Raw genomic sequence first — 142,524 nt, forward strand, 5'->3', positions numbered from 1 at the left:
CCTCCGAAGCCCAGGCACTCGGGGACCCCTGTACGGGCGTGTGTGCGCACGTGCGTGTGCCCGTAGGAAACAGAAAGCCAAGAGGAAGAGAGACAAAGTGGAGTATTCTAACTTAGAGGATACATCATCGACCAGTTCAGAATCGCATATGGAACCAACCCGGCACTGACGCTTTCCCCTCGACAGCAGGCGAACTGGCGCGCCCCCTGCTGCCGGGGAGAAGCTGTTGGGTGGTTATGTTTTTTTTTTTTTTCCTTTTTCACAAACCTGAGTAATTGTCAAAGTCAATAAATAGGAGGAGAGAAGTAAATGCTAAAATATAATGGCCAAATACCCTACAGGGCCTAAAGCAGCAAGGGTTTTTCTCCGATAGAGAGCCCTCTGTCCCCAGATGCACTTGGCCCGGGCGCGGGTTATGAAGCGCACGGCAGCCACGCTTTCAAATGAGGACTTGGGACAAAACCCGGGGCCCCAGCACCGCCCTTTGGCAACTGGAGTGATGCCTCGTTCCGTGACACGGTCAACCACGGGTGAGCGGTGCCGGACCTCCTCACCCTCTCCCCCATCACAAAAATCCTTCCCTTTTGAAACAGTTTTTGTTAAAGGCAAACAGGACAGAAGCATCATCAAGGTGAAGTCTTATTTGGTTGGAGGTGCCTGGCTGGGCCGCCACCCCAGTCCCCTGGGAGGCACCGGAGCTCAGATGTTCAAGAGGTCCTCGTCGCTGTCGTCGTGGAAGGAAGCCAGGCCGCTGGGGCTCCCGGGCGGCGGGGCCGCCGCGGCCCTGGGGGGCGCCCTCCGCGCCTGCTCGCCGCCCACCAGCCCTGCCCTGTCGTCCCGGAGCGTCTTCCTCTGCGGGGTTCTCGCCGGGTGGGCGCTCTCCGCCCCGGCCCCTCGGCCCGAGTGAACGCGCACCTCTGGGATGGTGAGGACCTCGTCCTCGCTGTCCTGGTCGTCCCCGTGCAGGGAGGTGAGGGCCTCGGCTTTCACGGACTTGGTGGTGATGTGGCCGTTCTCCTGCCCCTCCTTCCCGGGCCTCGGGGTCGGCGCCTGGACCTCTTCCATCAGCCACTCCGTTTCGTTCTCATCCACCTCCTCCTCCTTGTTGACCTGCAGGGTCAGGGCAGAGCTCGTGGAGCCCCCCCCCCCCAAACCTCCCTCTGCTCCCTGCTCCCCGCTCCCCTCCCACCACCCGCGCAAAGCGGGACCCTCTTTCCCGGCCCACGTGGCCACCATGGTCCCAGTCCCCACCAGGGAGAGGAAGGCGAGGGCTGGGACTGCCCGCTTCTGCTAAGGCCCAACCAGGCAGACAGCGTCCCCGGGGCAGGAGAGCGAGCCAGCGAGTCCGGGCTCCTCCCACAAGAGCCGGTGGCCTGGGGCGGGAGTCGTCGGGAAGAGGAGCCGTGCAGACGCGTGTAGGCGTCTAACCAGGAAGCCTTTTAGGAAGCAGTCTGGATGGACACATGGGGAGCCCTGAGCGTATTTACGCCCTTTGGTCCAAATAATGCCTCTTTCCTGGAAATCTATCTGAAAGAAATCATCCAAATGCCAGATGCACGGAAACTGACATTATCATATACGCTTTTTTAGAATAGCCAAAAAAGTAGGAGCGACCTAAATATAAAGTGCTCTAAGGAACTCAGCTGCATCCCCGATGAGAAAAACTTGAAGGGAAAAAAAAAGAAAGAAAAAGGCTAATGTGTTTGGATTAAAAGCAACTGGTGAGTGTTTTCCCTTTTCTATTTTGAATTGCTGGTGATGACGTTTTATCCGCAGCTTGACATCGCGGGGGGAGAGGGAGGCAGGAAATTACCTTCGAGTATTTGTAGGACACGTCTGCACTCCGTCTACAGCAGCCGGTTAGTTTACTCATCACCACCTCCCTGTAAGAAACCAGTCACTCCGGGCGGAACCGGCGGGGCGGGCGCCCCCCAGACCAGCTGCCCCCCGCTCCAGCGGAGAAGCCTGCACCCCCCGCCGCCCCCCCAGCGCGCCCCGCCACAGACGGGTGCACTAAACCCAGCAGGGCAGGGTAAGAAACCAGTTCAGCGGCAGGAACGCTCTGGCATCAGACAGAAATGGGTTCAAATCCTGCTCCACCTCTTAAGAGGTTTCACAAGGCCTGAAGCCAGTTGTCAGACTGTGCTGCTTTGCCTCTGTCACACACAACTGTGAGGGGACCACGCCTTCCTGAACCCCACAACCACTGGGGCTGGGTGACTGAGCCCCAGAGGCCCTCGCCCAGACCCTCTGCTCGCCTCTGGCTCATGTGGCAGATAAGAGAGGGCAGGAGCCCGGGGCTGGCCTGCCCCTCTGCCCCGGGACGGGATGGCCACACAGGGCTCTGAGCGCCATGCCTCCATCGCATGTAGCTGAAAATCCACTGGAAAGGCCCATACGATGAGTGACAAGCCTTTGCACCCAGGAGCGGGGAGCCAGGACAACAGCGTTATACCTGGCGCAGGGCAGGTGCCTAATAAGTGACCACTTTATTGAAGAAGGGGGAGGGGAGGAAAGAGTAGGTCAGAAGGAAGTCTGCTGCTGACAGGTGTTTAGTTTTCTCTCCACCTCTGGACGTTCAGAGACAGTTGTCCTGAAAACAGGCCAGCCAGGCAGGAGCACACAGAGTGTCGCCGTGTGACGTGAGTGGTGGGACCTGCCTTGAACACCAGGGGCAGGTTCCACGGCTCTGGTCAAAGGGACACCTTGTCTCAGAAGTGCAGACACTGATGCAACCAGAGACCACTCCACAGTTTTCACTTAGAGCTGTGGCTCCAGCTGGGCCCCCAAAAAACCAAACCCCAGCTGCGGTTCTGACCCACTGGCCTTGTGGCCTGCCCACGTCCCTCTCCTCACCGTCTCTCCTTTTTGTAGAGCAGCAGGGTCAGCAGGCAGCCCGTGAGGGCCACCAGCAGCAGGCTGAGGACGGCCCCGACGGCCTGGCTCCGCTCCGAGAGCCCCTTGTGCTCCTGCGTGTCCTCACCAGCGTCCTCGCTGTCGTAGCCCGCCCTGGAGGAAGGCCAGGTCACTCGGGGGTCCTGCTGCTGCGGCGAGGACCCCGGGCACCCGCAACTCGGGCAGCGGCTCGGACTGCACGAGGGCCGCACGTGAGCCGACACCCACCAGACATGGAGACTGGCGGACGGGCTCTGCCTCAGGCCCGCGGGCCGTACGAAGGAAGCGAGAGAGCCGACTGAGGGCCACCCTCCTCAGCTCGCTCCCGTGCCTCCGCAGGGCTCCCAGGGCACAGAGGCAAAGCCGGGCTGGCCGCACGTGCCTCCCGGACCGCAGCCCTCTGCTCTGGGAATAAGGGGGCATCGCAGCCCAGTTCCAGCCTCTCCCTCCCAACACGGCCTTGTGGGACACGGCCTCGGCACTTCCCGGGCGTGGGGGCATGTCCGCAGGACACCACAGCGCAGGGCAGGCAGCCTCTGTCCAGTCTAAGTCCCAGGGGCAGGGCGAGTCACACAACCGCTCGGTCAGCTAAGTTTTCACCGACCCCAGCCAGTGCGAGGAAAGCACTGCACGTCCATGACACCGAACAGTCAAGGAAAACGGCTAATACAAACTTAGAAACGTCTCCCCGAATCCCTTTCTGCTCAGAGGACTTGCCCTGGCTCAGTGACTTGACACTTCCAGTCTTTCTGGCCCTGGGCCACTCAGGGCCCCCAGCCCGACAGTAACAGGATCACGTACAGAAATCCCCCCCCACCCCAGAAGGCAGACAGCAGCGGCCAGAAACAGCTGGCCGTGTGGTATGAGAGGGAGACTCCACAGGTCACACACGTGGGATGAGCTGGGGCGCTGAAGCTGCTGGCTACGCATTCAGAAAGGTATTTAATTAAAAAAATCGGTGTCGAAGGGCAAATGACGACTGGACCCCGTAAGTGTAACTGCTGCAATCAAATCTCAGCCTGCACCACATGACCTGGGCTCCAGACCCTCAGAGAGGACGGAGCTCAGTCCCAGCTTGGCTGTATCTGTTACGTCTGCCAAGGTGGGGGTGTCACGACATGGCAGACCCACGTGAGTCCCCTGCGGCCCCGGCCCCCAAAGCCAGAAACCAGCGTTGCCGGAACCCACCGGGCCACTCAGGACCCCCTCAGACGCACGCAGTGGCTGACGTCAGACGTTCCCTATCCCCTGGCTCTAAGGGTGTTTTTCACTTCCATTTGTGCTTTCTTCTGTAATCCATAAATTACTTAGAGGTATGTCTTAGTTTCCAAATGTATTTCTAGTCTTCAGCTGGTTTCTTATCACTGTTCCTAACGTGGTTGCACCACGTACGTCCTTTACGCCAGCGTTTAGAAACTTGTTGAGACCTGCGTCACATCCACATGCCTGGAAAATGTAGGACAAGGCTGACCTTTCTTTTCCCAGCTGCACCAGCAACCACAGAGAGTAAACCGGCTGCTGGTCAGAGGGCCCCAGGGCGTGACGGGGCACCCGCCGGTGGGCCCTGCCCTTGCTTCCCGCTGCCTGCAGGTCCCTTTTGCGGGGGCTGAGGACAGCGCTGACCCAGCCAGAACGTGTTTGTCTCCTGATCCACGGCTCTGGACACAGAGCAAGAAGCTTCTGCGAGACAGTGACGGGGATGCAACAGAAAACAAAGCCAAGAGGAAAGCCACTCAGAACACCTTGTTTTGGAAGAGGGGCTCTAACCGTGACAGCGCGGCTGGGCCAAGGAACCGCGGTGGGGACAGGCAGGTCCCCGAGGCCACTGGAGGCTGGGACCTCCCTCGCCTCACCCGAAGGACCTCAGGGCAGAAACGTCGTTTCCACGGAAACCAGGCCTCCAGCTGATTTTTACAATCAGTAAGGTAAGTCTTCATTCAAACGAAGAAAACACTTCGCTCAAGTTAAAGTGCCATTTACCACGTTAACAACTTGTACTAGAACACGAATAAAAGAATTCTGGGAACAAAGATGAAACAAAGTCTGCCCACCTCCCCACCGCAGGGACACACTGACATGAAGACACGAGAAAGAGAGGCACCCAGAGCCCGGGGCGCAGAAGCCGATGCCACTGGGCGGGGGCGGGGGCGATACAAGTGGACCGAGGACACGCTGTGGACGGGCACTGACGCTGGGAGCCGGCCATGTGGGGTTCACCCCATCACTGCTCTGCATTGTGCTGACGCTTGAGTATTTCCTGCAAGGAAACACTGGGCAGCAAACGCGCACATGGACTTATGCGTGAGCTCAGTTTTCAGAGAGGGAGCGGGGGTACGGCGCGAAGCGTTCAGCCGAAGAGGAAGGTGGCCGACAGCGAGCCCTGCTGTCCCGGACCCGGCACTCACCCCAGGGGACACACGGCAGAGGTGTACCAGGAGAAGAGGTACTGGCAGTCAGCCGTCTCGTGGCTGAACTCGGGGATCCCCTCCTTCACCAAAGGATCACAGTGGAAGAAGATGGTGGAAGAAACGGTTTTGGTCTTGTCTTTTCCACACTTAGAGGATGAGGTGAACACCACATCTAGGTCACCATCTGTCAGGAAGGAAGGGGACACAGTCACAGCAGCGTTACCACCACCTTTTCAACACAGGCCGAGTCTATCTTTTTGGAGTCCATGAAAAGTTTGCGACTTTCAGTCGGGTGCAAAGGTCCTTCATCAAATGCCCCCTGTGTGCCTCCTAACAGGCCACGGGACGCACGTTACAGAGCCCCTCCCTTCACTCCGTGAGCAGAAAACCTGCACCAGGCCCTGAAGGCCATCTGGCTTTTGTCTTCAGCTAATACTATGATTTGGAGTCAGCTGGCCACAAGGCGTCAGCCTCCCTGGAGACTGAGATCCACGAAATGAGCAACCAGCCAGCCAGTGAGCCAGCCAGCCACCCAACCATCAGCCAATCAACCAACCAGCCAATCAACCAACCAATCACCCAACCAAGGCAGCTAGCCAACCAACCAACCAACCAACCAACAAGCCATCAACCCAACCAAACCAGCCAACCCGCCAACCCACCCACCCACCCTATGCGCTGCAGCCCCCATCAAAGCCCTGGCCCCGAGGGTAGGGAGCTCCCAGCGGGCGAGCCTCAGCGCCTGCTACCGCACTGATCCCACAGGAGCGAACGGCAGGGCGCGTCGGCTGCCTCCTGAACCTGCCCCACGTGCCTCTTCCCTGGGCTGATCTTAATCGCTGCCCCTCTGCCGTAATAAACCGTAACTGCTCTCAGGGAGCCCCCCGAGTCCTTCTAGTGAACTACGGGACGGGAGGGCGGGGATGGGGGCCCGCACACTGGTGGCCGGTGGCGAGAGCGAAGGGGCCGCATACGGACTCGGCCCCTCCCCCCGCAGGCCAGGGAGCTGCGGGGAGTGGGGGGGGACACAGGGGCACGCACGGCGGGGGTGGGGAGGGGGGGCTTGGGGCCCGGGCTGCCCGATTCACACGGACAGGCACCTGCAGGGCAGGAAGCAGCCCAGGGCCTTTGCCTTAAACTGCATCTGAGACATCAATGGAAGGCGGCTAGTTCCTGAACACTTTCCAGTTCTTTTTTCGAGGACGTTAAACATGGAACAACAACGGAAAAAAGCAATTACCTTGAATGTAGTACTTGGTTTTATTGGAAGTTCCGACTTTCCTACTGAAGTGCTGGTCGTTCATTTTGACCTGGCATATGTTGGCCCCGGAGCAGGCTGGGTTTTGGGAGTTTGTGATGGAAGAAAGCTGGATCTCGTACAGGTACTTGTCCCCATTTGTCCTTATGTCCCCAGAGGCACTGAATAGCCTGAAGACGAGGACAAGAGGGCAATGACGCTGGCAACCCCGTAAGGACGCTGTACCCTGCAGCCCCTCAGCCCCGGGAGCGAGCGTGGGGCCGCAGGACGCGTTCTCCCGGCCTGGGGCAGCGCGTCCGTGAGCGTGCGAGGCTCCGGCAGGTGCCGCCTTCCATCCCCATCGTCCCCGCCGTCCCCCTGCCCGCGCTCTGAGCAAAGCACCTTCCCTGGCTGTCCAGCAGCCCACGCGCCTCACCCTGCCCTGGGCACAGCCAGCCACCTCGGCCCCTCGACCCCAAGAACCATCCCTGTGACACTGCCAAGGAACTGGCTGGTTTTTCAGAAGCTGACAAACCCATAGAATCCCAATCAAAACGTGTCAAAAGGTTCTGGCTTCGATGCCTGGGCTTATCAGAAAGTGAGGGGGGAGTGGCGACTTTATTTTTACACTCAAGAGAATTCACCATCTTTGGCGTTAAAACTCAGCAGCTGAGCAACGCTTTCCCTCAGCTGAAGTGAAACATGCCGACTCCCTAGAAACAGTAACCAAGGCGCACAGCCTGTCCCTCCCAGCGCTCCCGCCGGGGCACGGCCCAAGCCGCTGGTTTGGGTGGAATCTGTCGCAGGCTCCAAGAAAAACGCTGCACTTACTTAAAATAAATGTCTCTGAGGTTGGCGCTCTTGCCGTTGACAGGATTGGTGACGGTCCCGTTCACCATCCGCACCTCCTGCGGCTTCACGGCACAGGCAGCCCGTGAGTCCCAGCTGAAGTAGTAAGTGCAGCTGTCCCTGTCAAACCTGGAAGGGGGTGGGGGCGTGGAGACGCGGTCACGCCCAGCAGACCCGGGCTGTGCGGGGGCTCCGGCCGGCCAGCCGCCCGGCCAGCCGCCCAGCCGCCCGCAGGGGCCGCGGGCCCCACGCAGCCCCACCGCCTGCCCTCCCCGTGATGGGCCGGGATGACCACTTTGTTCCCTTTTCTCCAGACCATAACAGGAAAAGGGCCAGCTGGTCCATGGACAAGATGAAAACGCAGGCAAGGGTTTAATACAGTTTTTTAAACTTAGAAACCGTGCAACATGTAAAAGCTGGGGGAAAATTTGCTCCTGGATTTTTGAATTTTTATTTGACAAGTGTCTTAGTCTCACAAATGGATGAAGCCCATGGACAATTCCTGCCCTTTTTCCAGCCCAGCTCTGGACAGAATCCCTCACTCACAAAAAGCGGCTCACATGCTCCCCCTGTTGGCCAAACTCGCCCTCACACCAGATGCAGAACTGCCTGAAGCATTCTAGTAAGTTCCAGGAGCATCCCAGGGGCCGGTCCCACCTGCCCATGGGTCCCAGACAGGCCACTTGCACACAGGCCTTGGCTGCCACCTGTTGATACCCCTTTGGTCCTGACTTTCAAACATGGAAGCCAGTTAAATGCTGCTTTAGGTGGTGGCGTTCGTCTAGAAACTGACCCCACACACGTTCCCTGTGGGAGCAGCCCTGCCCCAGCCCAGGCCCTAAGGCTAGCACCTGCCTGTCCCGATCATGACCCCCAACGCCCTCGCCCCGCTCTGCAGCCACAAACCCCACAGGCAAAGCGGAAAGAAGTTCGGACACGCCCCCACACCCTCCCAGCCCTCTCACCTCTTGAAGGCAGGCCTGCCCACCGTCTGGGCGCAGGTCAGCTCTATGACGCTGGACATGGTCTTGTTTTTACCACACGGATCACCTTTTGAATACGTTACAATGACTTTGTCATCTGAAACACACGAATGATCAAGGGGACATAAGTTACCTCCAGGGCATTACAAACACCCTCAACGTCAGAAGTCAGAATCTCTCCTGAGGACCAGGACTGAAGAGGGGCTTGGCGCTGTGCGCACGCATTGCTGGGCCATCGTGGCTGGGCCAGCAAGAGGCCCGGCTCGCGTCCAGCTGCCTGCTCCTCAGGTTCATGACCCCAGTCACGACCCGCCAAGCCTCGGTCCCTACACGCGGGGGACCGGGATGTCACCCAGACCCGCCGGCTCCGGGGGCACCCGGAGAGCGCCGCCAGCACACTGAGCGCACAGAGCGGACCTCAGGGAATAGCAGGCCGCATCGCCATGCATTCTGGACAATTCCTGTGTCGTTTTAGGCGTGTTCCTGACATGCCCCCAATTGGAGCCTCCCAGCAGCAGGGCGGGCACTGGACTCCGCCCTGCAAAGGCTACGCCAGAGACAGAACGGCTCTGGCTTTCTTGGGTCTTTCGGCTCCACACTGAGCTCTGCCTGCTCCTGAAAATGACCTGGTGAAAGCGACGGCTGAGATGCCTCACGTGCAGGGTCTGAGCGAAAAGCGAGAGGCCGGTCAGCCTGCTCTGGGGCTGAGCCACTGCGAGCAGCTGCCCGGGGCTGGCCTGCGCGCTCCTGCTCGAGGGACAGATGGTGGCTCTGGGGGCACAGGGCAAGGTCTCAGGACCGCCCCCCTCCGGCCCGATTCCACATGCACGAAAGAGGCAGGAGATGCAGAGGAGACAGTGTAGGCAGCAGGTCCAGCTTCCCCGGGGCTCTCCTGGTGGCACGGCCGCCTAGTGCCCCACCACCCGACAGTGCCGGCGACGCCCAGGCCCTCAGCCCTCGGCACACTTGAAGCCGCGCCTGCTGGTAATGTTTTAAATATGGGGCTTCTGTGTTATCTCTGTTAACGTTCCGCTGCCTTAAAGAGCAATCCTCTAACTGCTGGAGTACAGAACCAAACGGGCGTGGGCCGAACTATAGCAGCCCCCAGCGGGAACCCACCCCACCCCACCCGAGGAGGCTGTGGGGGCCACACACACCTAAAGCTCCGCTGTGGATACATGCTGGGTCCTGGGAGGGAGGCCATCCCTCCTCCCCCCACGGGGGCGCCCCTAAATGAACGGGGGTGGTCACTGGGACTGTCCTCAGGAGGTGTGTCGGGGACCAGGAGGTTACTGCGAGCTCAGCCTTCAGCAAAGCCGCAAACACCCTCGTCTCCCTCGGGGCCAGGGGAGGTGGAGGGAGACCGCCCACTGGCCACCTGCACCCACAAGGTTGCAGGACGAGCTGCCCTCCGCCCGAGCCCCATAAGCAGCCGACGTGGCGGCAGGAGCTGCAGGCCCCACAGGGGGTTGATCGTGGGCAGGGGAGCCCATGCACCCCTGCCTGCGGGGCGCGTCTCCCCTCAATCCCGCAACCAGCGGGATTCTCGTCAAGGCTGACAGCAGCTCCCCAGAATGGCCCTTCCCCAGGGCACCGGCTGCGAGCCAAGTCCGGCCCCCGCAGTTCGATCAGGGCGGCACGAGGACCCCAGTCCTGTCTAGCGGGCAAAGGTGCGTGTGTCCTCCTTCCTGGACCCCCCAACACGCCCCAGCTGCTCCTCAGCTGAGAAAGCCCCGCCTGCCTCCTTCCCGTAGCGCAAGGCGGACTTCCACACTCAACACCAGCTGCTAGGCGGGCATTTTCCATGAACGTTAATGAAAAGAGCTTATTGTTTCCCAAACTGTTAAGACATTACAGAAAAAGCGCTCCTCCATGGCCTTTACCAAGTTCCCGTGTAACTGTCCGGCTTTCCCGAATGCACGCTTGCACACGTACCTGGCGACCCCCCCGCCAGAGCACAGATTCGGAGGGACCCTCCTTCCTCCTGGACCCTCTGAGAGGCTGCACAGTAGCCCTTAGAGACCCACGGGCTGCCGGAAGGCCCGAGCACCCGTTGTGGGAACAGCCTCTGGAGGTCTCACTGCAGGTCTGTGCTGCGCCTCCACGTCACTCGGGAACACCTCGGCCCCACACTCAGACCCGCAGCCGCCCCACGGCCAGGACCCGGGCTTACCCACGACGTCCAGCTTCTGCGTGTGAACCAGCCCCAGCACCTGCACCTCCCCAGACGTGGTCTTTCTGCAAATGCTGGCTCTGTCCGAGCAGTCCAGAGGCCCCTTATGTACTTTCTGGCACAGGTTGATGTAGTACCTGGGAAGCGACAGAGGCGGCGAGGGGTCAGCCTGGGTCCCGACTCCCCCAGGGCAGCAGCTTTTCCCGCCGCACTCAGAAGCAGCCACCACCCTGGCCACCCGGGAGCCTGTGGCAGCTGGAGGCAGCACGCAAACAGCTCTTCCTGTGAAGGCCGGACAGCGCACACTTCCTGCAGGCGGGCCGGGGCGAACCCTGAGACGCGTGTGGTCGGGCGGCGGGAGGAGGGGGGTGCTGAGTTGGAACAGGCAGCAGCTCAAACCCTAGTGCACTGTTCACCCGAAAGGTGACGAGTCCCCCAAGTCCACGCCCCCTGAGGTGAATGCTGAAGGATGAAGGGTGCCTGCGGGGGAGCGGCACCCTACACCTGGGGCGGCCAGCACAGGCCTAGGGCTCACGCCACGGAGCTGAGCAAAGGGCCTTGCCGCCCAGGAAGCCAGCACGGACAGCCACCCCCACCCACACAGACCAAATCGAGCCTAACAGGGCCAGGCCACCACCGACCACAGGCGCCTCAGGGCCCTGCGCACCTCTGCCTCTGACCTCCCACCCGGACCCCCTGGGCTGCTCCCAGGAGCACAGCGGCCCCCAGGCTGTGCAGGCTTCCGGTTTACCAGGCAGCCCCGCCTGAGCACCTGGAGGCGGCCCTCTGGGGCCCCCCCGACTGCACGCACGTCAGGCTCCGCTTCCGGAGCGTAGGACGCAGCTGGCGAGCGGCGGAGGTACTCACGAGGCTCCTTGGTGGACAAAGAACCAGGACCCGGTGAGAGAGGACAGCAGCCGCAAGTCGTAGGTCCTGTGCTTCTGGACGAACTTGCACTCCATCTTCTTCGGGGGGCAGACCACTTTCGTCTTCCACTCGAATGTCACCTCACACCCGCGCGTCTCACTGAAGACCTGGGGCCTGCCGATGTCAGCGTCCTCGTCGCACTTGAAGATGATGGCCGACATGCGGTGGCTGTTTGCTGGGGGCGGCAGGGAGGCCGTCAGACCACACACAGCCTGTGTCCCGTGCTGTCCGCAAGCTCCTCCCCGGCCACCCCTCCTGCCCCAGCCAGACCCCTTCGTTTCCTGCCCATGCGTCTTATCCCTAAATAGACCCGATGTCTCCTACTGGGTTTCCTATCACCCCACGGCACCAGCACAATTCCCCAAAGACAAGTGTTTAAACTTGAGTAATGCACCAAAGGTTAAAAATAAAAAGCCAAGTAACAATAAGATCCTCGCAATGACCTGGAAATGTTGGAATGTCATCCAACAGACGAGGAAAGAAGCACTTTCACAATAAGCTTCAAAACAAAACTAGAGCAAATGTAACATTTATAACTCCTTACTGTGAGTCATTCTGTTCCCTGAACTTGTACAAGAACTAAACTCTTTTTAACGCATTTATCTCCTCTTGCTTTCCTTGGGAGGTCACATCAGCTTGTAGGGACACACTGTAGGGTTCTCTCATGTCGCTGGTGTGTGAGCACCACGGGGGCACAGGCAGGCTCACCGTGAGCCCCAGCCCCCCGCCCGGGCCCGCCGCGGAGGAGCCCACCGCCGTTCCCGACCGTTTGCTCGCCACCCGGCAGGCCTGTGCCGAGCGCTCATTTTGCTGAGGCAGGAATCTCTATCGCCACAGTTGAAAACTGGCAGGGACACACGTCTCTCAGCTACTGAGCATGCCCTGCTGACCGCCCAGCACATGCCTGTCCACCCTGCTGTGGTCAGCATATGTGGCTACGCAACACATCCCACAAACGAATTAAAAATGTCCTTTCTTTATGAAAAACAGCCCGGACACAGAAAAAAGTTGTGCACCACCAAGGTGCCGCCATTAACTCGCAGAGCCACAGAGGTCTAAGCGCCCCGTGAGGTGCGCCCCGAGGGCGTGCCGCCCGCTGCAGCGGCCGCGGCCGCGCCCGGACGCAGAGCCTGCTACTTACACTGTCTGCAAAAGCCCCACTCGTGGTCCCGGTCGTAGTTGGCAGTGGTGGCGCACCAGAGCCTCACCCTGTTCTCCAGGACACACTGGTCGTAGCTCTTTCCCTTGAAGGTGAAGGGGAACACACAGGGGTCGCCTTCCTCCGTTTCTGGAAAGAGAAGGTTGGCGTGGCCCTGACTGCCCGCGCGACATTGGCCGGTGGGGCAACCGGCGACCTAGGGCTGCTCGTTGAGGATCTCCTACCAAAGGGGTCCCCAGAGCACCTTGAGGACCAGCAGGCCTCCCTCCCCGCCACTGGCGACAAGCGGTTCACAGCCCAGTACGAGTCTCAAGGCCTGAGCACACGCTCCGCGGGCTGTCAGGATGTAACGTCCGTGGTCCAGGCCACGGTCTCGGCACTGGGGGGACCTGCAGCTTCGCTCCCCAGCTCTCCCCGGCTGCTGGTCGCACGCCACGTTTACAAGGACCGTCAGCGTACCCGCTGCGGAGCGTTACCTGGAGGGCAGCTGTCTCCATTGGCGTAACTTAAAATGACGGCTTCATCCTGGTGCCTATAATCCAGTCTCATAGACGCCAGCCGTCCGAAAGACACCCCCTTGCTCCCGGAGAGCAGACAGACGCCTCCGTCCTTACAGCCCCCCTCGTCCAGGCCTGCCGCCGCCGTGCACACCCCCACGCTGTAGGTGCGTGAGTCTCGAGTCACCTGGAAGGGTGACACCGCATGCAACTGTGAGGGGGTCTCTCCCTCTAGGGGGAGCGTCGCCACGGCAGAGGGGGCGGCGTGTGCGGGAAGCAGGGCGGTGCCTGCACTGGGGGTCAGGGCTCGCCCCAGCCCCCGCCTTCCCGCCCGCTCCCTGCACCCCAGGCCCGGCCTGCTCCTCCCCTGCCCCTCCTGGGGGCGCATACACACGGCCCGGCCTGCCCTCCCCTGGGGGCACGGTCATGGTGCACCGCGAGCCGCCTCCTGGTCCTCCCCGCCATGAGAAGGCCCCCAGGCCACCCCGCAGGGTCACGTAACCCTCACACACGCCTACTGGAAAACCCCGAACCAGGAGGCGCACCTCCACTGTCAGCTGTGGCAGGTTAGCCGCACACCCCAGCGCCCCGCCAGGCTGACCCCGTCGGAAGACCGCCCCCCTCCACGCACTGCCTCGGTGGCCACGCGGCCTTCGGTGGTCCCAGACGTCACGCTGGCTAAAACACAGTGCACACGAGAAGGAGCCGAGGCTGCTGCGTGCTCCCGCCCCCGAGGCCCCGGCCCAGGTGGCGGGGTTACCTTGAAGGTGCTCTTGGAAAGGCTGGACAGGTTGAAGCTGTAGTACAGCTGCTCGTCCATCAGGGAGCAGCCGTCGGTCTTCACCTCGTCTGGGCAGACGAGCGGGGTCGCCCACTCAAACACGAAGTCACAGTCGCTGGTCCTGAGCAGCTCGGGCGTCCCCTGTGTGGGAGACGAGCAGGCCGTGGCGACCCCCATGGGTCATGCACGCCCCCCGGCCCGCCCACCAGCCCTGCGAGTGGCAGGGACATGCCTGGCGGGGCTAGGCCCTTCCTGCTCCCAGGAGAGGGGACCTGGCCGCAGCCGCAGGCCACCAGGTGTCTGGGTGACCTGCTGAAGAAAGGCAGCGATCTTTAAATACCGTGACAGAGAAGCCTGTGGAACTGCACCCCCGCTGTTGCGAAGGAGGGGCAAGCACACTGACACACTCACAAGCAGCACCCTCGGCGCCACTTCCAGACCCTGAGGGCATTTGCGCCAAAGGCGAGGCCCCACGCCAGCCGGCGCACAGGCCAAGGCGCTCGAGCCCGTGCCTCTACTTCTGCTCGGCCGCAGACACAGAGCCAGGCGAGGAGACTGGCTGGGAGTTTTATTTTTCATTACTGCTCAGAATCTTTTTTTCTAGAAACTCAAGTGCAAGACGTTATTGCCACTAAAGATAAAAACCACAGGGCAAGAAAGCGGCTTTTGAATCTTTCCAAAGCTGGAATAAACACTCAGTGTGAGAGCCCGCTCCCTCTTGAAGTGCCATGTGCACCCCTCAGTCTCTCTCCGGGTGGGATGGCCCGGCGCTCCTCGGGGACCTCCCACACCCCGCGCAGGAAGAGCCAACGGGGGCTGGCCGCGCATGGCACCCATGCCTGCACAGCACCGCCGCCGCCGCCGCCCCCAGCCCTGGCACGCGCGGCGCGCCCCTCAGCTCTGAGGTCCTCTCGGCCTGTCCGCAGGGAGGCCTGCTCCTCCCCTCTCAGCGGCTGCCGGGCCCCTTCCTGCCACCACCAGCACCAGACCAGGCAGCCCTCTCCCTCACAAGCCTGCTGTCGGCCCAGGGATTGGATGTCGCCTCACTGACGGGGCGGAACACGTCGGGGAACTGGAGCCCACCCCCTGGCCTCCTAGGACGAGGCAGCTGGGCTCTACCAGGGCGAGCAGGAAGGGGCTTACGGTTGTTTGTGTGGGAAATACGATAACTAATAAGTAACATAGGAATAAACTGTTCTGTGTACTCAGAACTGTAAACCTACTTTTTTGGCCACCCCTGTGCGTGTCTAATTACATCACACACACAGGGTCCCATCACCAAGCCCGTTAGCGTCCCTGCAGCATGATGCATGGTCACGTTGGGCTGGACACACGTGTCCACAGGCAGCCGCAGCCCATTCCTGCCGAGGACTGGCTCTGCCCTGGGCCTCAGGGCGGCAGGAGCTCAGCTAAGCGGGTGAGGAGCCAGCACCCAGGGCCGAGCCCTTGGCCCACAGCAGCGGGCGGGGACCGGCTGCCTCCGCAGGGCCGTGCGGCTCCCCCCGACTCCAGCTGTCCCGAGTCACGAGAAGTGGGGGCCGTGGCCCCCTGATGTGTCTCTCAGTCGCAGAGGGGGTCAAGAGAAAACATATGCAAAGGCTCTGTAACAAGATATTTTTTAAATTGCATGTAGAACAGAAATCAGCAGCCTCCTTAGAGGTCAAACGAACGGCTTTGTTGGACCTGTTTTGATTCCAGGTCTCCTTTTGTTTGCCAACCTCTGAATTTGAGGGGACTTTAGCTGCTGAAAGGCTGTCAAGTTTCCCAGTAAGAATCAATCACCAATGTTTTGGTTGAAAAAAAGAAAAAGTTATGACCACTGTATACATTGGGAGGCCAAGCTAAATGCCAGTCCTATACCCAGGCTGTTCGTGTCTTTAAATTTAGTCACCGCTGCATGCAAAACCCGCCCTGTTAACCCAGGGCGGGCTTGCTCACTGCTGAGTTCATTCACTACATTGTTCCCATGCACGACAGATGGCCCGTGTGCTCCGCGGGGTGTTGGGAAACGTCCCATCTGGTTTCAGGAACTTTAGCCCCACCGACAGGCGAGAAGGCTGGAGCTAATAAGTAAGGAGGCCTTGGGAAAACAGGCCACTGAGGAGACAAAACCTGTCCCCCTGGCAGGGGCGCAGCCCCCGCCTCCCTCACATCGCCCTGCTTGGCCCCGGAGGATGGCTGGGTAGTTGAAGACGGGTAAAAACCCTTGATGGCAGGGGCAACCTAAGACAGGCACAGCCGCATGGGCATCAGGGAAGAACTTGGGGGACACGGAGAAAGGGCAAAAAACCCTCACCCCTCGGCTTTGATACGGCGAGAGTCCTCATTCTATCTGAAAGAAGCCCCCTTATCTCTTGGCAGCTTTGATCGCCCGCCTGGCTCAGGCGGTTCCCGGAGGAAATCGGGCCTAGAGGTAAATTCTTTGAAGCATGCTTGGTTTTCCCCTCAAAAGCTATGATAACAAGCTCATGCTGGGAAGGAGATTTACATCGTTCACAGATCCTGACCCTAAACCCTTTGGCGCTCTTATGTTTACTTTATCTCCTCTGGGACCCATGTAAACCGGTATGTTCCTGCCATTTGTTTTCCTCAACATCAGCTCTTCTCTGTAAATATTAACACCCTGCTGTAATGAGATGACCTGTCCAGTCCTACTACCTGGCCCCACTGATAACCCTTTCAATAAAAGCCACTGGACACAGAGGCTCGGGGCCTTCCCCACTAGAATGAAGTGCCAGCCCCTCTCCTGGCAGACAGAGCAGCGTCTGAGACGGCTTACTTTATTTCCCCCCGTCCATGACAACCCAGAGCGCAGTCTGCTGGGCAGAGTCCGCGCGCCCTCCTCAGCGGGGGACACGGTGAGGGGCGTCCTCGGCTCTGAGACGGCTCCGTGGGCTCCAGCTCAGGCTTGTTCACACACGCCTCAGCTTCCAGCCGGAAACGTGCCACATGCTCACCCTGCTCAAGCCCCCGCAGCAGAAGGCGACCAGTACACGCCGCACACTTACCATGCTCACGCCCCTCTTGCAATGGAAGGCGATCAGCGAGGTGTAGTTGAAGTGCCTGTCCGCTAGGCAAGGGGTGCTGCTTTCAAAATTCAAGTAAACTTCATTAGCCACAGGGTTGAGGATTGGTGGTCCTGCGACCCGGCCAATATCCTAGACAAAGGAAAATGTATACGCTATTTCAGGATGTTCACTATTCCCCAGGTTAATACACAATTGCAAAAATTACACCTCATCTGTCTCACAAATGAGCAGCACCGAAGGAAACTGGTTTAATAGCAACTCACTTGGCAAGTCCTGACGTTCAGACAGAGAAAATTCAGTGCTTCGGGGGTTATCAGTTTTAATCCAACAGTTAGTAATAATGGCTCTCTCTCTACCCACAGAAATTTCACAGGCTCCAGGCTCCTGGCCCTTCTCTCTCCAGTCAACCGAGAACGCTGTGCGTCCTCTGGGGCCCGAGAGCGGCAGGCAGGGCGCCCGCGTGCACCCCACGCCAACCGTCCCACCAGCACTGCCTGCTCACTCAGCGGGGTGGGGGGTGGGGTGCCTGGCCCGGCCTCCAGGGGCGCGAGGCCTTGCTCTCCGCCACTGTTCACCGCTCGGCCCATGTCTCAGGGGAAATGGGCACACGGCGGACAGACAGGCGAACGGCCGGGGCTGGCACACGTGCGCGCGACGAGTGCGTGTGAGAACGAAGCTGGAACACTCGCCAGGGCGCGCTCAGGCCGCAGCACTGCAACACCCGCTCCAATGAGAGGATTTACTACTTTTTAGAACCTGAAAAAGGGGAGCCAGGCAACGAAATACAGAAGAGCGAGCCGTTCCGAAGGCGAAGCCCATCAGGGCCCCAACCCGCAGCGCTGCCGCGCAGGTGGGCTCGGAAGGGCGCCCACCACGCCCTGGCTCGCCCACGCGGACGCAGCTCGTTAGCCACCTCGCGGCCCGTTTCCCTGCCTGCGCCTGACGAAGCCACAGTCAGTGCCCACCTTTTAAAAGGACATCCAGCTACCTCAGGACAGAGCTCACAAAATACACCACTTTTGAGATGCATTTCAAATAACAAAACCTGCCAGGGATTTGACAAAACGTGCATGTAACTCATGAAAACAAGTTTTGAAGACCCAAATCTGCACTGATAAACGCTAGTATAAAAACCAAAGCTTTCAAGGCTGAAGATTTAGCTATTAGCAAAGCCGCTTTGGTCCTTCATTATCACTCGTTCACTAAGCATGTTAGCATTATCACGCACATCACAAGCATGTTAATGATGCGAGATGTGCACTTCACAGAAACCGGGCTCGGCCAATGTTCTTTCTTGTACTTCACATAAAAATCTCTCCCTCGGGGCCAACCCTGGGCCTAACACGACACACGTGTGTTCACCTGTCCTTCCACAGCACACACCCCCTTGGGCTGCCCCAGTCAGCTGACAGCGTCCATCACTCTTCCCTGTGGCCTCTCAGAGCACCATAGTCCCGGGTCCCTTCTCCACTCGTTCTGCCCGAGTAACTCTCCAGTGAAAGCACAAAACACAGCATGCAGGTGTACGGTTAAAAATCTGCCCCGGCCTGTGTGGCTCAGAGGCCTGAGCGCTGGACAGCACAGCAAAGGGTCACCTGTTCAATTCCCAGTCAGGGCACATGCCTGGGTTGTGGGCCACCAGGTCCCCCACCAGGGGGCGCTTGAGAGGCAACCACACAATGATATTTCTCTCCCTCCTTTTCCATCTCTCTAAATACAAATAAAACCTTAAAAAAAAATCTTGCAAAAACAGCTTCCAGCTTTGGATGCCCCACACTTACTATGGGGGGTCCATCCACGGGCACCTTGCACACAGCGGCCCCAGCGGGACAAGGCACCCCGTGCATGGGATTCAGCGGCTGGCAGATGTTGATGTAGAAGTCCGGGCTGGTGTCGGTGGAATCGTCCTCACTCTCGTCGTACGCCTCGTAGCCCCCAGTGCGGTGGATGAGGGGAGACAAGTCGATGATGGTGCTCCCGTTCTTCACGGAGCACTCCGCCTGTGAGAGAGGGGACACCTCACTGGAGTCGGCAGTGAGACGTGTCTGGCCACTGTGCAGTCGCCCACGAGAATTTAAAAGCTGAGCAGCAGCAACAAAAAGCATGAAGGGCAGACTCCTGTCCCCGACGGTCACCTGGACCATCGGAGGTGGGTGAGACGCCCGGGCGTCTGCAGGGGCCGAGTGGCCTTCGTGCCCCGGAGATGACAGCCGGGTGCACCTGGGCTCCGGGGGCACCCACGCACGCCTCAGACGCCCCCCGGCCCCAGCCCCCAACTCACCACCTGCTCGCAGGCCAGAGGCGTGTGCCAGGAGAAGAAGAGCGTGCACGTCTGCTTGTCCAGGGAGATGAGCATGGGCCTGTTGGTGGGCCCGGCCTCGGGCCTGCACACGAAGCTGATGACACTCTTGTACCTCAGGCCAGACTTCGAAGGACAAAGAGACCCGTCCTCGTACACCAGCTGCAAGACCTGGTCCATGTAGGTGAGCCTCTTGCTCGCCCTGCCCACACTGATCCTGGTCTGCCCGAAGCAGGCGCCTGCACCGGGAGGTGGCGGGAGGAGGAAACACACACAGCGATTCCAACGACTGACTTTCTGAGAACTTCCTGCAAACCCAGACTTTCAAATTCACAGCTGACGCCCACAATTCTGAGTGTCCAAGGTGGTCTCAGCAAACGTTACATGTCTCCTATTCCATCCCGTGGCCATGTATCCGCCCACATGAGCTGCCCAACGCAGGAGAGGACGGCGTGCGACCTCAGCTGCTTGCTGACGCCATGGCTGCGGGGACGCAGAGATGGCCCCAGGGACGGGGGACAGATGGCCGGCAGGAAGCCACACACTCACCCACGCCAGGCGGGCAGTTCTCGTTCTCCCCACAGATGCTGATGTAGACAAGCCCCTTCTCGCTGTAAGCAGCCGTGTGTCCAGCTCTGCCACTCAGAGAGTTCAGATCAAACAGGTGTCCTGCAAGGGGACGGGATACAGTGACTCCACGGGGCTGAGATGCAGGGGACCCATCACCAGCGCTCTCGCCCACGGAGCACACCGGCCGTTGGGATCTCTGACTTCTCACCAAGAAACCCTGCCCCTCACGGACACAGCCCTCGACTGCTCCTGACCGGCAGCCTGCACCACACGGCCGCCAGAGCCCCAGCTTGTGCCACGGCCCATCCTTCCCCAGACGGCAGCGGCTCACTGTGCCCTCCCGCTCCGGAGCCAGACCCCTGCGGCCACTGGGACTCCCGGGTGACACAGGGGGCCCCATGGCTGCTCCGTCACCTGCACTGCCCACTTCCCAGCACAGAGACTCCGTGACACATCCCAGATTAACCTAGCAGATACCAGGAAGGCTGCCTGTAACCACCTCTGCAAGCTGAGAGCTCGTGTGATGGCACCCACGGAGCCAGGTGTGCCAGGGGGCACACTGGCAGGGGGACCGTGGTCTCCTCTCCGGGGAGCGTGAGGAGGCCCAGGACGGGACCGGTCCCAGAGAACAGGCCGGATGCACGTACAGGCCGAGGCTGCTGCCACGGGGCCCTGCTGCCCAGGGCCCTCCCTGTGCGGGGCTGGGGGCTGGCAGGGTCCCCCACTGCGTGGGGCTGGTGGCTGGCGGCGTCTCACCTGTGGCAGGGTTGGTGACTTGGCAGTCCCCGTGCACGCTGCTCCTCACAGGACAGGCGGCTGCAGTGGGCCAGGCGAAGGTGTACTCGCAGTCCTCCACCACGCTGATGAGCATGGGCCGGGAGTTCTGCAGCAAAAGACGCGGGGAGCTGACGGCCCGAGTGGGGTGTTCACAACCTGCACCCTGCCTCGGGCGGGGCTGGCACACCCAGCGGACGAGACTTTTGTCCCAACATCTCAGAAAGGAGGCAGATTTGGGAAAAGCACGGGACCAGGACTTGCTCCTGAGATACCACCAGGAGCTTCACACACACAGGGTGGCTGAGATACACCCAGAGCCACAACTCCGCTTGGGGGACCAGGAAGGCCCCAAGAACCCTGCCGCAGGGTTCATCCCCAGTCCCCAAAACATCTCTGCCATCTGCCCTGGGGAAAGAACTAGTCTTGCTTCATGGACTAAGACGCCAGTGTCCCTGATCTGCCCAGCTCAGAGCAAGGAAAGGGGCCCATGGCCTCAAACCACACGGAGGATGGAAACCACTCTCTGCAGGTGAAGGCAGAGCCCCCGGGAGCTGAGCCACACAAGGTGGGGTTGGGGCTGCAAACCCCAAGGACATGGGACAAGTTTTGTCTTCAGGATTCAAGAGGCTGCAGGCGGCACCGCGGTCCCTGCAGGTGGCGCCTCGTCCACGTGTGCAACTGGCCTCCGTCCTCGCCATGGGCACTAAGGTTTGGGGCGCTGCTGCTCTGGCCATTGTTAAAGGGTCACCCACCAGTGTCGCTCTGAGTAAATACAGCAGGCCCACGCCTGTCTGCCTGTCACGTCCTCCTAGCTCCTGTCCTGCTGAGAAGGATCACCTGCCACTCTGATTATTTCTACCTACCTCCACCTCCTCATGTTGGAAACGTTAAAACGTTCCCAGCAGAGCCATCGGCATGGATGTATCCTGGACCCCACCAGGGGTCGATCAATAAGACCCTGAAAGGAGTCCTCCTGCCACTCCTAGAGCTAACTCAGCGGACAGAGGCTGGGGACAGAGTGGAAAAGATGCTCAAAGGGCTATGGTGAGTCACAGATGAGCAAGCAAGTGGTAACATTCTGAAAAACGGATGAACTGAAACCTGCTGTTAAGGAGAAAACACGAAAGCCTGCCATCAGTCCTCCGAGTCCTCCCACCGCACCGGCAGAGACCCTCTCTGTCACCTCCGGTGCTTCTCGTCCGCCACAGGTGGCTCAGGTCCGCTCGGCGGTCACACCCTCTGGGGAAGGCCACACCGGCCCAGCCTCTGGCAGCCACATGCAGAGCCACTCATGTCCTGCCCTCACGGCCCCTCCACGGGTCGGCCAGCTCCTTCCTCCTCTGCCAGGAGCCCCTGGGCTCCGGGACAGAGGGGAAGGTCTCCCAGACCCCGGGCGCTCACCAGTCCCGGCCAAGCCTCTGCACCGTCTGCCTCTCCGGTCCACAGAGCCGGCCCCAGCCCCCAGCACGCCCGCTCCGCTCCGCCCACCACCACTGGCCACACGCAGCTGGCCCGAGCGGGCAGTCGGTCCTGACACAGCGCGGGCTGGCCCAGCCCGACCTCATTCCCAAACGAGCTGCAGCCGTCCTCTCACACAGAGCACCCGGGGCCACCTCACTCCCCCGCACAGAGATGCCACCAGGTGCACAACAGTCCTGAGAGACCATCAGCTGCTGAGCTGCCCAGGCCGGCCACCCTGGATGGGTCACGTACAGTCAGGGCCCGAGAAAGGGCCGGCCCGGTCACCGCGCACCGACCACATGGGCACAGTGCCTGACGCTCAACACCGCTCCTCTCTGACCGTCACACCAACTGGGCAAGAGAGACAGGGCTCGCATCGCTGACAGGGACCAGCTCAGTGTGGCTGAGGAAGGAATCCGGAGGCCTCCGTGAGGACCAAGGACGCACTGTCAGGTACCGGTTTTCTGCATAGTCTTTGGGGATCTGGGTCAAACCTGAACCAGAACCACTGAACTCTGAGGTTTCAATGGAAGTGCCAGGCCTGGCATGTTGGACCCGGGGAAGTAAGGGGCCCAGGACCACGGGGCCGACACGACACTGCCCTCTCACCCACTGACACACCGAGGCACCTGACCCCTGGCCTCACATCCCAAGGGAAGAGATCGGCCTCACTGACCCTCCGATTCCAACTGTCCCAGAGCTGCGGCCCCAGGGCTGAGGCTGCTGTGCCCACTTACGACTTGGCTCTCGCTGCAGGTGAAGCGGATGGTGGTTGACTTCTTCCTAATCTGGTCCGGACACACGTCGCCGTCGACATACTTCAGCACAGTGACGCCCTCTGTCCACTGAGGCCCATCCCGCACCCTGCCCAGGTTCACGGGCTTCGAGCCATCCAGCAGACACGCGGCCGCTTCCGGGGGGCACGGCTCTGCAACACGAGACGCGTGAGTTGCCTTCGGCTGCTTTCCAGTCTACAACTTAACTTCACCTGGCAAGTGACATCAGACACGCTACGCACTGGATTCTAACAGTCCCTCTAAAATAATCTTCTTTTACATACATCAGATGACAAGGACACCACCAGTTCTCACGCATTTAATGCTCTGTGACCAGAGACGGACTGGGAAAGGCAGGGGATGGGGGGAACCCAAGGCCTAACAGCCGGAACCCAGAAGCAATAAACTAAGACACTTTTATGAAGCCACAGAGACATTTTAAATGTCCTACATTCACGTGCTGTCTTTAACCGAGAAGGCCCCAAGAACCCTGTCGCTTTCCCAGTCCCCAAAACATCTCTGCCATCTGCCCTGGGGAAAGAACTAGTCTTGCTTCATGGACTAAGACGCCAGTGTCCCTGATCTGCCCAGCTCAGAGCAAGGAAAGGGGCCCATGGCCTCAAACCACACGGAGGATGGAAACCACTCTCTGCAGGTGAAGGCAGAGCCCCCGGGAGCTGAGCCACACAAGGTGGGGTTGGGGCTGCAAATCCCAAGGACATGGGACAAGTTTTGTCTTCAGGATTCAAGAGGCTGCAGGCGGCACCGCGGTCCCTGCAGGTGGCGCCTCGTCCACGTGTGCAACTGGCCTCCGTCCTCGCCATGGGCACTAAGGTTTGGGCGCTGCTGCTCTGGCCATTGTTAAAGGGTCACCCACCAGTGTCGCTCTGAGTAAATACAGCAGGCCCACGCCTGTCTGCCTGTCACGTCCTCCTAGCTCCTGTCCTGCTGAGAAGGATCACCTGCCACTCTGATTAATTCTACCTGCCTCCACCTCCACTTCCTCACATTGGAAAAAGGTCAAATTTTCCCAGCAGCCACTGGTACAGATTTATCCTGGACGCCCCCAGGGGTCAGTCGGTAAGACCCTGAAAGGAGTCCTGCCACTTCTCGGCCAAACTCCTCCCGCGCCAGAGAGGAACACGCCCTGAAGAAGCCCACGTCTGCTGACTTCCCCGTAAACCGACCCCAAGCCGCCCGCCTGCCCGCCCACCGAGGGCCCTCTCACCCGAGCCCGGCTGCGGGGCCAGAGACTTGCACACGTTGATGAGGTAGTGCTCGGTGGCCCCTGTGCTGGTGACTGCCTCCCAGTTGTCGCTGTACCGTGACAGGGATGAGAGGTCGTAACTGTTGCCGGCCGCGTCCCTGCAGGGAGGAGAACGCTGTGGTCAGGCCCTGTGGCCCCCGGCCTGAGCACCTGCGCGCTGCCTGCCAGGGCTCAGGGTGCGGGCGCAGCCCCCCCGGGCACCCTGGGAACTGGGCCTTCCCCGGGGCGGCACGTCAGACGGGACCGCCCGCCCCCGCACTCCCCGCGGTCAGCACCAGTGACGACCCAAGCGCCCGCAGCTTCTAGACTGTTCAGGAGGTTGGGGAGTTGGAGGCGGGTGAAGAGGGGATAAAGGGGGACAGACAGAGACCTGACGTGGGTGGTGAGCACACAACACAGGGTGCAGATGACACGCTGTAGAACTGTGCACCTGAAATCTGCGTCATTATTAACCAGTGCCACTCCAATATAGCCAATAAACAAGACAAAGATACTTAGTTCAACAAAATGATATATTAGGCAAAAACACCGAATGTCAGGCCTGAAAGTAACTGCTCAGGCCAGTGAGAGGACCGAGGGGGCGGCTCAGATGCCGGGTGCCCCCAGCACCGACCACCTGCCATCGAAACCGGTGGCCACCCACTGTCACTTAAAACGGGCTGGCGTTGCCCCTCCTACTCAGCTAACGGTTTTCCTGCCACATGAGTCCCGACTGCGGACTGTTACTGAGAGCCACCCCGAGCCCAGGAGCAGCGAGCCAGCGAGCAAGACCAGCAGCCCTCGGTCCGCACAGAGGGACATGTCCAGGCGACGCCGGAGGACAATAGCAGACACCCCTTCCTGAGGTCCGAGCACGTCACAGGAGACTAAAAAAAGCATTCGTTTGTTCATTCAAAAAATACAAAGTACTAAGATGGAGGTATCGTAGGAAACGGAACGAGTAAAAACCTTCACGAGTTTAAAGAAATTACAGTGGAAGAAAAAGACCGTAAGCAGGACAAACTTTGGTAGGTGTATCAGATGTCAGGCAGCGCTGGGGCGGAAAAAGGCAGGGAAGGGGGACGTCAGGTGCGGGGAGGCGGGGAGAGAGCAGCGAGCGGTCAGGGGAGGGGAAGGACAAGAACAGCCAGCCTTTCGGGGGCCCAGAAGAGGACCCCAGGCGGCCGGAGCAGCGGGAGCCAAGGGCCCTGCGAGCCCAGTGCAGCCGAGAACAGCCAGGAGCCCTGGGCGGCGGGCGCAGAGCACGCGTTGGGGTCCACGCCAGGGTGGGGTGAGCGGTAACACAGGGCAACTGCACACCGGTTTCCTGGCTCACGGTCACAGCTGCAGCTCCCAGCTCCAAACAAGACAGGAAAGTCGCTGCCTGGAAGGGTTTCAGCGAAAGAGTGGCCTGGCTGACGTCCCCTTTAACAGAAGCAGGCTCATCGCTGCACTGGACACGGCGCAGGGGTGGCAGTGGGAAGCAGGGGACCCACTCAGAGGTGACCACGGCGACGCAGGCACGAGGTGAAAACAGCCTGCACGGGGGCAGGGCACTATTTCCGGAACAGAGAACTGCAGATACTTTGAAGGCTGACGGACCATAAACGCGACGTGAGAGGGAAAGAAGCGAAGGGTGAGCTGGCATTAACTGACAGGCCGCCTGCGGGAGACGCGGGGGTTGGCAGAATCGGACCCTTGAGGGCTTCAGGTAAGGGAGCAGCCGGCAGTGATGTGCTTAAAATGGTTAAGGCCTAAAAGAAGAAATGGAAACTTATTTGTAATAAAAGAATATGACACTATGGGGGTTGGGGTGGAGGGAAGAAATGGTGAATTAGAAAAGAGTACCCAGCAGAACTCAGAATAAAAAAAGCCATGAAGATTTTTAAAAGGCAAAAAAGAGCCAAAACAGCAAATTAAAATCAGCTGATGAGAGAATCAGCGAACTGGAAGATCTGTCAACAACAAAAGGGAAAGACACCACCAAGTGCCCAGATTAAAAGCTACCGCGGGAGCCATGTTCCAAACACAAGGCCATCTCGAAGGCGGCCCAATTCTTTGGAACTTAGGAAACAAAAGGAAGGCAATCTTTTGACCCCCACAGCCTGCTTCCTCCCGGAGGAGCAGGTCAGGGCACAGGACGATGCCATTTCTCTGCACATCCAGCCACACCGTGTGATTTTGCAACAAATGCTGTTTATTAGCTTTTCATTCCTAGAACCACCCTACAAATAAAGAAGACAGACCACCAGAGTTACCAAACGCAATACGAACATTCCAAACCCTGCCAACTGTTCATAGAAGCGGGGACAGGGAGGGGAGGCGGAGGGAGCCGGCCTGATCATCGCGCCCCCAGACCAGCCGTGCCCGAGGTGTGAGCAGAGGCCCGGTCACGTCCTGGTCACTTGGCTCCGCATCCAACTGTGAACCACGCGAGGTTTTCTGTTCTGACTGCAGTCACATCCCATGAATTTTAATGCAAAACCACCACCGACTCAGTGGTGAAGGATTTGGAGGTTAACCTAATCCAACCGCTTGTTTTCCTGTTAGGCAACTACGGCGGGGAGAAATCGTCAGGCGGGTCCAATCCCGGACTCCAGACCACTAACCATTCAAGCCAAATCCTACTGAGTTTTCGGCTATCCAGAAGCACGAACGTGGGCACCGACTTACTTGAAAGAGCATTCGGTCAGGTCGAAAGGTGGGCAGGCGTACTGCGTTCGCCACTCGAACAAGTAGGAGCAGTCGGACGTCTCCTTGAGGAACACGGGCTGGGGAGGGTAAGGAATGGGGAACTCCTTCAGTTTACACTGTGAGTTTTCAGGGTGAAAACACTAAGGGATGATTATGTTCACTGAAACCTACACAAACAGATCGGGGTCTCAACACAGTCCCTGTAACTAACATACTTCAGTGAAGTCAGCAAGAGCAGTGACGAGCGCACACTCGCTGTGTGACGACAGGAGCAGCGGGCGGAGACGCCCGGGCTCTGGCTCACCTTCTGGGTGCTGCGGTCGCAGTAGAAAAAAATGGTTGTCGAGCGCTGGTACACCTTATGGCAGGTGTCTCCTCCACTGTAGTTCATTTTCAACAGCCCATTCTCATAAGTCAGCTTCTGAGTGAGGAGACCTGTCCAAGAAGCGGCCGGTTAAACAAGGAGCGGCTCAGGAAGTCCCCAGGTCGCCACACTTAGCGTGCCTCACGCACCCTAAGTAAACAGACCACCAAGTACGCCTGGCCCACCGGCCCTGCGTCCCCTGCTCCCTGCCACGTCACAGCAGGAAGAGCAAATCCAGGCTTCTGTCACCCAGAGTGGCGGCATCCCCGACGAACTGCAGGACGGGCAATACACAGACCTTCCTCGGCCTGACCAGCGAAGGGCATGTCACTCCTTCTCCGTGGCCCCTGAGGGCTGCCCGCAGTGCTGGCGGCTACTTCGACTTTTTTTTAAACGTTCTTTTGCGTATCATCACTTGCCTGGCTGTTGAGACGACACGATGACCAACAGCCTGCCCAAGTCTGAGCCACATTGTTTACTAAATGCCCTCCCCTTTGACTCAATTCTAGAAAGCGCTACCTCAGAGCACCCTTTGCTGGCTAGTTCCGTGGGTCCTAAGGCTGCAATAAAGAAGGAGCAAGATCTTAGAATCCATCACTGGTCTTGCTAAATGAGAACAAAATAAACTGAAGTCTGACAACATCTGTTAGCATGTATCCTGGCTAAAACAACCAGAAGCCAGACACGCTGTTCACGAGCTGCTCCACAAGAACACGGCCGTCGTTTTTCCTGCTCAAGGAAGGTGTCCACTCTCACGTAACATCCTCAACACCTAATCCCAACATTCTGCAAGGAGAGCAGAAGAAAACCCAGATACCTGCCACTTTGTGGAATCCCAGCGGCCCCCGCTTTTCCTGGCACGACGAGATCACCTTGGACTTGTCGCTGGTCGAGCAGACGTTCGAGGAGAGCTTCCCGCAGACCCGGAAGTAGTAGGTGTACTCCCCAGCGCTGACGACGGTGTCATTCACGGCCAGCGGCTTCAGGTCATACACGTGGCCATGCCTCGGGTCTCTCACCTCGCAGTTGTCTCCTGCGGGCAGACGCGGGCGAAGGGCGAGCGCAGTTACACACGCGCTCACATTTTCAGGACAAAGTTACACCACTTTTCATCAGACAAGCGGCACCTTAAAATAGGCATGAAACAGATCTCCACATTTATCTCACTTTGTTTCTGTATATACAAAATACAAACTGCCAGCCAAGAGGTTTCTAGAAAAGCTTAGGGCCCTGGATGAAGATCTGCTTGATCCAACAAAACACTTCCCCACACTGATGTGTTCAATGTGAGAAGCCGATAACCCGGCAATCCAGGCACACGGGGGAGACACGCCTGGTGACGCAGGTGATGCCGTGGAGTAAAATAACTCGGGGGTAAAATATCATCCATTCACATCTAATCACCACACTATACATCTGAAACTAGTGTCATATGTATGGCAACTGTAAGTGAAAAGAAAATGCCCTAGATGAGAGTGAAAAAAAGGAAAAGAAAGCGAGCCATCGACTGAGGAGCCCCTCCCAAGCCCGCGTGCGGCCCACAGCACAGCGGTGCACCCCCACCGCACCGTCTTGGAGCCGGCCCTCGCCTCACCTTCCGCTCTGACCACGGGGCAGGCCTCCACCGTCCTCCAGACGAACGTGTACTCACAGTCATCCTTAAGCTGAAACGTCGGCGAGCCCTGTAACCAGAACCAAGAGCTTGCTTCCTTTTCATTTATTTTAAAAAAAAGTTTTTTAAAGTCAACTTTTAACCCCCACAAGGAAAATACACAGAACCATGAACCACACACTAAGACCTGAGGGAAAACAGCACATTCCAGTCAAAACCGTGAAAACACAGGCACGCTTTAAATCCGCCGGCAGACTCAGAGGTCAGTGGACACGGGAACGGAAACGCCAGCACCAAGACACGCGCACCCGCCGCACACGCACCGAGGTCTGCGCACACTCGAGCGTTATCCTGGTGGAGAAGCGCTGGTTCCCGCACTTGTCCCCGTTGACGTAGACGATGCTCAGGGACCCGTTGGCTGCAGCCTGCGGGCTGATCTGCACCACGCCCAGGTTCCAGCTGTTGTCTTCTGACACCAGACAGGACCCCACTGCACTGCCTGGAAGAGCCGGGGATTGGTTTGCCGTGGGGGACGGGAAGGGATGAGAGGGGAGGCCAATGGGACGGGAGCCAGGTGCTCTAAACTCACCGTGGCACCCAGGGATATACGGGAGGGGAGTGCACACGCTCAGGTAGAAAGTCCTCTTCTTCCCATCCACCGACGTGTCCACAGCGATCCAAGGCTTCCTGACTTTGCTTAGGCCACTCAGGTCATACTCGTTTCCTGCCGGGTCTGAAACACACAGGAACACCCGGATACCACTGCCTGCCCGCTGTGGAGCGAGGCCTTCCCCGCCGCCCCCTCCCCAAGACAGATGTGGAACAACCTGACACCCGTAACTAAGTAATGAGGGGGTCCACAGGAGGCCCAGGCTTTTACTCAAGACTCACACCCACCCGGACCCTCAAAGCTGCTGTTCACAGTGATGCGCCACCCATGTGGACCCAACCCAGAGGCTGAGGGGCCCGGGGACACCGTTCGGCATCCTGGGCCCATCTTATGAAGCTTTATCCTCTTTTTGTATCTTCTTCCTCAACAAGAAGCTCTGATAAGTGTATCTGGTTTTTTCCCTAAATTTTCTTCTCTGTTCTTAAGCAGCTTCTGATCCCAAAATACAGCTTTAAACCATTAATTATCCCAGATTCTCACCAAGAGAAATATTCCAAATCTAGGCATCAAAGAAAAAGTGTAACACAAGTGACATGCTGCCTGTAAAATACTGGCAACACACCACACACTCACTCGTTGATGTTCGAGCATACCTACACTCGTGCACAAATACGTGCCCATGCACATACTCATGTGCACCCATGCACTCATGTATACCTTCACAAACACATACACACACTCACACTCTCATGTGCACACACTGATGCACACACACTAACGTGCATGCAATATCCAGACACGTGCACACGCCCCTACTTCTGCCCGGCCGCCAGGCCTTACCCGTAACCTGGCAATCCACCGGAGAAGGCACGCAGGCCAGGGCCGTCTCAAACTCAAAGAACGTGTTGCGGATCCCCCGGCCAGAGTCGATGTCCTGATGCAGGAATCTGGGGATTCCTGGGTAAACGTCATCATTGCAAACAAAGCGGATGATGAAAGCATCACCGGTCCCTGGGGAACAAGGCCAGACTGTGAGAAACCGCAGCCGCCACAGCGCAACCCCAGGACAACGCTTCCACTGGGCACGAGCCTCAGGGCCACCCCTGAGACAATGACGTGCGGCACCAGGTGCTTCAAGGGACGTACGGGAACCGGAGCGGCCGCGCTCATTGCCGCCGGGACATCCGTACAGACAGGGGTTTGCCGGGAACCTCATGCCCGGGCGTTATTAAACAGGTGGGGCAGAAGGAGGGTTACAGTTGTGAGTACGAGAAACAGAGTTTATTCTTGTAGTGCTATTATTGTGTTACCTTGCATACAAACAGCCGTAAACCTACTTTTGCCCCATCCAGAAAATATGCAAGTGCAGCATCTGTTTATCAGTGAAAACATCAGAATCTAACAATGTAACTCTCCTCTATGGGTTTAGTCAACAATATTTACTAAGTTCCTACTACCCAGAGGAGTGAGAGACAGAGTCCAAGCTCCTATCCACTGGCCCCGACAGAAAGCAAATTAAACGCAGCCTGAGACAGCCAGGAAGTGAGAAGTATAAGCAAAGAAAAAACAGGGACGGGCATAAGACACCCCAAGGGTGGTGGGGATGGCGTGTGACAACTTTAAAGGCAGTGCCAGCCTCCCCGAGAAGGTGACATCTGAGCCGATCCTGGAAAAAGGTGAAGAAATACGTCATGTGACCATCTTGAGAGAAGAGCTTTGAGGGCAGGGGAACAGCAAGGACCAAGGCTCAGGAGGAGAGGGTGGGCAGGAACCAGCAGGTCAGAGGACTGAGCGAGGGGACAGTGTGGCGGGTGACCCCCACGGAGAGAGAAGCAGGTGCCTGGCGCCACGGCGAGGGTGCTGCCTTCCGCTCCGGTGCGTGTGCTCAGTGCGCGGAACATCCCTCTGGCTGTCGTGTGGTGGCGAGAAGCAGGGTAGGCGAGGACAAAAGCAGGACCGCCACCAAGAGGGCTCTGGCAGCCTGGGGGCCGTGGTGGCGTGGGGGACTGGAGGCCGCACCACACTGAGGGAAGGGCCCCATGACCACGTGGATTCCCAGGATACTCTGCAGAGGAGACTGGAGCCACGGGAGGTCAAGGGACGAGCCTAAGGCAACACGGGTCGTGCCGATGAGCCCAGCCCCGGAGTGCCAGGGCTGGGCACACCCAGCAGAGAGCGGACGTCGGCGGCTGTAGCCATGCGGCCGAGGCGGCAACCATGTAAGATGCAGGGAATTATTTTCCAAGTTACAACAAAAGAAAGAAATCACACAGAAGCGCCTAAACTAGTTCATTTTAAAACAGCACTCTGGAACTGGAAAGCAGAAGAATTATAAAAAAAGAATACAGCCTGTGGACTTTTGGGGTATCGAGGTGACCGAAAGTCCAAGAGTTTTCTGTCTGTAAAGCAAAGGGTCTCCTCCACCCGGCTCTGGAGTCCTTCTTAATCCCCCCAACGAATGACAAAGAACAAACCTACTTCCTTTTCAAAAGGACAATCCTTCTAAGAGCTGACAGCAGCCCAGACCCATGTTTTCTGTCCTTAGATTTCCAAATTGCCAAGCACCCTCCGCAGGAATCATGAAATGATCCTTTAGCCGTCTGTCCTAGCGGCTCTCTTCCTGATAGGCTGAGTTTTCAGTATCTATCAGCCTGAGGCATGACACATGAAATTAACCACTGACTACAGACTGTCCCGAGTCCCGGGGAGCAGAACCACGCATGGCCCGCTCCCCTCCGGACACCAACTTCCCTGTCCTGAGTTCACCACAAGCAGCAGGAAGAGCCTAGATTAGGAGCCACGCAAGTGTGGACTCAAACCTCAGCCCTGCTGCTTAGGGACACACAGCCCTGGCCAACCACTGCCCTCCGCAGGCCCCAGTGTCCCCACCTGCAAATGGGAAGCACGTTCACTGGCAGGGCCAGGATTAGAATCCTGAGCCTTCGGGCCCTAACCCTGGCACTGCCACCAATGGACTCCCGGCCCTGTCTAGGGCACCGGGCTGTCGCGGCCTTTGTCACCTGTCAAGCAAAGGGTGGCTAGGCAGGGGGCGAGCACACTGCTGAAGGAGGAGAGGCCCGGGCTGGGTGAGAACCAACCAGCACCGTGCACCTGGCAGCTGGCACCCGGCACAAGAAGCCCTGGGCACGGCGCCCCCTCCCAGGCCTCCGACCGCATCTTGCACTTGATCAGACCAAGTTCCTGCTGTTCAGTGCAGTTGCAGAAAAGAGGGAAAATGTTAAGAAATTTAACACAGCAAAACTGCATGTAAAGGTACAATGAAGATTGAGGGGGAGAAAAGGAGGGAAAAAAGTAACTTTATTATCATCACCCGCTTCTTCAGTACCTGAAACAGGATAAAAGGACGGTGCCATTGTCCCACGTCAGAGGGACAACTGAGGAAGGACACCTGGAGAAGGGGCGGGCGGGCGTCCATGGTCTGGCCACCTCTCTAAGTTACAGGATTACGTCGGAGGGGCCCGGGTGAACGCAAGGATGCGTCCGTGGGCTGCACGCGTGCCCAGAGGCGGGAGGACTCTGAGACACTGCAGGGGCACTTGCATCACACTCAGAAAGGGTGACGGTCATAGCGAGGGCACGTGTCAATGACAAAACAACATGGCTCCGGGCTCACCTTTGCCTTCCGAGTGGAGCCCTTCGTAGGTGAGAGTGATAAGGCCCTCGGTGGACAGCTGGAGGCTCTTCTCGAGCCCAACCAGCCGCTCCGGCTTCAGGTCCTTGAGGTCCGCCGGCTGGGTGGGCGCCTCGCAGCCGGAAGCTGGCGTTCCCTTCAGCGTCCCACAGACCGACATCGTGCCGCACACGTTGAACTGCAGGTCAGACGGCAAGAAGTGACTCAGCAACAGAGGCAGCCCAGCTCATGCAGACAAGACCTTGCACCCCAGGCCCTCCCGGGCCGAACAGCCGGGGCCACCACTCCAGCCGCCCATGTTTGGGCAGGGAAGTCCCACGGTTGGTCCAAACGGCCCTGACCATCAACTGCCTCTGAGGCTCGGTGCGCGTTTATGTACACGTCCCCCTGCCTCCCGACGCAAAAAGATACATTCCCGATGATGAAACATTACATATAACAGAGGACACGTGTGAGCTGTAATTTTACAGTATTTTAAGTTGTATTAGAGGAAGTATACATAGCTGAAATCATGTTAATTAACAGTTAATGTGATATCCCTATTCCTCTTAAAGATGCTGGTATCATCCTGCCTAAATTCAGTTACAGTCGCTGTAGTTACGAAATGGGAGTGTAATGCGCTCATCCTCGATGCGAGGACAGGAAGGACAGCCCTGCGTCTGCAGAGCGTGTGCGGACAATGCCAGCCAAGGAAACTCTGGCACTATTACAGACGACCCCCAACTGAGGAAAACGTTCTACAGGGATTCATGTTATCTAGACAGTTCTCTATGGGGTTCGACCAGGTTCTTTGTCTGCCCCCACCCTCCTCATGGGCAGCTACGTGCGCCCTCACCTACTGTGACCCCGTTCTAAACCACGTGGCTTACACCAAACTCCGGGGCGGCCGCCGGGGTGGCAGGGAGGCGCCGAGCACGCAGCGTGCCCAGGCACGTTCCTGGCCGTGGAACGAGCTGTGTGCTCGCTTTTCTGCACGGCGGGCACCTGTGGAGTTCCCCTCTGCATCAAATTTTCATAAAACATTCTCGTGCCAACTTTCTGTTTTCAACATGGCTATTGCTACAAGAATTTAAACAAACCAAAGGTGTTGTCTCCCTTTCTAGCGGCGCTTATTTTACGCCCAATGGCAGAGACGTTCCACCTCGCTGCCCCAGACACACTGCCGGGGCTGTCCATGAAGGCAGCGCTGTCAGAAGGTCCTGGAACCAAGCCATCCAGCTCGTTTCCCTTTTATAGGGCAATGAGACGGCCATTTCCTCCTGACTGTGCTGCGGGCACGGCTCGTTCCACCCAGCGGCCGGCCGCGCCCCCGAGAGTGTTCTGACAAGCTCCGCCGCTCTGGACGCCGCAACATCAGGGCTAACGTATGTTCTAAAGAGCGAAGCCCTCGTGTCTACATGGCGCTGGGACAGGGGTGACACCGTTACCTCATTTCCCCTGAAATCTGAACTCCCTCGTCTCCTCCCAGGTGACAGCTGCCATCCCAGTACCCTAAGAACACCTGCCCTCCCAGTCCCTGGCGGCAGGTAACTTCTGTCCTCACTTCAAAGCAACCGGGAACTCATCAGAGAACTCTTACCAAGAACGTCTTCCCGATGCCAGAGACCACGTAGCCTTGGGAGCTGTTCAGCGGATTCAGGTCGAACACGTACCCGCTGTTGGGGTCCCTGATGGAGCAGGCCTGCGGGAACCAGGCGGGAGGAGGGGCCGTCAGACCCGGTCCCCGAGGGCACAGCAAGCACAGAGCGCCTGCCACACCGGCTCGCAGGATGTCGGGGGCCCCGTGCTCCTCCCCTGACCCCGGCCCGGTGAGCAGTGCGGACGGGCACTTGCCCCAGCCTGCAGGGTGCCCCCACATCGGCCCCGCAGCGGGCGGGGGCAGGGAACACACCTGGGGCCGCTCGATTTACCTGAATGAGGAACTAAGGAGACCACTGCTGGCCTCTGAGGGAAGAGTCAGGAGCAGTAAGAGACCCTTACGTAACGTTTAAAATCAACTTAAGAAAGTCATTTAAGCGTGCTGTTTTCTCTCTCGGGTTAAGTGCACTTGAAGGTGACGATGGGAAGGATAGTGGGGTACCTCATCGCCCCTTCCCCTCTAGGACACGCGGTGAGCACCCGCCCTCAGCCCACGTCTGCGTCCTACCCCATCCGGCACACACAGGGGAAGGAGCGGCGGCCACACCCCAGAGTACCACCTGAGGGATGGGGTGCAGCCTCCTACCCTCCCCGGGACCCACCCTGTGCTGGGGACGTCGCTCAGGTGAGCCTAAGCTCTGCCGTCAAGGGGCCTGCCAGGAGGGAGGGAGGCGGGGAAACAGGCCTCATTGTAAAGAAAAACATCCAGGGCTATGAAAACAGGAGCCGCCCTTGAGAGGTGAGAGAACAGTCGCGGAGCAGCTGCTGGGCCCTGCAGGGCAGGGCTCACCGAGGGCAAGCGACAAGGCTCAAGCGCCCAGACGGCAGCGGGCAGGCGGCCGAGGCAGAGGCGGCAGTGCTAGGAGAGCAGCTGGGATCAGGTTAAAGCCTTGAGTGTCACGGTGAAACAGGTGGGCCGCACCCCGTACGTACCCTGTATCCTGTAGGTCGGGGTCCCCGACCCCTGGACCAGGGACTGGTCCACGGCCTGTCGGGAACCAGGCCAAAAGCGAAGCTCGCCTGAGCTCCGCCTCCTGCCTACCCCCAACCCCTGCGCCCTCTCCCCAATCCCGTCTTCCACGAAACTGGTCCTGGTGCCAAAAAAATTGGGGACTGCTGCTTTAGGCAACAGGCACTGAAATGTTTTAGGTATTGGAGTGATGTATTAGCCACTCAGACGATGGAGATCTCCAGAGCCCACAGAGGTGCCACCGCCACTTCAAAGGGACAATGGGATAAAGAAAAAAGAAGAGACCTACGTAACCAGGGAGCCAGGGGTGGGAGAGGGACGAAGGACAACTTCGGGGAACCTGCTGTCGATGCAGAGGAAATGGTGCCGCGGGCTACAGGTTTGGAGCAGAAGAGACAGAGCGCGGGCAGAGCCGGACGCCGCAGTGGGAGGGCCGGCGGCCCAGGCCCTGGGCGGCACACGTACCTGGTCCGTGTCTGTCGTTATCTGGATGGGACAGGCAGCCTCCGTGTTCCACAGGAATGTGACCACGCACTCCCAAACGAGAGAGAATATCGGGTGGGTATTCTGAAAGGTCAAACCCAGGGTAACGGTCAATCTCAGAAAAAGGAACTTGATCAAAACAAAAGAATCGCAGTCCATTACATAAAAATGGCCAAAAATCTCCTGGCACTTCATTATGTGTCCACCAATAGCCTAGGTGCTTAACGAGCATTACCTAATTATAACTTACTGCCCTCGTTATTCCTGTCGGGGAGCTTTGCCCTCTCAGGCTTGGATGCTAAGAAATCTACCTGAGGTTACGCCAGCAGTAAATGGAGGAACTGGGATCTAAAACCAAGTCTGAGTCCAAGCCCACGCTCTTGAAAATCGCTCCCCACCGAGGGTGCAGAATGCGGTAAGCCAGGATGCGAGACTACGGGAGGTGGCATTTCTTGTACGTAAGCTCACGAGCACCCAACACCGGCCTGCGGTGTGAGAGGTCGGAACAGGGGTTGAGCCATGAGCAGAAGGGGCCCTAAGGAGAATCCTCGGTGCGGCCAGTGTCCCGTTTCTGGACGGGGAGGTGGGGCAGCGGAGGCTCGGTTACACAGGTGTGCCAACTTGTGAAAAGGCATCCAGCAGTTCATACCTTACCACCTGTGCACTTCTCTGGGTGTGTTTCAGTAAGAAGTCCCCAAACACAGGCCACGCCACCTCACGGGGCAGCACCACCTGGCTACAGGCAGGGGCAGCTCCGATCTGTAGCGTTTATGCAACACCAGGCGCTGCCGAGAGGTTCAGTGGCGTTTTTCAACTAAGCCTCGCGATGACCCTTTGCACCGGATTCTGTAATTACCCGGTATCTGCATACAGCTGAGAAAACTGAGGCACAGGCTCACAGGGAACGAAGTGACAGCCGCGTCACCTCCAGCCCACACCTCGCCCACCAACCACCCTCTGGCCTGGGAGCCCCCACCCTTGCAGCCTCACCATCTCCAACAGTAAAATAAAAACACATCGCCCTGCATCTGCCTCTCAGCGTGGTTGTAAAAGCATCTGAGCTTAAACCATGACAGTTCTGTGACTTGTATAACTCTCTGTGGACATGAATGTCATTGTTCATTACTCCCTGGGACCACAACACGCACCAGGCTCTGTACAAGATACAGTGACAGAGTGAACTTGTTCCCAAAACTAAAAAGCTGTCCAAACTAGGTGTCACAGGACTTGCTGGAAAGGCCCAATATCGCCACGGCAACAAGAAACCAGGCAGGGGTGGCGAGGGCCGGGTGGGCAGGGCCCCCAGGACACCCTCCTGAGACTGAGGGAGGACGTGGGGACCCAAGCGTGGCTCGCTGACGAGGCGTGAGTGCCAGTCTCAGCTCTGGCGCCCTGCCTGGCGCACCGGGGGGCCAGGCTCGGCCAGGGGGCAGCTCTGCTCCTTGTCAGAGAGGCCTTCTCAAACTTGGAAGAAATTATCGCTTAGAAAAACATCAGGTGAAGGCAAAAAACAGAGCGCGCCTGGGGTCTGCAGGACTCCCGGAAGGTAAGGAGCCAAGTCCACTGGGCTAACGAGAAGAGGGAACGCGTGTTGCTACTTCATTTCAATGAGGCGACAAGAAGCTGTAAAATACCCTTAAAAAGTGGACTATTAAATAATAAACACGGATTCCAGTACCTCCACTCTGCACTTATCTAACAGCCTGGCAATTATCTGAAAAACACATGACCCACACTTAAGTGTAAAAGTCCAGGTAAAAAAGCAATTCCGTCTGAGATGCCGAAGCTCTGGAGACGGAGACCTGTGATGGTTAAGCAACACTGTGAATATGCTTGAAGCCACTGACTTGCACACCTAAAATAATGGGTAAATCATGAATTTTACATTAAATATTTCTGGCCACGATTTTTTTTAAAGCAACTGGGGCTGTACGGAATGACCCCGAAGCACGTGTACTTGGGGGCTCGCTCACCTTGCTCTGCCCAAGTAAGGAACTCACAGCTAAAAGCCGTCTCTGTCACCTTCCTATAGTTCCTGGTCTTAATATCCTTGTCCTGTTCTGATGGTGAATTAAACACGTCCCTCCCTGTTGGTCCATGGGCCTGAGCTGAACCGAGCCTCAGCCTCCTCTCCTGTGACCCGTGAGGACAGAACCCAGGCCAAGGCCTGTGCTGTTGCCATGACCCTCGGTCATCAACTTGCGAGAACCAACAGGCAGGACGGGCCATGCACCGCAGAGTGATCCTCAGCCTACAGAGCACCGTGCGGTGTGTGCCGCCTACCGGCCACGCAAGAATGGGCTTGAACGGCCAGAAGCACAAAAACACAAAGCGCCGCTACGGGCACCCTGCCTCCCCTCCGACTTCCAGCGCACGCCAGCCTGCAGCAGGATTCACAGCGACCACGCTCCACCGGCCCCCAGCTCATGCGCCACCGGCCCCCAGCTCATGCGCCTCCATGAAGAGACAAATCCCGCAGTCCTGGTCCCGGGGGGCCCCGAGAAGGACCCCATCCCGGGGCGAGCAGAGCCTTACCAGGCTGCCCCGGGAGCAGATGAGGTGGATCCGGGTGGTGTAGGTGGTCTGCCTCCCGTCGCTGGTGGTGCAGGCCGAACCGTTCACGTACTCCAGCAGGAGGCTGCCGCTCTCCTCCACCGAGGGGCCTGTCTTGGCCACACCCAAGTTGCTGATGGAGACAGCCTCCGAAAACGAGCCCTGCAAACAGACACGTCGTCAGGTTCTGGCTCCATCGCCGACGGCGCAGCGGGCTCCGGTTACTCGCCGTGGCCTGCGGTCTATAAAGTCACCGCCAACGCTGAGTTAGTGAACACAGAACGCGCATTCTTACCCACGGGACACATGCGGCTCTGTGTGCTCAGATCTCATTCTGAACATGGTCTTAAAAGCCTCAGAACGACTCACGCTGGTCAATTCTACGGCCCTTTCTTTATGACAGGAAGACGAGGTTCAGACGCGGTGACCTGTCCAAGGCCACCCCTCCAGCAAGCATCAGAGGCAGGGCTCCAACCCATCCGCCCTGCCTGGGCCCGGCCCCCGACCCCCGACCCCATCCTCTGGTCGTCTGCACAGGGAGGAGGCAAGGGCGCAGAGCAGCCTCTTGTCCCACCTCAGTGGGGACGTGCCCATCGGGCCCCTGCGCTCACCCCGCAAATGCCTGGGAAAGAGCTAAGGGTGTGGGTTTGGGGTAACAAATGCAAGTCGCTAGAAGAATCTGCAAATGTGGAATCCATGAACATCGAGCACTGGCTGGCCTGAGTCTCCTGCTCCCACAGCGTGCGCATGCGGGCGCACGCCCGCACCCTGGGGCCCTGCTCTCCACCACAGCTCGCCAGCGCCACGAGACACCAGAGCGTAGGCCAGGGAGAGGACCCCCGACGTGCTGCCGTTAGAGCAGCATGCGCCCACCTCTAAGACACCCTGTGCAAAAGCACAAGGAAACACACCCGAGTGCCGCAGTGACCGCGCTCGCCGATGGCCAGGCGCAGCCCTGTGCGCAGGCGAGGCACATGCCTGGATCTAGCAACTCTCCCTTCTTAGCCAGAAGGGAAAGCTTTTGGAAGCAGAAAGTGTTCTTTACAGATGCCGGCTGGTCACTCAAAGGCACTCTTGGATTCAGGCCAGCTAGGCACCGCCAGGGGCTTCCTCTGCCCTGTACTGTGACCAGAGGCCACCAACTCCAAGGCTCATTTGGGGCTGAATCCGAACGACGACTCACGCACAATCGCACCCACGCACGGCCCGCTCCTACTCCGAGGCCCCCTGCAGCGGCCAGCACTGCTTCGATCTCGGGGAGCCCCAATAACCACGCCCTCCTACTGCGGCACGTGCTCCGAGAGCCAGACGGCTGGGCGGGCAGACTCACCTGATTGTTTTCGTACTTCATCTGGCACGCGGACGCGTAGCGGTCGCAGCCTGGCACGGGGTTCAGAGGCCGGCACACGTTTATGTAGTATTTCCTCCACATACTGTGCTCTCCCGCGTTGTCCAAGGCATACCAGTTTCCTTCACGGCCGCCTTCAGATTTCGCGAGCCTAAAATTTCAAAGCGAAATGAGTGGTTTTGGAACCCACAGGTTTCATTCTGACAACCCACTTCTGAGTCGTCAGAGAAATACAGAACACAACACACCCTCCCAGTCAACGGGAGGCTAGCTCTCCGTGACGCACGCCACCCGCCACCCGCGAGCATACTCGACTTCACTGAGCTCAGGATTCAGCACCGCCCAGCCGCCCCCGCACCTCTGTCTCGGCAAGTCACTGATTTAAATGGTGCAGCTGGAGACGGAGGCTCTGTGGCAAAGACCCGCTTGTACCACCAAGGCTCCCAGACCAGCATTAGAATTCATTCTGCTTAACACTGACCATCTCGGTCCCGCACCCCAGAACCAACTGGACTCCCCGCCGGCGGTCAGTCACGTGCTCCCCAGCAGGGCCTACACAGCCTCCGCACTGCCTGGGCCAGGCGGACCCGCCTCACCTGGAGAGGTCGTACTGCTCCATCGAGGAGGGGTCGGTCACCACGCACTCCAGGGGCTCCTCGGGGCAGGCGTAGCTGGTGTACCACCGGAAGTTGTAGGCGGAGTTCTCTTCCTCCTTAACCACAGACAGGAGAGGAGGGGGAGGGGTGGCAGAGAGAGGGATTTTACGCAAAGCCAGCATCAAAAACGGACAGGCGCATCTTCTATAAACAAACGCTGGAGGAGAGGCAAGTTTATTTTGCCCGCCTCATTTTATTAGAAGGATGAGTGTCCAGTAAAAAAATAAGATAGAAATCTAGTCTCTGTTAAGTGGGAGTGAGAGATGGTTCTGGTGCTGCCATCGGGTTGGTGGGCCATCCCAGGGGCGCGGCCCCTGGGCAAACAGCTCAGGGGATGGAGACTGCCGCTGGGTCCTAAAGCCTCAAGGGTTCGTTAAGATCTCAAGACATGATAGCGTGGCCAGGAAACCAGGTTAAAGATAGCTCTGCTTCTAAATAAAGGGCCACGGCAGGCCTGTGTGCGATCTTGGGGAGCCAGGCAACCTGACAGTTTGTCCCCAGGGGCACCCCAGCTCCTACCTCACCTACGGTGAGGACCTCATCTCACTCCAGAAAGTCACCAGCCCAGTCCTGACACTTTTCTCCTCTCTCCGGCCTCTCTCCGGCCTCCGGAGACGGGCGTCCCCTCCCTGGTGTTGCGTGCAGGCCCACTTGCGTGCCCACCCAGCACATCCCTACCTGGTATTCTGGGACGCCCACTCCAGCGTCTCGGTCACAAAGAAAGGTGATCAGCGTCGCTCTCGGCGTGTGCTTGTCGTTATTATAGGGTGTGCCGTCTTTGTAGTTCAGCTGGATCATCCCATCGTAATAGGAAAGCTTAGCATTGCTCTGTCCCAAGTTCCAAGCCTTGTTATCACTAAAACAAGCAAACGCCTCTCAGAAGAGATACCAAGACCAGGGACCGCCCTGCCAGGCTGGGACACTGGAAGATGGGCTGCCACGCAGGACGGGCGGCCACTGTGACCAGGACTCAGGGCTGCAGACCACCCTGACCCCGAGGGAGGGTCTGCCCGCCCCCACTTGGGAACCCAAACCCACAGCTGGTGGAAGGCACAGCTCACTTCACCTGAACTAGAGAAGGAAGAAACATGTACTTAAATATCTAGCACCTGAGAAGAGCCAGCTGCACAGAAACAAGGCATCATGTGACCTGTCCTTTCCCAAGAGCGTGGCAGCCCCTTCTCTGGGAAACTAAACCCCTGAGTCCCCTGGTGGGTAGGCTCCATTTTCTCAGCGTCTGAGGGCTCACTGCAAAGCCACATGTTAGCAGAGAACACTCCCGATCCTGAATGAAACATCTGCTACACAGGACACCTAAGGAGAAGCCCTAATAGCCGTGCACGGCGACTTGCCTTTTTGATATCTGGCAGGCCCCAGAGCCTGCAGGACAGGGTCCCGCAGACAGGGCGGCGCAAACGTTTATGTAGAAGTCGTACTTCTCGGTCTCAACCTTGTAGCCATCTTTCTTTGTGAGAGGTGACAAGTCAAAGGAAAACCCTGCCAAAGAGCAAAAATAATGCACAGATGGAAGGTCAGCTGGACTACAATCAGGAAGGGCGACCGCAGCCGCAGGCACCGGCGTTCTTCCCAGGGCCTCCGGGGGCAAGGAGACTGAGGCGGCGGGAGAGAGGCTCTTCCCTTCGGACACCAGAGCACAGTCCAACATGTCCCTTGGCGATGTATTCACTACCACAGTACATTGTTAACCCAAAAATTCTACTCAAAGCCCTGGTCAAACAAACAAGCAATGTGTCCAAAGCAGGGCAAGCACCACCCAGGGACCTACGTGACAGGTCTCTCTTGAGGTGAGTTTCTTGGCCAGAATTTCCCTTTCAAACATGACTTACTCCCTTGTGACCCTCAGGTTTTACATTCAGTAAACTTACTGCAACCAGGAATTTAAGGCACATTTTTCATTATCTCAAGCCTCAAAGTTCTGGTTTTTGGACTTTTGGTCAAACAGTATTCATGTCACGTCAAAGCAGGTAACTTCTAAAGCTCTCATAAGAAAGTACTTGTTTAAAAAGCCTATGCAGGCCCTGGCTGGTGCAGTTCAGTGGGTTGGAGTGTCATCCCATAAACCGAAAGGTCACAGGCTCAGTTCCGGATCAGGACGGCAGAGACCCAGGTAGGTTGTGGGTTCTGCCTCGGTCCCAGCACATGCGAGAGGCAACCGCTGGAGGTTTCCCTCCCCGACAGACGTCTCTCTCCCTCCCTTCCCCTCTCTCCATAATCAAGGAGCATGTCCTCAGGTGGGCCTAAGAAACTCCAGGCAGGTCCAGGAGGCCCACCCCCACCGGGTGCTGCTCAGACACACACCTGCCTGGGCGTCGAAGACGGTGCAGTTGTCACCCTCGGTCCGGGACAGCACGCAGGCGGCGGCCGTGTGCCACTCAAACTCGTAGGAGCAGCCGTCCTCCCCAGAGGCTCTCAGCACCGGGGCACTTTCTAGGTCACCTGTCAACGGGGAGGAAAGAACCATTACCAGCCGTTCCCGAAATATCTCCCCTAATTCCACGCATCGTCCTAAGATCCCATGTGAGTCCACACACGTGACGTGTCAAACCTACAGAGGGAGAAGGAAGGGACGGCGGCGGCCAGGGGCCGGGGGAGGGGAAGGTGAGCCAGTGTTTGATGGGGACGGAGTGTCCATCGCTTTGGGGACAGATGGTGGTGACGGCTGCACAGCAGAGTGGATGTGCCCAACGCTGCAGCGCTGCACACTTGAAGTAGTTAAAATGGGGAATTTCATGTAGTGTATATTTTACTGCAACTTCTCAAAAAAAAAAAAATACAATCTTTGTGTTATGTATATTATACCGTAAGTTTTTTTTTTAAATACTAAAAAAAAAAAAGAAAAAAAAGTCCTAGTCCCTGGCCTTATTCTAAAGCTGAGAATGATTCCAAAGGAAGTACTTTAACACGAGGGAAAGAGGACATGTAAATGCACAGTGGCAACCATGGAAACGTGCTATTTATTAATCTAGCAGTAAGGAAAATGGTTAACAATAGTAAAATCAAGCCATCAATGTTGTCCACAGGGAACTCTCAAAAAATTGTAACTGTAACTGTAAAACCAAGAAGAGTATTCACAAAATACTATGCTTGCAGGAACATCAACATATGTGACTAGAGGTCTGATCCTGTGCAACCACTTAAGTAAAGGAAAGACGAGCATGGTGCGCAATGCCAGGGCCCCGGGCAGGACGGGCGGCCGCTCACGGATCCTGGCCTGTAGGGGGCGCCAAGCAGGTGCGTCATCCTTAGGAGGAAGCAGCCACACACAGACCATCACTCTTTAGGGAAACTACAGTGCAACGTCCTCAGACACAGGTGGTTTCTCCATTTCCAGACTGGTTTAGGCAGGTGGGTGGGGGGTCAAGTCCCACTGACCACCACTAAAGATTCTGCAGCCTGAAATCTTGGCACCACCCCTTTTGACCTCATCACCTTGGCGGTGGCCAATGAGAAGAAGAGAAATGGAGAATGTGGGCACACCCCTTGCAAAAGCCACGAACGTTTCTTCTTTTTCTTTCCTTTCTTTAAACGTTCACGTGGCGGAACTTCTGGTCAAGATGGAGGCGTCGGTAGGCACACGTCGTCTCCTCAGGCAACCACAGAGAGAATTACAACTATTTCTCAAAACAATTAACAACCCGAACCTTCAGAAAATCGATCTGTATGGAAGTCTGACAACCAAGGATTTAGAGGAGCCACATCCATCCAGATAGGAGAAGGGGCAGAGACTGGTGGAGACACGGTGTGGCACGCAAGGCACCCCAGTGGCTGCGGTGGCATAGGCGGTCCCACGTTCACATGTGGTAGAGAGACGTTGGGAGGATGCCATGGAAACGAGGGATCCCAGCCCCAGGCCAGACCGCACAGCCCAGGGTTCCAGTGCCAGGAAGATAAGGCCCCAGAACACCTGGCTGTGAAAACCAGTGGGGGTTGGGGCAGCAGAGGAAACTGCTGGCTTTTCAGAGAGTCCGTTTAAAGGGCCTGCATGGACTTTGAACATAGGCAAACCCACTCACTTGGGGAACCGCCACCAGGGCAGCAGCTAGAAGGGCACCAGTCACATACGGGAAGTGGGGGAAATAAGAGAAAACGGGGCGAGTCCGGGCAAGCCTTCAGAAGCCAGGCAGCTGCACTGTCCCCTCTCCGAGCCGTCCCCACGGAAGAGCCGCAAAGTGGCACTGCGGGTTGCCTCGCCCTGGAGATTACCTAAGACTCCGGCCCGCACAATTTACAGGAGCCTTTTACAGAGTGTCAAAGCAGCTCTACCTAATACACAGAAACAAACAGGGAGGCTGCTGAATTGAGGAGACAATGAAATATGGCCCAGATGAAAGAACAGATCAAAATCCCAGAAAAAGAACTGAAAGAAATGGAGATGACGAACCTATCAGATGCAGAGTTCAAAACACTGGTGATCAGAAGGTTCTAAGATCTCACTGAGTACAGCCAAAACATACAGGAAGAAATAGAGGTTACACTAAATAAAGAAAAATGTACAGGGAACCAACAGTGGAGAGGATGAGGCTGAGAATCAAATCAACGATTTGGAACATAAAGTAGGAAAAAGCATCCAATCACAACAGCCTGAAGGAAAAAGAAAAAATAAAAACAAGGATAGTATAAGGAGCCTCTGGGACAACTTTAAATGTTCCAACATCTGAATCACAGGGGTGCCATGCGGAGAAGAGGAAGAGCAGGAAATTGAAAACTTATTTGAAAAAATAGTGAAGGAAAATTCCCCTAAATTGGTGAAGGAAATAGACAAGTCCAGGAAGGACAGAGAGTCCCAAACAAGATGGACCCAAAGAGGAACACCCCAAGACACATCATTAAAATGCCAAAGGTTAAAAACGAAGAGAGACTCTTAAGAGCAACAGCAAGAGAAAAGGAGACAGTCCCCTACAAAGGTGTGCCCATACGACTATCAGCTGATCTCCCAAAAGAAATTTTGCAGGCAAGAAGCAACTGGCAAGAAGTATTCAAAGTCATGAAAGAGAAGGACCTACATCCAAGATTATTCTTCCAGCAAAGCTATCATTTAGAATTGAAGGGCAGATAAAGTGCTTCCCAGATGAGGTAAAGCTAAAGGAGTTCATCATCACCAAGCCATTTTTATATGAAATGTTAAAGGGACTTAATAAAGAAAAAGATCAAAATTATGAACGTTAAAATGGCAACAAATTCACAACTATCAACAAACAACTGAATCTAAAAAAAACAAACTAAGCAAACAACCAGAACAGGATGAGAGTCATAGATATGAAGATCATATGGAGGGTTGTCAGCTGAGAGGGGAAAAGGGGAGAATGGGGGGGGAAACTGCAGGGATAAAGAAGCATAAATGGTAGGAACAAAAGAGACAGGGGGGTGTCAAAAACAGTACAGGAAATGGAGAAGCCAAAGAACTTACATGCACAACCCATGGACGTGAACTAAGTGGGGGTGCGGAGGACAGGGTAAAGGGGGAAAAACTGAGACGACTGAAATAGCATAATCAATAACATATTTAAAAAATAAATGTTTACCTGGCTTGCATATAAGTGTTATATTAGTTTGTATTTTCTTGTTATCACCACAAACATCGCCATCTGAATAAGAGAGTTGAATGTTCCCTTTCTGTTTTGTGGGAGAGGAAGTAAATTTGCCCAGATTTTTAATTTCATTTTTAACTGGAAAAAAAGAAAGGAGAGAAAAACAGAGACATGATTAAAAATGACAATGACACAAAGAGGTACCAACAACCCGGCACAGCCCGGCGGGCATGCTACAGCCCCCGCTCAGCCTGCCGGCCGGCCCGGCCCACATGGCCTGTGAGGTTTTCTCGAGTAACAAGTTTGGCCGGGTGGTGGCAGCCACCTCCAGGCTTAGCAGCAAAGTGCGAGAAGGAAAGACGGCCTCCTCCAGCCCACAGGAGGCGGGACGGCCAGCATGCACGTCCTCCCATCCCGGGAAGTTAATACCACTCCCTGTTCTGGGGGCCCCAGCTCCCTCGAGACGCGGGGCTTGTAAAAGCACAAAGGCCAGAGGGTGTCCCAAGAACAAAGCCGAAACTAACAAAGCCTGTTTAGCGAGCCAAGAAGGCGACCACTTAATTCTTGGTTCAGCTGACTTTTCTATGAGGTTTGAAACCCCACTCAGGCCCTTCTTAAATAAAGGCTCGGGAAGACACAGCACTAGTCTGAATGGGGGGGGATTCCGGAAGCCCATGGCCTTTACAACGCCTTACTCCGTGCTTGTGAGAGATCTGAATTACTCCCCCTACCTCTCATTTTCAACGTGAGTCTTAAGTGACAACTAGCGGGCTACATGTGTCCACCAAACCGAGCCGTCTCCAAGGGACAACTCCCGACCAACGCAACCACGGCAGAAGGAACGGAAGGGGACGGTGTTCTCAGACGAAGGCTACAATGTCAGATTCTTGTCGCCTTACCCCATAACTTTTGAACAACTCCAGGCAGTATAAAGCTTTTACAATATCAAAGCCCGTTTTACACAAGTCCCAGCAATGTTGTCCCTAACCAAGTGTTTTCCAACAAAGTGCTCTCCGTCCCCTGCCCCAGTGTTCACCCACATCAGAAGACTGTGGCCAGCTGCAGGCCCCGCACGGTCTTCATCCTAGACTGCACTGGGTATTACCGACGGTTGAGTCATTGTTTTCTTTACCATCCCTTATCTGCTGAATGCAGAGAGCGCGGCTGAGCGAATCCACAGGGAGGCGGTCCAACCCCCCAGATCGGCCCAGCTCCAGGCAGCACTCACCCACGGAGCACGCGGCCGCGTCCTCGGCGCAGCCCCTGGCCTTGCCATCCTGCAGCAGCCTGTGGCAGATGTTAATGAAGAAATGCTTCTTCTCTGTTCCCTTCTGGCTGCCATCCACGGCTTCCCAATTCTGTTCTGGTTCTGTTAAAAAATAAATAAATAAAGGATCCTTGAGCCGAAGTGACGGTTTCTGAGTCACACCGTGAAGGATGAGTGAGTGGAAGGGAAAAGCTAGAAGCTCACCAAGCGTGTGGCCGCAAAGCCCCAGGCAGCCGCAGTCCTGGACCGGGCGGCGACAGGCACGGCCACTCCCCGAGGGGCTCAGGCTTTCCACTTTGCGACAGGGATAAGCCACCCCCACAGTCTCTTAGAAAAGTAGGCATGGCAGGGGGACACACAAACAGGGAAACTCTCCCAAGCCCCGAAGCATGAAATCAGAAACCAAAATGCCAGTCCGGACGCCGGCCGGGCCGTTGGGGGCATGCCCTTCGTCAGCCCGCCCGGACGGCCTGTGCGGCTCCCAGCAACCGGCCCCCTCGGCGGCGCAGCCGGCCACGGCAGGGCAGGCTCAGTGCCACCGAGGACGCGCAGGAGCTGTGCGGGCCCTGGACTCGAGACAGCTCACTAACCAGTCCCAGAGGAACAGAAACGGGTCAAAACACTACGCCAGGCCGAGGGCGGGCCTGCCGAGCGCTGAGGGCAAGAGAGCAAAGGGTCGTCCCGCAAGGCGGACCAGCCCATTGACCGTGGCCCAGGGAATGAAGGAAGGCTGTTTAAAGAAGGGCATACAGCCCTGACTTTACGGCTAGGGTGTGGCGCGGCTGGTTAGGCATCGCTCTGCAAAGCAAAAGGTTGCCGGTTCAATTCCCGGTCAGAGTACACGCCTGGGTTGTGGATTCAGTCCCCAGGCCCCCATCCCCAGTCGGGGAGCACAGGAGAGGGAACCACTCGATCTTCCCCTCTCACATCAGTGTTTCTCTCCTTTCTTTTGTCCTCCCTTCCTTCTAAAAATAAATAGGTAAAATCTTTAAAAGAGGGGAAGGTATGTTGTGAAGCTATGCCTCTCACAGGCTGGAGGCCGGGTGTCGAAGGTGCTGCTACAATCATGTCGGCAGAGTGCCACCCCGTGCCACTAGCCTGGAGGCACCTGCAAGGGCCGCGCAAACAAACAGGACAAACGCCGCCCCGGAGGTCTGGGGGAGAGCAGAGTGGCCTGCCAAGCTGTGCAGCAGGAGGGCGTTTCTGGTGAGCGGGAGAGAACTCCAGCTCTCTCCGCAGAGCGTCCTTAGAGTGGGGTGGGGCCAGGGCAGTGGGGGAGGCTGCCTAAAGGGATGAGGGTGCCCCACCCCGCCGCAGACCCCAGGCTGGGTCGTGCACAGCTCTGTTTTTTGGGAAAGGTTGGAGAGCAGGATCTAATGTCCCCGCCGAGTTTACTGCAGAGAAACTGAGGCCTGGAGAAGGTAGTAAACCTGCCCAAATGACACAGCTGGACCCAGCCACACCAGTCTTCCACCCGCTCTGCGCTCGGGGCGCGCAGTCTTCCCACTCCGCAGAAAGCCGGTCTCCTCGGGAGCACGCAGAGCTAGCTGGGGCACCGCTGCCGGCTGCTGAATGGGCCCCGGAATACGAAGCACAAAGAACGTCCACTTCCGGGCCCCGAGTTCAAAGGAAAGCTCTGCAGCACTCTCTAAAGGGGGACTTCCTCCCAGGATTCTACACTCCAAGCCGGACAGGACTCGGGACACGAGTTCCTGTCACGGCCAGCTGCTCTGACGTCAGGCAACCTGTTCTCTCTGTCGCGGATATTATCTCCACCTCACGGATGCAGCGGGCTTCTCAACACACACCAAAGGCCAGGGCTGCTGAAAAGATAAAGCTAGAAATTCCCCAAACTAGATTCGGTTATCCCTGTGGGAGCCCCATTCGAATCATCCGGTCTTCTCTGGCCCTGGACTGTACAGCCCACGGGCGCAGATCACGCGTGTCAGGTTTGCCAGCGGGTCCCCACACGCAGTCCGTGCTTGCGTATCACCAATGCTCAACAGGCCCTTGTGCAGCAAATGAACACATCGGCCTCACGCGGCGAGCCTTCACCCAGGGCCCAGCCTCCGTGACGACCCCCCCCCGCGCCCCGACACCACGCCGCACAGTGTCCCAGGGGCTCCCACGCGCGTCCGCCCGGCAGCGTCAAAGACTCGGGGGCTGGAGAGGGAATGCCGACCCCACTGTGGAGACGGGAGAGGAGACGGTGGGTGAGTCAAAGAGGAAAGCACACAGTCCAAGGCAGGAACTGACGACCCAGCCGCCAACCTTCATGCCAAGCCCTCTACCCTCTGAGCTGACAATCCACGTGTTCAATGGGAATCCTGCCTACCTACAATGTATTTAAAAATTTTTTTCATTCAGGTATAACTGATCTATAACACTGTAACATTGTATTCACTTCAGGTGTACCACATGACGACTTGCTACGTGCATATATTGTGAAATGGCCACCACAATAAACTTAGTTTTTAACATCCATCGCCACACAGAGATAGGGGTGTGTGCGGGGGTGGCGGAGGGGGCGGGGGGGGGCGTAGAGGGAGAGAGATGGGATCTTGTAAGATCTACTCCCTTAGCAACGAAAGTTTAATTTAAAAACAAAAAAGTGTCTAGTGACATAGCACAAGGCCTGGCACACAGTAGGCACTTAAAATCAGCTCAAAAGACTCCACATAGAAAATGGTGATGCCAGCCACAAATTCAGATATTCTGCCTCCTGATTCGCCATCATTTTTGTTTTTTTCCTTTTCAGAGAGAGGGGAAGGGAGGGAAAAAAGAGAGGGAGAGAAACATCGATCGGTTGCGTCTCCCATGTGCCATGCCCAGGGGCTAAATCTGCAACCCAGGAGTGTGCCCGACCGGGGGCCGAGCCAGGGCCCAGGCATGCTGCTCCGTGAGATGGGAGAGAAAGGCCACGCTCCGAGGGGCTGACAAAGGAGACAGGAACAACGTTTCCGAACACATTCATGGGGAAGGAGGAAAGAAAATGTTCCCACAAACACGCATGAGGGAGAGACCGACCCAGGCGCAGGAGCCGTACCTGAGTGCCGGGCCAGGGCAGACAGGTCGTACCGCTTCTTGCCGTCGGTGACGCTGCACAGGAGGTCCTCCTTCTCTTTGACACAGGCATACTTCGTGTCCCACGTGAAAAAGTAGGTGCAGTCTACCTCCCCGGTGAACACAGGAGCTCCTCTCCCGCCGTTACCTGTGCAATTCGAAAAGGGAAAATAAAACACTCTGCGATGGGACCAAGCCCAGGAACGTCCAAGGAGCAGGAAAGCAGCAGCGAACAGGACACCAAGGCAATACACGTAGTTAAGCAAACTCCAGTCCCAAATGCCGGAGATCAGAGGATCAGAGATTAGAGGGGCTTCCGCTGAGTTTCAGATCATCCTAAATCCCTCAAGGCAGGCCAGTGTCCCTTTCATCTTGGTAGCCGGTCTCCATAAGACTCCAGGCTGTTTACAACACTCTCAATGGGGACGTGAAACAAGTGCCAAAGAGGACTGGGCAGCCACCAGGCAGCGCTCTGCAGCCCACAGACTGTGGTCAGCCTCCCGCCGCGCTGGGTCAGACCAGAGAGTCACCAAGAAGGAGTCAGAGGCCAGAGCTCTAGTCCCAGGAGGGCCCCTGGCTTCATGATGTCACTGTGAGAACAAGTTCCCTGGGCTCACCCTGAAAATGAAAGTGAGAGCACGCTCATTTCTACTGTCGCTGCCAGCTGACGCGCGCGGCGGTCCACGCACCTGAGCCCGGTCACAGGCACACCTCCAGGAGGCGCCAGCACCCTTCACTCCCGGGGCTCCAATGGGCCCACGTCTCCTGGCCCCCTGCCTCGAAGGGGCCCCACGGGGTTCCCGGCTGCGATCCCCCACAGGTCAGCTCTGCGCAGAAAGCCGGCTCCTCCTGGGTCACTCCCCAAGGCCACGCAGCCTGGGCTGCAGCGAGCTTGGAGACTGTCCCCCTTACTGGCACCCTCTCTTCGCCAGCACATGACTCCCCACCCCCCACCGACGGTTTAACAATTCTCCCTGGACCTCCCAGGATCTCCTCTCTTGAGGTTTCATGCCCCGAAGTGCACAATGTTCTCCAGGAAAGAGAAGTAGTATTTTGTACCAAGGGCAAGTAATGTTTCCATTGCAATTTCTATTAAGCATATAAACACGGTAATCACCAAGCCCTGCGCTGAGCGTGAGCTGAGCCAGGCCCTCGGCGAGTGTCTTCGGGGGCTGCGTGGGGGCTACCTGCAGAAACAGGCTCTAGTTTAAGTGCTTTATAAAAACTGGCATACTTCAGCCTAAAAACTGTATGGCACAGTTACAAGTTTAGCCCCATTTAGTAGATGCAGGGTGGCTAAATAACTTGCCTATGGTTTCATAGCTAGAAAGCAGAGGAGCCAGGAATCAAATCCAGATGGTGCAGCCCCACAGCCAGGCCCTAAGTACAGGCAGAGCTTCCTCACACTGCTGCGGGCACCGCTCCTTTTTCTAAAGTGTTTCACACCGTCCTCTTTAAGAAGGGCTGCTCCCGGCTTCCTTCCTGACAGCCCCGCACCCCCCTGCTCTCCCCCCCTCCCCCCACCCCCCTGCTGGCCAGGACCACTGCCGCTCCAGGGTGAGGGAGCGCAAGGCCCCCTTGCCCCTTTTCCCACCCACGTGGTTCAGACAGTCGACTCCTACTGGCATCTTATTTCGCTCTTTGGAAAAGATCTCTATTTCTGCACACTTGAAGCCTTCGCTGTGTTTGTCTTTCACCAGATGAGTTGGCAAACGATTACATAAGGCTAGAGAGGCTTCCAGCACCCATCCCCACCTCGGAGCTGGTTGTGCGTCTGAAACTTACTCATGGTGTATGGGGAGTGTCAATTTTATCACCAGTGGGGTGCAGCTTATCTGTCTTATTTCATTTCTCCAACAATTGCAGGAGACAGTACCACTCCCCTCTACCAGACCACACTGGTTTGTTTAGGAACACAGCAGGCTTTGCCTTCAGGACCACTATTCTGGGGGCCGATGGTGCCCAGCCGTCAGCAGGATTAATGTTTGATTCCGGCATCTCTCTGTCAATCACACAGTCCTCAAAGCTCCAGCCTGGAGCTCCTGCCTCCGTGGCCCTCTCCCCGCACGCCACTTGCGTGGCTTCCGGGGACGTGAACTCCACGTCTGGGGGAGGGAGAAGTGGGTTCTCCCCAGGAGCACCAAGGAGCTCCCCGGCTGAGTAGCGGCAGCACACCCACCCCCTCCTCCATCCCTCTGTGGCAAAGGCAGTGCTACCTACTCACCGCACGGGTTTAACCGTCCCTCTGGGCTCACAGCCAAGCTACATTTCCAGCCTCCCTGTCTTGGAGGTTGGCCCATGCCACTTAGTTCTGGCCTGTGAAAAAGAACTGCTGCTCCCCTCCTGCAAAGTTCCTGGAGGCCAAGCCTACAGGACAGCAGCAGCCCACGGGGGAAAGGTCCCCGAGTGGTCGCCTGGAGCAGGGCCCCCGCCTCCAGCCCCCACAGTGGCTAAAGGAACTGTAGAAGATAAACCTTTAATGTAACAAGCCACTTAAATTTCTGTGTTTCTTACTAGCCTCTCCTAATAAGTCACTCTTCCCCCCAAAATGATCTGATGCCCTTATTTGAAAATAATAAGATGTCACATTACAGAAAACTAGGGAAAAGTTATTGGAACAAATGGCTAAAACTATATTACGGCTAAAAGAATAAATTTACAAACGTTGTGTCTTGAAATGCATGAACCAAGATTCATAACCATACACAATTCCTGAAGATGCAACTTAAACTATCAACCACATTACAGACACAGCCAATTAGCACCTGTTCGCATACAAAAACACATTGTTACGTTTATACATAAACACAGAACCCACCAAAGGATTTCCTCTAAAAACTCCAGATTTCAATTTGGACAAAACAATAAAAGATAAATTTTACAGTCTATAGAGCCTGCTCCAAAGTTTGAAGTACTTCAGTCAGAGCTGGGAGGAGCCTTAAATACTTTTTACAGTCCACGTCCAGCCGAGAGCAGGTTTAGCCTCCCCAACAAAGGTGACACTTCGTCAGGTCACCTTGTCCCCATCCTACTAAAAACAGCCCAGCTAAGAACCGAGTTTGCAGCATTAGGGCATTGTTGTTAATTCTCCCAAATCGGAGTCAGGGTGGAACATTATGTCCCATCGGTGACATATGGTTTATATGAAGCAAGTTTGGTAAAACGCGAATCATCATTAACGGAGTGGCAGGGACAGACGTTTTCATTGCAATGTTCCTTCTACTGGTGTGTTTGAAAATATTTTGTAATAAAGTAAAAGAGAAAGAGGCAGCCTTCTGCGGTCCCTCACACCTCGCTCCTGTGGCCCGGGGGCCCCAGCTCTTCCCGGCGCGGCCCCGGCCATGCGTCCTTCCCAACCTCCTCCCCATCTGCTGGGATCTTCCAGACCGTTCCTGGTGGTCCCCCGCGTGAGACCGGCACACTCACAACGATCTCAGCCAAGTCGTTTATAAAAACCCCACAGCAGAGCAGGGCCGAGAGGTACTGAGCTCGGGGAGGGAGGCTGGGTCTCAGGCGTCGCCCTGCAGCAGGGCGGGCGGGCGGCCGGCAGGGGGCCCAGGAGGCCCTGCTGCGGAAGGAGAGGGCAGGCTGCGGGCCTGAAAGCCTGGGGACACCACGCGCAACAAGCCCGCGCCTTTCCTAGGGACAGGGAGACGGAGTAGCGGGGGTATCCTTCAAAGAGGGTCTCCTAGAAACCTGGGAGGGGTGAGGAGGATGGAAAAAAGGGCCTGGGGAAAGGCAGGATGACTCTCTCACCAGAGGGAGGCGCAAGCAAAGGCCACACCCACATCAAGAGTCTTGTCACCCGGCTGCCAGAGTCCCTGGGACATCACACTCACTTCTAGATAATGTCAACTCCCTTATAGGACACAGGAGCCTTTCATGAGGTGGCTCCACCCTCCCATCGAGGGCCACCTGCAGCTACGTTCTAAATGCCTACCCTGGACCTGCTCGTGGCTGCCCACACACGTGCCTCGGCCCGAGCTGCCCCCGCTGCCGTGAAGACAGCTGCCCACAGCCACCCCGCTCCTCCCGCGGCCACCTCCCCCCTTCACTGCCTCAGTGCCAGGGCCGCCCCGAGCCCAGGTCCGGGCCCCGGGGCCTCCCTCCCGGTGAACACCAGGCGGTGGCCCTTCCCAGCAGCCCTGGGCCGGCCCACGTCACCCCGCTCCCCCATCGCACGCTTCCCTCTCTCTGCTTCTCGTCTGTGAACACCTGGCGAGCTCGGTCGTCATGGCAGCCACAGGTCTCAGGGGGTCCAAGCATGCAGGTACTAACAAAACGTGTGTGAAATGACTCCACTGAGAACACACAAGTTACAAAAGGGCCAGCCACGGGCTCCAAAGCCAGCCTGCAGCACGCGGGGAGCTGGGAGGCTGCCAGGCCCCACGGAGCAGCGGGAACCAAGGGCAGAGGAGGGAGCGGGAGGAAGGGGGCGTTGGGGCTGAAGGCCTGCCCATCTTCTCTCCAGGCAGCTCACTGGCGCTCGGCCCTGCTCACACCACCCACAGACACACGCCCGTGGAGTCCAGGCCGCGCTGCACACAGCCGCCTCTCCCAGGCCCTGCAGTGAGCCGTGCTGAAACCTGCCCGTGACCCGAGGGTCAAAGCCCTGCCACCCCACACAAACAGTACGCAGGGCAGGGAGCCGCTGCGGGTATAGCCGCCATGTGTGCTCGTGCGACTGTATGGCGGTGACAAGGCCCGACTTAGGAGACACTCGGGGACACCACCTGGAGGTCCGAAGAACGAAGACAGGACAGCTCCCTGACAATGATGGATCCTATCCCCTCTCTGCAGATGCAAGCGGGATCTAGGACCCTTTTGAAACAGCAGGGCCATCTTGACTTCAAGGAAGAGTCTCCTAGTCACTCAGAAAAACCAAAACGCAGCCTCGACCATGAGGCCACTACCTTCAAGGGTCGTCTTAAAACTTTGTTTGCAAAAGCAAAGTGGCGTTTGCAGCTGCCTGGAGTTGGAGCACAGACCCACCTTGCTGGGCCTGTAAACGCTTTGGTGTGAGCCACAGTTCAGGACAGAAACGCCGTCTAGAGCCGGCCCAGGGCTGGCCCGCGCCCAAAGCAAACAGAGCGCAGGGGAAAATGGAAACAGGATGTGTGTGTGGTTGGCTGGGCACCCCTACCTCGTCTGGGGACGGGAGGGGGCCACGCCCGAAGCGGCCGTGTGACTGCTCCGTTCAGCATTCCACTCCCAGGAACACCCGCGCCCCACGGCGCTGGGTAAACGCCCCGGGGCGCACTCACCCGCAGTCTCGTTGCACTCGAAGTTGATGACGCTCACGCGCTGGAAGCCTGAGCTGCACTCGTCCCCTCCGACATAGATCAAGGTGAGGTCCCCGTCGGAGTACCTGGATTTTTGTGATACACAGACGTGCGTGTTGGGCCGAACCGAAACAGACACTCACGTTTTTAAACATCTCTACATTAAGCCCTGTGCATACCATCGACGGATCATTACAGACACAGCACAGCTCGCTCTCGCCAGCTGGGGAAAACATCTAAAGGAAATGAGTTGCAAATGTGCCGGCTTATCGTCCTCTTACTTCAAAGTAATAATGGGCTGCGAGAAGGGGCTGAGGGTTTTGCTGGGAGCATGACGGCTCCCCTGCTCTCCTTTTTGGATTTTGTACAAAATAAATAAAGGCCAAGCAGCACACAGTGGCCGCCATACACACAGTCTTACCTGAGTGACCCTGGACAATCCTTATTTTCAGAGAACTACATTTTCATAATGCTTTTGTGACGATAACCACTCCATTAAGGGTCAGGAGAATCGCACTGAATTCATGTTCTCAGTTGTTTAAAACTTTTTAAGTGATGTTAATGGCATTTCAGACTCTCAAACGGCCAGAGAAAAATGTAAAGCTCGGAAAAATAAATTTTAAAATACAAAAGCCACATCAACTGTACACTAATAACTCTCCTACGGTACAGTTCCTTCCAAACAATGGGTCGTAAAGCAGGCGGATTTAACAGAAGCAGTCTTATTGTCAAGCCAGGAAAAACATCCCACTGTTTGGTGACAGAAGGCCCCATGCCGGAGCCGCAGGCGCGCCGGCCTCCCTGGCCGCTGGGCTTCGGGAAGACGGAGGAGGAAGAGGACAGGGAAGTTGGTTACATTTTACAAGAACAGACACAATGCACTTGAAAAGTACAGAAAAGCTGTTTACACACCGAAGAGTTTGGTTCTGGAATTTTCCTGCCACTTTGACTTGAGCAAAATCAGGCTTTTTCGCTTGGCAAACCACAGCCTGTTTCCCATTGCAGACCTTTGAGTCTGCTTCAATTTCTCCACAGATATTCAAATAAAACATATATTCCTTTCCATCTGCAGAATAGTAATGACCTACAGAAAAGGGAACAAAGAAAAGAGGCCTTGTCACCTTCGTAGTGTTAAGAAAGGGACACAGGACCTCCTTCAACCTGAATTCCTGGCGGGACCTCGGCCCGCGGCAGCGCTCACCCGGGTCCTGCCTGAGTGGCTGGAGGTCGATGGCGATGTCGTGCTGCTCGCTGCTCAGGAAGCAGTTGCTGCTCTCCAAATAGTCCCTGTGGCAGGCGTACTCAGTGACCCACTCAACCTCGTAGCGGCAGTTGGATTTAGCCGTGAGCTTGGGAATAGTGCCCTGTCAGGAACGGTTCAAAAGATATAAAATTAAATTTTGAAAATGCAGTTCCAATGCAGGTTTCCATGGTTCTGAAAAGCTTCAAAGTAAAACTGTTGGGTTTTTACACTGTTCTGCTCCTGTTTTTGAACCCTAACTGCCCTTAACGTATTGCCATTATCTGACTCCAATCACTCGCCGTTTCTGGTCACTTGCAGAGTCACACTCAAGCTTCAGCCGGGGGACCGCCCTGAACTCCACGTCATCTGGCACCCACGACCTCGGCAAGCAGCCGCAACCTGTGAGGGGTGTGCGGGCCGTGCATGCCCTTCAGTCAGAAGTGCTGCGGAGCCTGGGCCAGGTGACTCCTGGGCTGAGCGGGACTTACTGTGCGTGTGAGCGTCTAGGGAGACGGCCCTTCGCCCCCTTCCTGCAACTGCCGAAGGGGTGCCGGGCCCACCTCCCCTGCCACCTGCCCCTGTCCTGGGAGGAGCACAGCCTCCGTCACCACCCTGGACGCTGCCGAGCGTCGCCCCGCCCGGGAGCCTTTGCTGTGCCCGCGGTATGGAGGCCGTGAGGTCACGGCTCCTGGAGGGCAGTGTCGGCTCCTGGAGGGCAGTGTCGTCTCTAACCACCGCTGGGAGAAGCGGCTGCAGCTCTCAGTGTCCGGCACGGCCGCGCTGCTTCCCAGCACTGTCCCCCTGTGTATGTTTACCCAGCGCCTGTTACGTGCCAGGCACAAGTCCTCAGCGCTGAGTTTGCAAACACAGGTCATGTGATAAATAGGCTGCGAAGCTGCAAGTCCGGCTCCGACTGTCTGACTCAAAACCGGCGCTGCAGCCACTCGGGGCTCAGGAAGGTCGGGCGTCTGGTGACGGGTTGCCGAGCACCAAACGAGAGCAGTCGGACACAAAGGCCACACAGTGTACGGCTCACTTACACAAGATGTCCAGAAAAGGCAAGTCCACAGAGACAGAACGCAGACCGCGGCTGCCAGGGCAGGGCGGTGCTGGGGAGGGGGCAGCCGCACGAGGGTTCTTGTTGGGGGATGGAAATGCTTGGACCTTAGATGGTGGCGGTGGCTGCCTGAGTCTGTTAATATACTAATAGCCGTTAAACTGCCTTAAAACGGGTGAACTTCACTTTCTAAATTCAATAAAGTTTTTTAAAAAAAGATTCATGTGACAAGGTAAATGTTTATGAAAATCCCAGCTCCTAAAAGTATTCGATGAGCCAGCGTAAATTCTTAAATAAACTTTCCAGTATTAAAGTATCATGTGTAACCCCAGTTCTGCCCGGGAAACAGATAAGTGGGAACGGCGCCCTTCGCCAGCCGCCGGCCAGCCCCTGCGCGGGCACCACCAAGCACCGCGCATCCCAGGGAGAGCGCAGCGGGGGGGGGGGGGGGGAGGCACCCCTCCGCTACACCGTGCGCCTGTCAGACAATTCTCGCTGAAGGTGGGACACGTTTAGATGAGAAAGGGATACACTGCCAGCTGAGAACATCTTGTCAGGCTGAAAAGATTGCCATTCACACGTGTAGGTGCAATTGTAAGGTATAAACCAATCTCCTTCAATGCCCCCGTTGGAACCAACGCCGAGCACTGCTCAGCCGGTCGGGCCTTCAGTGAGCTGCCACCATGGGCCCTGGGAGTCCAGGGACACAAAATGGAAAGCTGGCTGGGGCTAAACTTTTGTCCCCGTAGCCCAGCACACAAAACAGGCCAGCAGCCAGCCCGAAACCAGAGTGAATTCCACATTGTTTGGGAGGAGGGGCAGTATGGCTCCCCAGCAAAAGAATTCCACTCCTAGTTCACCCTCTTAGAAGCGAAGCCCATTCAAGGAAAGCCCTACCCTTTCTCTCTAGGGATGTCTCCCTGCCACCAGCACCCACATCTGCTCACACACTTCTCCGCCACACGTGCACGCAGCACCACTGGGCCGTGGCCAAGGACAACTCAGGCCGCTGCTGCCCTCGAGGAGTTCGCAGCTGTGTGAGACCGTGCACACAGCCAGAGGGAGCGCCGCCGAGCCGGGGAGGGGCCGCACCCCCCCCTGGAAGCCCGCCTCCTGGCCACGGTCCTCCTCCACTGGGACCCCCAACGGCCTCACGGGCCTGCGCGGTTTCTGTGGGGTGTGCACACCATCTGTACTTCTCGTTTCCTAACTGTGTTTCTGTAAACCCATTAGCTACTTTCACCTTGCTTCGTCCTAAAACAGCAGCCATGAAATCAGGGTTTGGGGATGTACTGAGGATTTTTCCAATATCCATTCAAATCAGCATTAACTAGGACAATTTTGCAAACCTGTCCACAAGCCAATGGAAGTCATCTCCCACAACATGAGAACAAAACACCATCCTACACTGATATCCAGAGGTCCCCACAGGGGGGCTGAGAAAAAGCAAAGAGCAGGCTGTCTGCCGGTAGCCTCCCCGTGCGGCCGAGTCCACGCTGGGGAGCACGTCTTCACGGACAGTCCACGTAGCCCGGTGCCTGCTCCCAGCCCAGGGCCCCGCCCCAACCCCAGCTTGTGCTCCCAGGCAGCCCGAGCTACCGTGTGCCGCTGAGAAGTCATGGAAGATGAGCCACTCACCTCCCTGCGCTCTGACGGGCAGACAAATGTAATGGTCACCGCCGGGCTGTGACCGTCACAGAAGTCCAGCTTCCCCGCCTCTTCTTTAACGTAAGTCAGGACAAGCCTGGGTGACACAAGGAGAGAACAGTGTTCCAAAAGTATCAGTGGCATTCAAATGTATCTGGTGCCCTGAGCATTCACTGGGGGACAGGGGAACAGAAGAAAGGTTAAAATGTAAAAGAAGCCACATACAACACTTCATTTCCCCTTGAAAGAAGTAACCATTTAAAAGTAAACTTCAGTAAGTGCTATTTTCTTTAAAAAAATAAATGAAATGATCAATGTGTAAATTTAAATACTAAGAAAAGCTGTTTGAGTAAAACAAAAAACATGTCATAAATACTCTAACAAAACAAAACACAGCCGAGCAGGTCACACACTGTACGGCCACTCCCTCTCCAAACTACAACTTCTGAGTACAAGCCAGAGACGCCCTGTTCACCTGAAGGCAGCGGAGCGTGCGGGCCCCTGCGGCCCCCTCCCGCAGCCGTGGTGGGAGGGCCTGGGGCCGCTGCGGGCGTGAGGGCCAGGGCGCACACAGGCCCTGCCTCCTCTCTGCAGTCAGCTCCGCTTTCGTCAATGCCCGCGTTTTACCAAGTCCTCCGGTGTGAAAATCACCCATTTGTCACTCGGGACAACATTATGGGCTACATTGTGACTCGCCCCTCCCCCAAATGCCTGTTGAAGACCTAACCCCAGCACCTCAGCCATGTGACAGTGTTTGGTGATAAGGCCTTTAAAGAGGAGACAAAGTAAAGGGAAGGTCACCAGGTGGGCCTGAACCAGATGCGGCAGGGGTCCTGGTAAGAAGAGGAGATTAGGGTACACATGCGTGACGAAGCCCGTGTGAGGACACGGGGAGGAGACAGCCATCGACAAGCCAAGGAGAGGGGCTCGGGGGAGCCAGCCCCGCAGGCACCGCGGACTTCAGGCCTCAGCGCTGCCAGCAGGTCGCTGCTGCTGCTGCGGCCGCCCCGTCTGCGGTCTGTCCTGCACAGCAGCCCTGGCAAACCGACACACACACAGAAACCTCCCAAACCCTTTAAGTGTCAGGTGTGCACCAGTGTCTTCCGTGGACCATCTATGACCGTGGCGTGGACGTGCCTCTGGCTCCGGACCAGAGCACCCACGAGGCATCCGTCAAAGGCCCTGCCACCGGAAGACCATCTAGAGTCTTGGCCCCAGTTCAGGCCATGGTCACGTGTGGACCCACCAGAAGAGCATCTCCCTGCCAAGTGAGGTACTATGGCAGGAGGAGAGCGTGCGTAACCAGCAGGTCTGTCGTGAGGGATGGAGCGCCCGGCCCCGAAACCCGGGGGCCGCAGTGTCCCACAGGAAGCAGGCTGTGCACCCTGGAAGGAAGCCAGCGAACGGCCCTTCCTGCCACTCGCCCTCCAGGACGTTGCCTGTAAAGAACTGATAACCATGGACACAGAGTCAACTCCACAGGTGACCTGCCATGGCCAGTGCATTAGGATGCACCTTCAGTAGCTGTCAATACATGTACGGCTGGATCCCGATACACATTTTTACAGCTCGAAGAGACAAGCGATTAGAAAGTCATCGAGACAGCCTAGGTGACTCACGGCAAAGACTAGTGACTTTGCAAGCATCATTTCGCAAGTGTTATCGTGCAACACACTGGAGAGCCTGCTGAGGATGACAACAACGCCAAGGGCGCACTCACCTGTCCTTGCTCACCAACTTCAGCCCCTCCTTGGGCTGGCCGACGTCGAAGGCCTGGCCCCCTCGCACCAGGCAGGCGGCGGTGCCTGCGGGACAGGCACGCAGCTGCGGACTTGAGTCCCGCAGTGAGTCTGTAAAACATTACACAGGACGTTCACTGATTATGCGTCAGGAGCGGCAGTCACATACAACCGTAGGCCTGGGGTCCCTTTAAAAAAAATGGTCAAATTTTTCAAAGTCTTCCTAAGCAACATAAGGTAGACGTTCAGAAATAAAAAAAGAAGTAGAACCACATTCCATTCTGAGGTCTGGGACAGCCAGTGACCTGTCTGAATGTTAAGAAACGAGCAAAGCACCCCCCACCTGCAGGGCTGCGGGCAGGTGTGGGGAGAAGGAATGCAAGGCGCTCGCTCCGCACCTGGTACATAAGAGGCACCCTACACACAGGGGCTGCTATGTTCGCTGAAGGCAAGGAATGTCCGCCCCCTCCCAGAGACACACTAACTTCAGCATTGCCCCCTTTCAATCTATAAACAGACTAGAAAACACCGGGACTCCAGGGATTTGTGTGAAGACAAGCAGGTTCGAGAAAGAACCCACAAGTGCCTCTGGGTTCAAACCCGAGACCCACCACTGACTTCTGGTACCACTTTGGTCTAAGCACACCGCTCTCCCTGCCCGAGCACCACCTCCCAGGTCAAGGGGGGTTAAGGGAAAGAACACACTGAACGTGCCTAGACCAACGCCCAGACTCCGCAGACTGCTGGCCATGAGGCCAGCGTCTCCCCACGGCGCACCCGCCACGTGGCGCTGCTAAGCCCATCACCCAGGACACTGACACTGCACTCACATGCGTGGGGTTTCCTTTCTAGGCACCTGCTTCCACTGGACCGTAAGCTCGAGAAGAGCAGGCCCTTCCTTTGGTCAAGTAATTCAGTGCCTAAAGGGGTGCACGGCTCTTCACAGGGGTCCCCAATGGATGGGTAAGTGTCACCTGACTTGGGCCGTAATTAAAGCCTTGTCATCTAAGGCGGTGGGGGCGGGGCGGGGGGGCCCGCATCTTCCCCAGTCCGCTGTGAGGAGCCACCAGAAGATGAGAGAACCTTTAGGTCTCGAGCCTGTATCATGCAATCGCGCTACCGGGCGGTATCGGGCCACGCTGAGTACCGGCTGTGCCGTGGGGTCCTCGCCCTCAGGGATGCGTGACGGGCGGACCGCCTGGGTCCCTGGAGACAAAATGCGAGGCCACGGCCCTCAGGGTGCCCCGTTAGACAGAGAACAGGAAAGCTACAACTGCCCATGAGGTTTTACGGTCACTTTCAAATAGTCTGAGGCTCAGAGCAGTTCCCTGGGGCTGGAGAACATCTGGGCAGAGGCTGGGAAAGCTCTGGCATAAATCAAAGCTCCTGAAAATTCAACTCAAACTGCCAGTGAATTGGAAAGAAAAGAACTCTTTAAGAATACACCCAGTGAACGCAAATAATCCTCAAAATGATTTTAAAAAACCAACAGGAATCTCAATGTTTTCTAATTCAAAATGGTATATTATTTCAGAATTCAATAACCTACATGACTCTTCAATTTCATAGTCAAATTTGAGTTATAGGCGCATTTAAAACAAAGACTTTGTCTGTCTACCTTTTCCCAAAAGAATAACACCAGCTGTCCTTTGAGAGAGCCCGACACACAAATCTAAAATGATCACGGGTCGCTCCTGGTGAACAACGTGTGTGGCAGATTCACTTTTCAGAGCTATTTGGAAATAATAAGCCCAGGGGTCCACTTTGCATCAAGCTGTGCCTCGCGGATGTGCACAATGTAAAGGACAGCTGCACGCTAACACTCACGTCCTCACCGCCCCGCAATCCCCTCACGGCCTGACTTTATTTTTTACAGTTTCTTCCAAACTCTTCTGAGGCCCAAGTCCCACAAACTGTGTGATAAACAAGAATGTAAGGAAAACAGAAAACAGTGACTTCTTCATTAGCTCGTCACAAGCAGCTCACAGTTGTGGCACATCCGCCGCCGGCGGAGCAGCACGGCCAGGCCTGGCCTGAGAACCAGCAGCCCTCAGCCCCGAGGGACGGCGAGCCAGCGTCCCGCGGCCGCGGGCAAACAGGCAGGGGCTCACCGAGTCTTGTCACAGCCCTTCCAGGCGACAGTCACGCACAGCCTCGGGGGATTCCGCAGACACCCAAGCTCCCCACCCCCTTCAGAGCCCCAGCCCGGCTCCCTCGGCCTCCCAAGGACCCTGACGCCCGTTTGCGCCGGCGTGCCCTCCGCAGCCCACACCCCGGCTCAGCCCATTCTCCCCCATCCCACTGGAAATAAGAGTTACTTGAGAATCTTGAAACCCAGAGAGTCTGGCAGAGAGAACACACCGCACAGACCAACAGTTTGGAGGGAATCTGCAATGGAATCAGAACTTCCGGGGGGTCAAGGGGTAGGGTGGGCACTGAGAACATCTGCTGGGATAAAAGCTTTCTCAGAAGGCCTCACGGCAACATGACTATCCAAGCAGGTGAACACAGGCGGAAGAGCAAAGACGTGGAAGCACACTAAGAAACCCTTCGCCACCCACGCCCACGCCCCCCAGGACTCAGACCTATGTCTCTACAAACGTTGATGAACAGAGAAGACTCCGGGTCTGAGTCATCCACCAAGTAAGCACCGCTGATCTTGATGAGTGGGTTTAAATCATGTTTCTTGAACTCTCCATCGAATGCATAGCACGGCACCTAGAAGGGAGCAGAGAACAGTGAGTCTTCAACACACCTTCTCAGGGCTGGTGGCTCAGGAAAGCCTACCACGAACGCCACGTGACACCAGGGTCCACCCCCTTAGGATCACTTCAGTACTGTCCTGTCCAAACCGCCAGTCTCTGGCCTGCAACAGTCACTTTTAACTGGTCCCTGCTTCCAGATGACAGGCCCCTCCAACCTGCGGCCCACATCCCCGCAACCGACAGATCACCCTTCTAAGACTACATCAGGTCGCATCACTCTCTGCCCAAACCCACGCTGAGAACAAAGTCCCCTCCCACCTCACGGACCACTGCACACGGCCTCCTGGCCTCCAGGTGCGGCTCAGCCCCCGCAGCTCCATGCGCCCTCTACCCAGAACGCGCCTCCCAGGGATCCACGCGGCTCACTCTAATCCGAGCTCAGGTCTCGGACGAGCCACCGCCTGCACGGGGAGGCCTTCCCAGCGCCCCGGCTTAAAGCAGCGCTCTCTCCTCCTGCCATGCCGTGCCTGCCTGCCTCCTTTGTCTCCCCAGCACTGCTGTGTGTTGCCAGCCGCTGCCACAGGTGGGCTTGTCCACATCCTCCCAGAGTGCCTGCTCCCTGAGGACAAGGGCCTCATCTCTGCTGTGGCCCTTGGAAAGGCTTAGGACAATGCCCACAACCCAACGTCTGTTCAGTAACACGGAAGACAAATTCCTCCTCCGGGCATCTAACCCCCCCTTACGGGATTCTAATTTGTGACCACTCTCTCGTCTCTATGAACTAATGGCCCCTTATTTTTAAAATGTCAAGGAACCCATTAGAGTTGGCAAGATCCTGTGCTTTAACAGCTCCACCTATTTCTGAACGCGAGGCGACCAAGCCCACAGGTGTGCCCGAGACCAATCAAGGCCCTTGGCACCCAGATCCCACCTCCTACTGCTCCACCTTTATGTGAAACACCCCTGTGAGTCTTATTTCCCAAGTAATGCGCTGCATTGGTCTAATCGCCTGTGCAAAGAAACATTCTAGAAACTCACAGTCCCTGCAATCATTCTAGAGTGGTTGGTTTCATCACTTTCCTAAAATTCTTTTAGATTGATACTATTCACATGCAGGTCCACTTACAAAGGTTAACTGCTTAATATTCAGCTTTTATTTTCTTCTGAGAAAGATGCTATCAAACCTACAGGAACTCTCAAACCCACTGACCTTGTCCCCGGCCTGTTTTCCGAGATTTCACGGAGAGCTAATGCAGCGAATCAACAACGTTCATCTCCACCCAGGCCCAGGGACACGTGGCCGCAATCCAGCCAGACCCTTAAAGCAAAGTCTGCTGTGGCCTGTAACGCTGATCACAGATCCCGCTGACACCGGAGGAGGCTGGCACATTTGGTCTGGGGAGGGCCCGGCCGGCACGGAGCCAGGGAGGTCCGAGGCCGGACGCCAAGCCTCAGGCTCCATCCCACAGAAAGGCTACCCCCACAATGCCGCAAAGAAGTCGTCTAAGCTAAAATCAAGGCATCCCCGCAGGCCGAGCCTGGGTTCCAGCGGAAGAAGCCGCAGCGTGCTCACTGCTGCAAGCCTGAAGCTGGTCGTTCCCCAGAAGGTAACGCGGAACCACAGACTCCAGGGAGGTTTGGGCTGACAGGTCAGACTGGGAGACGAGGCACCTCTCCAGCTACAAAATGAAAGCCTAAGAACAAAAAGGGAGCAGCTGGCCCACGCTGGAGGGAAAGAAAAACGGGCCACGTCTGAAAGTACTCATAGTTCTGCACTCGCTCCAGTCCACAAGGGGCTCGAGGGATTCCAGTAAGCACGGCGCTCAGACACCCCGCGCGAGGCAGCCAGCCACCTCTGGCCGGCTCCCCAGGCCAGGAAGGAATTACAGACACGCCCAGCACTGCGCCCGCAGAGCTGGAGAGCGCCTCGGAAAGCAGTCCAGGCTCCGGGGGAGTCCTCCCACTTCCTGCTCCATGGAGCAGAGCAACGGAGACGTTCATGAGAGCAGGAAGGCACCAGCCCGCCGGGGGGCTGCCCGCTCCGCGCTCCCCGCACCGAGTCGGCCTTGTGAGTGCTGTGTGCCAGTCATGTTTATGCAACTCTGGGGCGCTCCGACTTTTCTGCGTCTCCAGGAGTGCTACAGGAGAGGACAGACGTCCATGAGGCATTAAAGAAATGGTCTGAAACCCCCTGCCAGAATCCACTGCACAGGCATGAGAGCAGTGACAAGGCAACACTAACAAAAGAAACGAGGAGACAAAAGAAATAAGGTGTGGATGTTGTGAGGACGCCAAACGTAAACCGAGTCTGGATTTTTTTTTAAAAAGAAATACCATTTTACAAGTACATAAAACACTTAACATAATTTTTGAAGTTCTACCATAGCCTACAAGGTGTAATCAAATCCTGCTGAAGACAGAAAAGGGAATGTGCTTTATTAGGGTCGCTAACGATGACAGCAAGGCCATTGCTGCAGCCACGTGCTCTTCAGTTCTTTCCATCTGATGTGCCTGCACCCGAGGCAGAGAGCGATCCAGGCCATAAGCAGGGCTATGCCCTCCACACCTCTGTCCATGGGCTCTGGGCAGCAAGGAGCCTGGCAAAACGTGATGGAATTCCTAGTGCTTAGCCCACGACAGGCCCGCACTAAGTGGGAAATGAATGACTGCAGCCCCAGCAGCCAACCAGACCCAGAGATGATCAGAGAGCAAGCCGCACCATTTCTCATGCATCATTAGATCAACTTCTAAGAAATATTAAGTGTCACTGTTTTGAGAAAAACATTACCTCCCCCGTTCCACCCCAAAAGACCAATTTAGTACAGGGCACACTTCTCCTGTAAAGGGCCATAGAGTAAAAATTTCAGGCTTTACAAGTCACGTAGGTCTCTGCTGTGTATTCTTCTTCATCTTTTTACAATCCTATAAAAATGCAAAGACCATTCTTAGTTCTAAGGCTGAACAAACAGACGGGGGGCAGGGCCTGGCCTGCGGGCTGTAGTTTCTGACTTCTGACCTACAACACGAAGCAAAGAGAAAACAAACTGCTCTTTCTTCCTTTCTTCAGTTTGGAAAGCCATTCTTCCCAAAGTGACAGGAGACACAACTGCAAATTCAGCAAAGCGAGGGAAGAGGATTCGCTGTTAAAGCAGGAGCACAGGCATCGTCGTCAGCCTAGAGCGCTGGGGCTACCAAGGGCCACCCGTGGGCCCGGAGCGAACGGAGGTCCCCGGGGGAGCGGAAGGCCACGCCTGCAGCTCTTAGAGGCTTTCCTGCCACTAACCGGATGTCGGCAGTTTACCCTTCATCTGAAACGTGAAGCTTACATTCCACACCGTCTCCTGAAGGGCGGTGTCATTCCTTTGGGCCGTATTTCTTCTCACGCTGCCAACTCTGAGCACTGAGCATTCCTCACGCTTCCCCCCCCCGCACCCCTCAGAGGCAGCAGCCTGCCTCCTCCCCTCACAAGTCAGACGGCCGTGTCCCTTACAGACTGCCACACACGAAAGACCTATGACCGTTTGTTATCTGTCATCTCGCCTGGCTTCCCTTTTTAAAAACTAATGGACCTCTTTTTGCCCTTCTTAAATGACACTGTAGCCAGCCAGCCATGGAAACAACCCCCACTGGTCAGTTCCTAGCTCCTGAGGCTTCGATCTTGATCCTTCAGAACCAAAAACTAATCGTAAAAAAGAGAATAACAACCCACAAGGACTGCGGTCCCCGTGAGCACAGGAAAGCACGTGAGAGGCCCGGGAGGGGGAGCGGGGAGTCGGGTCGGGGGAGTGCCAGCCGCTGCCCGCTCTCCTCCAGGGCCAGGGAGGGCCACACGGCGGGGCCAGCCACAGGGGCTCTAGACTAGGGAGCAGGATACCTTGTGGGTCACCAAGAGTGACTTGACTGCACACCACAGAAAGAACAGAAGGAACGCTAATAGTCACCCAGTCTCTGAGAAGGGCTGGCAAAGAGTCGGTGGGCTCCGGGCCCCTGGCCTGGACTCCCCATCCAGAAGCCGCCCCAAAGCTGTGGGGACAGCACCTTTAGGCAGAGTGAATTCACTGAGCCCCCACTCAACCGTGCCACTTAGTGGCTGCGCTGCACACACCAGAAAACCAAGAACTAACTCGCCTTACGTGGGGGGGGGGGGGCCATTCTATTTTGATCGCACCCTGAGATATTTTAAGTGCCTTGTCCTAAAAGAGAACCACACAGAACAATTTTAACAATTAAAGCACACGGTATCTCTGCTCAAATGGAGCTTGAAAGCTAAAAAGGATTTCCACCCCAGTATTTCAAATCTTCAGGGTCCCCGAATGTACTTCACAAGCATGTAACCTTGCAGGTCCCTTGTTACCTCTTTATTAGCTTTAAACGTGTTCTTCTTGCAGGCTGCTGTGGTCCTCCACTCAAAGTAGTGCACACAGTCTGCTGCAGTTACAAATTCAGGAGTTCCCTAGTAAAAATAAATTAGAAGTTACCATACTGCATATTGTAAAGTTTTCTTCAAAGTTAAAACCAGTAAATGAAAATTTTAAAAGTAGCAACAAGGGGCAGCTGGGAGAATGCAACCATTTAGTTCAACAAAGTCATTATGAAGCTCCCAAACCCAAAAATTCTGAGACAAAAGCTTCATGAAATCATGCCGGAATTTTGGAATAATCGGGCCAAAACTGTTCTACTGCCCCAGCTATGCAAGTACAGTAAACTCATGGGAAGTAACCCTCCGAGCCCCATCCTCTCACACGCCAAATGTTCTCTCCACCAAATGCCAACAAAATCAAAGCCAGAAAATGTGACCTCATGCTTCCTGTAAGTGAGGGAGGAGGCCCACCCAAGCCCTACACCAGCCTCGCTTCAGACACGCCCCCCGCCCCCACCCAGGGTTGACTCCAAACTGAACCACAACTTGGCTGGGCGATGCCTGACACAGCGGGAATTTACACTCCTGTGTGCAAATCTGGAGTGCTTCACAATTCTGCTGCTTTTATGGTACACAAAGAATTCCTGAAGGAAATCAGTTACTATTAAAACAGCATCGAGCTTATCCCATAATGTAGACTTCCATACTTTATAGCACTGCAAACAAACTTTTCCCCAAGGTTTCAACATGGACAACACAGTGCAAATGACAAGCTGGTCCACACTTAACAAATTACGTTCTACCTGTGAAGTTCTTGAGATGAGACTTTATGGGCCTGAGTGTACAACAGTCACAGCAAATTCTAAAATAGTATCTTACAGCAATGTGGTGGCCACATGAGTGTCACTCGCCCTGATTTTTCTAAATTCTTGGGTTCCTACTCTGATTAGAGAACATTCATAGGCTCTGTGTACAAACTGCTTTTCATAAAAGCCAGCAATTATTTGCTGCCAGTCCCTTTCTAAATGCTAAAGATTAAAATGTAAAAACCACATGCAATATGCAGAGTACAAGAACAAATCACACTTTAAACAATTATGTCCCCCGTAAACACCAGTAACTCCCCAAAAGGTTGGGAACCCCATGACCCACAGGCGAACACTTCTCCTAGATCAGTGACTTGCAACCTTTTACATCTCATGGCAAGCATAAACTAATTACTACAACTCAGTAGCACACTAAAAAATATTTTTTTCACCAGTCTGACCCAAAAATATATATATAATTTTGATTCATTCACACCGGATGGCTATTGTTGGGTTGGCTGTTGTTAGTTTTCCATTTGACAATCTGAGGGAAAAGAGGTCAGTGCTCCCTGACTAAATAGTGAGGTACCGCACATTTTAAAAACTCTGTGGGCACACCGATTGCAAACTGCTGCCCTAAACAGATGGCTGTCTCTCCAATTTAATGTAAATGAGAAAAGAAAAAAATTTTTTTCAATAAATACATTGCTCTAAAAACTCTCATACTAAAATGCTGAGAGAAGGGATTTTAGAAAGAAAATAAAATTATGCCTGCAATAAACATTAAACAGTGCTTTGAGTTCAAACACATTACTCACTTTGATTTATAGTTTTATACAGGATGTGGATCAAGTTTCACTTAAAAGTGGTTTACTACAGACTTATGACTTTTTCCTTATTGGCTCTTAATGGTGATGGTGACTTGGTTGGGGCTTTTGTTTACCTGTTTGTGTTTTCCATTTTTTTCACTTACTCCTCTAACAATACGGCAAGAGCTGGACGCCCCAGGGGGCAAGCATTTTACCAAAAGGAGTGTTACAGAGTAACTCTGCAGACTCACCAAGGTTTTCCCACACAGGAAGGTGATACTACTCTGGACTTTGTGATTCGGGCTCGGCTTCACATCACAGGCCACTGTTGTGTTGAATTCCAGAAGTGTTCTGGTTGAGCTTTTCAAAAGAGAGTCACCTATTTGGAAAGGAAAGCACATGAACAAGCTATAAAATATTCATAACCATAAAGCTGTTTTCCAGCATAAGCAAATTAAAAGAGGCACTATAATTCAACCAAAAGTTAGAAACTTACAAACTATCCTTTCCCAAGAATTCGGCATCTCAGGAATGGCATCCCGTCCGCCCCAGACACATTACACGGGTTCTACCTTTCATCCGCCATATTCAGTGCACCTCAAAGTTCTATTACTTCTGCCTCCATTTCAAATCCATCCACACCTCTCCATGTCTGCGCGCACTAAACCCGCCGCCATTTCTCACCGGCACCCCAGTGCTGGCTGAATGGGGCCCCTCACTCTGTTCTGGGCTGGCCCCTCACCATCCCCAACTCCGCCCATCTCGCACCAGTGTGATCATCAGAAACACTGGGGTGGCCAAAAAGTGTGTGTGGTTCTTTCCGTAAAATAAAAGGCACATTTTCCATTTTCACCAATAACTTTATGGATTTAGATATTTTCAGTATGCCGGCTATCTCCTGTGTGGTATAATATTAACTGTTCTCAATTAAGGTCTTGATTTGATCACTATCAATTTCAACTGGTCCACCCGAGGGTGGAGCATCATCCAGCAAGAAATCTCCAGCACGAAACTTCACAAACCACTTCTAACACTTTTGATCAGTCACAGCACCATCTCCATACACTGCACAAATTTTTTTTTGTATTTTTACCTTTCTTGAAATAATAAAGCCTAATATGCAAAAAAGGGGGCATATTTTCTTCCATCTTCAATGTTAAAGTGGCTACAGAAAAATTCTGCAATTTTAGTAAATTTATTTTAAACACAACAGTTATCACAGCTGCCACAATAAATACAATCTAACAAAATTGTTTCAAGTGACATTAAAGACAACCAAGCATTACCAGAGCCATCTTACAGAAAAAAACAAATCCACTTTTTGGCCAACCTAATAAACGAGTATATTTAGAACCTGTGACTCACTCAGCTACTGAAATTCTTCAGTAACTTCCCATGATATGTTTTATAAAATCAAATTTTTTAGAATGGCCCACAAGTAGGGTGGTTATGTCTCAGTTTGCCTGCAACATTACTGTAATAATCCATAATAAAAGATCTATATAATATTAATATGATGGTAGTGGGCACACCAAACTTTAAAACTCTTAATAGAAAATACAGTTAGCTAATTGTTTGGTCCTAACGTAACAAAATATTTAATACTCAATAGCATTAACTACAAAAAAATTGAGAAACTTGAGTTACTAAATTTAAAAATGTATTTTCATCAAAAAATAGTTTAAAGAAAACAGAAACAAGTTATAAACTGGGAGATACACAAAGCTGGCAAAGAATACATACACTCACATACAAAAAAACAAAAAAGATTATAATTCTTGGAAATAAAAGAAAATAGAACACAAAAAGAGAAGAAACTTTAAAAATTTTTTAAAAGCCCACACCTACTCAAGATATGCCAAATTTTAATATCAAAGGTAGAGAAAATTCTAAAGCTTCTAGACAGAAAGGTCGTATGAATGGATGACTCAACATGAAGTGGACAAGACATAATCAGACAGAAGGAAACGTGTCAATAAATATACAAAAAGATGTTCAACATCATTAGTAAAAAAGGAGTTGCAAATCAAGGCCTCATGACATACAAATTACAGCAATTCCATTAACAAATATTAAATATCAAATGTTGGAGGAGAGATAGTCCAGGTTTCTCCTATGTTTCTGGTGGAAGTGTAAATTGGTACAACCATTACATTAAGTCAGCATGGCATTACACCCTAAAATTGCATATTCATATACCCTATAACCTAGCTATTCAAATCTCGCTACACGCAAATCAGGCAAACACGCAAGAGGAAACCATGCACACGTCAAACAGAAAACAAGGGAAAGAACAGCTCGTGTATTTCACACTAGCAACAATCTGGAAACGACCCAAATGCCCATCAACAGAAGAGTAAATTAACTTTGGCAGATCCACACAATATTGTATAAGAGTTAGAAGGAATAAACCACAGTGAAAAATAACAACATAGTTGATTTCCAGCAACACATAAAGTCCTCAAAAAGTTAAAAACATCACATACGCACACACATATATACACACACGGGGGGTGGAGGTTGAGGGGAAGGAAGGGAAGGAACAACATCTGTAAACATACAGGTGGGATTATGGTTACTTCCAGTAAAGGGGGATGGAGCGGGGACACAGAGATCGTGGTTATTCAAAACAACTAATTAAAAAGAAAAAGAAAAAGGTTAGTCCAAGGATTAATGATGAGTATGTATCATGAACTCAGAAGTATAACTGGCCCAATTCAATACATACAGCTGAGATCTTTAAAAAACAAAAAATAGAAGGGTAAAAATCAACATGCCAATTGGAGAAGAGGTAACGGGTTTCTGAGCTGCCCCACATCACCGAGCCCACAGTACAGGAGTCTTTTGTCCTGCCTGCTTACGCCGCAAGGGTCTGCTGGAAACTCCCGAGGTCCGCTAGAAAATCTTTTTTCGGCTCCAAGGACGTAGAAATCCTCAGGCGGCTCCGGGACCGCGGACAGCGACCGCGGACAGCGACCGCGGACAGCGACCGCGGACAGCGCCTCAGGCCCCGCCCACAGTGGGTGTGTCTGGGCCGAGAGATGGGGCGGGGCTTCAGTGCGCCCCCGCAGCCCAGCTCTCCAGGAGACGCGGAGGGCGAGCTGGTAGGAAGCTGCGCACTGTGGACACAAGAGGGCGCTGACGGGCAGCGCCCCCCCCATCTTGAAGACCCTCCCCCACACCTCCTGTCCCCCCACACCGCAGCCCGTTCCGGCCCTGTGCCCAGAGCTCCTGGGGGCTCCTCATAACTGCTGGGCCCACCCTGAAAAGGAAAGGAGAAGGCCCTGGTCTCAGGCTGAGAGGGATCCGGCCAAGCTCTGCCGCCGCGGCGCGGGGCACCGGCATCCCTCAGCATCAGGCCCCATCGGCATCGCACCCGCCAGTCCATCTCATCTTCCTTCTCTGCCCGCTCCGCCTGGCGGCCGACACCGGCTGCCTACCAGGGCACGCAGGGAGAGGCCGCAGCGAACCGCGGCACACAACCGCGGCACACAACCGCGGCAACCGGCCAGCCTGGCCATCCTCCCCGGACCAGAGCCGGGCGAGGACTGCGGGGCGGCGGCCAGCACGCCAGGCCCACGGCCAGCTCCCGAGGACGGCGCCAAATGGGCTGGGCCGCGCTCGCCGGGCCCGCCAGACCGCGCCGGGTCCTCCAGACCGCGCGCCGGGCCCGCCAGACCACGCTCTCCAGGCCGGGTCCGCCAGACCAGACCGCACTGGCGGGGCCCCACCAGACCAGACCGCGCCGGGTCCTCCAGGCCGCGCTCTCCAGGTCGGGTCCTCCAGACCAGGCTGCGCACGCCAGGCCGGCCAGACCACGGTCTCCAGGCCGAGGCCGCCAGACCAGGCCGCGCTCGCCCAGGCCCGCCAGGCCGCACCGAGTCCTCCAGACCGCGCTCTCCAGGCCGGGTCCGCCAGACCGCGCTGGGTCCTCCAGACCGCGCGCTGGGCCCGCCAGACCGCGCGCTGGGTCCGCCAGACCGCGCGCTGGGCCCGCCGGACCGCGCCAGGCTCGCCAGACCGCGCGCGCCAGGTCCACCCGACCGCGCTCTCCAGGCCGGGTCCGCCAGACCAGGCGGCGCCCGCTGGGCCCGCCAGACCAGGCCGCGCTCGCCGGGCCCGCCAGATCGCGCCGGGTCCTCCAGAGCGCGCCGCGCCGCGCGCGCCCGGTCCTCCAGACCGCGGTCTCCAGGCCGAGTGCTCCAAACCAGGCCACGAGCTCCCGGCCCACCAGACGGCGCTCTCCAGGCCGGGTCAGCCAGACCAGGTCGAGCTCTACAAGCCAGGCCGCGCCGGGTCCTACAGACCCTGCGTACAGGGCCCGCCAGGCCGCGCTCTCCAGGGCCCGCCAGGCCTCGCCGTGTCCTCCAGACCGCGCTCTCCAGGTCCGCTCCGCCAGACCAGGCAGAGCTCGCCCGGACTCATCAGAACAGGCCTCATTGGCAGGGCCCCACGAGACTAGACCGCGCCGGGTCCTCCAGGCCTCGCTCTCCAGGCCGGGTCCTCCAGACCAGGCTGCGCGCACCGAGCCCGCCAGACCGCGGTCTCCAGGCCGAGCCCGCCAGGCCAGGCCGCGTTCGCCTGGGCCCGCCAGACCCAACCGCGCTTGCAGGGTCCGCCAGACCATGGCAGGTCCGCCCGACGGCGGTCTCCAGGCCGGGTCCGCCAGACCGCGCGGGGTCCGCCAGACCGCGCACTGGGTCCGCCAGACCGCGCTCTCCAGGCCGAGCCCTCCAGGCCGCGCTCGCCCGGGCCCGCCAGACCAGGCCGCGCTCGCCAGGACCCGCCAGACCAGGCCACGCCCTACCAGCCAGGCCACGCCAGGTCCTCCAGACCCTGCGCACCAGGGGACCCGCCAGGCCACGCTCACCCGTACCCGCCCGGCCAGGCCACGCTCTACCAGCCAGGCCCCGCCGGGTCCTCCAGACCCTGCGCGCCAGGCCCGCCAGGCCACGCTCGCCCGCACCCGCCAGGCCAGGCCACGCTCTCCAGGCCAGGCCACGCCGGGTCCTCCAGACCCTGCGCGCCAGGCCACGCTCTCCAGAGCCCACCAGACCAGGCCGCGCTCCGGGCCTGCCAGGCCTCGCCTGCAACCCCCGGCGTCCCCGGCCGAGCCCAGCCGAGCTCGCCACTCGGCCTCGCTGAGGCCGCAAGGCCTGGGGATCCCGACCTCGCGGGCGACCGCAGGGCCCACCGCGCGGCCGCTGGGCCCCACCAACACATCCGTCCGAGCCTGCCAGACAGGCGGGCAGCCTTCCCCATGCTCGGGCCGGTGCGCTCGGGCACGGCCCCGCCCAGGTCCCACCTTCCCGTCTTGATCGGGTTGTGTCCTCCGAAGTGGGCTATATCACATGCTGTTTCACCAAATCGAAAAAGAATCCTCTCGACCCGGGTTTTCCCTCCAAGCTACTGCCTCATTTTTCTGCTCTTTGTATCAACTCTTTAAAAAAGAGAGAGAGATTTCTATTCTTGCTACCACCAATTACCCCCCTTGGAGACTCCCCCTTCTCCCCTGCACTGGCTTTTCCCCCCAGAGCCACCAGACTCACTCACACCCTCAGCTCCAAGTCTTTGCTTAAAGGCCGCTTTCTCAGCAACAGGCGCCCGACTTAAGATCCCTGAACACCCCCGAGGCCGCCAGCACTCTGAGCTCCCCTTCCCCTTCTTTTTTTTACAGCATTCATCACATTCTAATCTACTACATAGCCATTGTTGTTTTTGTGTGTAAGCTCCATGAGAAAAGGGATTTTTGTCTGTTTTAGTGATTGATTCATTCAAGTATTTGTTATAAATAAATGAATATTAAGTGTTGGCTGTTTTAAAATATTTTATTCATATACCTTTTATGATGTGAATTAACCAAGTAAATCAGAATAAAATACACAATCTACTGAAATAGTCCCATAAAGTCAGGCTGTTCCAGCATATTATTTGTCACAATTAATGCTACCAAAAAAACTGTACAAAAATCTATGTATGGAACTAATTCCACTCTTGGTAAGGTTTACAAAAGTAGGATACAGCAATATGCTTTAAAATTTAACATACGGCCAGACTATCAGGAGAGACGAGAAATGGGACAAAAACGTAAGTTCTATCTAAAACTCAACCCAATATCTTAAAATGTCCAATAGAATTACATGGTTTTAAGAACAAAGGAATACAAGGCTTAAGAGGAAAAGAAGACATTTTCACATCTGAATAGTCAGAGACACAAAATCCAACCCCGTGACCAACCCGGAGGCTGGCGGTCGACTTCTGGAAGTGCAGCAGAGTCACCCCCGAGGAGCAACGCCTGAAGTCAGGGCCAGGCTCGCGAGCAAAGGCACTGGACTCAGCCACGACAATCGGGTGGGTTCGCTGGGTCCAACCCAGGTCACGGGGAAGGCAGCCAGAATCCCAGGCCTCGGTGGTGACTGACCTCAGTGAACACTCTTCCCTAGTGGGCACACCACCTCAGTTACATGGGCTGGTAACAGGCTTTCTGAAGTGGCTATGTGGAGCGTTTAGCCCTCAGATTACTTAAATTGAAACCGTAGTACTAATATTTAAGATGTTAGGAGGAATGTGAACATTTTCAATATTTTTATATACTTGCAATGTTTTAACGTTACAACTCCCAATTCAAAGGTTAAAACTGAGCAATTGATTTAGACTGTGACAGTGTATTAGACGAAGAAAATTTCAAGTTCATCATACTTATAAGTTTAAAGTATTATATTTTTAAGAATTACTGTTAGCGCTTTTTAATTGTCAGATCGCACATCTGAAATATTTTAAAAAGAAATCAAATATATAAGATATACAAGTCATTTTAAAATGTGGTGAAGATGATTCATCTAGGTTGTAAAAGGAACCAAGTGTTCCTTACAGGCCCCATAAAAATGACTGCTAAACTGTGCCGGATTGACATATCTCACAGTATCGTTTGCCTAAAGAGGAACTAGTGTTTAATTTTTTAATCAAAAATAATGTAATATTATTTAAACCAAAGTTGAGGTCTTCATATTCATTTCTAAGTGTAAAAACTGCGCTGCAGGCACTACGAAATTCCCATCAGCAGTGATCTTCCCCAAAAGGCTGTGGACGGCCGCCTCCCACAGCCCTGTTTGAATGTGCCCGCTTCCAGGCTCCGTGCCAACACCGTGTGATGCAACCATTTAAACTCCTGCCAATTTGACTGAAGAACAATGAGATTTCATTAGTGCTTTGATTTGCTTTTACACCTGGCTTGCTAACGAAGCTGTGCTGACCACCAGGATTTCCTCTGTGAACTGCCCATTCTAGACTGGCAATTTTTCTCCCAGGTTGTTGGTCTTATCTTTTATTAAGAGAAGATTTTACCTCCCCCAGATGATATTTCTATTTTTCTAGGTTTTTTCCCTAATGTTCTACTGCATTTTTACTTCTGATTTTAAGTGATGTGTCATTTCTGTTACATAATATGAAGAAGAGTGCTGATGCTGTTTGCTAGCAGGTAAATACCTAAATTACACCCGAAGTTTGGATGACGTTAATTAAGTTCTGGTGAATATATTTGGACCTACTGCCATAGTAGTTCTCCCGTTCCTCTGATTTATTGGGAAGAGTATTTGTGACTATTGTCAAAATTCACATTTTTTCCTCTTCTGGCGAGTTCTTAGGAGGCAGTTTCTCAGGAGTTTAGCTTTCCTGCCCTGGATCCCACCTTCACTCTACCACTGCCTGGAGGGTCTCCGTGACGCTCACACCGCGTGGCCCAGAACAAGGGCAGAGGCCGCGGAGCAGGCCCACTGGTGTCCACGCTCACCGCCACGCCACCTCTGGCGAGTGGTGTGTCCATTTTGTGTTTCAGTGTCTTCATTCACAAAACGAGGGAAATGAAATGACCTACTTCAAAAAGCTGCTGAATGAATGAAATGAGATTAGTTTACCTAAAAATGTAACATCTAGCACTGGTTATAATAACAAATGTAGTCTACTGTATGACACAAATTAGCAAGATTAGATCTAATTTAAAATTCCCTCAGCTCCCGTTGGTGTCACCTCGACGTGCCCCCCACCCCCGTCTGCCCTCTGGGCCGAGGGCGGGGCAGTCAGGGCCCCGCCAGGGGGTCCGGGAGGTTCGGGCGGCAGACCGGCCGTCTCCCTTCAGGAGTCTGAGGTCTGGGGGAAGCACGTCACGTGTGTCTGGGAGCAAAACACGCCTGGAAACTGCTGGTTTCTGTCATCATCAACCTGCAACTCAGCTTCCAGCTCCTCTGGTTACCCTCAGCCTCTCTCCTTCAGCCACGCTCTGCTGTCCACGGGGTCCCGCTTTCCAAGCCCGCCTTTTATCAGGTTACTCCCGCGACCACGGCAGAGAATCTGAAATAAACCCGCTCCCCACCCAGAACACGTCACCTCTCCCGCCAGGCGCCGGTCCTTCTCCAGCGTTGTCCAGCCACGCCACCCTCCCGTGACCTGTCTGCATCTGGCGTCCCTCTATGTCACCTTACGCGACGCTAGACAACCACAAACTAGAAGACATACTTTCATTAGACAAAACTACAACAGTACTTGCTAAAAAGCTTTTTTAAACGATGTTACGCATTTCTTTTCAAAATGGCCGGCACGGCGACCACAGCACAGTGCCCCTCCAACACCAAAAGCCTCCGAGTGTCCTCTTCTGGCCACCGCAGTCCCAGGCCGTCTCCATTTCACGACTGCCCTCACTGTTACCACCCCCGTCAGGCTACCCCGGCGGACACCCGCGCCGCCAACCAAGGACAGTGACACCAGCTGTTCTACGCCTGCCCTGCACCTCGGCTTTAGGCACCCGCCCCTTCCCCGCTCCGTGTTGCCTGGTGGGGGCGCCAGTCCCCTGGGGCCCGTCATCCTCCCCCGGGGACAGGACCCGGTTCCCAAAGGAGGGCACACAGGGAGGTAAAATCTGCCCTAGGAAAGGAAGCTTCACCCTTCTGTCTCTATGACTGCTCATTCTTAGGACTAGTTAGTTTTTAGTGTAGGCCTAAAACCAAACACCGCCTTCGACCCCCATGCGAATAGATGGCGTGAGAATGGAGGGACCAGAGAGGAAAGCAGCGCGTGACCGGGTGAAAGCGCTGGACACCAGAGGAAATACAGGGAAGGAGGGAGAAGAGTGAAGACAGGGATTAAGAGAAGCATGAGAAAGGCAGAGCACACAGGATACATCGTTCTACGTCAGGAAGTACGAAGGCACATAACTCTTCCCAACAACAGAACACACAGTGTCCACTAGATCAGCGATTTTCAACCTTTTCCATCTCATGGCACACATACACTAATTACTAAAACTCGGAGACACACCAGAAAAAATCTTTTTTTTGCCGATCTGACAAAAAATAGGTATAATTTTGATTCATTCACACCAATGGCTATTGTTGTGTTGGCTGTTGTCCTTTTTTTCACTTGATAATTTAAGGGAAAAGATGCTAGTGCCCCTGACTTAATATGTTGTCAGGTGTTGACTGTTTTAAAAATTCTGTGGCCCACTGGTTGAAAATCACTGCCCTAGAAGGAAATAACCTAATTTGAGCTCATAGTGGACATTTCAATTGTTACCACTTTTAACTACGATAAAACACAAAATATGCATCATGTATTTTAAGTATACATAATTGTGTAGATAGCCAGATATACACACAGTCATTTTTGAAAAATTGGGATCATGTGCATCCAGTACTTTAAAGACAGATTTACTCACCCACGGAAAGATAGCTGTTTGTCTTCAGGTTGTGCATACAAACAGCACTGGATGTCCCACACTGGGCAATGCTCACGTTTCCACAGACACTGATTGTGTAAAGCATGTGGTTTTTGGTATCAACAGCTTCCCATGTGTAACTAAAAAGGAAGAAAAACAATTCGTCACTGCCAGTGACCTGCCAATAATTAAACTTCTCTCTAGTTTACATTCAAGCCACATTTGCTTAAAACTACCATAACTCTCATTAGCCAGAAAACACTCAAGTCAACTACATCAAGTTGACTAGGAGCCAGAGCAGAAACCACTAAATACCACCTTGCTCTGGTTCAATCCGCCCGGAAGCCACCTCAAGACTCAACGATCATCAAAATTCTTAAAATTCTGCTGTTCACTTAAGAATACCAGCTCAGATAAGTAATTGCTCAAGAATCATGTTGATATAAGACAGTAACCGTTCCAATCACACTGGAATGCTGAAAAGCCAGAGAGTGTTTTTTACTTTATTTTATTTAAAAATTGTGGCAGGAAAGACAGTTCTTCTTCTGGCTTTACTTCTTACAGCTCTGGCTCAGATCGGAACTGACAAGATGAAACTGAGCAGTAAGTGAGCTACGTGATTCGAAATCAGACTTTAGGTTGACCAACTGCGACAAGCGTTTGACAAGCATTTTTCGCGTATCAAAACACTGCGTGCTCAAACCTCTGGCAAAGTAGCTAGTGAGTAATTGTTAATGAGTCGATCTGCAGACTTGGAACAAAATAATGGCTGTGTTAACCCAACTGGAGAGAGGCACACAAGTTAACTCTGCGCTGCTTGGGATCTGCCGGCTCAGGAGTTGTGGAGGCCTGGGGGCGAGGCTGGAGGCCACCCCTTGTGGCGCCAAGCGCTTCCTCCCCACCGCAGGGCCTCTGGAGGAGAGGCGGCGCAGTCCACTTCCCAGAGCTCCCTTCCCCCAGGCACCAGGGCAAGGACTGGGCAGAAAACACCAAGCAACACACCTTCCGGCCTAGAAATCTCCCCAGTGGCCCATGCAGCAATGGAGGCCCCACAGCAGGGCTGCTGGTAGGCAAGGCCCCCGGCTTTCTCCTGAAGGTAAGGGGCTGGATCGCACGCACCCGCCGAGAAGCCGCAGGACATGAGCACACGCAAGCATTCAGGCAGGGTGGCAGCCTGGTCTCCCGGGTGCTCAGTCAGCCCCTGAACTGCTCGAGCCCTGGAAAACAGGCTTGTGTGCTTGATCAGTGCCGCCTTGGGGGACGCCAGCTCGAAGCAGGGACCACCGAACTCCCCTGCGACACCAGGAAGACCTCGGAGCTGACTCCTCGAGTTGGGAGAGTTAGATGCACGCATCACCAGGCAGGAGAGAGTTGTCAACAAAGGCCTGTTCCCCTGGACCTTCACAAACCTTTTTCATTTGCTTCATAAATATTCTTAAGTACATACTGCAGAGGCACTGAGTACGGCAATGATCAAAAGAGACCAAAAGAAAAAGTCGTTGCCCTCCTGGTATATCCCAGAAAAGAACAGGAAGTAAACAAGAAAACAAACACACAGGATAATTCCACCTACTAGCCCGTGCTGCTGAAACAAAAACAAAATAGCCTCACTTGAGAGAAATGACTGAGTGGCTGCTTTAGATTGGGCAAGTCTTCTGAGAGGCTGTTTGCCCAAAGGCTCGAATGACAGAAAGGGGCAAGGGGGGGCGGGGGAGGGTCAGTGGGAAGGATATTCCAGCAGAGGGACTGGGCACTGCACGTTCCCCAGGCAGAAGGGGACTCGGCAGAGTGATGGAAAACAAAGGGGGGCAGGGGGGCTGAGGCAGGTGGGCGAGGATGGCAGAAGGAGAGGCAGAGGGGACGGGCCGCCTGGCCACACCGGGCCTTGCACATTAAAGGAAGCAATTTTGATTTTGTACTTGAAGCAAAGGAAGTCCCCTCAAGGAGAGGGCACTATGGATCTTTTCTTAAGTTTTTAAGCTAGCATTTTTACTTGCAGACTATTAGTGAACCAGTCTATTAATGATGGTTAATTACAGAAACGTCTACTTCTTCGTCGGGAGCCACGACTAAGTTCTTCCAGGACCCTGGACATCAAATGTGACACCCTAGCAGTGGCCCCATGAAGGTGTTTCACAATCTTAAGTCTGCAAGAGAGGTACACAAAGGCATCCTTCTAGAATGAGCTGCCCGGTAGGAATCAACTCTGAAGCACTCCACACAGTACGTGAAACGCTGTGTTTTTCTTAAAAAAACATTAATCCACTGCTGCATTTGTAGAGGTGAGACTGAAATAAGGTAGATGGGAAGGATGTGTGTTTGGGGAGCAGAAAAGAGAGGGAAAAGAAAAATGGGGGATACTGCCCTGATTCTGTGGCAATCAGGGTCCCTAGAAAGAAAAAGTGTCGGCCCCGTTCACTCATGTTCCTTTTCTCGATGGGAACTTCACGCGTGCCTTGTCGAGATACGTCCGAACGGCGAGCGGCACCAGGAGGAGGGAGGGGTCCTGCAGAAGTAGTGCCACTGGCTTTTCCCAGGGTGGCTCTACCCACTTACCACAGGCTGGCCCCTGCAGGCGGCACCTTCTGCACCACTCCTGCGCCCAACCTGCAGCACTTGGGCGACGTCCTTGGTCGCGTCACTTGAGAAGGAAGGGATAATGGCCACGGCATGAGTCTCAACTCCACTACCAAGGCATCTGCAGGCCATCAATACTTGAGACATTCTGAGTCCAGTGGACTTAGGTCTGTTTTAAAACAAAAAGCATGCCTAGCGCCTTGTATCGCTAGGAGCTCAGGGATGATGGTTTGGTTGAAATAATTTATCTGAAAACTCATGAAACATTTTCCAAACGCTGTTGTGTGTTCTGGTATGCACACTAGTTAGATTAAATTATTATCTAGATATGCTTCTGCTGGTAGTAAATATTTTTTTAAAGACTATTTCATAATAAACTTGGAAATCATCTAAATATCTGATAGCACTGTTTAAGAAAATTACGTGTTTGGAACTAGATGATTCTAGACTCCTTGCCAGATTAAAGACCATGCTGCCAGAATGTCCTAGGCTGAAATCATTCTTTAAATTTAGGCTAGCACTCAAAAGCATGATGATCATATTATAGAACCAGAAAATGGTTTCAGAAACAATAAAAGTATTATAGACTAAATAAAATTTAATGATAGCTTTAAGGAACAATAAACTTTTGTCCAAGAGCTTATCTGCTAGAAAATTCTCTACCTGAAGCGAACACGTAGAGCCCAAGTGAGAAAACCCATCAGTAAGATTTACTTAATAGCCAAGTAAGGCCATTCAGCTGAGATTCACAGAAAACTTAAGCTATTTGGGCTTACACAAGTGAAGCAAAGGGGGAAAAACAGCAAAAAAGTGAGACCAACGTATCAGATCAAAGAGAAAAAACTAAGCTGTAATATTAAATTTTAAATTTTTGGCAAGAAACAAACCTCTGGAAGAAAATATTTGCAAGCAGTATGGAAATGCAGCCTTTACTCAAACACACACTTAGACACACACACGCACACACGGTTTAAATATATTTGCTACATAAGCATCTCCTGCAGCAAGATTCAGATAAAAGCCCACTGAGCGTTTTCTTGAAACTCTCAACACCCGTGTCAGGGTGAAGTCTTCTAAAAGTCACCAGGGCTCTAGGCGATCCTTCATCACATCTGAGAACACAAGGGGACAAAGAGAGGGGGAGGAGCAAGGGCCACAAAGGCCCAAGGAAGCAGACGTCAAGGGGAAACGGCACACAGAAGGCCTGTCCCCTGCCCCAGCCCTGGGGAAGGCAGTCAACATCCCCGGGGGGGCCACCGCTCCCCAGTCAGAACTGCTCTTCTGGGCCCAAAATGATCTGTGCAAGAACCTTGGCTTTGAAAATCAGCAAAAGCAAGCAAAATCCTTGCCACTCTACACCTCATTTTCCAAAGCGTGAAATGTCATTAGCCAGGGTGCCCTTCCCACGCTCAAAAAATCCAAATCCATTTCAAAACAAACGTGACAATGTTAGAGAGACATGGACACACACAAGCCCTCTGGGCTGTGTTGGCTCCCCCCCAAAACCGGCAGCTCTGACACCCGCCCCGCAAGGCCAGGTCTCCCCACGGCAGCTCCCCCTGCACCGCAGGCGACTCAGGAGAAAGGCCCTGCCCCTCCCAGGAGAGGCGGGCAGGCCCAGGACACGGAGTGACGGCCGGTGGCCGCAGGAAGCCTGGCCACGGGACGGCGAAGGCACTGCCGCACCACCGAACATGCTCATGTCTCCTGAGCAAGGCCATCGAGCACTTGCTGCCGTCGTTCAACTCCCGAGTTTCTCGGCTCTGGAGCCCGAGTCCACAGCTCCAAAGGATCAAGCCCTGCGCCCGACACCACACAGCTGGGAAACGCCCGGTCCAAGCCCCAGGGGCAAACGCTTCACCCCCGGCGGTAAACTGTGTCACTTACTTTCAATGCTTAAAAGTTCCTTTAACTTTTCAGAAAACATTTAGTTTCCATTACAACACCGAACCTGGCAAGATTCTCTGCAAAACTTTAGGGTTTCAATCTTGTGAAAATAAATGCCACTAAAACAAAATGACAGCTTCGGGACTGCATGGAGGTTGCTGGAGGGAGCCAGTCCACGGGAGGGCAGCCCAAGCTGGCTCTGAGACCCTGTGGAAGATGCAGGCCCCGCCCTGCCACAGCGACCCCCGGGCGGTACTCCTCCCCACCCCCGGCCGCCCGCTCAGGTTCTCCCCCCAGCTTTAAGCTGCGGCTGCGCTCCCTGCCTCCCCACCCGTGCAGCCGGGCTCTCTCTTCTGCACAGTTCCAATCACCAAACACCAGAGGCAGACCTTCTGCCACCTCTTTTCCTTCACCTGACTGGCTTCCAGGGCAAGACTGCCGATGCCCTTCCCAGCAGCTGTGCTCACCTCACTGGGCAGCCAAGCTGCGGGCGGGGGCGGGGGGCGCTCCATCCAGAAGAAACACATCTATAGTGTTCTCGCCTCAGGTCACACTCTTTCCCCACGACTACTTGGCCCACAGAGAACTGCCCCTCACAAACCCAGTGTAGGAAAAGCCCAGTGGTAAGTCTCATCAGTAACTCAGAAACCAGCCCACATCAAACCATCAGATCCAGTGCGGGAGGGGTGGGGGGGCCGGTTACAGAAGTCACACCCCAGGCAAAAGGCTCTGAGAGATCCCTGATTTCTAAGTGGCCTGTGTGGCTGAAATATGCCCTAGGCACGGGCCATTAATCTCGCCGTGCACGTTGAGCACACGGGCTGAGGAAGCTGAAGCCTGCCCACCCGGCTAAGACCGCATGGCCCCTGCGAGGCCGCCGTGGGCTCCTGCACTCAGCCCACGTCTGCTCCGCGGCACAGAGGCTCCATTTTAACCTCATTCGGTTTAAATTTCATAATATCCTGAAAGGCGTTGGCAGATCACCAGTTAGAAGGAAGCACACAAGTAGCTCACTGTCAACCAACCCGGAGCCAGGAAGGCATCTCGGCTCTCCCAGTACTGCTCCAGCAAATGCCGCGCTGGGAGCCCGTCCTGGCAGGGGCCACGCCAGTCTAGGGGCGGCGCAGAACAGGCAGTCCCAGCTGGCCACCGCAACTGCCCCGAGGTCAGAAAGCTAACTGAGAGAGACACAGGGCCCTCCCCACTGGGCACGGTGTGAATGTCAGCCCGCAGAGAGAGAAAATTCGAAAGAAAAAGCCAGAGAGGTACAATGGGACAATATTTTTTAAGCATGTGACATTGGTGTCTTACTGCAATGCATCTCAAGTTTCCATACATGTCATCGCTGAGTATCTGCAAGACTGCCATGCCTTGTAAAATACAGTTTGGGGTTCTTTCATTTTAAAATCAGCTAACATCTAAAAGAAAGTATATAAAATTCAATTATGAAATGTATGGTATGCCCAACCCCTTGAAGAAAAAAAGATCTTGGAAACCTGGACTCCTTCCCAGCCACACCAGCTCGCTCTCTGGCCTTGCCTCAGGGTAGGGGGGGTGGGTCACAGAGCCCTACGGTTTGGAAACACGTTAGTCCCTGATTCCGGAGGAGTCTCGGGGTCGCAGTAGTGGTCCGTAGCTGTGAAACATCTTATTACCGACCCACAATCATCAGTATATAAAGCAGGATAGAGGTATGATGGAATCAGTAATAAAATTAATAAGCATGTGTAGATCTATAATTTGGTTTCATAAAAAAAAAAAAAAAAAAAACCACTGCGAACGCAGCATGGTCACTGGCTAGAGGGCTGTTTTTCCAAATCTAGGGTGAGCAGCAAATCTAAAATTTGGGGGACGAGGGGAATGCAAAGTCTTTCCAATCTGAACATCAAACAAGATTTCCCCGCTGTGGCCTGCCTCCAAGCCCTCTGACCGAACACTCAGGAAGTCGTCTGGCTCCTGACCGTCCCTTATCATGATCAGAGAGTTTGTCAGCTCATACATCCAGCCCAATACCCGCCAAAAATCTTAGCCTCTGCAACTAAGAAGGGGAAGGAAAGTGGGGGAGGGGCAGGAGAAAAGGAGGGCGCAGAAGCAGCCGTTTCCCAAATGAACATTAGCAGCAGAGGGCCACCCCAGTTGCCGACAACTTCCAGCGGCTGACGCTGAGAGAGAAAAATCAGATTTGGCATGACGATCTGCACCCTGATCCGAAGGCCGGGGGACACATGCGTTTGACACAGCATGACCAAAGCTTATACAGGAAGTACTTCACTTCCTATTCTAACAAACCCACAAAGCTGTAAAAAAGATAGGGGACCTGCAAAAAAATAAAGAAGAAGAAAGGGAAAGAAAAGAGAAAAAAAGGCGAGAAGTGCCAGACAGTCTTTGTCTTCGCCTGGTGGTTCTACAGGGTCTGGGAGCAGGGGCCAGTCAGCCAGAGGGATCCGGCGGAGGCAAGGCACTGAGTCACCACCGGGGCCTGGGCCCCGGAGTGGGCAGCGGGGGCCCCAGCAGAGCTTCCAGAGCCAGCACCCTGAGTGACTAACAGAGTCATGTGAAACAGAGGGATGTGAGCGTCACCCGGCAAAGGGCATGGCCAGAGGGACGAGCCCACAGACCCGGCCCAGATGTGGCCCCACCCCGACCAGCTGTGTGAGTCGCGCTTCGATTCTCTGCGCCCCAGCGTCCTGTGAGACTGAGTCACCCCAAAGGGCACTGCCAGGGAAGTCAAGACCGGAAGGCAGAGCTTCTGGGAGACCGCGACCGAAGGCTTTCGTCTGGGTCAATGGACGCATTCAGAGTGCTCAAAATGAAGTTTACAAAAAAAAGGTAACTTGTTTGGGGGCCTCCTAAAGGAATGTCACGTGGCACTGGCAAGGAACTGGAGCAAAAGGGCCCTCTCCACAGAGCTGACGGAGCTCAAGACACACAGGGGAGAAGTAAGTCTCAGGACACACCCCCACCCCTGCTGCCTCGGAGGCTCAGGACACACACACACCCTCCCCGGCAGCCTCGGGGTTCACAGCAGCCTTGGGGGCTCAGGACAGACAGAGACACACACACGCACACACCATCAACCTCCTGGGATCACTCAGGACAACACAGCCACTGTGGAACTACCCCGAACCTATCCCAGCTGCCACCAGGACAGAGACCTGCCGAATCTAAAACTCCCAGCAGGGGGGCAGGGGAGGGGTGGCGCCACTCTTCCTCAGGAGCCCACAGGGGCAGCAGGGCAGGGCGAGGTGCCGAATTCTCAGCAAATTCTCAGCAAATGGGAGGGTGACCCTCCACAACAAAAAAGCTCACAAGAAGGCCTGCCTTCCCCCCGGAGGGTCACTGACTGGGAGTGGGCAGGACCAGGACACAAGCCAGGGTGTCGACCCCAAACCCTGCTCTGTGAGGATTTTTTAAAAATCAGTGTAGTTATCTGGATGTTCTCACACTCGGTCCCTCATATGCATAAGGAAGGGTTGGATTCTAGGCTAAACTTCCTTAATGACACAGATGCCTGAATCGACCCAGCCTTAGTGCTCAGCCCCTGACGCGCCGCGTCCCAGGTGCAGTCCTTCCTCCAGAGCCTGACCCAGCAGGAGGGAAGGTCGGCACTCCTGGCTCCTGGGCGGCCAGCTCTGCTGGCTGGTTGACGCTGACACGGCCGCCCCTGAAGGGGCGAGCTCTTCACTGGGATGAGGAAACCCGTGAACTGTCTCTGCTCTGCAGATGCTGGGGTCAAGGGTCAGACCAGTGCCTGGGGTTCCACAACACCTAATGCCTAGCTGAGAAAAGACATGCGCACACACTCATTCATATATTCATTCTCTCTCTCTCTCTCTCTTTCTCTCCCCCCCCTGTGGTGCTGAGCCAGGCAACTCCCCCCCACCTCCACCCCCGCCAACCCACTTCCATTTAAAAAGAACAGCATTATCTCATCTAATCCTAAAAGGTTTTAAGAACAAGAGGAATATTGGTTGAGCAACAAACTACATGTCCCGCACATTCACGGAATGATCTGCAAACATTGTTGCTCACCAACTTAAATATAACTTGTAGAAAAAAGCAGCCAGTTACTAAATTGCTACCCTTGCTAGAGATCTGGCAGTCCTAGCTCACTGAGAAAACCGAACTAGAAACTTCCATGTTCCATCTACCAGCATGTTGCACGGTCCACACACACGCTGCCTTCCCTCCAGTCACGGGGCCCCTGGCCCTGTGTCCTGGCGGCGCTGCCCATCTGGGGGCGGTTTCCTGTCTCTCGTCCCCCTCCCCCGTCGCCCCTCCCTGGAGCCACTTTCCTCTGGGCCCCAGCGCTCTCCCCTGGCCCCACGTCCCAAGGCAGCGACCACCCACTTCTCTGATCCCTTTTACAGCAAACTCCTCGGAAGGGTGGTCCAGACACACTGTCTCCACAGCCTGACCTCCCGCCCTCCCTCGGATCCAACCCCGCTTTCACCCAAATCTCTGCCAAAACCTGGGTCATCGTCACCAAAGTCCTCCGCGAACAAGCCCACCAGTCAGTCCTGGGTCTCGGTGGTCCTGGGTGCTCAGTGTGACACACCCGGCCACTCTCCTCCTCGGGGGCATCACTGTCTCTCGAGCCCCTCGTCAGCCTCCCCCACTGGTTCCTGTCACGGGCCAGCCCTCAGGCCTGGCCTCCGTCACCCCTCGGAGACCTCATCCGGGGTCTGTAGCTTCACAGTGGCAGCTCCCCCGGTTGTCCCCAGCCGCAGCACCGCCCTACACCCCAAGGCACAGCACTGTCAGCCCACCCGGGCCCCCCACTTGGACGTGTAGAAGGCATCTCAGCAGCAACAGGGCCCAGCCAAACTCCTCTTCGCCTAAGCTCGCTGTCCCACAGCCCCTTCCCTCCCCGAAAAAGGCAACTCCATTCTTTCCACTGTACCAAGCAACTCTCCTTTTCTCTCCTCACATCCCACAACCAACCCTCGGCAAATCCTCTCGGCCTCCCCTCCGAATCGCCCAGAACCTGCCCGCTCTCTGCCACGCCCAAGGCTCCAACTGGGTCTAGCCCACCCTGATCTCCCACCCCGTGGGTCAGAACCTCCGGCTGCCCCACCCTGGGTCACTCCGCTGCCCCACGTCCCCCGGGCTCCTTCCTCCCTCGGGCCAGGAGCCAGAGTCAGCGCGACGGCCACCAGGGCCCAGCCCAGCTGCTTCTCACCGGCTCCCCAGCTGCCCCGTCCCTCCTTCCCTCGGCCACTCACACCACCCCAGCCGGTGGCCCCTTCACTGCTTCCCAAGCACTTCAGCGGTGCTCCCTGCCCGAGGACCCCCCCAATTAGATGCACAGTTCACTCCCTCACGTCCTTTCACGGTCCCTGCTGAAACATCGCCTTCCAGAAAGGCCTGGGGATGGGGCACCCCACACAGGGCAGCCCCGACCCCTCAGAATGTGAGAAGGCCCTCACCTCCGCTGCCTCCTCTAGGGGCCAAGTCTGAAAAGACAGAAGAGAGAGCCTGCGGGTTTCTCACTTTGTTTGTGGTAACACCTCCACAGCAGACGGCGGGGGCGGGGGGGGGGGAGGGCGCCAGAGGGACCTGGGGTGACTCAGGGAGCAGCACCCTCCCCACTTCGAGGAACCCGTGTCCTCAGCCGCTGGTTTGGGTTCCTGTTTAAAAGCCAGGGGTGAGAAGCAGGGGCCGGGGAGTTTGTGCTGTTTGCAGTAGAAAGCAGTGTTTTAGAATGTCTCACTGGTTTAGAGTAGAGATGACCTACAGACGGCAACAGATTAGTTTTATACACGATCAAAACCCACTCTCCGCGCATGCCTTGCAGAGAGCGAGCCTGAGGCTCTGTCTGAAAGGCAGCTCCTCCACCTCCCCCCCAGGCCGCCCACGGGCCACCGAACTTCCAAAGCCACGTTCCACTGTTCCCACATTCCTCGATCCATCCCTGCTCCCTCCGTGTGCCAAAACAAAACGGAGATGAAGACTCCTGCTCTCTCCTCCCTCCAACTCTCCTGGCCCCGCCGAACAGAGAGTACAGTACGTGTAGGAATGTGCTTCCTGGCCTGGGGAAGCTGTCCCACCCGCCGCCCCCACTCACGCTGCCCCGGGGGATCTAAAAGCACAAAAGGAAAAGGAAGATCCCACTGGAGGTTGCCAGCTGATCTGAAGGGCAAGCTTCACAGGAACTGGAGGGCCTGGGATTTCCCCTGTGGAGGACTCGGAGGACCTGCTTCTGCGCTGCTTAAGGCACACACTCAAAAGTGGGCAGCTGACCCATGGCTCTGGGCACCTCCCGCCCTGAGCCTGCGAGAGGCATCCGCTGTGCCGCGCGCAGTGGACTTCAAGAAGCCCTTCCTTGGCCATCCCACAGGTGCGCCTTCTGGGTCCCCGTCCCTACCCAGTGAGGACTGGGAAGGCGGGAGCCCCTCCTGACCACGAGGCCCAAGCAGAAGTCGGCTGGGACTTCTCGACTCCGACAGAACTGTGGCAGCCACAACAGGAAGGAGGACGAAGCCAGGAAAGCTACAGGAAAGGGCCCCGGCCGCCCGACATGTGGCACCTGGCGCCTGCCCAAATCCCACACCTCCTGTCCTCAAGCCCCTCCTTGTTTAAGGGAATTTGAGTTGGGCTTTCTGCTACTCGCAGCGGCAGGAATCCTGAAGGATACATACCTCGAAACCACAGAACTCTGGATGCAAAATGAACCCTGAGAATCACAGTCCCGTGGTTTTAAAACTTTTCTAAATGGCGGAAACGTTGCTTTCTCCAAAGGGTTCTTAGGTGGACTGCAATGCATAAAACAGATACATAAGAAATGCTCTCTGGTTGGGGCAGACACCCCGAGGCATTGATGGGAACCCAGGGGTACAGCGTAACAAGCTGAAAGGATCCCCAAACTAACACAGCAGCCCCAACTTAGAAAAAACAAGCACTGCCACCCTCAGCACGTATGAACGCTGGCACTGGGCCAGCGTCGTAGAAGCACCCTCACGTTCCTACCACCCCTGGGAACGTGGCTGGACACAGAGGGAAACTAAGACCTCAGAGGACCCCCAACTTGCCAGAGGCCCCACAGCTAGTGAAGGGAAGAGTCCGCCTTCAAACCCAGGAGAGCAACTTCCCAGGCCAGGGCCGGTGTGTCTGGAGGAGGGACGGAGATCCAGAGGAAAGAAATGACCTGCACAGCCAGCTCCCAGAGCCAGCCCTCCGCCCCAGCTGCGGGTGGAGCGCCTTGTGCCCTGCCAACCGCCATTGCCAGGGGCTGAGCAGCTGCCTCCCGGCGGGAACAGGCTGGGGGTCGTGATGGGGAAGGCGGGAAAGCACCGAAGCCTCAAAGGCCAGCCACAGAGACTCACCAGCCAGAGGAACGCCCTGCCCAACCCCGGGCCTCCCCCACACCATGTCAGGCCAAGCCCCAGCATCTGAGTCCACACAGCTGCCGCTCAAGAGCAGGGAACGCGCGTGCAGGGGGAGCCTCGCTGCCGGGGCACACTTGGGCGTCGCCGGCAGCCACGGGCACCCGCACCCAGAGCAAGATCACAAGTGCCAACACTGACACTGGGCCCACAGGGTGAGGACAAAGAGAGCAACCCGAGCAGAACGTCGCTGCATCCCCGAGGGGCGTCCGCAAAGAACGAGGGGCAGTGGAGGAGCACCTGCCCTGGAAACCTCGCTGAAAGGAAAAATAAAGACATGCCAGGAAAGCGGAAGGGTGGATGGACAGGGGAACCACGGAGCTGGGAGACAGGACACAAGACGCCCTCCGGAACCCTGCCCGAAGTGGCAGCCAGACACCCAGCAAGCCACACAGATCGGGCAGGACAAAGAGGACGCCATGACAGGCTGAACAGCACAGTAAATGAAACTGGAAACTCTGACCCAAAGAGGGGACATTTCTTCCAAACACACAGAACACTCTCAGCTTGACTAGGTGCTAGGCCACAAGGGAAACGTCAATAAATTCCACCACAATTACAGACCACACCAGAGGAAAATCCAGTTACCTGGGTGGAAATATTCTAAAAAACTAGTGAGCCCAGGAAGTTGAAACAGTCAGAACTTCTGGGTCTAAGAAGGAAATGTTTAGAATTGAAGGATTAAAAACTGAGTTATCAAAACCCATGAGCAGTATGGTTCTCAGGACAGAGAAACATACAGTTTTAAACTCATCTCCAACTAGAAAAAGAAACACAGAAGTCAGTAATAGAGAGCAGAAATTGATAAAACCAAAAATAAATGGGGACAGAGACGGTGAACCAAACAAAACTCTAGTCCTTTGGTAAAGATTAAAAAAAGGTAAACAAATGTGATAAAAGAGGGGAAAAAATGCATAAATGAAGATGAGGAATTTTTAAAATTTACCTACAGATATGAAAAGTATTTTCAAAACTATGGAAGTAGTATGCTACATATTTACACGTGAATACATAACTAAAATCACAAATCTTCTAGGAAATTACAGACTACAAAAACTGGCTCAACAAAAAGTAGAAAATCTGAATGGCTAAAGCAAATAAAACTGAAACTATATTCCAAACTCCTCCACTGCTACACTCTACCCCCACAAAGGCACCAGTTTTACTGGGGAGTTCTACCAAAATGTAAGCAAGAGAAAATGTCGACCCTGTACTAGAATGTTCCACGGCATATAAAATACTAAAATCTACCCAGCTCTTTCCACAAAGCGAACATATGCTTGATACTAAAGCCAGCCAACAACAGCACAGCAAAGAAAATTACCGCCCAGCCACACTTAAAAACAGCTGTGAGCATCCTACATAAAATATTAGTAAATAGAACTAGATATATTAATGAAAAAAAAATTTCACCCTTTCCTCACATTATACAGAAAAGTTAACTCAAAAAAAATTGATCACAGGGCTAAACAAAAGGTTAAAATGATAAAACTTCTAGAAACAATCACAGGAGAAAAAACTATCCGACCGTAAAGCAGATCCGTGGTTCTCAACTGGAGGAAGTTCTGTTGCTCACCCCAGGTGTCATTTGAAACTGTGAAGACATTTTTGTTTGTTACAACTGGGGCTGGGAGGGGTGGAGCTCCTGGCACCTGGGGGGTCGGAGCCAGGGCCGCTACTTAACATCCCACCAGGCACAGCATGGCTTCCGCGGCAAAGAACTAGCTGGCCCTAGTGTCAACAGTCCTGAGGCTGAGGAACCCTAGGCGTGGTAAACATTTCTTAGGCTACAAAAAGCCCAGACCACTAAAAAAAATCAAATGGAGTTCATCGAAATTAATATGTATACATTTTTCAAAGAATGTATTAAGAAAATGAAAAAGGGCAAGCCAAAGATTGGGAAAAAATACTCACACATATACCTAAGACAAGACTTGTACCCAGAATACATAAATTCTTAAAACTCAAAAAGAGGACACCCTCCCAAAAAAAAAATTTTAAGGACTGAGAGGCAAAACAGTTTTTAACAGACACTACAAAAGCCATCCAAACAGTCAATAGCTCATGAAAGATGTTCAGCATCATTAGGCATCACAATAAATACAAGAGAAAAAAATACTCGCCCTGGCTGGTGTGACTCAGTGAATTGAGCACTGGCCTGTGAACCAAAGGGTCGCCAGTTCAATTCCCAGTCAGGGCACATGCCTGGGTTGAGGGCCAGGTCACAGGTAGGGGGTGTGCAAGAGGCTACCACACATTGATGTTTCTCTCCCTAAGTAATAAATAATTTTTTTTCTAAAAGATAAACATTCAATATCATGAGTCAGCAGGAATATGAAAATTAAAACTACACAGAGACACCACTGCAAACCCCTAGGAATGGCTAAAATTACAAAGACTGATAGCCTCAAGTGTTGGCAGATGTGGCACATATGGAACCCTCACAAACTGCTGGTAGGAATGCAAAATGGACAACCACTTCTGAACGCAGTTTGTCTGCTCCCGTGAAGTTACACGTTCCCCTCCTCCCCCCCCAAAAAAGGAATGCCCGTGCCCACACAAAATTCTGTACACAAATATTCACAACCACTTTATTCATGATAGCCAAAAAGCTAATAACATGTAGTTTACTCTTAGATCAAGAACAAAATCAAAACTAAGATGGCATTATTTAAAGTTAACAAAACTGAGGGAGGAGGGTGTTCACGGAGGCTGCTTCCCTGGCGAGAGCAGTCAAGGCCAAGGGCAACATGATCTTCTGGGATCCCCGTGTGACATTCCATTTGAGGCATGTCCACTCTGGCTCTAGCCCCTCCCCGTTCTCCCCTCTGCGTTTAAGAACAACTTGGAGAATAAACGGAGCCCGTGTCACCTTGCCAGGATTCACGGCGAAGAGACACGCTTAGCATAAACTCAGACCTCGGTCCCTCACTGGTCAAGAGTCAGCTGGGAGGAAAACACAAAGGACCCCCGAGCGTCCCGAGTCTCGGCTACATCTACTGCCTCACACACCGTCCAGGGCCAGCGTGGGCACTGCCAAGAGGTCTCCCTTCCTGGGACAATAAAAAGTACATGTGAAGGAATGAGCTACTTTCTGCCGCTCACCCCAGTTCTGGGACCCTGTTGAATTCTCTCTGCCCAGCAGAATTCAGTTTTATGTGCCAAGATCAAAATAAAGATGAGAACATCCGAATTCTTTTTCTCAACCCCAGCTTTTAAAAATTCCTCTATGAAACACTGATAAAAGACGTGAAGCCCAATCAGGAATTCATTGCCTGAGATCTTGTCAGGAGGTCGTTCTAAGAATTAATGCATGTGGTCTAATGTACCCATAATTAACAATCTTGGACTTCTACACACTTATTGTTGCAAGAAATGTACACACACATATGGATGTGGTCCAAGTTTAACATGTGGCCCAAATTAAGCATATAAGCATTGTTCCTCCAGAAAAAAATTGCAAGGGGGAAAAAAATCTAGAGACAGCAACTAAACCAACCTCAACTCCCAGCTGGCTTCATTATCCTCTTGTCCTCAATGTAATAAAAAGTTCCAGGATTTATACCCAAACAACTGGGGGGAGGGGGTGGACTTGCTCTGAATAAATTTTAAAGTACTTAACTACTTAAATCAAGCCAGCCCAATGCATTATTTTATAACTAGTACAAACTGTTAAGCCCTCGCTCATTAAGGATGTTAACACCTAAATAACGGGTGGAAGCGAACCTTTCATGTGTGTGAGACAGAATTTTAGAAAGTGCAAATCACACAGCAAGGAGCAAAGCAGAGCCCTGTGGTCACTGCTGGTGACTTTGCACGGCCAGCCTCCGCCCCTGCCGCTCTCCTCTGCCCGTCCCCGGTCCAGGGACACTAGACATTCCTCACCGGGACAACACTGCTTCGGCCCGGAGGGCTCTGTAACTGCCAGGCCCACAGCCAGTCACGCTGGTCTCAGGGGACAAGTTCTCCCCACCCGCACACCACCTCCCGAGACACAGCCGAGTGGCTGGAAATCGCCCACTTCTCCCACCACACGGCACCCACCTGGCACAGCAACCCCCGTGACGCCTGGGAAGTACAGCTGGGCCGCTCCAGAGAACAAGCGCCCTTTACCTAAGCGCCACGTAGAGCCAGACACACTTGGGGAAACCTGCCTGGGTCGGCCCTGCCCCTCCGTGCACAGCTGGCAGCGGCCTGTGTGCTCTGTGGGCCCACCCAGTTCAAGCTGCTGCTGAGACAGTTCCTCCCGACAACTGACGGCGCCGGGCACTGCACCCCTGCCCAGCACCCTCACCACGGGGGTGGGCAGGGCCGCTGCTGGCCCCGAAGCTCTGCCCCCATCCGAGGGCCCCGCCAGGGGCAAGCGCCCCTGCAGCAGACCCGGACCCCTAAGGGGTTACAGAGGAAAAGTCCCTCCAGGATTCTGGAGGGAAGGCTGTGTCCCCAAACTCCAGCTCCATATTTTAGAAGCAGTGGGAACTTACTGCCAGGACTCCAGTCAAAGCGGGACAGGGTTGGGACTCTCCGAACCTGTGGTCTGAAGATGGGGTCTGCGGACCAGCCTGCGCACCAAACCACAACGCGTGAGACAATGTCAGTGGAAAATGACCAAGGGACACACACGTGCAGTGCGTCCTGTGTCTGTCAGGGCCGCCTCCTCCGCAGACAAAGCGGCACAAACAAATGGTAACACTTTGTGAGGATGGCTGGGCATGCGCCTGGTGGAGACAGGGGTCAGCAGTTTACACTTCAGCCACAAAGACCCCCAGGAATGGACTGAAGAGGCAGCTTAACACATCCTGCTTCCGTGATACCTCACAGAACTCTTCATACCGCATGCATTTTAAAAAATGATCAGCTCACATTCCCATTCTTCAAATGTGTGCCAGCATTAAAGAACTTCCAGGCAGTGTTATCTCAAAAACTACACGAATTTTTGACACACACATATACCCCCACCCCCTCCAAAAAAAAAAAAAAAAGGCAAAAAGAAAACGTCTTAACAGGTATTTAGGCCAAGGTATCCATTTAAAACAGGAACAAATAGGAAGACGCTCACTTGGCAGGTACTGGGCTGAGCGCAGAGATTACACCCGGCTCCGGAAAAGCCTGCGTGGGAAGCCACAGAGCAGGAACGGACAGACCAGGGGAAGATGCGAGCAAGCCCTCTGAACTGCCTGGGAGATTCACTGTCCTAAGGACAAGCTAACACACCAACTTGAAATACACCCTCAGGCCGCAAACGGCACACGCATTGCCCTGCAGGGCACGCCAGCACGTGCTCAGTTCTGCCTACCTCTGACAATAGGGAGAAGTATTTAAAGATACAAAGGCCACTTTCTACTAAACCCAGAGTCCCCCTGCGCCTGCAGATGAGGTTAAAGAATGCAGCAGGTTCAGGACGCTGTGATGACTGAACTGAAGCAAAAGTAAACCCCCTGCCCCCACACTGGCCACACAGTATGGGTCTTCCCTGGAGGTCAACTTTAACCTTAACTATGACCAAATAAATTCCAATTTGCTAACAGGAGCAAGACTTGCACATCGCCAGCCCAACTGGGTGAATTGCTTAGCAGTAAGGTTGGCCGCAGCAGCCATTACTCCAGAACTCCTTCTCGATGTCAGCGGCTGCTGCCGGACCCTGTACAAACCGCAGTCCTTGGTAACCGTGCACCTCGGGGCTGCTGGCTGGCCTACGCACTGCTGTGCGGGGAGCGCACCCTCCCGCAGCCCTCCCCCTACGAAAAGGGAAAAGAAAGAGAGCGGGTTTTTCCAAAGAGTTTCTTCTGTGAGCTCAGCCTCGCTCTCTGTAGGACCATAATTTCTGCACGTTCTGAACCGGGGGGGGGGCGGGGGGGGGGTGCTAATAAAACCATCTCTGGTACAAGGGAAGAACTAGGACCCCCTTAAGCCCACCACAAACTCAAAGTTCAGCTCAAAGTGGGCGCTACTTCGCTTTAACCTGAGAAGTAATTGGCTAGTGCCAGGGAGGGACTGTAGATTGTTCACTAGCTTTACTGAACTTTTCATCCTGATTCCTTTACACCAAAGTTTAAAAGAAAAGGAAAAAAAGCTTAATTTTCCATCATCCTACATAGTCCAGAGGTTGGTAAGAAAAATTCTCGGCATTGGTGGTTCCCCAGCGCCGGGTTGCCTCGCCTTCGCAAAAAACTAAAAGCCCTCGATGGGACCAGCGATTATACAATCATGGTTCCCAGAGCAAAAGACTCCACTAGAATAATCCACATGAGACAATGACATCATGTGAGCAACTAGACAGGAAGTTAGGCTCAGAGAAGCGAAGGGTGAAGCCTTCCTTGAAAGCCAATACAGAATGACCACCCCAAATTAGTCCACCAACAAAAAAAATCACTTTCTGTGGAAATGTTACTTTACGAAAACAATGAAAAACCCAAAGGGAGGAACTCGATGAGTAAATGAAACCAAAACCCCAACTCCAAGGCCATTTGTGCGGGTGAGCCTCCCCACATTCAGGGGCCTCGGCAAGCCTCACTAGTGGAACTTAGAGGAAACGTGGAGTGGGAACAAAGCAAAGCTGTAGTTCCTGCGTCCTCCAACTTTCGCAGGCGCGCCGCTGGGAGAGGGCAAGCGCTGGGCGTGAAGGTTCCCGCAGCGTGTCACCCGGACGGGTCGCGCGGCAGCCGCCGCTCACACACAAAGCAACCCCGGACTTAGTGACAGCCACAAGTGGCCGGGCAGTAGCCCCCGGGCCAGCGCCAGGACGCCGCGCGCCCCGCGCCCCCGCCCGTGCGCGCGCGCGCGTCCCCTCCTTCGGCGTCTCTTCCTTCACTACCACGCGGGCAACTTTCCATCCGGGGCGGGTGGCTGGGGGGGTCGGGGATGGGGGAGCCCAAGCCTGGACTGGAAGCTACTCCGGGACCCCAGTCCTTTCCCTCGAGGGCCCCCGCCCCCCACCCAGACCCACTATGCGCCGGGGACACCGCGAGGAAAGCCTGTGCCCGGGCGGGCCACCCACCTGCACAGCTCGGGAAACTCGGGGCCCTGGGCCCTCGCGGCCCCCGGGGCGCAGACGAGCAGCAGCAGCTGCAGCAAGATCAGGGAACGCGGCGGGCGGCCGGCGGGCGCGGGCCCCAGGTGGGCGCTCCGGCCGGCGGCGGCCCCCATCTCCCCGGGCCCGGGCTGCGCGGCGGGCGCGGGACTAGCGGCGCGCGGCTGCCGGGGGCCGCGCCCGGGACATAGTCGCGCCGCCAGGGTGGAGGCGGAGCAGAGCGCGAGAGGAGCGGGAGCGGAGTGAGAGCCCGAGGGGCGCGCGGCTCGGCTGGGCTCGGCGGCGGCTGCGGCGGCGGCCCCGGAACCGCGTCACGTGACCGTTGCCCGGCACCGCCCCCTCCCCCGCCCCGCTCACGTGACTCCCTTGTTCAGGTGATCCCCGCCCGCCGGGCTCCGCCTGGGCCCGGTCACGTGAGCGCCCCACGCGCGGGGTAGGCACCCGCGCGGCGGGGTGGGGGAGCGCAGGTGCAGGGGACTGCCCTTCGTGGGGACCTGGCCCGGCCTCAGTTTTTCTGAGTCGCCACATGGGCGCTTCCCAACTTGGAATAGCCATTTCCCTACTTTGACACACAGGGAGGGGACATGAGAGGCCCCAAGTGCCCAGGCGTGAATGCTACTGCACAGCTGTGTTACTTTGTATCCTGCCCGACGGAGTCCAATCAGGGAGCCCTGCCGGGAGCTTTCCAACCTTTGCCCAGCAGCGCCTCGCACAACCTTCTGCGGGAACATTTCCTGGGTGTCTGCTTCCTACAAAGAGGAACGAGGCACGAGTATAGAACTGTGAACTATAAGAAAAGCAAAAGTGTGAGTGTCAAGCGGATGCCACTCAACAAAGCTTTATTAATTCCTCTATTCAAGTATTGGGTTTGCCAAAAATTCCATTTAGTTTTTTCTGTAAAATAAAAGACACATTTTTCATTTTCACCAATAACCTGATTGATTTGGATATTTTGAGGATGCCGGCCATCTCCCGCTATTGGCTTCTAGCAGGGAAAGGCCAGAGGTGCTGCCAACCGTCTTCCAATGCATGAGACAGCCCCACAGCAAAGAGTTACCAAGAAACTTTGTAAACCACTTCTGACAAGGTTGATCAGCCACAGTACCTTCTCCACACATTGCACAAATCTTTCTTGTGTTTCAGTTGAGTTTTTACCTTTTTTGAAATAATAAAGCATAATACACTGAAAGTATTGTGTACTTCTTCCATCTTCAATATTAAAATGGCTGCACAAAAATTCACCAATTTTGATATTTTTTTAAATGTGCACTGATACAGCAGCTGTCACAATACAATCTAACAAAATTGTTTCAAATGAAGTTAAAAGACAACTAAGCACTTAGAGCCATCCTACAGGAAAAACTAAATGAACTTCTTGGCCAACCCAATATTTTGTGAACCCATACCCTGTGAGTGTCTCTGGGCAAGGCACAGTGAAAGTAATGAGACTTGCGTGCAATTTACTTTCTCTTACAGCAATTAAAATGTACAGAATAATCCAATGGTAACAGCTCATTCCCCCCCCCCACCGCTGCCCCCGCCATGCTTGCTCCGAACCAGACACTGCTAGCAAGTAACAATCTTGAATCCAGTCATCCATGAGGCAGGAACCTTGTCACAGATGACAGCGGGAGGCGGAATGTTAAGTAACTTAAAGGACAGTTTGAGTTGCGGCAAGCTTGGATTCAAACACACACAAATAATCATGACTCAATACTAGTTAACATTTATTGAGCAGGTAATTATGTGCCATGGAACATATTGGTGCTCTTATGTAGCTTATTTAATCCTCAGGCAATCCCGTAAGAGAGGTATCTTTATTGCACCATTTTATACATCAGGAAACTGAGGCACAAAGAGATTCAATGACTTTCAGGCCATGAAGCTAGTAAGTGAAAAAGCCAGGGTTTGAGCCCAAGCCAGACACAATGCCATACTGCCCGTGGCTTAGCCACTAGGCCACCCTGCCCAAGAATAACGCTGCCCCAGAGTAAAACCCTGCCCAAACGGAAGTGTTGCAGTGGCTCAGACGCTGTGCCCAGGTGTCCAAGTAGGGGCATCAAGAAAGGATTTTGTACAGGCAGAAAATTTTTCTTCTACCCTTCTAGGTTCTTTGGCTGGTCTAATTAAATTGACATAAAACAGATTAACAGGAGAAAAACCAACTAGAGTTTCGTCCATATGGGAGGCCAATGAAATATGAGGCCCAAAGGTTAGGCAATTGAAGCTTCTCTCCCACCCTGCACTAAGAAATGGTGTGGGCTCTGGGGCCTCAGAGGAGAAGAGGGTAATTCTCAAGGCCCTGAGAAGGCCAGATTTTGATCAGCAGGTATTTGCTCTCAGCTGCAGGTCCATCCCTCAGATTAAAAAGTTAGCTCTGCTAAGAGCTCTTTTTCTGAGGCAGGCTCTCTATCTAAATTCTTTTAGACAGTAACAGGAGAGAGAGAGGTTTTTCTAGAGCCCACTGAGTCTTGATGGCTTTCAGCTCAAAATAACGCACGTGCCAAAGTAGCACATTTTGAGGTGGCATATTCCGCTCTCTTCAGGTTCCTATTTTTCAATTCCAGTGTTCTAATCGAGCAGGTAAAGATCTGCAGTGGATTCCCAAACCACCAGGTGGAAAACTACTGCAAACTGGAATATTCACTTTGTCTCAAGGTATTTTTTCCTAATAAAGAGAAAATATGTGTACATTTTACACACATGGACAGGTGTGGTAGAACCACCTTAATAAGTGATTTAAATTAATGTCACCAATATTGTAAAAAACAAAAACAAACACTAAGACTTTCTGCTTCCTAGAGTGATGCAACAAGTAATACTGCCAAAGGATAACATTTAAAAGAGTATAATCATGACTCAGAATGCAGATGTGAAATGAACATGTGTCAAAGATATTATTTAACTCGTTAATCAATGTAAGAACCAGTTATATGTTACAACTGGTTCAAAGATGCCTCCAAAGAGAATCCAGCACATACTTCAGGACGTCTAATAGATAGAAGAGATCTGTATCCATATCCATAGGTCAAAAATCAACTGCGTGTCTAATGGACACCATTTGCATTTCTAAAGAGAATAATGATAGACAATACCATCAGAAGTCTAAAAACTACAGAGCTGTAAAATAGCTCAAAGACAGTGAAAGGCACAACCTACATAAAGTTGGATGACCTAGAGGGTGCACCACACAATATCCAGCTTTCCAGTGAGGTTACCCAATATATTTGGTCCATTTCAAAGTCTTTCACAATCTTGCCTATGACACGAAATATCACTTATATGGTATTCTTGCCAACCTGAATCTAACTGGAGAGAAACAATCAAATCCAGATTGTAGAATATTCTATAAGAAAACTGAACTGGACAATTCAAAAACATCAATGCTCTGAAAGGCACTCCCCCCACCCCACAAGGAAACGCAGGAGGACTGTTCTAGACCAGGCTAGCAAACAATAGGCTGAGGGCCAACTCTGCCCAGGCAGCTGTTTTGTAAGTACAGTGTTATTATAATACAGACACACCCATTTGTATATGCCCTGTCTTTGTGGCTGCCTTTGTCTACGATGGCTGATGAGAGTTTCCACAGAGCCTGCAAGCATAAAGCATTTCAACATCTGGCCCTCTGCAGCAAAAGTGTGTAACCTCTTCCCGAGCTCAGCGCTTTGCAAAGGGGTGGCCTGGGAGCAGCAGCTTTGGCAGACCCTGCCGCTTATTGGAAATGTTGATCCACGTGCCCCGCCCTGACCTATTGACTCCAAGGCTCCAGCCAATCCCCACCCATGTGAAGCTCTGAGAAACGCTGTCCTGGATTAAAAGAGAGCAAGACTAGGCAACAAAATGCAATGCATGACCCTTACCTGGAGCCTAGACCCCCAAAAAGGAAGGGATCAGGGGCACTTGGGGGATAATTGGAAACACTTGGATCAAAATTGCACCTTAGGAACCCCAAAGTCAAATGGTGTGGGGGAGGACTCCCCTGTGTTTCAGTTACATTTTGCAGCAAACCTTGAAGAAAACAGCCTTGGAGATGTTAGCCTAAGTCCCCATGTGATGGCTTTAATAGGGACCACAGGCCACTTTCATGTATGTTTGGAACAATTTCATTGGGGTCATTTCATATAGGATCTTAAATGGTCACTTAAGAAATTTAGATTTCCTTGGATATAAAGTGAGGAACAATAATAGCTGACAAAATAATATTTATTAAAGACTCACTGTATGTCAAAAACCATTCTGCATTATATCACATACTCATCATAGCAAATCTAGGAGATGGTGCTTTTATTACCCTCATTTAAAAGATGAGAAGGTCACCCTAATAATTTCAATAAAAAGGAAAAAAGGGAAATTCAAGCATAAAGAAATTAGATGCTTTGCCATGGTCATGCGATTAGTAAAAGGCATGACATGAACTGTATGATCCGGTACAAAAGCCCATCATTTTAACTCATAAACTACCTCCTCCTTGAGAGATTTGGAGCCTGAGAGAGGGAGGGTCACAGTTATTCACCTGGTCGCCGGAGAGACCAGAAGCTGCTTCCATAAAAGTATCAGAATTAAGGTGACAAAAGAGACAGCAGGACACCCTTGGTCTTTCCCCAAAAACCGGTTAATGCCAGGCCAAGAGTAGCATTCAGGTCTTGTGACGTCTAGGGCCGCTGGGTACCGTGTGACGGGGAGAGCGTGGCCCCGGGAACGGGCGCGAGGGGGCAGGGGCGCGGGCAGCCGCGGGCAGCCGCCTGCCTGCGGGCCTTCCGAGCTGGCAAAGACCGCCTCCCAGCGCAGAGGCAAACGCGAGAGACCCTCGCATGTCAGCCATTCTTAGAGCCTGCAGGAGGGCAGGGGACCCAGGCCCGACCACGGAAATCGATGGGGCGTCTCCTGGCACCCTCTGCGAAATGCTTTCCCCTCTCATACACAGCCACGCAGAGAAGGAACTCCCACCGCCCCACCCCCGTGCGTGATCGCAGTGCTGCCTGCAAAAGGGCACCGGCAGCGGCCACAGCCCCGGAGCCCGGGGAGGGGGAAGATGCGGCCAACACGGCACAGGAAAGAGGGAGACCGTCAAGGTCTTTGACGACATTGTCAACCATGTCACCAAAACCCTGGAACTGGCCTAGTGTCAGATCATTGGCTTTGTGGCACAATAAATAAAGGTGCTCGAGCCATATGTTTAGTTAATAATTTATCTCCTCTTGGCTCCAAAGATACCCATCCATATGTGCTCTGTGATCAACGAAGGAATTCTTTCAAATAGTTCTCCTTTAGGGTGAGCGTGTCGTTAAGCTTTCCGAGCGGAACACATTTTGGAATGTTCCCCACCTGCATGCCAGAGGGGGACCTAGGGCAACTGCAGACCTGCCCCACCTGGGCGCTCCAGGGAACGGCTCTGCTGCTCGATGAGCTGAATCACACCTTCTCCAGTGAGATCTGAACCCCTTCCGAGCTCGCCTTTCCTGGGGTGCTCGCTCTCGGCCCCAGGGGACCACACAGGGTTTCCTCACAATGAATAATTCTTTATATTCAACATTCCCTGTGGCTATCTCCTGATTGGAGCCAGACTGCTCCACCATGTTTGGGAGGCTTTTGTGTTACTTGTGGCCAAAAGGACCCCCACGGACCCAAGGCAACACTCAGCAACCAGAGAGCAGGACAGAAGGCATCAGTGCTGAAGTCTCTATATGGGAACAGAGGGAACAGGAGACAAGGAATTGGAGGAGCGAGTCGCTAAGCGTCTTCTGGGCACTAGCAAGTCTGAGGAGGAGGTGCCCAGCAGGCGACTGGCAGGACAACAATGAACCTGGACAAGAAATGAGAACTGGAAGTAATTAGAGGGAGGCGCTGGCACAGACAGGAGAGCCGGCGACGGGAGGGGCAACTGGACGTCAGCAAAGCGAATGAAATCGCCCAGGGAGAGAACAAAAGAGAAGAGATTCTTGGCACATTAGTGATCTATTGGAGTGTAATAAATTACCCTCAAATCTAGTGACTTCAAGTAACAACCATCGTTTATTAACTCTCACAAGTTTCTGCGGGTCAGAAATGCAGATGGGGCCCAGAAGGGGTGGCTGCTTTCTGCTCGTGACTTGTGACCCTCAGCTGGAGGACTCAAGAGTCCGGGGCCGGAGCCATCCGCGCTCATTCACTCCCACGCCTGGCGGTTGGTGCTGGCTGTCAGCTGAGACCTTAGCTGGAATGCCTGCGTGTGTGGCCTCGCCATGTGGCCTGAGCCCCTTCAGACATGGTGGCTGGGCTCCAAGACAAGCAGAGAGAGAGAGAGAGAGAGAGAGGGAAAGAGCGGAGGAGGAGAGATGGACTCTGCTTGGAAGTCACACGACTCACGCTTTGGTGTCCCTCTCACGGTGGTCAGCAGCCCCCGCCCCGACTCAAGGGGAGGCACCCTGGGCGCCAGCCCATCGGGCACAGCATCGAAAGAAGAGAATGTGGAATGGGAAGAATATCGAGGTGTGCCCATCTTGGGGAAATGCAATTCGCCACCCTTGGGAGCCACGAATTCACAGGGAAAACAAGCCAGAAAAGGGGCCAAGACGAAGCAAGGGAACCAGGGGACTCCCAGGGGACAAGCTGGAAGGGAAAAGCCCTGCGGACCCCGCTGGAGAGCTGCGTGGGGCTCCCTTGTAGGGAGGACGTGACAATGAATAGAGGCCGCTGTGCCGTGGGCAGCTCCAGCAAGATCACTTTTAGGTTGAGGTCAAAAAGATAAGGCCTCAGATCCATTAGAGACTTCCATTATTTAAGTTCTGCTAGGGAGCAAGACAGGCCCCCGCGAGTGAGGAGACGGGAAACAGACGGTGTCCTTTCAAACAAACCATTTTCTGGCTCAAGAGCCGTGCCACGGTGTCCTCAGTCTGTAATGTCCTCTCTGAGGGGAGTTGAGGAACTCGTGACTAAAGACAAACCACTAGAGCTGGGTCAGCAGGAGCGCGCAGGACAAAGTTCTCCCAGAGCTGTGACGGCAATGAGGTGGCTCATTGAACCACTCTCTTTCCCTTCTCTACAAGGGGCGTAATTCCAAGAGAAGATGGTGAAGTGAATTCTGAAAACAGATTGAGTATTTATTTTTTAATTAATAGCATACTTGGCACGACGATACCAAGAAGGCGCAGTCCTACCTCAGGGGACTCACAGCTCCAAGAAGAGAGCTGAGTCAATAAACGATGTACTACTCTGGGTGATAAGTAGATAGGTACTGGGTTGGCTCAAAAGTCCGTTTTGTTTTTTCCATAAAATAAAAGATGCATTTTTCATTTTCACCAATGACTTTATTGAGTTGGATGTTCTGAGTATGTGGGCTGTCTCCCTCTATTGGCTTCTAGGGGGGAGAGGTCAAGGTGCTGCTAAACATCTTCCAATGCATCAGACAACCTTGCAGCAAAGAATTATTTGGCCAAAATGTCAACAGTACCAAGAAACTTCGCAAACCACTTCTGACACATTCAATCAGTCACAGCACCTTCTCCATACACTGCACAAATCTTTTTTTTTTTCAGTTGTGTTTTTACCTTTCTTGAAATAATAAAGCCTAATATGCCGAGGATGCTGTATATATTCTTCCATCTTCAATATTAAAATGGCTGCACAAAAGTTCACCAGTTTTGGTAGGTGTTTTTTAAATGCACGCTGATATGACAGCTGTCACAATGCAATCTAACCAAATTGTTTTGAATAAAGTTCAAGACAGCTTAGCACTCCTAGAGCCATCATATGGAAAAAAATAAACAAACATTTTAGCCAACCCAATAGTTACCTGCCTACAGGGAACTACAGGAGACAGAATTTCCTCTAAGCCTCCCTCGGTCCGGATGAATCAGCTGGATTCAAAGGAGATGCTTCACGCTGCTGTAGCCACAACACGGGGCAGGACGGGGGAACGGGCAGGTTTGGAGAAACTTCGTGCTGTGCTGACGAGAAGGAAAACTCTGGGGGTTTTTAGCTGAGCAGCCACAAGATCTGATTTTCTTTTGAGGCACATCTCACAGACCGCCCTCTGAAGGACAGAGGTGGCGGGCACATGCGGGTTGCCTGAGGCAGGGAGGTTGATGAGAGACTGTGGCACGCCACCCGGGCGTTACGGGCTGAGCTGGGTCCCCTCCAGAAGACGTTCGAGTCCCAACCCCCGGCACCTCAGAACGGAACCCTGTTTGTAAATAGAGGTGATGTGGATAAAATGGTTAAGATGAGGGCATCGGAGTAGGGTGGGCCCCCAATCCAACATGACAGGTGTCTTTTGTTATAAAACAAAATTCAGCTGAGCACATTTGAAAGCTTTAAGTGGCTTTAGTCAACAATTCCTGAAATGGCCAGTACCCTTTCTAGCATGTACAACGGGACTCCCAGGAGCTCTAACAAAAAGAAAGGTTTTTACAGGCAAGAGCAAGTGGGACAAGGCAGGCATACGGGTCAACCCCGGGCTGGCTGTGGCAAGGCCAACCTCCTTCAGGGGTCAGGAGTCTGTCACTGGTGCCGGCCAGGTAATTCCAGATTGACTGGTTTGAGATGCCATTCCTGGGTGTAACGGTTAGGCATTAAGCCTCAGTTCAGTGACGCCTGGCTTTGCCTAAGTGACTCCATCTGGGGCCTGTTGTCTCTCTGTTAACACCTCATAAAAAGAACATCCCGTGAAGTGGCAGGCGTGCACACAGGTGGAATGGCGCGTGAAGATTGGGACGATGGTGTCCCCGCCAAGGAACCACCAGGAGCTAAAGAGAGACCCTGGAGCAGACCCTTCCCAAGCGCTGGCAGGAGCATGGCCCTGAGGCACCTTGCTATAGGACGTCTGCGACTGTGAGACCGCAGACTTCAGTTGCTCTCAGAGACCCAGTTTGGGGCACGTTGTTACGGCGGCCCCGGGAAACCGATGGACCCGGTGAGGCGGCAGGGGAACTGGGGGTCCGCGAGGAGTGCCCGTCAGAATCCCGCGCTCGTGGAGCGGGCTGGGAGAGAGGAAACAGGGCGGCCCACGGGTTTCCGGTAGGAGCACTGCTGCGTGGCAATGCCATCCCCTGAAAACCAGTAGAGCCACCTAGAACGCAGGCTCTGGGGCTGTTTTGCTCAGTGCTGGCTCCCAGTGCCTGGCGCAGTGACAGCTCAGTACCCGGAACAGATATTTACCCAGTGAGGGAGAAAAACCAACTGAAATGGGCAAAAGAGGTAGAGTGCTTTTATATGACATACACGGGCCTTTTCAGCATTTTCCCCTTACCTTGCCAAGTTTTTAAAATCCTATCTAAAGACATTTCTTGTGTAGCCCATTTTCAATGTTCTTGATACTCTAGCTTTTTTTTTTTTTTATCCCACTCTATCATTCCCTCCCTCTTCCTCTTCCCTTATTCTAAGGTGCATATTTTCTAAACCATGAAATCAGGGTCTATGGTCCCTTAAAGAAAGTGTCCTTAGAGACACCACCAGAGTGCTTGGCACATAATAAGTGCTCAATAAAAGCCAACTATTGTTACTGTTATCAGAACCATGAACTTGTATTGCTCTGAAAAATCGGAATTCTTCGGTTTTTCCCCTTCTTGTCACTTCATCCAGGTTCGTGTTTGCACCCTTCCTGGGCCTTTGTTCCATCGCTTGCCCTTCACTCTGACCTACCTGCCTGCTCTGCCGCTGCTCTTTTGACCTAATATGGGAAAATGTGCACTAGTTTTGCATTGCAGCTTCACAAATTACCCCAGAACTTGGTGACTTAAAATAGCAGTAAGACTGTATTATCTCTTACACGTCCGGTAGATCAGCAGGGCCTTTCTGGCCTGGGGCCCAAGGCTGCAGTTCGGTGGGAGCCCAGGTGACTGTCACCTGAGGGTTGACTGGGGCTGGTCTGCTTCCAAGGTGCTCACTCACGTGGCCAGCAAGTTGGTGCCGCTGACGGTGGGAGGTCTGGGTCCCTCCCCGTGGTCCCACACGGCGGCTCGGCCTCCTCACAGCACAAGGACTGCATTTCCCCCAGAGCAAGCAATTCAGGAAACCAAGGAAGAATCACAATGCGTTTCATGGCAAAGCTTTAGAGTTGCACGCCATCCTGTCAGCCACATTCTGTTGGTCACACAGACTAACCCTTATACAATGGCGGGGGGCAGGGGGGTGCGGAAACCACGCAAGAGCGTGAATTCCAGCAGGTGCTGGAGGGTGACTGGGAGCCCTCTTGGAGACAGGGTTCTACATGACGTCAGGGAGGAGGGTGGGGAGGGGGTTTTGAAGGCATAATAAAAGAGTAACAGATATTATCGGTGTGCCTTTTTTGTGTGTGAAAGCTGTATTCATTTATTTCACTACGTTTTTCCTTCATTTTTAAAACTAACTTTCTGTGACTAGAGCTCATCAAAGGAACTTGAACCAGCAATCCATCTACATGAACTTGGAACCTCTTTAATTTCATCCAACTGGTTATTGAAAATTTTAAGTTCTATTCCGGTTGATATCTAATTTTTTAAATGGCATATCAAACTTACTATCATGAATTATAAAATACCCTTGTCGTTTTCCCATGCCCTAACCCACTTCTCTATGTTTAGCAGCACACGAACTCATTGTTCCCAAGAACTGAAGTAGTCGCGACAGACAGACTGACTTCGGCAGGCCTGCGTCGGCGCGGCTGCGGGTAGAAGGCTGTGCTGGCAACCACCACCAAACTACGCAAACCTTTCCCAAGAAATTCTCCCCACGGAGCGGGTAGCAGAGAGCTTTGGATGTCTGAGTCAGACTCTAGTCTCTGCCTCTTAGTTCTATGCCTTCGGACAGACCATTTAACCTCCACCACACTTTCTTTTACAGTTAGGGTCAACCAACTTCCTTTAAGGACCAGAGAGGAAATATTTTATGCTTTATGGACCACGTAGTCTCTGTCGTGACGATTCAGCTCTACTATTGTAGCGTGGAAGCAGCTGTAAATACACGTAAGCAAATGAGTGTGGCTGTGTTCCAATAAAACTTTATTTATAAAAACAGGCAATCAGCCAGATTTGGTACACAGGCTATAGTTTGCCACCCCTTGATCTAGAAAACAGAAACGTATAGAGGACGTTGTGGTTGAGTGCCCAATATCTTTTACATCCCAGCCGATCAGTCTAAGCCAATCAGAGATGCCTATGCCCTGGGCCATGTTGGTTCAGAAACGAGTATGCCTAAGCCACTCTGTGCCAGTGAGACCTCACTGCAGGCTTCTGGGAAGTCAGCATCCTTGCTCTTAAGAAAATGCTGCTGCCCAAAGCTGGTCTGGGCATGGACAAGTCACCTTAGAGGCCCAATGACCACTAGTGGCTCTCCTACCAGCTTTAGGACCCATATGGCAAAGTGGATGGCCGAGAAAGCCTTTCTCTAGACTTCTTTTCGTGTGAGCTAAAAAAAACTTCCAACTCCTCTTTATTAACTCTGAACTGGGTCATCTGCTTTTGCAGCTCAGCGCATCCTAAGTGAAAAACCTCCTTCAAAGGGTAGTTGCGAAATCTAAATGAGATGATGTCACTGTGGCATGTAAATGATAAAGACTGATAATAAATTAATAAATAGCCTGTCTCATTGGTCATGTGCCTGCAATGTGCACTGAAACTGATATGAAATAATACTCAATGTCAACTGGAACTGAAAATAACTTAATAAGCTCTACCAATAACATTTCAGTATCACCGATATTGACAGAGTCAGCAGAGACCTCTCCCCCAGCTCACCACTGGGTCTGTCACATTTGAAAGGACAAAGCCAGCGCCATTTGCTATGGTGGCACCGTGTGCCGAGCAGGCCTGCGATCCTCCTAAACTTGACTGCCATTTCACTCTTCCGAATTTGTCCGCAAGACTGGAAAGGACCGGAAAGCCAGGACAGGCCATGACTAACCGCCCCCCACAGCGTTGGCAGAAGACAACATTGGAAACTGCTGTTTATGCAAAACTACCTGAAACCACCTGTGTCGCACCCCCCCCCAGCCCCCGCCCCCGCCCCGCAAAGCCCAGGGGCCACACAACAGCAACCCCTCCCCCACCCTTTCATAATCCAATTATAATCCAATAAAAGCTCAAAGCCCTCGCCTCTGCCCCTGGGTGCTGGTGGGTGTCTCCGCACCCAGCCCTTCCTTTCTCCTGGGAGAGGAAAATAAAAACTTCGCTCTCTGCATTTTCTTCCCTTCGTGACTTCTTCCCAGCCTGCCTCGCCGACCCCCCTAAAAACACTGACTGTGTACACAGGCCTTTGATGCCCGTAGTGCGATGAAAAGGAAAACCCTTTCTTTCTCTCCAATAGTTTGTTTTTTTAATTGCAAAACTATATTCTTTTTAGCTTGAGAGTCCCAACCCACATTAGAAAAAACTTGAAGGAAACCAACAGTAATTATTCGCCTGTCAAAGTGATGCACTGACGTTTCTTACAAAGCACTTCCTTTCTTCCTCCCTCCCTCCCTCCCTTCTTTCCTTCCTTTCTTTATTTTCTGGAAAATAGCAACGCAGGAACTTGAGTGTGAGGGGTGTGGGCCCGGAGTCAAAAATCAGTCTTCTTTGACCAAACAACTCCTGTCCCTGAGTAAATGATTACACACTAGATATTACTAGTCCTCGTAAGTAACATTCTCTAGCTTTGGAAAGGTATAAACAGGGGGGAAATGTATAAAATAGGGACGTGTGGTTTCTTAGTAAAAGCAGAAAGTGCCGAGTGCCTTATAAAGTTGAAACACTCGTGCTCTCTCGCTCGTCTAACCCCTGGCGGGGGCGGGGGGTTAACACAACTGGCAGTATTTTTTTTCCTCTATTTCTTTGTTATCTTTCCATGATGACCCAGTTTCGTGATGATTTGAAATTTGAAACAAAGAAACAAATTAATCCAATATGACATTTCATCACTTGTATTGCTCGCAACTATGTCATAGGTACAGTATACGAGACTGATAATAAGTTAATAAATAGCCTTCCTCATTGGTCATGTGCCTGCAATGTGCCAAGTACCAGTACTGTACTGAGCAACTAACAATCATTAACCTCCACAACAGCCCTGGAAGGCATCACCGTCTTCAGTTTTCCACGTGAGCAAATTGAGGTTCACAAGAGGTTAAAGCAACTTGCCTGGGGCTGCAGAACAGGAAGCGGGGGCCTGGAGAGGAGAGAAGTCTGCAAGATCTCCCAGGAGGCTCAGGCAGTGACTCAGTTGGGAAACTCTACGGAAAGTGCGAGCCTGCCAGAGGCTGAAGAAAAGTGTGAGCCTTCGAGTAGCGCTGCTGGCTGAGAGGGCCACTCAGGGGTGGGACCTGCCACGCTGCGGGGGCAGGACTCCGGGGCGAGCGCGTGGGGCACTCGTGAGAGGGGGGACGGCGAGCTGCCCAGGGGGCCACCGGCGAGCTGGAGCTGGCATCGGCCGCCTGGAGGTGTCCCCACCGCCTGCTGCTCCCAAACCCTGGGAGCTCCGTCGTGGGCTCAAGTTCACTCGTCTGATTGATGACAGAACTGGGACTCCGGCTGAAGTCGAGTTTCTGAATCCAATTCCCTTCTTTTTTCCTGTAAACTGACTATCTTTCCCTTACGCCCAGCACACAACGCTCCTTCTCCAGAGCCCCCTCTTGCTCTAGCGGCCTCCCGCCCTGGCGCCAAGGGTTTGCCGTGTTCTAACAATCTTGTGTCGTTGGTTAGCTTTCCATGTTTATGCAATTATTTTGATCAACTCAAAGAGAGAGGCTACATTTGTATGTGTTTTGTGCCCACATAAAATTATTCCCCCCCACCATGGGATGTAGCACAACACCAAGCACATAACAACATTTACCTATTGGATGTCGAATGGACCTGGCAAGAGAAATTGACCAGTGACACAAATCTAGATGTGGCGCTTTCCCTGGAGGATCTGGATGTGTGAGCTTTCCCTGATGGATCCGGATGTGTGAGCCTTTTCCCAAAGGCCCTTGAATGGCAGAAACGTTTGTAGGATGCACTGTGGCTTTGCAGTTAAGCACCCTGGCTTCCTAAAAGCCTCCTGGTATGAAACCCTAGTCTCCTGCATTTTGCCTGGGCGTCGGGATGATTCACCTAATCCGCCTCAACTTCAATATCCTAATCTGTAAAATACGAACGATAAGGAATGGCTGTGAAGGGCCTAGCACTGCCACGAACACACGGAGCACCCGATCCATATTAAGTGCTCAAAAATGGCATAGGTGTGGTTACAGTTGTTAAATATCAATGACCAAACACCTGTTGAATACACATAAAAAACACATTAAGTATTAGCAGACATCCAACTCTGCTGCCCTGGGGCAGGTATTTTTAATCCCTTTCTTTGGGCCGTAGAGTTTAAACTAAACAGCACCCTCTGAGCGTCCCCCTGTGTGTGGAACTCACCCACTGAGCGTCCCCCTGTGTGCGGAACTCACTTGTCAGTGGCCTCCAGCAGGGACTCGGGAGCCATTCCCATGTCTTCATATCAGCAGTTCTCAACGCGTGGTCCAAGGAACCCTCAGGGGCCCCGAGAACCCTTCAAGGTGGGGTCAAAGCTCTTTTTATAACAACACCAAGTTCCGCTTTGCTCTTCCACTCCCTCGCAAGTCCGCCGCGGTGTTTCCCAGCGGCGGCCGGGGTGCGAGGACGTCATAGCTCCCCATCCGTGGAACGAGGGTTTCAGTATTACTATGTCTTTTCAGTGTCTCAGTTTCAATTTTGAACATGGTAAGTACCAATACCTCATGATTAAAAAAAAAAAGAGAGAGAGAATGGAAAGAAACCACTTTGGGGCCTCTAATGTCTAAGAGTGCAAAGGAATCCTGAGACCAGGAAGTTTAGGAACTCCAGATCTAGATGCTTCTGTGCCTCCTTTCCAAGACGTCGCCTCTCCCACCCGCGTCCAGAGGCCACGGCACAGCCTTCATTGTATTGTTATAAAGCCCCCTGATGGGGCGAGGACGCCCTTGGCTTTGGAGAACCTTTTCCTGACGGGTCTGTTTACAGGGGTCCCGCCAGCGGCCCTGTTCATCGCTCCAGCTGTGCAACATGCGAAGGCCACATCTCCCCTGCGCCCGGCCCACAGATGCTGTCACGGAAGAATTATCTTCCTTTGAGGTTAAGAAAAATGCCCGCAGCCCCAGGCCGCTCCTCCAGAAAGCGGCCCTGCACGCCAGCTGTTCTAACCGACCCTTTGCGGCAAACTCGATTTTCCACCTGGAACGCCGCACTTCGCTCCAAGCAGTTCTAGAGGTTGTGAAATCGCCCCACCAAGCATTCTGACCATGGTCCTCTGTGACCCAAGAGTATGCTATAGGGTTCGGTGACGGATGTAAGTAGAGGGTGGGGGGGCCTGGACTCGTGACATATGGATTATTGCCTCACGGTTTCCTGTCCTGCAGACGCGGCGCAGGCGGCGCAGCGGCTCCCAAAGCTGAAGCAGGGGCAGGCTGCCACCAAGGAGAAAGGAAATCTCGCAGGAGGCACACCAGGATGGGGGCGTGTCCCCCACTGACCTTGGCCCCCTTCAGTGGACCTTCCCTTTCGGGTCCAGGAGGGAGACGGCATGCGGGGGCCTTCCCAAGGCCGGCAGACGGGCATTTTCCCAAAGGCAGGAAGGCAGGGCCCGGCTGGCCTGAGGCTGAAGAGAGAAACCAGACCCTTTTCAAGGACAGCAAATGTACATTCCCCTTTAATTACACAGCTTCCTTAACTGTCTAATCACTTGCAAACAGGTCCCTTCCTGGGGGCATTCCCTCAGGAGATGACTATTCTGGACATAAACTAGATCTTGAGAGTGTTTACAGAAGACATCTGCTTTCTTTGGCTAGTTGTTGCCATTAATCAAAATTTATGTGCAATGGCTAGTCTTTGGCAGGACTGGAATATAATCAAGATGACCCCGAAAGGCTGAGAAAAGGTTCATGGACTGAAATAGCGGTGGTGAATTCCATGCACATGAGAACCTAGTCTCCAGGGGTCCTTGAAATATGGAAATGAGGTCCCTCACTTCGAGGCACACACAGGAGAGCAGAGTCCACCAATACTGAAAAGATCACCCAAAAACTGTGTTCTTTGTCTCCAAGGCCACCCTCAGGCCAGGCCACCATCAGCTCTAGCCTCCTGATTGGCCTTCCTCCATCCTCTGCTGCTCCTGGGAACACTGGGGAGTTTTAGAGTGTTCAGAAGGCTCTAGAAGCACACTTCACAGTGCTTGCCAGGGAACTGCCCTCTCAGCCCTCCACCCCCACCTGCGAATCCTGCGCACCTCGGGCCGTCCTCCCACCCCTGGGGCCTGCGCCGCTCACTTTGCACCAGGAACAGACTTTGCAAATACTTGGCTAGCAGGCTCGGATGGAAGGTTCTGAGGCCGGTGTGGAGAGCTGGACTGTAGCTCCCAGAGCTGAGACGTGTGTGCCAGGAGCTCAGGACGCAGACAGGCCGGGGTGGCCTCAGGTCTGACCGCAGTGGGGAGACCAGCCTCCTGCGGACCGCAAGGACCGCCAGCCTGTCCCCCACAAATGGCTGGTCTCAGTGAACTCACGCCTGTGCCTCCAGGCTGCCCACTCTGTCGTCCGGGGGCAGGACACTCCCAAGTCCCCTAGAATGGAGGAGAAGGTGCGTGTGGGGGGAGCGCCCGGGTGGCTGGGGGACACGAAGGGAGGTCTCACCTTTGACAGAGGCCACCTCGGATGGAACTTGTTTTTCACCCGCAGGTGCATACACCAGGCCTGCCACGCTTGCCAGGACTGAGTACCTGCCTTCAGGGTGGGCACCACACGGGAGTGCCCCGAGCCATTGCCCGCCCCAAAGGCACAGCGCGGCCTGCAGGTAGGAAAAACAAAATCAGGGTCTTTAACACATGCTGGGGTCTCTGGGAAGGAGCCCGGCACCCTACCTTCTGGGCTGGCTACTGGGATGGCAGAGTACAGAAAGTGTGAAAGAAATTCCAGCCAAACTGAGTCACGCCCAGCTCTCCGGGCCGAGTCTCCGAGGCTGCAAACCCCAGGGAGAGTTTCCGAGCCCACAGGGCGGCACCTGAGTAGTTGGGTGGCTAAGTGGAGGCACTTAGGCAGGTGGGTTTCACAGGGGAGCGGAGCAGCAAGGGAATGGCCAAAATAGCTAGGGGACCAGGGGTCCCGAATGGGGCTCTCCTGGTTGGGACAAAGACCACCAAAGACGGTCAGACGTGGGTGGCCTTGGGGGACAGCATGCTTCCCTGCAGGCCGGCAAGAACAGGAAGGCCAAGGACCACAGGGTGCCTCCCCCACCGCGGGACAGTGTGGGAGCCACCCGGGGAGGAAGGGGAAGGGAGCGAGGTTAGAGAGAACCTCGAGTTCACCAGGCGGTTTCCTGAAAGAGGCTGCAAACCGAGAGAACTGAGGTGCGGTGAGACAAAGTTCTCCATCAGAAGATACCAAAAGTTGTCAGCCCAGGAGGGTTCGGTGTTAAGAAGTCTCACTTCTGCACACCCAAGTTAGTACAACAGATGGAGAAATCTGTGCCTTTCACTGGGTCACGGCCATCTCCTGCTAAACATTGAACTTGGCCATGAATCCCAACTCCGGCCTCGGGCCCTCGGGACGGGAATCAGCTCTTCCTCCCCAGCCCCTCCTCCCCTCGCACCTCCCTCAGCTTTTGTCCCACTGGTCTCCTTTGTGAACGGCACACTTGCCAAGCTCTTTCCTGACTCCAGGCTTACGTGTATCGTTTCTTCTGCCAGGAGCTTGCTCCCTCCCAGCAGAGCCAGCTGGCGCCTTCTCAAGTTTGGGGAGGCCTCTGCAACCGAGCTGCTCTCGCTGCATCTCATTCTCTGCCTCAGCACTCCTTTCTCTTCTCCTTTGCAATCCCTCATAGTGTTTCTCACTCCAGAGCCACTGTTTATTTATGACAAGTGGCCCCCTGGACTGTGAGCTCCATGGAGGCGGGGACTTTGCCTGTTGTACTCACGGTGTCACCTCTTCTCTCCTCCGAGTGGCACCTGTGTTGAGGAGGCGCCTGCCAAATGTTTGTTGCACAAACGGATAACTAGGCAGACAACTTAAAAAGCAGCTAATTAAGGACTCCTGAAAGTGTACTGGGAGTTCAAGGCTAGAAAGGGCTGACTGCTCTGCGGATTTAGAGAAGGCTTCCCAGGAGACCAGCACGGGAAAGAAAGCCAGCTGAGGTTAAGAGGCAGGAGTGGGCAAGGCACACGTATATGAGGGGGGAAATCCAGAGAGAACAGCGCTTACCCAGCTTTAAAATTCTGCCATAGCAGAAAAGGAAGTGGCGTCCCTGGGTCAGAGGAGGGAGGGGTCCCGCATCAGCGGGATGCTCTCGGTGGGAAGAGAGCCCGGCGAAGTCTGGATAAGACAGCCTTCTGCGCCCCTACTGGCGAGGCCCTGAAATAGACCAAGGAGTGCAAACTGCAACCCTGAGCTTCCTGCAAGTTGCGGATTTGCTGGAGAAGACCCTGGAGACAGCCGGAGAAAGAATAACAAAAGAGGAGGAAATGGAGTGGATTATCGTTAGCCGGAAGAATCCTGAAGAGGAATGGTAATGCAGGTGGTCTCTTGAATAAGGAAGTGTGCATTTACAAGAGGCAATAATGAAGTCAGCAGTTTGCCTTACAGATTGTTCTCATAGCGCACCACCACCAAAATATCAACCGCTAGTTGCATGACTAAATGATTGCAAATGCTGCTAAGATTCAGCATGTCACTTTATATCCTTTTTTTTTTTTTTTTTTAACTTTTGAGAGTATATTCATTAAACCAGGGCCAGTGAAATAAGGAAGGGACCAGGATAGAAGAGGCAACAGGAGAGAGACTAGGCAGGGCTGCTGCCGGCTCACTGGACAGTCACAGAAAAGGGGGCTTGGAGACGGGGTCAGGGGGTCAGCCTGGGACAAGATGCTACTGCCCACTGCTCCCCTGGCCGCAAGACCCGTGGGGTCTCGGACGCCTAGAGTTTAGGAGACACACACCAGGGAGGGAAGAGAAAGGCGTGGGCATGCCCCTGGGGGGAGCTCGCTCTGGGTCCTTCGTCTTGAGGGTTTTAAAGGCTGGGAGTTTAGGGGAGGGTCTGAATAGAATATTCATTAGTTATATGCTGATGCACCAAAATGAGGTGTAATCCCTTAACTCCATCTTGTCCTTGTGTGTGGTGGGCATAAATGACCCTCATTGGACTTCCGCTATCTCCCTGAGGAGGGTGATTTAAGCCATTTACCCTCTGGTTGGTGAGGAGAAGTTCGTTTGCTCTTACGTGTCTTTGGGTAGGGAGGGTAGGAGTTTGCGGTTTACTGCTTGGCCATTTACCTGTCTGCTGCAGTTTCCCTCTTCCACCTGTCCTGGCTGTCTGGCCTGTCTCATTCCCCCTCCTGGACTGCCATCCCTGAGGCCTTCCAGGGGCATGAGGGAGAGAGGCCGGTGGGTCTCCAGTAACTGCTTCCTCCACTCCGTGTTCTCCTCTGAGGCAGGGTGTGTGCCGGCTGCGTCCAGCTCAGACGCTATGGCTGCCTGAAGTGTGGCTCTGTCCTCTGGGCCGGCTTGCCTGTCGCCCTCTGGAAAACTCAATGGCGTCAGCTCCTGCGGAGAATAACATCGCTTGTGTGACCACTCTGGGTTGTGACGCTCCCAGAGTGATGGAAAGGCACCTGGGAATTTAATTATACTGTGAGGGCTCATGAGCGGTGTATGTACACTTTTTGGAACTGTTTTAAAATAACATAATGCAAGTGGGAAACTCCTAAGGACCCTGTGGTCCAAGACCAGGCTATGCTGCTTTAAATATTAGTGTCCCTAAGAGACCAGACACCTTCTTAGAACTCAATTATAAAAAGACAAATAACCCAATAAAAAAAATGGGCAAAGGAGCTGAATAGGCATTTCTCCAAGGAAGACATACAAATGGACAATGAGCAAATGAACAGGTGTTCGGGATCACAAGTCACTAGGGAAATGCAAATCAAAACCACAAGAGACTATTTTCTACGCATCGGAATGGCTACGATCAAAACGTGAGATAATAGCAGGAGTTGGCAAGGGTGTGGAGAAATCGGATGCCGCGTTCACTTCCTCGTGGGCACGTGAAATGGCGCGGCCGCTTTGGTAGGTCATCTGCCAGTCCCTCAGAGGATCGCCACGGGTCCCAGCAGCCTTCCAGCTGGGCGTACACCCAAGAGAGATGAAAACAGATGTCCACATAAAGACTCAGGTTTGCAGCAGCGTGACTCGTTATAGCCAAATGGTGGCAACAACCCCAATTCTCCCCAGCTGACAAGGGGCTAAATAAAATGTGGTATATTCATACAACGGAATATTACGCAGCCATCAAAATGCATGAAATGCCAACATGCTACCACCTGGACGAACCTTGAAACCAGCACGCTAAGTGAAAGGAGCCAGACACGGGAGACCATGTATTATGTAATTCCACTTATATGAAATATGTCCGCAAAAGGGAAATCCACAGAGAAAACAGATTAATGATTGCTTGGAGGTGGGGAGGGGCGTGGGGAGGGGGGTGGTAGCTGAACGGTGTGGGGTTTTTTGAGGTGATGAAAATATTTTAAAGAGGACTATAGTGACAGTTGCACATATCTGTGAATGTGCTTAACATTTTTAAATAGACAAACTGTGCGATCTGTGAGTTACATCTCAATAGTAATGTTAATAAAGACCAGGCACATGCCCAATGGAGAACGCACCTGTTCTGGATAAAGCAAGGTGCCCTTGGACTGTCCCAGTTGCAGTCATTGGCGACTAGTGGAATGCTATGCACATAAGAACTAAATAAAACAGTTAATAAGTAAATGAATGTGAAAGTAACATTCCAGTGAGTGAGTGTATATTTTTTTGAGCACTGTATTTTTCCTGAGCACTGAGTGAGAAAAGAGGGGTGCACGTCAGGAGGAAGGGTTTAGGTTGCCTGTTTGGCAAAAGGACCTCATGGGAAGGCGTGGGCCGTGCAGCAGAACAAGCCGTTAGGGCCTGTTCGTTGTGAAGCTGAAAAGCAAGTCAATCCAGTGGCCTTTTCCTGGCAAGAACCGCGTGACCGAATCCAGCCGTGGCTCCCCCAGCCCTCCCTCATTCCTCAGGGGCTGTGGCGGACGCTGTGGACAGTCAGAAGCATCAAGGAATCCGTAACCTGCTTAGAGAGGCAAGAGGAACGCCCCCTCCCCGAGTAAGAGCCAGCCTACTGTTGCCATCCTTAATATTTTGGGAATGATGACACCTTTCTCTTGTGTGTTCAAACTATCTCCCTCTTCCCTTTCTTCTCCTCTCTACCCTTAATAATTGTGTGGCTGTGGCATTTTAAGGGAATTCAGATTCGTTTCATTTTGGGGATTCTGTCCTCCTGAGGGGGAGGCTCCTCACCTTATGTAGAAATTGGGGCTAGACACTCTAAAACACGAGGGGGTGAAGGGTGAACGGGAGAGGCCCATGAGGAAGGTGTTCTGTTGCTTGTGAGGTAGCTCCCTTAAGAGGATGTGCTTTACTTGCCAATGGAAACGGAAGTGTGACGCAGCAGCTGGGGCACAGAGCTCCGCCCTGAGTGTCCATGGTGTGCAATTTCGTTGTAGGGATGGCCCAGTTGATCCTTCGCAGGCCTGTCGGGGCAGAAGGAAGCTCGCTCCCTCCTGCTCCTGCTCTTGCTAGAGAGACAGGAGGACCTCTGCCACCTCCGTGGGGGCACGTGGTGGCGGGGTGTCCTCTAAACGGGGCACAGCCGTGTCCCTGTCCTGAGTGTAAACCAGAGGCCGACAGTTCAGCTCCCACCAACCAGGAAACCAGGCTCCTCTCCTTGCGGCTGTAAGAACATTGCACTGGGAGCCCTGTTGGTCGGAGTTGGAAGAGCGGACCCCAGAGGATCTTGGTCTGTGGGGTAAGGGGCCCTGGTTCCCAGAGAAGGCAGCTCCCACCAGATATCCTTGTGTCGAGAGATGAGCTCACAAGAGAAGGACTCCCCACACCGGCAAGCGTAATTGATCCTGATCATTGGGCGGGTCTCCCCTTCCATGGTGGGGGAGCGAAGACTAGATTTGCACACGGGTGGCCCGCAAGGGTGTCTTTGTCTTCCCCTGCCCAGTTCTGATGGTGACTAGACATCAGGCAACAGCCATGACCCGAGAAGGGCATGGTGACCAGGATTTTCAGCCCTGGAGACGAGCGTCCGGTCACCGTACCAGGAAAGCTGCTTAGGCCAGCAGAGGTGCTGGCTGCGGAGAGGGGAATCTCGAATGGGTAGAAAGGAGGGAGGTGACCACTAGCATGTGATCCCAAGGCTACCTGCAGCCAGGGAGGTCAGTCTTACTTTTACAAGTGTCCCCAGGAGAAGAGGCTACCAGGCCCTGGAGGAGCGGTTTCCGGTTGCGGGGAGCTCACCAAAGGCAGCTGTCGCTCAGCAGGTGATGGATAATAGTACACCGTCCAGGTCCCCCTTCCAGACAAGGGCCTGGGAAGCCAGGTGCGGGCGGTGCTGTCTGCGGAAGGCCCACAGCTGTGCTCCCTCCCAGGTGTGCCGCTCTCCTGAAGGGACCTGTCCCACTGGAGCGAACGTCCCCATTCTGGTGGCTGCAACCTGCATCCAACAATAATCAGTCCCTGCAGAGAGGCACAGGCCCCACCCCTTGCCTCAATACGACACAGGTGTATACTCTGGTAAATATTCAACAACTAGTTCTCTGGGAAGGAGATAAACAAACCAACCCCGGTTTGCAGTGTGGGGAGACTTCCAACTCTCACTGCGGCAACTTCAAGATCGAGTGGGCATCCTGGAGTGTGGAGCGGGGAGGAGAGACATGCAGTCTCACCCGCGAACCAGAAGGGCCCGTGTGGCGGCCGCTGGCATCTCCTGGAGGGCCATCGCCGCTCCGAGCTCCCCAGGGACCGGCTGAGCCCCGGGGAGACCACATCCGTGTCAGCGTCTCCCTCCATCCGACGCCGCTTCCGGCGCCTCCCGGGTGTGGGCCCCCACGTGCCTGCTGCGACTCCGCTCGGCGTTTCCGGAGAACCTGCGCGACCACGGCCCCTCGGAGCTGGCGTCCCGGGGAGTCTGTCCTTGGCTTTGTTTACTTCTCCCTCTGCCGCCTTTCTCTGGGCCACGTCCTGCCCCCTGCACTTGGCCGCCACCTCTGAGTCAAATGACACTACTCCACTCTGGCCTTCAGAAATGTCCAGAGTCCCATGGAAGCGAAGCAGAGATCTCACTCGTGCTCAGTGTATGCAAAATAAGCTCGCAATCTGCTGAAACCTGCCTTTTCTTCTGCATTCTTTCAGGAAAGGATTCCTGATCTTCCCAGCAGATGACTCAGAATCGCCTTTCACGGTTCTTTCTGCCTGAACCCCCTTGCAGGTCTCCCGTTGTCTCTAAAAGCACAAACTTTCCTCACAGCCCCTCTGTCCCCACCTTACCCAGGTCCACAGCGCATCTGGCCTGCGCTGTCCTAACGCCTCCAAGTTCTCTCTGACCCCTTTTCTCCACCTTCCTGTCCTTACGCGTCCACACCGGCACCGTCCCAGGTGGGCCTGACGTCCCAGGGGGAGCGAGAAGCACCGGGGCTACTCTCTTTTTTATTTTAGCCTGTCCCTCTTAATCTATGCCTTAGAGTGTACGTGCTCTATCTATAAATACTTATACCTTATGAAGAAAATGCTTATAACTTGTAAAGTGAAATGCATGCTGGCCTCCTGCCTCCTGTTGTTGTGAGTTTTCAGTAGTACGTGGTCAGAAAATGTTTGCAGACCGCCACTCGCCGCTGCCCGCGCAGGGGCCGCACCACACAGACCCCCGGGGGGCCCTCCTGGGGCAGGTGTCCCCCACCCCCCGGGCTCGGATGCCGCCTCTGTCACGGGACCTTCCCAGTTTCCCCTGCTGTCGTCAGCGTCTCTCCCTGTTTCCCCGAGCTCCTCCTGCAACGCGGACGGTTTGGGACTAGTAATGTAGGCATTTACGTAAAATCTCCTTATTCTCTGGCGTGTTTTCAGCTCGCTGAGGACAGAGACCATACGTGTATTTCCCTCGGAGCCTAGCACGGCTCCTTGCATATCGGAAGTGTTTGTTGAATGGCTATTTTAAGTATCATAGACCTCAAAGATTGACCTTAATGATGTATTTCACATTCAAATAATCTATGTGGCATAGTGAGTGGAGTGCTGGTTAGTAAGACGCTGCATAGGATCAAATGCTGTCCTTTTCCGGAGAAGTCCAGGCTCCCGAAAAGGCCAGAGCAACAAAAATAATTCCCTGAAGGATGTCGCCACAAGGTGGCAGGATGACATCGCTCTTTAATAACTATTTTCCAGCTTCAAATTCCCTTCCAAAACATTGATTGTTAGCCTAGCCGCTAAGCTACGTCAGAGCATGTTGCATGTCTCCAGAGGAAAGTGCAGTAGGAGTGGACTTCTACTCCTGGGTCGTCCTCGGCCCTTTCTGCTGGGCCCTGACCTTCGCAGAGGGCATTAGTAGGTGACAGGAAGTGCCCTCGACGAGCCCAGGCTGTGGGAGCTGCTGACTCCGCAGGCCTGGTCTCCTGCATGGAGACCTGGAGCCGACGTGGCTTCCCTGGGCACTGTCCCGTCAACAGCAGGCACTTCCTTGTAGACCCCAGAGAACCAGGTGGAAGCTGCCTTTGGGAGGTGTGAACGAAGGGTGCCCCCTGCGTGTCACTGTACCCCTGGGCCCGCCCATTCAGTCAGGGGTACCCACATGTGTGGCTCATCTCAGGTACTGGGCAGGGCGTCAGTCCCTGGCATTAGGTGTGCGAGCCCAGTGGAAGTATCTCTTCAGTGTATTTTTTGGAAGAACGCACGATGAGGAGAGCAAGGTGCTCTGCCCACACCCTCCTTTCCCAGGGCTGGACACAGATTCCCAGGCGGGGCCTCTCTGGAGAGCGGAACCTTCAGGGAGGAGAGTGTGATGGCGCCTGGGCCTGGTTCCCCGCCCCCCCCGCCCCCCCCCCCCCCCCCCGGCCTTGGGAATCCCCAGATCGTTCTGGCGGAGATAAGCACAGAAGGACCAAGTCCCATGTCTCCTGGTGGAGCCTGGAGGCAGTGAGCACCCAGCAGGAGGCCAGGTGGGGCCCCGCCCTCCGGCAGGGCACCATAAACCTCCTTCAGGGAAGATTTGCCAAGTTCCGGACCCTGTGTTCAGCTCCGACACATTTAGTTTTCACAGCCGCCCCCAAAATTAAATTATTTGAAATCCCGTGCTTTTCACATGTGAGAATGGAGTTCCTGCCCTGAGCAGCCAGACTTCCCGGCAAGCTGGCTCCAGGCCCACGCCCCTCCCTCTGTGCGGGGTGGGGCGATGGGGCGTGCAGGAGGGACAAGGAGAGCCCAGCCTGCAGAGGGCGGGCTTGCACAAGGTGTGATTCTCCAGTGAGCCCTAGGGACTGACTCCCGAAGGCCAGGCAAGCCACTCGAGCAGACCTCAGCCAGGGTGGGACACCGTCCCCCACCTCCGCCCCAGCCCCCCACAAACCCTCCGCAGCTCAGAAGCTTCTCTGAGGAAAGGCTCCAACCCAATGGACTGATTTCTCCTCTCCAATGGATCGACGGCTCAGAGTAGAAATTAAATTCAGAACCAGGACTGTAAAGAAAAACTCCGATTCCCTGCACACAGGACTTGGTAGGCTGCGATTCATACGCAGCAGAGTAGGGGAAAGGAAGAGCTCAGCACTTGGAGCGCCTGCTCTGGCCTGGTCCCTCTTCAGCATCGATTCATTAATCCTCCCCCCAGTCCATGAGGGGCTCCTAATCTCCCCGCGTGGACTCCCCAGATCAAAGAGGCCAAGGGCTACAAAGGCAACGGCCGCTGGGCAGTGGAGCCAGAATTCAAATCCATTAAATCCATCCAGGTCTGTCCATTAAACCCATGAGGCATTGCCACCAACACCCCGAAGCCTTGAGTGTGGAGGCCAACCTCCCAAAGCTGTTACCTCACACAGAGGGCACTGGGCTCAGAGAGGAAGCGAAGGCTCCCAGGCGTGCAGACCAGCCCGCCCTTTCCACCCCCTCGCTCTGCCCCTTCGCAGAAAACTTGCGTGGCCCACTTGGTACGCACAGCTCCTTTTAGTTTGCCGCTTTGGCACGACTTTATCTCTGATTTCGATAAAGGGAGCTTTGCTGAAAAGCTCTTGGCAGTTGCTCAGTTAGAGGAATTTTTAAAATAGTTAAACAGCTTTATTGAGATATCATTGGCATGCAATAAATTGCATATCGACACACGATAAACTATCCATTTAAAGTGGACAACTTGACACGTTTTGATATATGCAAACACTGGTGCCACCATGCGCACCGTCAAAATGGTGAAAACATCCACGCTCCAGAAGTTCCCTGTGCTTCTCCCTTGCCATCCCTCCCTCCTGCAACCACCTCCACTCCACTTTGCTGTCACTGCGGATAAACGTGCATTTCCTAGACTTCACTGTGCATGGAGTCATATAGTATGTGTTCCTCTTTGTCTGGATTCTTTCACTCGCTGTAATTACTTTGAGAGGCATCGGTGTCATGGCATGGATCGATACTTTATTCTTTTTTATTGCTGCGTAAGATTCTGTCGTGACCACAGCTCATTTATCCACACACCAGCCGGTGGAGATTTGGGCTGGTTGCTGGGAACATTTCTGTACCAGTCTTTGAATGCATGTCATTTTTTTTCCTAGGTAATTCTAGGAGTGGACTGGCTGGGGATCAGGCGGGAGTGGTACATCTAACTTTTGGAGACACCACTAAGCTGTTTTCAAAAACGGGTGCGCGGCTCCGCATGTCCACTGGCAGTGGGTGTCTGAGAGGGTTCTGCATTTCCACAGCCTCACCAGCACGGTGCAAGGTCACTCTCTTACATTTTAGCTAGAGTGACACGTGCGCCGTGGTACCTCACGGCGGTTTTAATGTGCATTTCCCTAATGTCGAAGGGTGGGTGTTGAGCGTCTTTTCACGTGCTTATTTGCCACCCTTATACCTTCTGTCTACCAGGCTACCTAATTTTTGTCCATTTTAAAGTTGTTTATTGCTGAGTTTTGAGAGTTCTTCATACAGGATCCAGCAGAAGCAATGTCATTGAGTGTGGTTGGTAGGGTAGGTGAGTGTCTCGCACGAGATGGCCCGCAGCTTGAACATTTCCCCTAAAATGCCGTAGGGTGTGCTTGAGTGTGTTATTTTTTTTCTTTCTTAAATGCAGATTGATTTTATTTATTTTTTAAATGTCAAAGTTATTACAAAGTATTTAAAAAATGTAAAACCATTATAAAGTCTAAACAATTTAACCAACATGACACCAGCATAGAAATAATCAAGTAGGTCAATGAAATATAATGAGCATTCTAGAGAGAGATGTATATATCTATCTAACAATATAATATATGATTAAGTTGATATTTCAAATCAATGGGTAACATAAGGCTTATTCAACAAATAAGGTGCATGGACCACTATTACTTAAAATAAAACAAATATAGAGCGCTATTTCACACATTATACAAGAAATATTCAGGTGAGTTAAAAATCAATATATAGAATCTAAGGAGTTTTAGAAGAAAGTAGAACTAATATTTTTCATGACCTGAAGTAAAATATTCAAACCCAGAAGCTACAAAGTAAATATTGACAATATGACTATATTAAACATTTAACTGTATAGTAATGTACATATAAAAAAAGTTAAAGGACAAGGAATAGAATAGAAAAGTATTTGCAACACATCTAAAAGATGGTTAATAGGTGTTTTTGTTTTTGTTTTTGTTTTTTTAGGGAAAAAATCTCTACAAACCTTTAATCAATGAATGGATAAAGAATACCAAAAAGTCATTTAAAGCTTTTTAAAAAAATAATAGAAATAGGTGAGAAATAAACTAAAACAGGTTTAGTTTCAACAAATAGTAAAGGGACAATTAAAATAACATCATTGTCACAATCTGATTAATGAGTATTAAAAATATTGGTAATATCAAGTATTGGCAACTGTGCAACGAATTAGGTATTCATAGAAACATTTTCTTCATCTTAAAGCAGTCCCTTTAGCATATTTTGCAGTGCTTGTTTGGTGGAGGTGTATTCTTTTAGCCTTCATTTGTCTGGGAATCTCCTTATTTCACCTTCCATTTTAATTGAGAACCTTGCTGGGTAGAGCAGTCTTGGTTGCAGGCCTTTGTTTTTCATTCCTTGGAATATTTCTTGCCATTCCCTTCTGGCTTGCAGTGTTTCTGTTGAGAAGTCAGCTGCTAGCCATATCGGGCCTCCCTTATATGTTACTACCTCTTTGTCCTTTGCTTGCTTTAGGATTCTCTGTTTGTCTTTGATATTTGCCATTTTAATGATGATGTGTCTTGGAGTGGGCCTCATTTGGTTCCTCTTGAATGGGACTCTCTGTGCTTCCTGGACTTGTGTAACTTTTTCTCCTCCAGTTAGGGAAGTTTTTCCATCATTACTTTTTCAAACATGTTCTCTATCCCTTCCTCATCTTTTTCTCCTTCTGGTATCCCTATTATATGGATATTATTATGTTTCAGGTTGTCCTGCATTTCCCTAAATGCCTCTTCATTCTTTTTGAGTCTTTTTTCATTTTCTTATTCTTTCTGGGAGCTTTTTCTGCCTTGTCCTCCAGCTCGCTGATTCAGTCCTTAGCTTCATCTAGCCTGCTTTTGATTCCTTCTACTGTGTTCTCCAATTCAGAAATTGTATTCTTCATTTCCTTTTGTCTCTTATTGATAATTTCTATGTCCTTTTTCATGCTGATATAGTTTGCAGTAAGTTCCTCGTATTTTCTCTGTAGTTTTTGGTAATTCTCTCTGAGCTCACTGAGCTCATTGAGCCTCCTTAGAACCATTGTTTGGAACTCAATATCTGGTAGTTTACTTGCCTCTATTTCATTTAGTTCTCTTTGTAGGGATTGCTCCTTTCCCTTCAAGTGGGGCGTATTTTTTGTCTTCCCATTATTTGTGAGACTCTTCTCTTTTTCTTCTGATTCTTAAGTTGATCTGTCTTGATTTCCTGACTTTGTGATGTGAACTTCTATGGTTGGAGACCGCTATTTTTCCTTTTTGGATCTGCCTCTGATGATGTCAGATGTTGACCCTGTCTGACCTTAGGCAGTCTGTTGGAGACTTCCAGGAACCTGAGTGTGATATTATGTTACAGAATGACATGCTTATGATTTTGTAATAAAAATGGGGGCATTATTTGTGCCAGACCCTATATTTTCTGGATACCAGTTCTTTTCAGATATACACTTTGCAAAGGTTTCCTCCCTGTCTGTGGCTTTTCTTTTCATTCTCTTTATGGAATACTTTGAAGAGCACTTTTTCATTTTGATGTGGTACAATTTATCAATTTGTTATTTTATGGATTGTGCTTTTGGGGTTTTTCTGTAAGAAATCTTTGCCTAAGCCAAGGTAACAGATTTTCTAGAAAACTAGAAAACTAGAAGTGTTCTAGTTTTAGGTTTTACATTTAGGTCTAGATCTAATTTGAGATAATTTTTACATACAGTGCAAGTTGTAAATCCAAGCTCATTTTTTGGCATACGGATACACAATTTTTCCAGAACCATTTGTTGGAAAACCTATTTTTTTCTCCATCGCTTTGTCTTTGCATCTTTGGCAAACATCACTGTCTCTGTAGGCGTGGGTTTACTTCTGGCCTCTCTATTCTGTTCCATTGATATAATTGCCTCTCTTGATGCCAATGCCACGCTGTTTTGATTGCAGCAGAGGAATTTAAGATATAACGAGAAGCTTAAGGGTGGCTCAATTTGTTAGAGCATCATCCTGATATATCAAGGTTGTGGGTTCGATCCCTGGTCAGGGTGCATACAAAAAGCAACCACTGACTGCATAAACAAGTGGAACAACTAATTGATGTTTCTCTCTCTCTCCCTCCCCACCCTTCTCTCTAAAATCAGTAAGTAAAAAATAAAAATGGCCCTAAGGTCCATTCCATGCTGGAGAGCCTGCATTTCCCTCCTCCCTTCCAGGACAAGGACAAGGACAAGCTGCATTCTCTTCCCAGAGGTCAGTGCAGCTCGGTCCAGCTCTTGCTCAAATGGTCTTAGGGCAGCTGCCACACAGATTGCAGCAGAGACTGTTCTGTGCCTGTGTGGAGGATATGAATGACAGAAACTCGGTGAAAACTTCATCCACCATTTGCACCCCATGCCCAAACCAGCACCTGAACCAAGCTGCAAACACATCCCCTCCTGCAGCCCCTCCCTGGTCAGGGAGAAGTGCCCTCCTGTGGCAGAAGGGTGGCTGGTGTCCCTAGCTCCGGCCCATCCTGCCAGCAGTTTCTGTAAAAATCTGCAGAGAGGGAGGCTGAAATTAACCCTTAACAGTGACCATTAAAATTCATGGAAGTAACTCCCTTTCCTTCTCCCTCCCTCTTCCAGCATCGCCCCCAAGCCCCTGCTTGGAAAACTGCACTCCAGTTATACCCTAGAAACGAAAGGGGAAAAGGCTGCCCATCTCCCTGCCCCCTGGCGGCGCGCCCCTGGCGTATGCGGGGCTGGCGACGGGGCACTGGCCAGCTTTAAACAAAACGTTAGAAAGTTACATGAATGGAATCTCTCCATACTGTCTTCACAAATTATCAGCATAAAACTAGTTTCAAATGTTATTTTTTAAAAAGTCTAAATAGCATTTGACGGAAGAACTAGGGAAAATTTCTGTCCTCTAACAAGCCTACTCTCTCTTCCATTTGCTCTGCTCCACTGCAGGTGCGCTCTGTTGCATTTCTTATTTCACTCATCGAGTTCTTCAACTCCTGAATCTCTGTTTGCTTTTTTATTATAATTTCTATCTCTTTGGAAAAAAATCTCACGTTGATCATTATTTCTTTCAAGATTTGTGAAATTTCTTGTAGCTCACTGAGTTTCTTCATACAGCAATTTTGAGTTATTTATTAGCTAGATCACAAATTTCTGTTGTCTTTGAGGTTGGTGTAGGGAGAATACAATATAACCAGCCCCTCCTGGTGTGGCTGAAGGAGAGGAGACACATGCAGACAGTTGTCGAAAAGTCCTCCCAGGAGCTGACATTTGAGGTTGTATGGAACGATTTCCAGGGATAGATCAGATAAGACTAAAAGAAAATGGTTTTTGGAAGAGGGAACAGTAAGAAGAAAATATTTCATCCCTGAGGGTGATGCCTAAGATGTCAACACACTTTGGTTATTGAATTGATTGAGCTGAGCAGCTGTAATCAGCGTTATGCAAATTAGCCATGACCCACTAGGGGCTCCTGGTCAGTGGCTGATGGTGTGAGGGAAGGGAGAGATGTCACCCCCTAAAAGGCCCCTCCTCTTGGCTTTGACCAGGCCTAACACTTAGCATCATGAAAAAAAGAGGAAGAAAATATCTGGAAACAGTCATGCTCATCTGCTCGAGGAGGCTCAGGAGGCCTCTGCCTGGCAAGAATTCACCCGAGAGACCACACATCCGTCACACGTCCCCTCTGCCCACCAGGCCAGCGCCCCGCATCGGTCAGCCATACCCAATGCAGGGACATGCCAGACCGGCTCGGGGAAGGAAAGGTCTAGTTGCCAGAGGACTGTCTGAAACTAGCCAGGACGCTGCAAGAAGAAGGCAGAGTGTGTCGGTCCGCTGCTGAGGAACCTGTCTGACTGCGTGGCAGGGTGAGGAGGGAGCCCAATGGTGCAAAAGGGAGAGTTAACCGTTATGGTCGCAGACTTTAGCATGACCCTGAGAGGCGGTGCTAACCCTCTTGAGATGACCCGGGGACATCTCAAAGACCCAGGCTGGGCCTGTGGAGTTTGGGAACGGGAATTGACCAAACATCACGGAGTAGAAAACCCAGCACTTCTGAGGCAAGGAGGGCCTGCTGTGTGATTCGCGTCATCCCCGGGGATCTTCGGGCTTGTCTGTTACTGAGGCAGTGCCGGGGGTCGGGGCAGGTCATGAATAGACACAGGGCCCTCGGGTCGGAAGCAAGGCCGGGCCCCTCCGGCGGGAACGTTCACACCGGCACGGCCCTGGGCCTGGTGGAGAGGAGGCCTCTGGCCACTGTATGTGGCCGCTGCTCCTGCTGGGCTGGGCTCCAGAACACACTCGTCCTTAGGTCACTGAGTCCCAGCGGTCAAAAGACAGACGTGATTTTTCTGGCATTGAAATGGCAGGGCCACAGGGAACAAATGAGATGCTGAAGCAGGGGCCCTGACCTTGGCACCAGAAGGGTCGCCGCGGCAGGACCCTGCTGTGGGGGCGGGACCTCGACCCCCAAAGTTCCCCAGAGCCGCAGATGAAACAAATCTACCAACACACGATCCGCGCGGGGAGAAAAGGCTGGCCGACCCCTCCGAGGAAAAGGGCCCTGATCTCCTTTTTCCCTAGGCTTTGATTGAGTTCCGAGGTAAGGGGCGCACGGCATGCAAGTGTAGCTCATCAATCAACGGCACTTAGTATTGACCAAGGGAGAATAGGTATTGTTCAGAAGTAACAATTGCAAGAACATAGAGGTCTCCTTAAATCAGGGTCTGTTAGACAGCGTGACGCTAGGTGGTCAGGACAACCTTGTGCTTGGAAACTAAACATCCAGTGTATGTTAACTCAATTACCCAGAAGACATTCTTAGCAGGACAGGCTTCAAAGGAAATGATGCATTATTTTTCTTCAGGCCTCATGTCCCCAGGGGCCGCCTCTGCCCGCATCGGTTTGTGCCTGCCGGCCAGCACTCCTGATTTTCCAGTTGAGACTTACAGGTCAGCCCTTGCTCACACGGGGCTATAGTCCCTGATACCAGGCTGGACGGTTACCCGCATCTCCCCTTTCTTTGTTTGTGACTGTGGATAAAGTGGTCAAACCAATGAAGCCAGCAACCTCCTCCTCTTACATATGCATCGTAAACTGAGCAGGAGAATTAGCACAAGGAGACACCCAAGAGTTCCCATGACTCAGACCCGAAGGTTCAGTCCATTGAACCAGGCCTTAGGGTCCAGCCACTGCAGGTAATTACGGAGCGTCTCAGGCACCTTCTGTTCGGTCAGGTGTTTGGTGTCGCCAAGCTGCTGATGGAGTTCCGGCTGGAGCTGATCGGTCTGGCCTCTGAGGTCGGTAGAGAAGGCGCCTTGCAGGTGATGACGGATGTCTTCCCGTGAGTGCTGGCTAGAGTTCCACCTTAAGGGGGTGACAGAGTTTAGAATAGTGAGGGTCACAGTAAGTTGTTGTCTCAAGGCAAGGGCATCCTGTCGCTCTCCTCGCCCGAGGATGGCAGATTCAAGGGCGCAGAGCACCGAAGTATTTCCTGATCAATTGGAGCTTGTCGGAGCATTTCTTGGGTACTATTAGTAAGAAGCGCATCAACTTTTCCGGCAGTGTGTACAGACTTAAAGGGAGCTGCAACTGCAGTGGCAGCAGCAACAGCTGAAACTATACAGGCAGCACACGCGCCCGCACACCGGCGGGTTCTAACCCGGGCAAGAGCCTTACTGAGAGCACCTGTACCTCCTGGATCAGCCCGCTGTCTGTTGATATTAATGGGGAACCAAACCTGGGTTTGCTGGCGAATAAATCTTAGTTGTAAGATTTAGCTGAGTAACATTCTTGCAGGTTAGGCACTGGCATATATAGTGCCATGGGTTGTAATGGGAGTACATTCAGTCAAGGTCTTGTTATAGACCAGAAGAGGTTCACCTGGGACAGCTACAAAGCGATAAGAGTGAGAGGTGCAAACAGTAACCCAAGTAATAGTAATGTTTTCTATATCATAATAAAATCTCCTATTATGATTGTCAATGAACTTAAGACTTCCTAATCGCTGATCAATGAACAGAAGCCCCACTCTCCAAATATTAGTGTGCCAGGGGCTGGGATGACTGAGATAAGTTACTCTAATTACAGGGGCTCCCATTCCCCCACCACACCAACCAAGGCTGCGATATGCAAAGTGGCGTTTGGCTACTTCTGGGGCTGAGCCTAAGGCAGTTGTCACCTCTCATTTAGCACCCCAATCCTCTGCTTTCAGCGGGGTACACGGGATGTCTATTGAAGGTGTCTGGCCACGACATAACTCCCACGTGACTGCAACATTCCGGTTCTCAACCTATCTCTGAAGGGCCTCCTGAAGCCTGCCAGTGAAATCTAAATAGGGCTCCCCGACTCCTTGAATGGATGTTGAGAAAGGAGCCCCCAGTGCGTAGCTTAGCTTCGGGCACCGCCCTAAAGGCCTGCGGAGGCGAGGCCTTCACTCCAGCCTGCTGTTCGGTCTCCTGTGCTGTCCGAGCCTGAGAAGCATGTCGAGATTAACAGTGCCACCTGCTCTTTCATTTTCATCTGCTTGTTGACGGCAGTGGACAATATATTCAGAATGCCAAACAGTGAATTGAGCAGGAGTGAGGATTGTTCTTGCTAATGCAACCCAATCACACGCGATAAGCAGTTAGAGCAGTAACAGCGGCAGCACTCCTGGTTTTCCAGTTGGGACTTACAGGTCAGACTTCACTCACGCGGGGCTCTAGTCCCCGATACCAGGCAGGACGGTTCCCCACACTCCACGCACACCTACGGCGTCAGTTGACCGAGAGGAAGGAGTTGGGGCCCCTGCCTGTGGGACCTGTACCCTCTCGCCCTCTATCCAGAGTCTGCAGCCAAATAGGGCACGTTTCTGTTTCTTGAACACACCGCAGAGGCACCCTGGGAGATAATTGGCTAAGGGACATGGCACTGTCATTGGGGCACCCTGTGTACCTTGAATATAGGGCTGGCCCGCTAGGACAGTGTCCAGACCTGGTCCCCAATCATTTGCATGATTTCTTGGCTGCTTGCGTTGCACGATAGTGGAGGCGTGGAGCTGATACAGTGACATCCGAAATAAGGTCTGTACAGACAAAAATATTTACTATTTGCCCATAAAAATTTTTGCAGGCCTTGCCTAAATCTAAGATATATCTGCTGCTATCTCCCTAGTAGGCAGAATATATCATTGGAACCAACATGTAGATTGATGGGGTCGTTATTTACCATCGCTCCTAGGGTCAACTTCAGGAACCTTTCTGTCCCTCGTGCGTGAGGCTCTGGGGGCCGGGTGCAGAGACTTTTACGGGGGCTGTCCCCAGGCAAGGGGGGTGAGGTGCAACTGGCGGAAGGGGTCAGGGCCCTTTGTAGGTGGCAAGGCCTCGGAGGCACTGGGGTCGATGGGGCCGTGTGACATGACAGGGCACCAGGGTGCTGGGCTGGGGGAGGAGAGAGCGCTGCAGGGCAGTGGCTGGGGTGAGTCTGGTGAAGTCAGCTCCTGGGCTGCAGGGTTGGACCCTCCGGCCAAGCCACAGGCAAGGTCAGGGGTCCAGAGCAGCGGGGATGTTGGAAAGTGCGGTTGGAAATTCCCTTGAGCAGAGTTGGGGCATGCGGTTGTCTGGGGTCGCGACCCTTGGTGAACATCCTGTCTACGCCACAAGCTGTATGAGAGGAACCTGTCGCACGGATGTCCCCCATTTTGCGTGAGGTCCCCTGACTCCACAGAGGTTAGTGTATCTCCTACAAACTGGGACACTCTCCAACATCACCCCCATGCAATCTCCAAAATAGATTCCCCAGTGACACGTCCCTGCTGTCCTGTCCTCAGGCCCCCTCCGGTTTTCAGCCGTTGTTCCATTTCTTTTAGACTCAAAGGAAATGATGGATTCAGGTTCAGGTATTTTTTATTATTTTGATATGATGAAGATGTGGCTTGTAATTTATTTACTCTTTTTGTCGATCTGTATAAGTTTTAAATGTATGTGGAGAGATTTAATGTGGCTAATGTTATTGTATGTTAACCAGTAGTCCATATATCTATCTATCTATCTATCTATCTATCTATCTATCTATATATGAAAAGTTTAAAATATTTCACTTGGAATTTGGTTTTTCCTTTTTGATAGTTCAGATTATTTGGCCTCTAGTAGGTAAAAACAGAAATCTTTAAACAACATTAGAAAACATTCTATTCTGGTAGCCTATCTTCATCTTTTGCTGTGACACACAACACTAAAATCAACAACCATATAGCTACATGCCTTTTATCCACACGTGCCAGCCTGGAGCTACCTCCAGGACTTTGGTGCAATTAGTCACAGGGACGTAAAGTACCACAGAGGGAATGTAGTCAACTGGACCGTAAGAACTCTGTACAGTGCCAGGTCAGGCGCTGGGAATATCAAGAGGACCGCCCTGTGAAGTGTGCGGTGTCTGACCCTAGGCTGCACATGGGACATGAGTACAGAATAACACTGACTGCAAACTGTAATTGAGAAATAAAATTAAAACAAGAACAAAGTAATAGTTGTTTGTTAGCTGTCAATAAGCCAGCTGGAAGGAGGAAAAAAAGAGTGGCTCTTAAATTCTGTTTCCACCAGAAATGTAGCAGAATCACTTGCAATATTTACTCCATAACATGGAGGAACGGCAAAATGCTATGAATTCTCTACTATGTTATATGAGAAAAGTCCGAGGGAATTAAGTTGTTTAGAATATAGAGGTGCTGATTTAAATATGATTATAGAGTAATAAGTTACTAATGGAAACAGTCATAAATATCATATTGTTTTCCGGCTAAAATGCATGATTGTTTTTGGGGACACAGAGAGAATTCCGGAGTTCTGTACTTTTAGGCATGAACAAAGTTATATGCGGAGATGTAGCTGATCTTCCGCAAAGGAGAAGATGGAAAATATTCCCTTTGATGAGGTTCTTAGTGAAGCTCTTCAAGTTTAGATGTAGGAATCCCATTTCTCAGCACCAAGAGAAACTGGAATAATATGTTCTCAAAAAGCACTGAATAAGGCCACGACAACCCACTCCTATATACTCATCCAAGAAAATTGAAAATGATATCCATTAAAAGATATATACTCAAATGTTCATAGCAGTTTCTATCTGTCAATAGCCAAAAACTAGAGAACAAACAAATCATCAGTAACAGATTCTGAGTAAACAATTGTGGTATATTCTTCATGTGGTGACTACTGCTTAGCAATATAAAGCCAGAAAAAAAGCACCTAAGAGGATAATCAACAAGTGCAGTGGACATGAGGTCTGACGGCGATCCCCTCTCCAGACTCGGAAGGTTTGAAAAGGCAGCGTCGCTGAGGCAGACCGCACCGCACCGTTGGAGGCTTCCTGGCAGCCTCTTCGTCAGCCTGCGCGAAGAGCAAGGGTTGGTCCCCGAGGCTGCGGGAGACCTGGGCCATCGTCCTGGGGCTACGGCACCCCAGTCGCTCCCCAACCTGAGCCCTGCCCTCACTGGAGTCATGAGGGTCCCTGAACCTCCGCCCCTGCTCGGGGTCGGCAGCCTGTCCTCACCTCTGCCCACCGTTTGCACGTCACAGAGTCAGCGCCAGGCCCTGCCCCAGGCCCGTTGGGCTGGCGACTGAAGTGAGTAAGGAATAGTCTGCTCCCTTCGCTCAGTCCTGACTCTCCCAGGGACGGCAGGGCCCACAGGGCCTGGCGGCAGCTCTGATGGAGAGGACGGCGGCACCCTCTCCCCTCCAGCTTTGGGGAGGGTCTCAGACAAACATCCTTCCTTTCCCTTCCCTCCCAGCCTCCTACCCAGCAGCACGTGAGCTCGGTATGATGGGCCCAGCCCTGTCCCCCCCATTCCCGGTCAGCCGCACCCACCGGCCCAGTCACCTCTGCTCAGGGCAGGGCTCTCAGCGGCTCAGGATCTGGGGTCTGGAGGAGGCTGCCACCAGCTGATCGCACCAGGGCTCAGCCAGGACCGACCTCCTTCCAACCTCACTCTATGCCCCCTTAAAGAGTCCTTCTGTTGGCTGCCCGCCCCACTGGCCCTTCTGAAGCCACTTTCTGTGGGAACGCAGTCCTGAACTCCAGGCCGTAGACTTGGGTCTGCAAGGCCTTCCACCCTCTTGCTGGAACTCGTCCCAGGCCCCTCCTCTTAGCCCCTGGACGGCCCCTTCCGCGGACACATCGCACGCGGCCGCCACGCTGCTCTCACCGGACTGCGAGCACTGCCCTGCCCCGTGCGCCTGTGTGCCCACAGCACCCGCTCCGGGCCCTCACAGTCCCTGCCGAACAGACTCTGAGTCCGGACTGACATCACTGAACCCCTTCAGCATCCACAGGCCTTGGGCCTTTTGGGGGGGCCCCTGCCTGTCACTCTGGCACCGACAGTGAGGAGACAGCCACTCCCAGGGCTCAGCTTGTCCAAGTGAACTATCAAGTGATAATAGGTCTCATTCTCCACGTCTCATTCCCGGACAGGAAGGTTCCGTGAGGGGCCGGGGTCGGGCTGGGAATTCGCCTTCCCTGTCCTCGCTGCAGGCCGTCCGCCCCTCACTTCCCACTCAGCTCTGCCCTCCGTGCCTGTTACTGTAGCAGAAGACAGCCAAGTATGACCAAGCAGGTGAGGATCACAGGGATGATGGAGGTGACAGGCCTGTTCGTCATGGCCTTGGACCGAGCTGCGACCGGGGCAGTGGCTGGCGCGGCTGAAACTGCGGGTGGCGTGGCCGGGGCCAGGGCCGGGGCCGGGGCCGCTGCAATGGAAACACTGGAGTGTCACCTTTGTCAAGACCCCGTGTATGAGGAGACGCCCCCTCAGCCCCTTCCGCCCCAGGTAACCCTACGACGCGGACGGGTTCTACCCCTCTACGTGCGGCAGCCGCTGGGACACATCCTGGGGTTGGAACAAAGCCGGGAGAGGGGCCCTGGTCCCCTGGGGCTCCTACTGCTAATGGGGGAGGCTGGGGTTACTGTGTACCCAGTCCCCTCTGCTGAGACAGGAGAGGAGGTGACGCAGGAGGCCGGCGGTAGAGCAGTTCTCGCAGAAGCTGGCACGTGAGGCGGTATGGAAGCGTTTCCAGAAATGAAGAGGTGAAATGAGGAAGGAAAGGGACGCCGAGAAGAGGCCCAGTACCAGGGACAGGACTGACAACAGCGCAAGGCCCTCATGTTCGGGGTCCGCAAGAAACCCACAGTGAGTGGTGCACGGCTCTGCGCGTGAGGAGAGGCGTGGGGAGGTGGGAAGGCAAAGGAGGGACGTAGGACATGCCATGGCCACCGTCCTCCAAATGACTCACCACGATAATTCACTTTTTCAAACACACACTCACACTAGCACACACACAATCACGCCACATCCATGCACTGAAAGCAATCACATATTCTCACACACACCATCACACACTCACACACAGATACACACAGACACATACACACTCCACACACTCACACAGGGTAGACTGATTTTATCTGAAGAAAACGCCCGCTCCCCCCCCCCCCCCCCCCCCGTCTCCTCTGTTACCTGCTGTCTCCCGCCCTTTCTTCCCGTGCACCAAGAGCTTTAGCCATCTCTTGCAGTCGCCCTCTGAGGTCTTTTTGAGGAACTCCTTCAGGTCCTCATCATTCTCCAACTCTTCTTTCAACGCGTCACCTCTGGAATCAGCCACTGTATACTCTCTGCTCCCTGAGTCAAAGTCCAGGCACCTCTGTCCATCCACACGAAACTCCCAGGGTCCACAGCTGCTTCCACTGGCGTTACTCTGACACTCCAGCCGGACCTGCAGGGCGCGGGAAACTGCCCCACCGCCCCACGGGGCAGGCGTCAGCCTGCGGTCTTGACGAACCCTTTGCCCCCACCCGGGGCCCAGCGCCTCTGAACTCTTCCAGTCCTGCCCTGTGCTCCCTGCCCTTCCTGCTGCGCCACACGGGAGGGACCGACATGCGCTTTTCTTTTGCACATGAGAACAACGAATACAGCCAACCCCACAGTCTGCCTGCTTCTGCACCTGCATCTTTCTCTTACCTCTGTCAAGTCGTCTCCTTCTCATCTCGTCCCACACTTCTTTCAGTGTATGTTTCATATCTTCCAAGATGTTTGTGTCGTTTATCTCCTGTGTCTCAGACATGACCCTCATGTTGGAACAGTCATATGCAAGAATAAGCATTCTATCCTTTAACACGTGGACCACAGCCCGTTGTTGTTCATTAAAAGTAATGTGGAAAACACACTGAAGAGAATGAACGTCTGTGAAGGACAAATGCTGGTGAGGATTGGAGTGGGAAGAAAAGAACCCCAAACACCCCTCCCCCCATCCCTGCGACAGCAGGACAACCCCCTGGTGGCTGGGCTGGCAGAGCCAGGGCTGACCCTGCCTGGCCTCGCCCTCCACAGGGGAAGGCTGGCGCCCCTGTCTTTGCTTGCGGAGGAGCAGGAGACCACACGTGCCCAGCCACGTGCCCTCTGCCCACCAGCCCAATGCCCATCCTCTCTCAGCTCACAACCCATCCAGGGACGTGCCAGGTGGCGATGGAAGAAAGGTCCAGATGCCAGAGGATTGTCAGGAAATAGGCCAGTGCCCTGCCGGGACACGGGCAGCATGTAGTATCTGCTCCTGAGGAAGCTGGGGGACAGTGGGGTGGGGGTGTGGACAGACCCCAACCTTGAGGAAGGGAGAGTTCATGATTGGGGGCCATGATTTAGCACAGCCCTGGGAGGTGGCACTAACCTGCTACCAGGACGGATCCGCCAGCCTGGGAGAAGGCGTGGCTGCCGTGCCTGGAGCAGAAAAGCCGGAACTCCTGAGGCAGGTGGTAGAGGAAGTGATCAGATGGCCCAGGGGAGCGAGTATCGCAGGGGCAGGTATAATAGGAGAAGGCAGGAAAAGTGCCCAATCAACCCTGCTCACTGGGAAAGCCTGGGCCTAGCTCTCATTTACTGAGCCTGTGGGAACGGCGTAGCAGAGAAGAGCGCCAGGATCCCTGGAAAGCTCCATGATGACTTTTGCTGAAGGTCAGGCATGGTGGTAGGAGTTGGTTCTCCCCAAAATTGCTGCCAGTAATAACGGGGATGGCGAAATCGAGATAATAAATCACAGCTACAGGCGCTCTATGCCAGGGAAACGCACGCCATTTAAAGAGGGCCTGGGAGAGAGGGGGCCCCTGGCTATGAAACAGCAGAGCTGCCCATCACGAGCGCCAGGAGCTAAGGCAGGCCGAGGGCTCATAAGATAGAGGTCACTTTTCTGGCACAGAAACGAGCAGGGTCACAGGGAACAAACGAGATGCAGAAACAGGGGCCCCAAACTCGACACCAGGAAGGTACCAGCACCACCGTCAGCTCACACCTGTGGCATCATGCACTGTCTCCTTGCCCCCTGCCACCTGGGAGTCCAGGCCACACAAAGAAGGGGAGCACAGGCCCCGGCCTGCGGGACCCCCGCCCTCTCACATTCGCTCCTTCAGAAGCCACAGGCAGGACAGGGCAGGACAGGGCAGATTCTGGCTCTTCCACAACCAGGGGAGGCTCCCGGAGATGACTCCCTCGGGGACTGGTCACCCACAGGCGGGACTCCCTGAATGCCCTAACTCAGGGGTGAGAAGACTGGGACAGTGGCCACATCTGGCCCCCTGATGGCCTGCATGTTGTTTTTGGCTGCTTTTCCACCTCAGACACAGAGGTGCCCAGGGCCTACAGAAACCGACACCAAGAGGCCTGTAAAGACAAAAATTCACTCTCTTCCCTTAATAGAACGTCTGCAGCCTCCTGCCTGACTCAGGGCCTTCACATGCTGCCGCGCCCGCAGTAGGTGGGAAAGGCAGGCGGTATGGGCAAAGGGGAGGGAGAAGGTGCCCTTCTTTGCCCGCAGCACCAGGGTCCTGCTTTGGGAAATGTACCCCCTGCCCTCCTGCTCTAGGCCTTGTGGGCCCGGGGCGAGGGCTCGTGCTGTGTGTGTCCTCAGGCCAGGCAGACAAGGTGCCACTTGGTGGAGGAAGTGATCAGCATCACTTCACAGATGAGAAGACACTGGAGGCATCGGGGTTCTTGGGACCCATGGAGAACTGGGCACTCATACAGCTGAGCTGGGGAGGGCGCAGCCTCCCCAGGTGAAGTGTGGTGAGCGAGCCCAGGCTGCATGAGCTCCAGGCTGGAGAGAGCCACTCCTCAGGGGGAGCGAGGACCTGCAGGGGCTGCAGGTTTCTGGACCTGCGGGCGGGGCCCACGGAGGGGGAGGGCAGTGAGGGTGGAGGAGGTTTGCCTGGAAGAGTCGTGAGAGCACAGTGTCTCCGTGGGCCATGGCCTGTGGGTCACGACACAGAGGAAACACCACCGTCAAGAGACAGCAGCTCCCAGGTCCCCAGAACGACGACGGGAACAGGAGAGCGGCCTGAGGATGGCACGTGTCTGCCTCAGCGGCAGCAGCCCTCCTTGCCGCGCCCTGTTTCCCTCCTCCCTTCTGCCCTGGCAAATGCGCCCACCTCACTGGCCCCAAGCCACCTCCTTCCCCGCGCCCTTCTTGCCTGCCGGCAGCTACCTGCTCCGGACGGCGACCCAGGGGACTGAGGAGGGGGCTGCGCGCCACCGGCCCAAAGGTGCTGGAACTGCCATCGGCACTTCATCCCTCTCTGCGACCTGAACCTCCTCCCCATCCCCACTACTCCCTCCCTCCCTCTCCCAGCCCGGCACCCTCAACCACCCCTGAAGTTTACGTTACAAACTCACTGTCTGGACGGGAAAAAAAGTCGGCTGCGGTGGTAGCCAGCGGCAGCACAGCCAGGACCAGGACAAGAGAGAGAGACCGGGTGGACTTCATGGCCGCACAGGGGTCCTAGCGCTCAGCAGCTTTGCCGAGAGGCGTGGGCACCAAGCACCCGGGAAAAGTGTCTCTGAGATTTCCTGCCCCGCCTGCCGCCTTTTTCCGGAGCGAGTGTCATTCCCAGACACAAAGCAAGGTGGACAGGAGGTGACCACAGCGAAGGAGCAACTATTCCTAGAGGAGGAGTTGGAGAGAGAAAATAGAGGGGTGTGGGTCCGGCCCTTGCTCCTCCTGAGTCACCTGGGCCAGCAGCCCCGCCTACCCTTCCTCCCCGGCTGGGCCAGGCGGGCAGTACTTTCACAGAGCTGGAAGAGGCGCATTTTTCTGTCTATCTGTCTCTGTCTCCGTCTCCATCTCTGTCTCTCTCTCCTCTCAGCCCAGGAGAGAGGAAAGACAGATGCCTCCTTAACTGACCCTACAAGCCATGCTGACACCCCACAAAACCAACCCCCGCCCCGCACACTCCCAAACACACCATCTCCCCCGGAATACTCCTCCGCCCCTCCCCCACCAGCCCAGGCCTGGGGAAGCCGGAAGGAGCGGCTCCTCCCTTCCACACACAGGGCTGGGGGACAGAAATCTGGATGTGACCCGTGGGAGGAGGCAACCAGGAAGGGCCTGGGGGGCACGAGGCTGGGATAAGGAGGCTGTGGCTGGAAGGAGAGAGGAAGGCAGAAGGCCTGCAACAGCAGAGGCTGGCAGGAAGTCCAGGAGGGTAAGGACGGGTCTCCCCGGGCACCGTGCCGTGCCTGACTCACCCCACCCCCAGTGCCCAGGGAAGGGAGCTGGCGGGGGGAGGGGTTGTGACAGGCAATGTAGTAAAGCCCCACCGCCAGCCTAGAGTCCCCAACATCCCCTCAGGAAGTGGGACCCAGGCTTCAGGTCTTCTACCGGGATGTTCACAGAGGGTCACAAGCCAGACAACCACAGGCCCCAGCTCTGCTCACATGACCTTCCAGCCAAAATCTCTGCTATCCCCACTGCTCTCGACCCTTGACCTTCGCAGTGGTTTTGCCCGAGGATCCAACTGCAAAGCCCAGGCGCTCATATCAATGCACCTCAGCCACTTCCCCCCTGAGGCACTCTCGCTCACTGTCCCTTTCACCCTGTCCCCTGAACCGAGGACCCGCAAGGCCTTCCCATGTGTAAGAGGCCCTGTTCTGCCTGTGGTTTCTGGGCGGCGTGAGTGTAAGGGGGTGCGGGTCCCACAGGCAGGGGCCCCTCCTCTGTCGACTGGATCCCTTGCTCCCACGAGGCTGTGAGAGAGGCCGCGTGCAGCCACAGGGTGAGTGGGGTCCTGCCGCG

General features: G+C 54.0%; 1 protein-coding gene across 1 annotated transcript; it reads right to left on the reverse strand.

Moving 5' to 3' along the window:
- Positions 1–234: 234 nt before the first annotated feature.
- On the reverse strand, positions 235–99,066 carry IGF2R (insulin like growth factor 2 receptor). Its single transcript, XM_054595553.1, has 48 exons — positions 98,727–99,066; positions 79,881–80,020; positions 70,426–70,553; positions 68,554–68,652; positions 64,080–64,212; positions 61,476–61,605; positions 59,747–59,852; positions 57,010–57,172; positions 56,721–56,892; positions 55,791–55,894; positions 50,510–50,674; positions 47,425–47,565; positions 46,191–46,334; positions 42,967–43,104; positions 42,000–42,144; positions 41,326–41,503; positions 40,588–40,703; positions 39,974–40,142; positions 38,626–38,805; positions 36,073–36,174; positions 34,579–34,680; positions 32,982–33,177; positions 30,188–30,358; positions 29,327–29,470; positions 29,061–29,236; positions 28,720–28,807; positions 27,943–28,158; positions 27,066–27,196; positions 26,741–26,838; positions 24,050–24,186; positions 22,783–22,973; positions 20,564–20,690; positions 19,787–19,906; positions 19,220–19,476; positions 18,720–18,938; positions 16,918–17,067; positions 13,889–14,050; positions 13,108–13,315; positions 12,614–12,760; positions 11,413–11,647; positions 10,546–10,682; positions 8,355–8,469; positions 7,372–7,518; positions 6,544–6,731; positions 5,301–5,487; positions 2,857–3,009; positions 1,814–1,883; positions 235–1,110 (listed from the first exon to the last, which is right to left on the reverse strand). The coding sequence occupies exons 1-48, from the start codon at positions 98,873–98,875 to the stop codon at positions 700–702; spliced, it is 7,485 nt and encodes a 2,494-aa protein (XP_054451528.1). The 5' UTR covers positions 98,876–99,066; the 3' UTR covers positions 235–699.
- Positions 99,067–142,524: the final 43,458 nt, after the last annotated feature.

This window comes from Pteronotus mesoamericanus, unplaced genomic scaffold, assembly GCF_021234165.1.
Source record: "Pteronotus mesoamericanus isolate MK-2021 breed Mesoamerican mustached bat unplaced genomic scaffold, CSHL_Meso_final contig_134, whole genome shotgun sequence".
Classification (NCBI taxonomy): Eukaryota; Metazoa; Chordata; class Mammalia; order Chiroptera; family Mormoopidae; genus Pteronotus; species Pteronotus mesoamericanus.

Excerpts from the sequence above, each read along its gene's own strand:
- IGF2R (XM_054595553.1), bottom strand. The coding sequence starts at position 98,875 with ATGGGGGCCGCCGCCGGCCGGAGCGCCCACCTGGGGCCCGCGCCCGCC. Across the intron at positions 28,159-28,719 it reads CCCCGTGGTCAGAGCGGAAG|GAGACAACTGCGAGGTGAGA; the intron begins GTGAGGCGAGGG and ends GTCTGCCCGCAG. Across the intron at positions 24,187-26,740 it reads CTGACCGAATGCTCTTTCAA|GGACGCGGCCGGCAACAGTT; the intron begins GTAAGTCGGTGC and ends TCCTCCCTGCAG.